The 142,898-nt window shown below is 41.6% G+C and overlaps 2 protein-coding genes across 3 annotated transcripts; both read left to right on the top strand.

The window, feature by feature from the left end:
- Positions 1-40,906: 40,906 nt before the first annotated feature.
- On the top strand, positions 40,907-50,624 carry GORAB (golgin, RAB6 interacting). The gene is made up of 5 exons (XM_075287754.1): positions 40,907-41,011; positions 42,509-42,821; positions 44,213-44,314; positions 45,945-46,085; positions 49,383-50,624. Exons 1-5 carry the CDS (start codon positions 40,936-40,938, stop codon positions 49,825-49,827), a joined length of 1,077 nt encoding a protein of 358 aa, XP_075143855.1. The 5' UTR covers positions 40,907-40,935; the 3' UTR covers positions 49,828-50,624.
- Positions 50,625-74,336: 23,712 nt separating this feature from the next.
- Positions 74,337-134,466, top strand: PRRX1 (paired related homeobox 1). Of its 2 annotated transcripts, none has more exons than XM_075287853.1 (4): positions 74,337-74,586; positions 104,830-105,005; positions 108,060-108,241; positions 134,280-134,466. In XM_075287853.1, the coding sequence occupies exons 1-4, from the start codon at positions 74,337-74,339 to the stop codon at positions 134,416-134,418; spliced, it is 747 nt and encodes a 248-aa protein (XP_075143954.1). In that variant the 3' UTR covers positions 134,419-134,466. The 2 variants fall into 2 exon arrangements, with proteins under 2 accessions (XP_075143954.1, XP_075143955.1); XM_075287854.1 differs by lacking the exon at positions 134,280-134,466 and adding an exon at positions 124,774-124,844.
- Positions 134,467-142,898: the final 8,432 nt, after the last annotated feature.

Here is a 142,898-nt window from a genome sequence, read left to right as displayed (position 1 = left end):
TTAGATCGTTTTTTTCCAAACCAAGGGTGATACCTTTCAGAAAGATCTGATGCATCCCAAAACTAAGTGGGATATACTGAAATTGTCAGCCTATATACCCTAAATATGCTTAATTCATGTTTCACCGTTGTGTACCCACCCAAAACTAACCGTGATACACATTATTTGGCAGCCTATTGGCAGGCTTAATCCAGGTTTTAATGGTGTTTTACCCACCCAAAACTAAGTGGGAGACACATTATTTGGCAGCCTATTGGCAGGCTTAATCTAGGTTTTAACAGTGTGGTTTACCCACCAAAACTAAGTGGGAGACACATTATTTGGCAGCTTATTGGCAGGCTTAATCCAGGTTTTAACAGTGTGGTTTAGAGAAGCCATGATTATTTAATTCTGGGAAGAATATGCAAATGTTTGAGGCTGGGGCTGGGTCACAAACTGGGCCGGTCTACCTCGTCTCCCCGCCTAACATTCCTGGCAGGGGCTCTGAAACTACACCATCCTCCTCCTCTGCCACCATTAAATCGACCACAACTACTAGCTGAAAACATTACAGCACTGGCGTGGGTAGATGTCAGCAGGCCGTGCTGAAGCTCAGCAGCTTGGAGGAATGACAACACACTGCCTCCGAGGTGAGGGAAGCTCACTAAGCTGGTGCAAGGTTCCACTCACAGAAAGGGCCTAATACTGTGCTGATGCAAGGCTCCACTCAAAGAAAGGGCCTAACTGTAACATCTCTGCCTGTTCGGGTCTCTGCGTCACCCTCTGCTCGCGTGTTGCGGTGCAGGAGGTGTGTGCAGTTTCATAATTTGCTTAAAGTTTTTAGTTGCACTGTGTGAACACGGCTCTAGTTCTGTGATTGTATTTGCACCACACCAGTCTTCTGCCCTTGTTGCCTCTGTCCATTAGGTGGTTAAATTTTGTCTGGCCCTGTGATTGACAGCCTGCCTTCCTGTCAGGTCCAGGGCGGGTTCTTCCTCCCCTATTTAGTCTTTGCTCGCATTCACACTGGTGCCTGTTATTGCCTCGTGCTTGCTGGCATCCCTTGCTGTTTATTTACTTGTATTCTAATCCTTGACCTCTGGCTTTCCCTACTGACTATTCTTTTGGACTCCGATTTGGCACTGCATTGCTCTACTGTTACCGAACCCTGGCTAGCTGACCTCCCTTTGTTGTTGTTCGTCTTGTCTGTGTTTTGTGTATCACTTATACAGGAAGGGATCATCTTCGTGGTTGCCACCTATTACGTAGGCTAGGGCCTGGCAATAGGAAGGGACAGTTGGGGGCTTCAGCTTAGGGCTCACTATCCCTTGTGCCCCTTCCTCCAGGGTTCACCAGCAGCTTCTGGGGAATTATTATCTGGCTATTCCCTAACACTAACACTCTGCTGCTGCAAGGCTCCACTCACAGAAAGGACCTAATACTCTGCCGATGCAAGGCTCCACTCAAAGAAAGGGCCTAATACTCTGCTGCTGCAAGTCCCAACTCACAGAAAGGGCCTAATGCTCTGCTGGTGCAAGGCTCCACTCACAAAAAGGTACAAAATTCTGCTGCTGCAAGGCTCCACTCACAGAAAGGACCTAATACTCTGCCGATGCAAGGCTCCACTCAAAGAAAGGGCCTAATACTCTGCTGCTGCAAGTCCCAACTCACAGAAAGGGCCTAATGCTCTGCTGGTGCAAGGCTCCACTCACAAAAAGGTACAAAATTCTGCTGCTGCAAGACTCCACTCACAGAAAGGGCCTAATACTCTGCCGGTGCAAGGCTCCACTCAAATAAAGGGCCTAACACTCTGCTGGTGCAAGGCTCCACTCACAAAAAGGTGCAAAACTCTGCTGCTGCAAGACTCCACTCACAGAAAGGGCCTAATACTCTGCTGGTGCAAGGCTCCACTCAAATAAAAGGCCTACCACTCTGCTGCTGCAAGGCTCCACTCACAGAAAGGGCCTAACACTCTGCCGGTGCAAGGCTCCACTCAAAGAAAGGGCCTAACACTCTGCTGCTGCAAGGCTCCACTCACAGAAAGGGCCTAATACTCTGCCGGTGCAAGGCTCCACTCAAATAAAAGGCCTACCACTCTGCTGCTGCAAGGCTCCACTCACAAAAAGGTGCAAAACTCTGCTGCTGCAAGACTCCACTCACAGAAAGGGCCTAATACTCTGCTGGTGCAAGGCTCCACTCAAAGAAAGGGCCTACCACTCTGCTGCTGCAAGGCTCCACTCACAGAAAGGGCCTAATACTCTGCCGGTGCCAGGCTCCACTCAAAGAAAAGTGCAAAACTCTGATTATCCTGGTTGAACTTGTTCAGTAATGAGGCCAGCTCAGCATGAGGATCTTCTACGTTAGGTTGTCCCCACACACACACACACACACACACACACACACACTGTGAGTAGTGTTGGATTTCCCATTGCCTATTCCATCTGTGGTTGTCATGGGCAACGTGATTTAAAGGGGTGCTTGGTAAATTTTCTTTAGCTTAAAATTTGTGTTTCTGTCCACACAATTGGTGAGGAAAGAATGATTCCAACAATTTTTCCACTGTCTCAGAGGTTGTATTGAGTGTGTAAAGTGTGTAGTTGTTAGGCTGTGATGTTGGGGTAATACAGGGACTTGGGCGTGTTAGATGCCCCCAGACATGCTTCCCGTGCTGTCCCAGTTGCATTCCAGAGGTGTTGTCATCATTTCCTGAGGTGTCATAGTGGATTTGGTGACTCTCCTGGGTCGAATATTGGTTTCCCCCTAAACGAGTATTTTTTCCCCATAGACTATAATGGGGTTCGATATTCGATCGAACAGTCGAGTATTGAGCGGCTACTCGAATTGAATTTCGAACTTCACTGTTCGCTCATCTCTACTTATAAACAAAGGCTAAGTGTCGCACAAAGGGAGTCAAATATTTGTTGACATGCGTCTGTAATATTCAATAGATTGGAAAAACCATCCTTAACCACTTCAGTACCGGGCCAATTTGTGGTCCAGGACCAGAAACATTTTAGGTTTATTTTGTATGTGCGGTTTTTAGGTCTGTAACATTTTTCCCGTATGTCTCAATCAACTAATTTTTGCGTCTTTTTTCGGGGACACATAGGGCTTTATTTTTATGTTGTTTTTATTTTCAAATGTGTTTTAATTTTTTTTATATCCGGGAAAATATAAACAAAATAGGAGTGAAATTGTGTCTGGTTTTCAATTTATTATTATTTTTTTAAATTAATAACACAAAGTGTCACTGAGAAACTTTATAAAATAGTTTTTCCTCTCCGTTACGGTAATTTTCATTTTGTATGGTGTCATCGGGGGTGGGGCTATAACCCTTAATAACAGCGTTTTATTAGCGTATTATTAATTTTTATTATTATTATTTTATTTACTTTTTTTTTTTTTCTTCAGATTGTGTCCCCATAAGGTGATAAGAGACCTTTGGGGACATCTGATCACTTTTTTTTTGTACTAGCGGCTGATTTCTCCTATAACTGGGGCTGGTACATTTAGCCTCAGTTGCAGAGGAAATCCAGCCTCCTGCACGCTGTATACACAGCTTATTGAGCCGACCTGAGTCCTGTAGGACCCAGCAGCTCTGATAAGACGCTGCTCCCGTCGGATCATGTCGGATCATTGAGCGCTGTATACACAGCGATCGAAATGGCAGGGGAGGTAATAAATCTTCCCTCTCTTCTCTCTGGGAGCTCCGGCACGTCCTGTCAGAACTAGGCAACCACTTCCCGGACGTATATAGTCTATGGGCGGTCCGGAAGTGGTTAAGTTATGAAGGTGAATTCTGGAACATGTGGCAGACATCAACCGGAGGGAGGATACCTCATGTATCCGCCTTTAAATTCCAAATTCTGGAGGTTGTGCCATTGTTGGTGAGAGGTGCAGACTTTGAGGAAAAAAAGTTCTCCAAAAAGAATCCAGATGGATTTTTTGCTCCAAACCATGACACCATTTATGAGCAATTGTCCTTCCAGGCCTTCATATAATGCCACGTATACTGTTATCCCCCCCTTTGTATGGAGAGTAATATCATACTACTTTTGCAGAGATAGCTTTGTACAGATTTGGTGTACTGATTACGTCATATAGTCACACTCTCTATCACACTAGTACACTAGTAGTTTTGGGATCTCTTACCTAATAGCCCAGATGACCTAAGTCATTACTATCGCAAGGGGTAATATGTACTTCCAGGGACATGAAGTCCTACAAAGTATTAGTCCCGATAAATACCGTATTTTTCGGACTATAAGACACACTTTTTTCCTCCCAATATGGGAGGAAAATGTGTGTGCGTCTTCTAGTCTGAATGCAGCGTGTGCAGCGTCTGTGTCCTGTCTATGAGAATCAAAAGGAGAGCAGCACGGTGCCTGCCTGCTCTGCCCCTCCTTCCCTGTCTGTGTCGCGTGTTTGCAGGAGCGAGATCTGAGAGGCAGGGAAGTAGGGGCGGGCCAGACAGGTGAAGGAAGCATGGTTTCAAGCTTGCTGAGAAAACCATGCCTCCTTCTCCCGTCTGGCCCGCCCCTCCTTCACTGCCTCTCAGATCTGGCTCCTGCAATGAAGCCACACAGACAGGGAAGGAGGGGCGGGCCAAACGGGAGGAGGAGGCGTGGTTTTCTCGGCAAGCTTGAAACCACGCCTCCTTCACCCGTCTGGCCCGCCCCTACTTCCCTGCCTGTGTGGCTTCATTGCAGGAGCAAGATCTGAGAGGCAGTGAAGGAAGGACGAGCCAGACGGGTGAAAGAGGTGTGTTTTCAAGTTTGCTTAGAAAACCACACCTCCTTCACCCGTCTGGCCCACCCCTTTTTCTCTTCTTGCATAGCTTCACTGCAGGGTGTCTCTTTCCATCCATGGATGAGATTAGATAGATAGATAGATAGATAGATTAGATAGATTAGATAGATAGATATGTTCAAATCACCCCCATATCCCTAGAATACATATAAAACAAAAACATTACTTTGAAACACATACACATTTGGTATCCCTGTGTCCGAAAGCCCCCGGTTCTATTTACATTGGTGAAATATTATATTATTAGGTTATTAAATATTTCACCAATTTTTTTTCCTTAAAATTTTTTTTTCCCCTATTTTCTTCCTCTAAAACCTTAGTGCGTCTTATGGTCCGGTGCGAAAAATACGGTACATTTTTTAAATTTCATCCTTTGTGTATGCCAATAACTTACTAGTGCCATCATAGGGATATTCTCCAAAAAAAGTGTCTAGTCTCACATTATTGCAGTCTAACCAAGGAGTGAGGAAAAATACATGCATTATATATGCCCAATTCTGTAAGGGAGAGAATTAACCTGTGTCAAAAATATGAAGACTGCTGCCAACTTTACTGCTGCATAGTGAATGTGGTGCAGGCTCATAGCCTACCAGCCTCATAACATCAGGTGTTATAAATTTTGACATGGGCAAATAGTTCAATGCCGGGTAATAGAGGACTTCTTATATTTAGCAGTAGAAACTTGAATAAAGTTCAGTGCTAAGAAGTGAACGCTCTTGCATAAGCAAATCATTTTGAAATGACAGTTAATGAACTATTAGATTTAGTGTACATTACTCATGTTACCCATGTGAGTTTTTGGAATTAGCCAACAGCCATCGTTGGAAATCGGTTAGATAATTGGAAAGCTTTGCGTCCTTATTAAAGAGAAAAGTTCTGGAACATATTTAAGCACCAATCTCAAACCAGATTGTTCTGCTAAATTGCTTACAGATGTCATTTATGATACCAAAACACAATTACCCTCAGTTAAAAATACAATGTTCCTTTTTTATCTACTCTGGCTGGGATTCAAGCTGTCAAAGATGATCTACACAAAAGCATTATGCAGTTTCCTAGCAATTCAGTTTGATTACTCTAGTGTAATGTTAAAATTCATGTAAAATGGATGTGAAGGCTGTTTTCTTTGTGCATTATAGAAACATGAAGAGTTTGAGTTTTTTGTAGTTTTGTCTATTAAGTTTGTGCATCTTTAATGTAATATGGCAAATCAAAACCAAATGTTGTATCAAAGTACACCATGCTGCTTGTAAAGCATGTAAAAATAACTTTTTTTAATCACTATAGCTGAAATTGAACAGTGAATCCTATCATACGAAAAATAAGCAGCTTTTCTAAGGCCCCATGTAGCAAGCCGCAATGAAACAGCTCTGTGGGATAAACCGTGGCAGAAACGCATTGTGGCTTTTTCCACAGCAATGTTTTTTTTAACAGAAATTCCGTAGAGTTTTCCCCTGCAGACTTTCTGCTTCAATTATACCTATAGGGAAACTGCTAACATTTCCTTAGGTATAATTGACATGCTGTGATTTCCTAAAAAGCAATGGTTTTGAAAATCGCCGCTTCCCATCCACTTTGCAGGGACTGTAAAATGCCACGATTTACGCCACGTGGGGCCCCGGCCTTAGGCTGGTTTTACATGACCTTAGTGGTTTTTGTGGTCCGCAATTTGCTGATCAGCAACTTAAATTTCATTTCAAAATGTCATTCTGCAGACGTCCGTGTCCATCGGCACGCGCCCATAGAGTTCTATGGGGCAGTCTGTGCCATACCGTGATGCCCGTGACTTTGCGGACCTGCGATATTCAGTGCGGAGCCCGGTCACGGCACGACACACCACGGATAGAATATCCGGTGGTGTAAGAGGCCGCACTGAATACAATGTGTCTGCAAATGGTCTGCAATTGAGAATCCACAATTGTGGATCATTTGCGGACTAAACTTACTGTTGTGTAAGACCAGCCTTAAAGAGGTTGTCTCAAAAAGTAGTGTTCATATGCCTGATCAGGGCTCCTCTCTATATGTGAGAGTGGAAAACTTTAATTACATTTTTTTGTATTTAATTTTAATTCCCAGCATGTGATACAACAGTTCCCTGGCTATAGTCGCTCATCATTGTAGTGGTTAGTGTAGCCAGGTCTGTGGTATCAACACATTTCCATAGTAGTTTATTATTATGATTGGATGTCTTTGTGAGATAACAATTTTATTAATAAATAGAAATATGATTTAAAAGCTGGAAACAGCCATAAACCATATCAAATGGATATTGATAGTCAAACTACTCAGCCGAGTAGTCCATTTCACTTTCTCATTAAGCAGTACAAGACTGGACCACTCCGCATGCACTCAACCTCAATGGAGGATATCTAGCCGCTATTATTTCTTTATTTCACCATGCTTTATATCAACATGTGTCGGAGAACATGGGCCTTTCCTAGGATAATTATGGACAAGGACAATACATTTCTTACATAGCCCACTGAGTCAATATTTTGAGTGGAAGTGGCCACAGTCAAGAAATGCAACAATGCCAGGTGCTAGCTCCACCTCATTTGTGTAGGCCTAGTTCCAATGCAAAGCAAGGTCCATCTACCCCTTTGGAACCTTTGGACCTTTTCCTACCCCCATCTACACCAGGGCAAGGTGTTGCTTCCACTACTCCTCCCTCATTTCATGAGTGTAAGATGAATCACTGTCATGCGGTTTTACAGTTAATGAGTCTGGATCAGAGGAGACACATAGCAGAGGAATTACTCCACTCTTACTCCACTCCTACACTAGCAGCTGGTGACCTTCTGGATGGCTCCTTGCCAAATACAACAGGGCAGTGTTGCCAGTGGCAATGGTGTCTTTACTTTTTGCTGAATTTCAGTTGAGTTGCATTGTGTATGTGCTAAATTTGGTGGTCTGCTACTTTGTTACATATATAGTCACTTCAAGGAGATACTGCTTATGGCCAGAAAAGTGTGCCTTCCAGCTGTACTTATATGGCTAAACACCCTGCTGGACTTGTAGCGACAAAATGGTGTGCCTTTGCATTTCCTCATATGCAACGTTCCAACATGGACACGCCAAGTGTCATGATGTCACAGAATAGTGCCACATGCTGACTCTGGTGCTCTTCTGTGACATCATCCACCTGGAGGAAGAAGAGATGGATTTTTTATTTTTGTCACCCCCCTTCTTCCCGCACCTCAAACTATTATACACTGGTGTCTGGAATTCCAACTTACACATGTTGGAGTGTCTGTGTGAGCAGCAGAAAGTGGTGAGTGATTACTGCATACAGCAGACCAATGTGTTATTTTGAGATCCACCATTGAAGGCTCGTGTGTCGCTTTCTAAATTCCTGTGTGGAGGCCACCAAAATAGTCAGCAGAGAAAACTGGAGTATCAGAGATGCCATCCCTTTATTATATTTCTTAGAGGAAACACTAAATCTCATGCAACGAGGGATGAAAGAGAAAGAACAGCTTCCACCTCTTAATCACCATTGTCACCCTCGGTTGATGCAAGGAGAACTGGAGGAGATTATGATCATTATGGTGGAAGATCTGAGAATGTCAGTCTTCCTACATTGGAAGAGGAAGACTGACATGGACACGGATCCTAGTACTGTGACCCCAGCAATCATACATTCATCACCTATCTTTTGGATGAATGATAAAAGTTAATTGTGGGACAATTTAAGAGCATATGATTCTTCTTCTAGGTTTCATAATGACCTAATCTTCAAAATATATTTTTTAATTCCTTAGAATGGAATAGAACTTCTTATGAAAATCATAAATTAATACTTTCCTTGCTAGAGGTAATGTTACTGCAAGACAATCAACTGAATGCAGGACATTAATCAAAAACATACTGCTGAGTATATGATAAAAAAAAATTCATTGGAAATAGTTAAGACATGTTGTCACATGATCCTGGGATTCTTAGCTGACTGTAAGCTGTGAACCAGAAGAAAACATCTTGCATGCACATGTGGCAATACCACAAACACTTCAAAGTGCTTCTTTCAGACTGACTGAACATTCTGACGCCAATTGTAAATGCCCTTGACACGCGGAGTGGAAAATATCAAATACTCCAAACAGCCAAACTGTATAAATTAATTTAAGAAGTACTAATAAGCTGTCTGTGCAGAAAATATTTATAACAAATTGTAATTCTACAATTTAGAATCTTATACCTTGCTGTACTGTCAATAATTGAAGTCCTAAAATATATTTTTGTCAAAGATCTATAATTTATTAAAATAGGTAAAGGAAATTATTTTTTTTCTCCGAGAAGAATGTATATTGACCATATAGAAAACAATTCATGCTACTACATGGAATAATGTTGCTTATGTCTGCTTCTGATTTGCACTGATGTTTATCTATCAAATAAATGTCAAATGGACAACTATAAAAATATATAATAGTTGTTCATATCCCTTTTTTTATATGAAAATATGTCCTCCTCATGTAGTCAATAATGTGATATGATACGTTTCATTATATATTTTATATTGCTATCCTTACGGACACGGAAATAGGTCATATACTAGTTGAATATGGGCAGCAACAATTAGAGGAAAACTAAATTTTCTAAACTGCAATGCAGCCTAGAGCAGAAGGTCAATACTACAGATTGTCAAATAGAGCTTAAAGCTGGAGGTCCAGGAGAGGCAACAAAAATAAAAAAAAATTATTAATACTCACCTTCCATTACCTCTTTTGGACCTCCTTGTGGTGTCCTGTGACATATCTTCTACCTCCAGGCAGATGACATAACAGAACAGCACCAGAATGCATGCGCATGTCACCGCTCAGGCCCAATCACAGGCTTCAGAAGTAACATGGGCTTGCCGAGCTTCATGACGTCACAGAAGAGTGCCACACACTGGTTCTGGCACAGTTCCGTGACGTTATCCTTCCGGAAGAGGAAGACACAGATCACTGCCAAGAAGAGGGTCAGAAGAGGTAATGAAAGGTAAGTATTAATGTTTTTAATTTTTGTCACTTTCCCTGGACCTCCAGCTATTTTATTCTGGAGTCTAATATTGTAATCACCAAACATCATTACAATTAATTACCATCTTTACTTTCACACATATAAAGTTTCAATTGATCCCGACAACTCCTTGGTGTGTTACTTTTTTTGGTAGAGTGCACATTGCAGGAAACATTTTCACTTCTGCAATAAAGATGAAAGAAGAGATTCTCTGTATTGATCAGTGTTTCCTCATTGAGGCTTTTGGGGAACTACATGAACATACTACAAGAATTGGAGGAGGATAAATAACTGAGTCTAGATTGCAGTAGTCATGGGACTCCTAGACTTGAGAAGGAGGAGCAGAAGAAAGTTGGCAAAATTGGTATATTATCAGGATAGGCTGAATAGCCAGTTTTCCTTAGCTTTTCCGGAGATGACAGCCAGTGCTAGCTGTAGGTCTGCCCAGGAGGTCCCTTCGCTCACTAAGTCATCGCTCCACCACCTCTGCCAGCACTACAGCCAGTAATGCGTCTGAAACATGATGAAGATGAAATTATTTTCTTCACACTGCCAACCGGATATACAGCAAATGACTCTCAGCAGCTGCAATGAAAGGTACATTTGTACCTACACTGTCCACTTATTCTAGCAGGTAACCTTGACCCAATGGACTATGGGCCAGTAAATTAGATCAGAGGCAGGAGCTGGCTGAGTTTGCCATGGATATTTTGTCTTGTCCAGACACAAGCATAAAGGCTGAGAGGTTGTTCAGTGCAGTTGGTGGCATCACAACATCTCGGTGGTCCACCACAACTGTGGAAAAAATTGCTGTTATAAAAAATAATAAGGCATACTTTTTTGAGGATTTTCACACACCTCTGACTGATGCCAATGAATAGATCTGCTACTGCATTTGTCTCCTTGTATTATGTTCTATTGACTGTACTGCTGAGGCTGACTGCTAGCGCAAACCTTACACAGTGACACACTAAATCTGATGGCTTGGTCCATCATGTTCTATTCCATACTGCATGGATAATGGTGTTTCCACATTTACTGGCACCACCACTACTGAGCCTGACATCTCCTGCATCCTGGTTTGTCATGTTCTATTCCATACTGTTGGTGCTACCGTATTGGTATAATACAAAAATTGTTCCGGTTCTTCTGTTTTGTTGTTGTCTTCTAGTACACTTGACCGCTGAGTCCAATCAGAGGCGTCAGTGAAGGGCAAGTGATGTGACATCTTGGGGTCTCTTCCTGGGGCTGCTGATTGGCCTCCTTGGTCACTATAAGTTGCCCTGCAAAAAAAAAGAGCCTTGACAAAGCTCCATCAAGAAAACCATAAAAAGGTTATAAATGTCAGAATATGGTGAACCCACAGTGGAGGCATGCCAGTTCATCTGGACCCCCTGGGATACATATTGCACTTTGTAAGGCTTTTGACCATGGTCTCCTGAGCCTCCACTCCTCTCCTTCTCTTACCTCTTGGTTCTTCTGCCCCTTGTCTTTTGTCTCTCCTGTTATTTGATATTTTTTGCTGATTGTGCCTTATAGCTTTCTCTGATGCTCTGGGAAATGACAATGGCCTCATTTTGCTTGGCATATTTTTTTTAATGTTTTTAATAAAAAATTACAGTTTAAAAAAAATAGAATATGGTACCCCCGGACATTTTGGTTATTTTGGCTATTTCATAAAAGAAGGTAAAACATAATAAAACCAATATAAATTTGGTATCAATGTAATCATAATGACTTGCTGGAGAAAATTGCCAGAGTGAACACTGTAAAAACTAAATTCAAAAATAAAATGATGCCAATTGAAAGTACAGCTTGATATGGCAACAAAAAAAATAAAGTTAAATTTAAAAAAGAGTGCATTTTTGAAGTTGGAAATGGAAAATCTGAATATAGTCACTAAGCACTAAGGCCATAAACTACCTTGCATTATTAAAAGGTTAAAGGGAGTCTATCCGCAGTGTGTCAGTAGTAAATTTGTTCTAAACCTAATCATAGAACCTTGTAGGGGTAATTCTAGTTTCTAAACATTTCTCTGTTACTCAGCTTTGGAGACCCATATTCATGTAAATCACTGTTTTTTTCATAAGCAAATGAGGTGAAACAGGCCTTGCTTGGGAATCTAGAAACTAAGGCCCAGACAAGCTAAGGCACACCCAAAAGCATTTTTCCTCTCATTTGCACATTAATGAGAAAATTCATGCAATACATGTGGGGACAAAATGCTTGCCACACCACTTGGTAAATTCCTTGGCATGGACTTAAAGAGGTTGTCCGGGCAAAATAAATATTTTTAAAATAGGCCAGGAAGGTGAAAAAAAATCATACCGATCATTCTGCTGAGCTGTCTTCTCAAAGAGAAACTGTTCTTTGGCTATGACATCTTGGTTCAGAAGCAGGATGACACCATTCTGAGAGACATCAAAGCACAGGGGAAAGGCGAGTATAATTTTTTGGTTTTTTCCACAATCCACAGCCTAAATTTTTGCCTGGACAATCCTTTAAACATATAACCATGGAGTCCCATACCAAACTTTTACTGGGGCCACACTTTACTAAGAGCACCTTAAGCATCAAACTTAGAACTTGGAAAGTGGATTATTATTTTTGTCTCCCTTACAAACAGGTATAATGGATTCTACAGTACAGATAATCCACATAGAAATGTCACAGCATTGGTATAATTCACACAGCAATATCACAGTATTGGTATATATAATGTACAAAGTATTATCACAGAACAGGAATAATAAAAAGTGGTCTCACAGAAGAGGAATAATACACACAGTGATGTCACAGTACAGAGATAATATGCACAATGATATCACTGATACACCTACACATTATGATGCGTCAGGAAGTATTGGAGGGGCTCTCAGTATTTCACATCACCTTCCATCAATTTCAATCTAGCAGCTGCAATGTCTGCCAGGGCGTAACTAAAGACTCATGAGCCTTTGTGCAAAATCATAGCTGGTGCCCCCTGTACAACTTATTCTCACAACTGTCCAGCACATCATTTCCATTCATTATGGCAGCATTTACATTACCTTTATTTTTTATCTAGGCCTGGTTGCCATGAAGACTTTTTCACAAGATAACTGAACTCACAAGCTTTGCATCATTCCCAAGCTTCTTTTGTGATACAGGCTTCCTTACAGAGCTGACTGTGGTTGCTGTTTTTTTCGTTTGTTTTTTTAAAATAGGACAGTACCTTGTGGAGTAATCTCAGCAGGTAACAGGCCCTTTTCAGTTACCTATCCCCGCTCCTGGTCACAGCCACCTTCGCTTCTACTTCAGCCCTCCAGGGGACCCTGGCTTTCCCATATAACGTTGATGAAATGGAAGCAAAGGCGGCCATGGCCAGGAGCTGGGATCAGTAACTAAGTGTTAGGACCCGGTCTTCACTATCTCAGCCTGTTAGGTTTAGGTGTGGAGTGTCGGAACGGCATTCTGCATGTGAACTGTCCAATGCGCAGTTGGGGAGTGTTCACACTGGGCATGCGGTAGCAGCTGTTGCACTCTGGCATCGATCGTGCTATGAGCTGCACTGCTGACCACTGCTAGTGTGCCTTGGCCTCGGAATGGGTTAAGTTTCTCTGCTGTGCTAGGACTCTATTCAGGTGGTTCTGATATCCAATTGGCCTTCTTTATACTCCTGCTTTTGGCTATTTATACTCCGCCTTGCATTCTGTCAGTTGCCGGTCTTAATCTTCAGTGCCTGTGTCCCAGACATGGTCTGTCTGTCTGTCTGTCTGTCTGTCTGTCTGTCTGTCTGTCTGTCTGTCTCTCTGACGCCTGCAATTCCATCTGCATCTGAGTCCTGGCCCATCCAGCTTCCATAGCTGCATGTTCACACTATCTGGATCTTTTGTTAAGTATTGAGCTCCCTTATCCAAACTTAGTTGTTCCGGGTGCAGCGAACCCTAGCTTAATTTTCTGTTTGGAGGTTTGGATTTTTTTGTAGGTTTTTTTGTGTGTGATAATAAGTTCCGTTTATCCTATCCCTTTGAATAGTGTCAGTTTTCTGCGTTTCACACTTATTTTCTGCACTATACTTTGTGTTCCTCATACCATGTTTCCCCGAAAGTATGACACCCCCTGAAAGTAAGGCATGCGTGGGTTTCTGTTGAATTGCCTAATATAAGGCATCTCCTGAAAAAAAGGCATGCGCGGCAGTGGTGTGCGGGGTTTCGGGGGGCGGGGCTTAGCGGAGGTTTAGGGGACGGGGCTTAGCGGAGCTTTCGTGGGCGGGGCTTAGCGAGCTCCACTTCACTGACACAGCAGCCATGCTCTGTGCTCCGTGTGCACAGCAAAGCTGGCTGCTGCCTCTGCTGTTGTAGGATGAGCTCTCCCAGCTCATCCCAGAGGCAGAGACAGCAGCTGCCATACAGAAGAGGCAGCAGCCGGCTTTCCTGTGCACACGGAGCACAGAGCACGGCTGCTGTGTCAGTGAAGTGGAGCTTGCAAAGCTCCGCTAAGCCCCGCCCCCCAAAGCCTCGCTAAGCCCCGCCCCCAAAGCCTAGCTAAGCCCCGCTCACCACTTCCAGGACGAACAGCAGCACCAGCGCTGTTAGGAAGAAGGGAAAGGTAAGTATGATAACTTCCCCCCTCCCCTACACTACAGCACCTACAACCGGCAGTCATGCTGACGCTCCACTAAGGAAGTGCCAGCATGACTGCCGGTTGTAATAAGGCACCCCCCGAAAATAAGACAGGTCCTATATTTAGAGTGACAATTTAATAAAAGACACTGTCTCATTTTCGGGGAAACACAGTATTCACCGTTTATCCAGTCGGACACCTGTGGGGGGATTTTCTGTATCTTCCCTCTCCTCATAAATGTGAAAGGTTATTCTTGCACTGGTGAGTTATTTCTCCGGCTGTCTCTGTGCCCACTCAGGCAAGTTAGTCGGGCCCACGGCTACTTCTAGTGTGCAAGGCAGGGTATAGGAGTATCACACACTAGGTAGTCCAAACTGCTCATTACTCTTGTTTTTTTTTTATGTTTTCTATTTTAATTGACTGAGAAGTTATCAGTCAGGGGCCACTCCATGGTCCAAGATCCCCAGACCATAACACTAAGGCCGCAACTCTGTTCAGACCAAATACGTCCTAACCAATAGAGATGAGCGAGTAGTATTTGATCGAGTAGGTATTCGATCGAATACTACGGTATTCGAAATACTCGTACTCGATCGAATACTACTAGCTGTTCGAAGTTAAGATTCGATGCAGAACCAGCATTGATTGGCAGAATGCTATACATTGCCAATCAACGCTGGTTCTTCTCTTACCTTTAGAAGTCTTCTCCCTGCGCAGCGTCCCCACGTCCTCTTCCGGCTCTGCATTCACTCTGCTTAGGCATCGGGCCTGGGCAGAGCCAACTGCGCATGTCCGCGCTACAAGAAAATGGCCGCTTGTAAAAGGCCATTTTCTTGTAGCGCGGACATGCGCAGTCGGCTCTGCCCAGGCCCGATGCCTAAGCAGAGTGAATGCAGAGCCGGAAGAGGACGCGGGGACGCTGCGCAGGGTGAAGAATCCAGCCCGACCCTCACTCATGGACTTGGTAAGTAGAATTTGATCGAATGTTGCATACCCCTGAAACGAGCATTTCCCCCCATAGACTATAATGGGGTTCGAAACCAGTTCGAACAGTCGAACAGTGTGCGGCTGTTCGAATCGGATTTCGAACCTCGAACATTTTAGTGTTCGCTCATCTCTACTAACCAACACTGCTATTATTATGCTCGGGGGTCTCATGATCAGAGACCCCAGGGAAGTGACTAAACATAAAAACCAGTCTTGTTTACCTATCCTGGGCTCCAGTGGAACTCCCTGCAGTCTTTGGGCCTCTTTATTGACCACACAGATGCCATTGAAGAGGGCTACAGATTGCACCTGGGTGCAGAGTCAATCCAACCAGTATCCTTCCTCCCTAGGCCTCATTTTCTTAATCTCATTGCAGGTGTTCCAATCATCTTGCGGCGTTTTTCTGCTCCCTGACACCTGCTGCTGTGTGGGTATATATCCCTGACTCAGAGCAGATAGGACAAGAAATAGACAGGACTACTGACAGGCTACTGACTGAAGAAACAATTAGACACATGGGCTACGCAGGAAACTGAAAAATACATTTATGTTGGCAACATTTTTGGAACATGGTGGGCCCAAGGTACCCCAGTCCAACACTGGTTATTTGAAAAATGGGTCAAAATCAATCAATCAATCAATCAAATTTTAGTTTTGTTTGTATTTCTTTGGAATTCATCCTCAGTTCTATAAAGCTGCAAAAAAACAAACAAACAAAAAAAAAACCCTCATGTGTTCTTTACTTGGTGTTTTCATGATATTTAGCAAGCCTAAGATTAGAATCAATTGGAGCAAATACAGCCAGGGTGGCAAGAGAGCTAAATCAGTACAGCACCAAAATAATAAATGAATGCAGTTTTGCCACAATCATGACTACAGAAAAAACAGTGATTGCAGTAACACATGGAAAAAGAGCAATCTGATTTATGAGTTCTTACAATTTGGTTGGGGATGTTTGAAAACAAATTGACAAGAACACTGTATTTACAAGTGTTACACACAGCATGACCTTCATATAAGTTAAAAAGGATAAGTTACATTATTGCGTGAGACTGGAGTATGGGACTCGCTAAAGAAAAACTGTAGTTCATATGTTCCAGTGGCTCAAGCATGAGTTTTGAGCTGCCATAGACAGACAAGCAGACCCAGATCTAGTCAAAAATGCTGATGCCATCAAAGGAATATAAACTGAAACCAGATGTGCTCTCTTTGGCTGTTTCTATGTATTTAATTAAGAAAGTTGGATGAAGAGACATTTTCTTCATTAGTTCTTTTGATACAGTTATTTCCCTTTAAGTTACTAGTCCTGGAGTTTGTATTCATACCAGTGGGACATGTGCTTGAAAAACCTTTCTTAAAAAGTTTACATCTTAGTTACAATGCATTTACACCTACGTATTATCTATATTACATATTATCTATATTAAACCTAATAAATAAGCCCCACATTTTAAAGTTAACATTCTATTTTTATTACTCATGGAAGTTATGAAGAGTTTTTAAAGCATAACTAAACAATATTCTGGCATTTTTTTCATTAACCGGTTAAGGACCAGGCCCAAAAGTATGTTAAAGACCAGGCCTCTTTTTTCAAAACTGACATGTGTCACTTTAAATGGCAATAACTTTGAGACGCTTTAACTTACACAAATGAATTTGAGATTGTTTTCTTGTAACACATTATACTTCATGTTAGTGGTAAACACTAATCAATATTTTTGCATTTATTTATAAAAAAACTAGGAAATTTGATGGAAATTTGAAAAAAATTGCAATTTTCAAAATGTGAAATTATCTGCTTTTCAGGCAGATAGTCATACCATCCAAATACATGAATAAATATTATCTCCCATATCTCTGCTTTATATTGGCATCATCTTTTGATGGTCTTTTAATTTATTTTGGACGTCACAAGGCTTACAAGTGTAACAGCAATTTTCCAGATTTACAAGAAAATTCTCCAAACCAATTTTTTAGGGACCACTTCAGTTCTGAAAGTAATTATAAAGGCCTGTATAATAGAAACCCCCATAAATTACCCCATTTTCAAAACTGCACCCCTCAAATTATTCAAAACAGCATTTGGGATGTTTGTTAACCCTTTAAGCATTTCATAAGAATAAAAATAATATGGCAGTGAAATTTAGACATTTCATTTTTTTTCACTAATACATTCATTTAGACCCAAAATTAACACATTCACAAAGGGTTGAAGGAGAAAATGCATCTGACAGTTTATTGTGCAATTTCTCCCGTGCACAGAAATACCCCACATGTGGGTGTAAACTGATTTTTGGGCACACGGCAGTGCATGGAAGGGAAGGAGCGACACTGGGTGTTTGAACAGCAGATTTTGCTGGAATAATTTTCAGCGCCATGCCTTATTTGCAGAGACCCTAGAGTACCAAAACAATGGAAACCCCCCAAAAGTGACCCCATTTTAGAATCCACACCCCTCACAGAATTCATCAAGAGGTATAGTCAGCATTTAGACCCTACAGTTGTTTCACAGATTTTACTAACATTGGGATGTGTAAATGAAAAATTACTAAAATGTCACTTTATCTCCAAAGTTTTCATTTTCACAAGGGGATAAAGGAGTAAAAGCCCCCCACAGTTTGTTAAACAATTTCTCCTGAACACGGCAATACCCCATATGTGGCTATAATCTGCTGTATGGGAACATGGCGGGGCTCAGAATGGAAGGAGCGCTATTTGGCTTTTGGATGGCAGATTTTGCTGGAATAATTTTAGGTGCCATGTCGCATTAGCAGAGCCCCTAGAGTACCAATACAGTGGAAACCCCCTAAAAATGACCCCATTTGGGAAACTATACCCCCCACAGAACATATTAAAGGGTAGAGTGAGCATTTTGACCCTACAGCTGTTTCACAGATTTTATTAACATTGGGCCATGAAAATGAAAAATTACTTTTTTTCCAACAAACTGTCAATTTAGCCCCAAATTTTTAATTTTCACAAGAGGATAAAGGAGAAAAAGCTCCCTAAAGTTCGTTACACAAATTCTGCTGAACACAGAAATGCCCCATATGTGGTCATAATCTGCTGTATGGGAACATGGCGGGGCTCAGAATGGAAAGAGGGCTATTTGGCTTTTGGAGGGCAGATTTTGCTGGAATATTTTTCAGGTCCCATGTCGCATTTGCAGAGCCCCTAAAGTACCAATACAGTGGAAACCCCCTATAAGTGACCCCATTTTGGAAACTACACCCCTCATAGAATTTGTCTAGGGGTAGAGTGAGTATTTTGGCCTCACAGGTGTTTCACAGATTTTATTAACATTGGGACGTGAAAATGAAAAATTACTTTTTTTCCCAATAAATCGTCCATTTAGCGCCATAGTTTTAATTTTGCAAATAGTTTAAGAATTAAAAGCCCCCCACAGTTTGTTACACAATTTCTTCTGAACACGGCAATACCCCATATGTGGCCAAAATCTGCTGTATGGGTACATGCTGGGGCTCAGAATGGAAAGAGCGCTATTTGGATTTTGGAGGGCATATATTGCTGGAATAGTTTTGAGGTGCCATGTCGCATTTGCAGAGCCCCTAAAGTATCAATACAATGGAAACCCCTCAAAAGTGACCCCATTTTAGAAACTACACCTGTCAAGGAATGTATCAAGGGGTATTATCATTTTGAGCCTAAAATGCTTCCCAAAAATTAATGTACAAAATGAAAATTGAAATTTTAAAAAATATGCCATTTCGGTGCCCAATACGTTGCACCCACTTTGTGTTGTCAGAGACCTGCACTCCTAAAACTATTAAGTGGGCCATCCCGGGGGTCAAAAAATTATATATGTGGGTGTAAACTGCTGCTTGGGCACACAGCAGGGCTCAGAAGGGAAGGACCACTGTGCGTTTTAGCTTTTGGGGTACAGATTTAGAGGGACCCTCTGGGCGCCATGATGTTTTTGCAGAGCCCTGGAGGTTCCAGTAAACTGGAATTCACCAAGAAGTGACCCCATTTTGTAGGGGCAATTTTAGGGTCTCTGCAAATGTGACGTGGTGTCCAAAAACGAAGAATCTAAATCTTCACTCCAAAAGCACATATTGCTCCTTCACATCTGCACCCTGCTGGGTACCCAAATAGCAGTGTATGCCCACATGTATGACACTGGTGTACCCCGGATAACGTACTTAATGCCATATGTGGGTAGAAATGGCTGTTTGGGCACAGCCGGGGACAGAAGGAAAGGAGCGCTATATTGGTTTTTGGAGCACACCATGCCACTTTTGCAAAGCCCCTGAATTGCCAATAAAGTGGAATCCGCAGACATGTCACCCTATTTTGGACACTACCCCACTGATGGGATTTATCAAGTGGTGTAGCGAGAATTTTTAACCCTTGAGTGTTGCATTTATTTAGTTTCCAGAAATGAAATCGCAACTGATAGAGAAGTTAAAAATGAAAATTTTACAGATTTGCCATTTCAGTGTGCAACATGTTGTGCCCGACTTATGTCAGCAGAGACACTCCAAAAACTGTTAAACGGGTATCCCAGGCACAACAGCTTTTAGAGCGTTCATCTCTGATACAAGGTGGGCACAACATATTACGCACTGAAAGGACGTATTCCTGGAAAAATGGTCATTTTCACCTCTCACAATCCACTACAGTTATAGTTATATATATAAAGTTATAGCAACACTTGGGGGTTAAAAATGCTGTCTGTACCCCTGGATAAATCCTTCAGGGGTGTAGTTTCCAAAATAAGGTAATTTATCAGGGGATTCCAAATTACTGGCGTTTCAGCTCTACAAAAGTGTCATGGCATCCAAAAACCAAACCGTCTGTGCTCCAAAAACCAAATGACCCTTCTTCCCTTCTGTGTCCGGCTGTGCCCTAGTATCAGTTTATACCCACATATGACATTATGTCCGTTATCCGGGGGTACACCAGTGTCATACATGTGTCATAAACTGCAGTTTGGACGTACAGCAGGGTGCAGAAGGGAAGGAGCGCTATGCGGCTTTTGGAGCACAGATTCAGATGTTTGGTATCTGGACGCCATGTCATGTTTGTAGAGCCTGTAAGGTACCAGAAAAGTGGATTCCATGGGGTACCAGGAGTGACCCCATTTTGAAAACTGCACCCCTCAAAGAATTTATCAGGGGGTGTAGTGAGTATTAATATCCCGGACGTGACTGCACAGCGGATGGCGAAGAGGGAATATATAAGCTGTGCGGAGGACATTGCAAACACCAAATTCCCTACTATGTCCCCGTAGCTCCTATGATTGGGGGAGTCACTCTGGGGGTCACTTTAGGGGTCACTTCTGGTGTCTGTTCCCTCATAAGCTGTAAATCTGGGGTGTCCCCTGATATCCGCTCACACAGCTTATATATTCCCTACATGACGCACCCAGTTGTGTTCTAATAATTTGGCGATTTTTGCGGGATGAGATGCATTTCGTAATGACACCATTTTTGGGTGTCTACATCTTATTGAATACATTTTATTAACCCTTTTTTGCTGGATTTAAAAAAAAAAAATCAATCCTGGCATTGAGTTTTACTTTTTTAATTTTGCGCCATGCAGCGTACAGTATAAGTAACATGTTCCCTTTATTCTGCGGGTCGGTACGGTTACGGCGATACCTCATTTATAGTATTTTTTTATGTGTTACTAGTTCTGCAGAGGAAAAACACATTTGGGGACATAAATCAATGTTTTTTGCATCGCATCTTCTAAGAGGCGTAACATTTTTATTTTTCGGTTGACAGAGTTGGTTGAGGGCTTATTTTTTGCGGGACAACCTGCGCTTTTTATTGGTACTGTTGTCGGATGCATATGACTTTTTGATCACTTTTTATAGCATATTTTGTATGGTGAGATGGCGAAAAATCATTACTTCCGGCGAGTTTTTTCCGTTTTTTTTTTCCGGCGTTCGCCGTGTACATTAAATATTATTTCAGTTTTATTGTACAGATTGTTACGGACGCGACAATACCAAATATGCATTGTTTTTATTACTTTTGAGTTCTTTTTTTATATAATTCATTTTCTATTGAGAAAAAGGGATTTTTGGGCTTTATAACTTTATTAATTTTTTTCATACACTTCATTTTATTTTTTTTACATTTTTTTTTACTTTTTCATGTGTCCATTTAGGACACTTCAATCAGCAATACTTTGCTGATATAGAATGCCATGTGAGACACAGCCTGCAGGTGTCCCACATGGCATTCCGTAGCAGGATGTCAGGCTGTGTAGACGCACAGCCTGACATCAGAAGGTCCTGGCAGGATCACCAGGTATGTGGGGGCTTCGGGCAGTCTGGGGTCACTGGCCAGACCCCAGACTACCTTTTACTGCTATCGGCACCCTCCGATCTCGCCGCGGGGGGTGCCGATCTGATTTAATTGTCGGCGGATGCCTTTCGATCGCGCCGTGATGTTTCACGGCGCGATCGAAAGGGTTAAAACTTCCAGTCGGACTCAGTTCCGACTGGACGTTATGGAGGAAGGGGTTAGGTGTTAGTAACACCTAACCCCTGTCCCCCCCGCACCCCTCCCCCCGCCAGAAAGGTACCTAAAGGCCGGACGTATTTCGGCAATAGTCCGGTCTTTAGGTACCAGCACATGAGGCCGTAAATTTACGTACGGCGGTCCTCATGTGGTTAAACAAAAAGTTATATATTTTAGTAACAAATTTTAGCTCCTTTTTGTGAAATCCTGCATCTCTTTATTCTTTCCCCTGCTTCTCATTGTGTAGGAAGTATGGGCTTGTGTAAAATAAACAAAAAATGAGGGTGGGGGAGGGTCACTTCAAATAATTATATCTCACTAGCCTCTGCCCGTGACTTCGACTGCGTGTTGTTGTCGTCGATCATCCGCCTATATTCAGCAAATTGCTGCCGTCGATGGTTTGCCTGCTCCGGCATTTCAGCAGCTTTTAAGCTGAGCTGCTGCTGAACTTGTTCCTCATGCCATGCCTGTGATTGTTCCAACATCTCAGCAGCTCACTGGGGTGCCATATAATGAGTGTGTTGTTGGTGTTGATGATCCACCTGCTCTGGTGTTTCGGCAGCTGTCAAGCTGGCCTGCCGCTGAACTCGTTCCTCGTGTTGTGCCCGTGATTGTTTCAGCGTCTCAGCGGCTTGCTGGGAATCCATTTAATCCAACATCTCAGCAGCTCACTGGGGTACCATATAATGAGTGTGTTATTGGCGTTGATGATCTGCATGCTCTGGTGTTTTGGCAGCTCTTAAGCTGGCCTGCCACTGAACTTGTTTCTTGCACCGTACCTGTGATTGTTCCAGCAGCTCGCTGGGACGCTATATAATGAGCGTGTTGATGGTGTTAATGATCTGCCTGCTCCGACGTTTCGGCAGCTGTCAAGCTGACCTGCCACTGAAATTGTTCTTCGTGCTGTGCCCATGATTGTTCCAGCGTCTCAGCAGCTTGCTGGGAAGCCATATAATGTGTGTTGTTGACGTTGATGTTCCCCCCCTCAGCTCCGCTTGAGGAGAACTCTGTTACTTCTGGCTACCTTCATAGCTCTTCTAGTTTTAAAATTTTGCCACAAAATAGATTTTCTTTTTCCCCAGCATATTTAAAATTGGCAAACTGCCAATTTGGATTAAAGGTATTTTCTCATCGAGTGTGTCAGCACTGCTTGGAGCATATCAGATAATATGCAAATACATGTACACAATGGAGTGAGGGTTAGCTGAGTGTTTACATAGAGAGATAACAGACCTGGCTTTATCAGAACCTGAGATAAGCTGCTGCAGGAGCAGTGTAATATAGCATGTGAACATAAATTCATAACAATTGTGAAGCCATGTCATTTACCGGGATAAAATGTAGCCTATGTGTTAATCAAGGTTACAAACTATGTGCCAAACTTCATTCAACTCCGTTCAGCCGTTTTTGCGTGATTGATTAACAAACATCCAAACTTTCACATTTATAATATTAATAGGAGGATAGGATAGGATGCATTTTAAAACGTAGAAACTTTTGGTGTCATATGAAAGAGCCTGACATAGGATTGTTTGAAGTGATCCACCCCTATCCTCATTTTCCTTTCATTTTACTCAAGCCCATGCTCCATAGACTTTGAGGGAACAGTGAACATTTCTCAATAGGGAAATAATAAAAAGATACAGGATATCAAAAAATGAGTAAAATTCTATTAATAAGGTATACTACAAAATGTAGTAAGTGATAGAAATACTGCCAGAAAATTGAAATTTTGTTACGCTTTAAGTGTAATTGAAGTGAATAAATAATACACTTTAATAATACATTTTATTTATATAGCGCCCACATATTCCACAGAACTGTATAATTTGTAGGGTTGAAGTATAGACATTACAAAGAAATAATCAATTCACACAATGGGAAGGAGGGTCCTGCTCGCAAGAGCTTACAAGCTATGTGGTAGAGGGGGTGACAAGAGTAGCAGAGGTGGCATCGGAGGTAGCATTGCTTATACAATGGTTAGACAATTTTGTAATAGAGGTTATTGCCATTACACAAACATAAAACTATGAGCCATCACCAGTCATGTCCTTTAACATGCAGATGGTGCCTGGACATATAGAGGTCCATTCACACGGAGGAAAGTGGTGAGGAATTTGATGTGGAATTTCAGCGCTGAAAAACCCCTCCCATTGACTTCAATGGGTTCCTTTTTCTGCTAGTGAGTTTGTTGCAGCGGGTGTCTCTAGTTCATCAAGAGAGGGTCCATCTGTTATTATGTTGCAACAGGCTTTCTAATACCAAAACATTGAGTTGGTTTACAGCTACAGGATAGGTAGCAGCTATGGTGTTACAGTATTTTCTGCATCAATGTAATAGGCTATAAGTCATCGCTTTGCCATTTGAGAAACAGGCAGCCGTTGGTGTAATATTAGTCATCTCTCCTAGGAAAAACTTTAGGACTTGGGAATACTAAAGATTTGGGATCCCAAACCTATGTTGGTTTTGGAGGTCTTTTTGGAATGGGAATAGTAGAATAGTATGTCATTCCGAACATCGACCGAAAAAGACACCAGTACACTATTTGGAGAAACTATTTTAATACATTTAATATTTTATACTCAGGATATACATTTTTTAACGCATATCAATAAAAATTAATTATTTTATTATTTTTGCCATTTTTTTTCACATAGAATTGGATTGTTTGTATATCATTATTTCATTGTGTTCAACACCATTCAGCCAGGGCTATTGAGTGAGAAGCTGAACCTTGGTGGAGTGGACCACCACCTGTCCAACTGGATACTAGACTACCTCACAAACCGACCTCAATATGTGAGAGCCCGGGACCGTGTGTCTGACACTGTGATCTGTAGTAAAGGTACCACAAGGTACAGTTCTTGCCCCTTTCCTCTTCACACTGTACACTGCTGACTTTAGGCACAACTCATCCAGCTGTTACTTACAGAAGTACTCCGATGACTCTGCAATAGTAGACCTCATCAGGGATATACAGACCTCATATAGGGAATACAGAGACTTAAACCGGGATTTTGTTGAATGGTGCCAGCTGAACCACCTCAGGATTAATGCTGGGAAGACCAAGGAGATGGTGGTGGACTTTAGTAAACGGAGAAGTGCTCCGATCCTGGTGGAAATCCAAGGGACATGCATTGAGATAGTCAAGATCTATAAGTACCTGAGTGTGCTCCTCAATAATAAACTGGACTGATCACTGGAGGCACTGCACAGAAAGGGTCACAGCAGACTCTACCTGCTCAGGAGGCTGAGGGCCTTTGGAGTCCAGGGGCTACTTCTTAGGGCCTTTTTCAACTCTGTGGTTGCTTCAGCCATCTTTTCGGTGTGGCCTGCTGGGGGAGCAGTATATCAACCAGGGACAGAAATAGACATGACAGGCTGATCAGAAGGGCCAGCTGTGTCCTGGGGAGCCCCCTGGACCCAGTACAGGTGGTGGGTGACAGAAGGATACTGTCCGTGGTGAGCTCCATGTGGGAGAACAAATATCACCCCATGTATGGGATCTTGATGGCACTTAGCAGTACTGTAAGTGACCGTCTGCTCCACCCAAAGTGTAAGAAGGAGCACTATCGCAAGTCCTTCTTTCCAACCGCGACCAGGCTGTATAATCTACATCAGACCAAGCGAAGATCACTCCACACAGAAAACTAAATGATTCTGAAGTCTTCCTTCTTTCTTTCTTCTCTTCCTTATCTGCTACGGACTCTTAGTATATCTCCTCAGCATATGTGTGTCTACTTCCGTAATATATTACTGTGTATTATCCTGTATCTGTGTTACTATGCTGCTGTAAAATACTGAAATTTCCCCACTGTGGGACTATTAAAGGATTATTTTATTTTATCTTAATTTGCTTTAGTTTTCAACCATAAAAATGCACCTAAAAGGGTTAATAAATGTGATGTAAAACATGTACATAATTTTTTTTGGTGCAAATGAGGCCAGAATTCTGGTACACTTTCAATAGTACTGTAAATGTGACCCACAGTGACTGTGGCTGACTTTTTTGAGCCTAAGCTAGAAGTAGATTCAAGAGTACTGGAAAATAACTTCTGCTTCTCTTTCCTGCGGGATTAACTTCTGCTTTTTGGGCAAACAAATGTAACAAAAACTGTCACAAAAAAGTCTGACAAATTCTAAAGGGTGGATTCATGCTTTTCTTTGTATGTACTTGTTGGGGTCATAATAGCCCCAGAGCTTATGTTGTTGTAGTTTCAAATTAAATAACAGGCCAAGATCAGCTACAGCCGATCTTGGACCTGGAGAATCACACAGACACATGGTGGTAGTGTATCAAAATGGATTCTGATTTATTGTTACAGCGAGGTAGTTTAAATACAATACAGACAAAAGCAGGTTGGACTTTGACGTGATTGGTTATACATAAGCTGTGGCACATGACTATTGGATAAGGTCTGCATCTCATTATTATACTCCAACCTGGGATGACCTTTCTCATGACATACAGAAGAATTTACAATATTTATGTGTAAACCAACATCTTACACTAATTCTAGATGTATATATCACAGCACGAGAGATAATGATCACATGCTATCTGTCCAGTCCGATCTGTGGCTAAGGGTCAACTGGTTATAGAACCTGTTATGAGATTCTCACCACAAACAGATAAGGAGTTAAAACCCAACCATCAACATTCCACACACCTTATCCCCTAAAGGGGTCTCTTAAACTCTAAACAGACATCCTTATGAAGCTTATATAAGAAAAAGCTTACAAAATGGCTGACAGAATACAAGATGAAGATGTGATCCTAACAATTCCCCCATTTTGAGATAATTGGATACAGGAATTCATATTTAGGTACTTCAGTGACTTAACGTCTACTGCTGGACCTTTCCAGATTCCCCTCATATGTTCCTGTATTCCAAATTAATCTCAATCATAGTTCTGGCCTGTTATTTTCAGTCTGCTTTGTATTTCTCAAACAAAATAAACATAAGCTTATTACTGCAACTTTACTGACATTCACTTGCTTATACTATGTATCACTACTTCAAACATTTCCTGTTGTGTTATGAAAACAGCTATATAACATGACTGAGGCTAATATGGGGCTATGAGTACATATCCTACAGTCTGACACATTCAAATCTTCATTCAAGATCATATGATGTTTAAAGAAAAAAAACTTATTGTCCCACTCATTGTCAAATGTTCTATGCAGGCTTATCGCCAGAATAATCTATAACAGTAACATTAGGAGAATCTTCATCGCTGTTTGTGTAGAGACTTCTTTGCAATGTGAAGCATGGATACAGTTAGGCTTTCCGTCAAGTCTCATAGAAGTATTAGTAGTTAGCAGCACTTGAAGGGAATCATCAAATCTTGGTTCAAGAGGATTTCTCATGTGTCATCAATCTCTTGGTTCAAATGAATAGGTCCCGTCCACTAACTTAAAATCTGAGAGGGAGGAGAAAACTCAAAGCCATACATTAGTCAAATGTTTTTGCCAAGACATCACATAGTCAGTCAGTACACCATAATACAACCCTAACCTAGGGGCTGACCCAAAGAAAGTTTGCTATGGGCTAAAACCAATTCTTCTGTCAGGAGGGTACCTTACAGAAAATACAAATACAAGTGACACACTACATCTTCAGTATCTGCAGCCCATTTGTGATGGCTTTCTTCACCAGATATGCCCCAGGCCATCCTGAAGAGAAATCACTATACACACAAGCACGTACTTATACCGTATCACCTTTAGTAGTTACTAAAGTTATAGTTATAGCATATAGTTATCCTGCAATCCCTGGAGCAGGTACAAGGGCTCTGGGCATGGCTCAAAGACACTTTTCATTTACAACATGCCATGCAGGCTCACATATATCTGTCATATATAAAAAACAAAAAAAAACTTTGCAAGTCTTCAGTAGGTGATACCTTTTTTAATGGCTAACTCATAATGATGACAGAATATGACGTTTCAAAGCTTCCTCTGAGCTTCTTCTTCAGATATAACTAAAAGACACTTTCTAGAGGCTGCATATTTATGTACAACAGGACACAGGGCTAGAATTACAGGAGGGAGGGGGGAAGAGGCTTATTACTATATACTTATAACAACAAACAATCAATTGCCAGATCCCTCAGTTCTTATCTTAATGGCTGTCTTAATGATGTGTATAAAAAGACATAAACCCACGTGAGATGTTCATCCCATTGTCCAACGTCTGGAATAGGGTCATGGCCTTGTACTCATAAATCAGTCGCTGTTTCCTTGATTTAAAGTTCCCTTTTAAGATCAAGATTTTCATGTCATTGGTGATATTATGATCTTCCTGGCAAAAATGACTTGGCACGGGAAGATCAGTTCTCTGTTGTTTGATTGTATGGCGATGTGAATTAATTCTCATTCTGAGTTTCTGACCAGTCTCTCCAACATACAGATTTTCAGTGGAACATTTGGTGCAAATGATCAAATACACCACATTAGGTGTGTTACAGGTGAACGTACCTGGGATTTGATATTCCCTGTTAGAGTTTGGTATCTCTATCTTGTCAGTGGTCAGTATGTGCGGGCAGGTTTTGCACCTCTTCTGTCCACATGGAAATGTTTCTTTGTTAGTTGGAGGTGACAGTGAGCTGCTAATAATCATATTCCTGAGGTTTGGTGGCTGTCTGTAGCATAGGAGAGGGGGGTCAGAAATTATGGATTTTAGACGATTGTCTTTTTGCAGTAGTGGATGTAATTTGCGTGTGATTCCTCTCAGCGTCTCCAGGTGGGGGTTGTATGTGACAACCAGGGGTACCCGAGTGTTCTCCTGTTTGGTATTGTATTTTAATAACTCCGATCTTGGTATCCTGGTGGCCCTGGTGATTTGGTTATCAACTGTTCTTGGATGGTAACCCTGCCTCAAGAATTCTTGAGGCAGGGTTACCATCCAAGAACAGTTGATAACCAAATCACCAGGGCCACCAGGATACCAAGATCGGAGTTATTAAAATACAATACCAAACAGGAGAACACTCGGGTACCCCTGGTTGTCACATACAACCCCCACCTGGAGACGCTGAGAGGAATCACACGCAAATTACATCCACTACTGCAAAAAGACAATCGTCTAAAATCCATATTTTCTGACCCCCCTCTCCTATGCTACAGACAGCCACCAAACCTCAGGAATATGATTATTAGCAGCTCACTGTCACCTCCAACTAACAAAGGAACATTTCCATGTGGACAGAAGAGGTGCAAAACCTGCCCGCACATACTGACCACTGACAAGATAGAGATACCAAACTCTAACAGGGAATATCAAATCCCAGGTACGTTCACCTGTAACACACCTAATGTGGTGTATTTGATCATTTGCACCAAATGTTCCACTGAAAATCTGTATGTTGGAGAGACTGGTCAGAAACTCAGAATGAGAATTAATTCACATCGCCATACAATCAAACAACAGAGAACTGATCTTCCCGTGCCAAGTCATTTTTGCCAGGAAGATCATAATATCACCAATGACATGAAAATCTTGATCTTAAAAGGGAACTTTAAATCAAGGAAACAGCGACTGATTTATGAGTACAAGGCCATGACCCTATTCCAGACGTTGGACAATGGGATGAACATCTCACGTGGGTTTATGTCTTTTTATACACATCATTAAGACAGCCATTAAGATAAGAACTGAGGGATCTGGCAATTGATTGTTTGTTGTTATAAGTATATAGTAATAAGCCTCTTCCCCCCTCCCTCCTGTAATTCTAGCCCTGTGTCCTGTTGTACATAAATATGCAGCCTCTAGAAAGTGTCTTTTAGTTATATCTGAAGAAGAAGCTCAGAGGAAGCTTCGAAACGTCATATTCTGTCATCATTATGAGTTAGCCATTAAAAAAGGTATCACCTACTGAAGACTTGCAAAGTTTTTTTTTTGTTTTTTATATTTTTTTATATTTTATAACCACTGGCTAACACGGTACCAAAACAAACATATATCTGTCAGTAGTGATACTAAATCCTGCAGCCGCCCATCCTCCGCTCACCAGGTCACACATGGCTACTTCTACTCAAAGAAACTTTTCACTTTGCATGAACTCTGCTCAATCCGAAATACATACATTATTTTATTCATTATTTCACCTGTGAAATGTGTCCCTCTATCAGACTCTATCATCTCAGGTATCCCCCAATCTACACACAAGCTCAGATATCAATTTCTTGGCAGTTACCTGTGTCGTTGCTCGGCTGATCCAACCTGAGAACAAAATCCACACAGACCAACACATTTGTACGTTCAGATTCAGGCAATTGTATGTAATGGATACAGGGGTTTTGGTGTGCATGCGGTGTGTCTTAACTACCTGTCCTGGATTGTGTAGTGCACCTATGTGACATGCTTTTACGTGATTCCCTGCAGCCCTTCCAAACCCTGAGGCAAACTATAGTTTACCCACTAATGACTCCATGGCATTTCAAGAGGCATGCACCTTACCGTGGGCCAAACCAGCCATTTGGGGGTATCTATCCCCCATTTTCACATTCTGTTCACATTCTCTGGCACTAGCCTTTGTCCATTTCTCAATTTCCTCCCCAGTCACCTTAGAGTACAGCCCCTTGGGGTCTGCTATTTTTCTCACCTGGTTGAGACCCTTCCATGGTAGTAGCACCGCTGCTCAATCAGCCTTCTAATTTCCAATACTCTCAGGGTCTCTTCCCTTTGTGTGAGCTCTGATTTTCACAATTGCCAACTGCTTACAGAGCAATGTGGCCTCCATCAACTGACTTACTAAGTTTCCTTTCTTAATTGGTTTGCGCTGTGCCATCAGGAAGTTCCTGGACCTCCATATTGGACCATAACCATGTGCAATGCCAAACGCATACCTGGAGTCAGTGTAAATGTTTTCTGTGCTATCAGGCTTCTATAAGGTCAGCCTCTTATACTGACATGTGTGGTGGAAGGGCTTCTTATACTATGGTGTCATGTATAATGACTACAGCATACCCTGTATTCAAATTTGCCTTTTTCTGTTAGGTACCTGGAACGTCCACAAACATCTCATAGTCAGGATTCTCCAATGGGGCATCAGTGACATGACTGAAGCCGCCTCTTCTGAGAGGGAGTTTAAAAATATCTCATCTACTAAATATCTCATTATCTACTCCCCCCTTTTGAATCATGAACTCCTACTGGTAAAAGAGTTGCAGGATTCAAAAGTCAAATAACGCTGAAATGAGATGTTTTGAGGAGGATGGTAGAGCAAATTCCATGTTGCTCTATCTTGCCAAAGAAATATGACATCTGTCTATCTGTGTGAGGATTGCATAGATGTCATGTGGTTTGTATACCACCAGGGGGTGGTCTAGGACAATGTCTGAGCTTGTCTCAAGCAGGGCCTGTACGGAGAGTACAACCCTTGCACAAGAGGGCGTTCCCCTTGCAACAGTATACAAATGTGTACTATAATATGCCTCAGGACTGCAGTAGCCCTTCCCTCCACCTCAGTAACATAGATTTGAAAAGGGTTTCTGATCTGTCAGGCAAGCCCTTGTCAAACAGGTTTTTACAAGCCCATTCACAGTTTATCTGATCCATGGCCAAAAAGGTATGTAACTGAGCATGGGGGGGGGGGGTTGGCACCTGCAGCTCTCTCACCACTATGGTCTGTTCATTTGAAAGATGTTTGGTACTTTTGCTCAGACAATGACCTAAAAAAACCCCCTCCTTTTTGCTTACAAAATTGCAGCTTGTCTTTACTGGCCTTACAACCGTTCTGGTAGAGGAAACACAGCAGGTTCATGTCTGTCTATCTGTGGCAGAAAAAATAAAAATAAAAATTATCAACATATCACAATAATATTCACTTAATCTCCCATAAAACATTTGTCTAATCTTTTTCATACACTGGTGGTTTTTGCAATCACTACCTTTGTCTAATTAGATTTCCAGTGTCTCACTTTTAAGCTATACAGGACAATACAATACTCTATTTGCCCTCAGCAGATATACAATAGAACTTTTGAGACCTAATTAAGACACTAATTAAGACACTGTAGTCTAAGGGTGAATTCACACTGAGTAAACGCTAGCTTATTCTGAACGTAAAACACGTTCAGAATAAGCGGCGTCTAAAGCAGCTCCATTCATTTCTATGGGAGCCGGCATACGAGCGCTCCCCATAGAAATGAATGGGCTGCTTCTTTCACTCCGTGCAGTCCCATTGAAGTGAATGGGGAGTGCCGGCGTGTACGCTCCGGCATGAGCAGAGCTTGCCGTATACGCCGGCACTCCCCATTCACTTCAATGGGACTGCACGGAGTGAAAGAAGCAGCCCATTCATTTCTATGGGGAGCGCTCTTATCCCCGCTCCCATAGAAATGAATGGAGCTGCTTTAGACGCCGCTTATTCTGAACGTGTTTTACGTTCAGAATAAGCTAGCGTTTACTCAGTGTGAATTCACCCTAAGGGTACAGCCATTGTAAGTCGCTGGCTGGCTAAAACTTGCCAAACCTGTATTCAGACTTATTTATAGAATCCTAAGTAAATTCAATTCTCTACAACTTCTAATTATTCCAGAATTACAACTAATTCATTAAATTCTCAAAATATATCAGCAGAGAAGGCAAAAACTTTAAGGGATCAATCTATCTCCCCCCTCCCCCGTCATAACAAGAATTTATACACAAAAACACATTACAGAGCAGATATCCGAGTGCCTTCTGATCTACTTAGTCAGATGTCTATCACCTTGTAGCAAACAATGCCGCAGAAATACCACTTTTGTTTTGCAAAACTACGATTTATCTTTACCTGCGTGTACATATTAAGATAGCTGACATGCATTGCCTACCCCTTTATGATGCCTAATCCCATATCAGAAGGATCAATCTGAATAGAAATGACCAATAACATTTTACAAGTATTAGATACAACTTTTTCACAAAATAATTCCCGATTGTTAACATTCATGGGTTTATAGTATAAATTCATAACCAATAAACACCGAGTACCTAGTACATGTACATGGTATATCAAGTACATCTCATATTCACCAGAAGACATATATACTGTACATATATATATATATTTTCAACGATGGAAAGGAACTCATATCTACTTGTCACCACCCTCTGTGGGACTATCAGCATTCAATTTCTTTATCTGCTCCCTGTGGAGACTAAAAATGTAACAATACAGACATAGGCAAACAGAGCATGTGCATATAGCAAACACATGTAACCTGTACATATAATTGACATACATATGGGCCCATTCACTTTCCATGCAAACTTCACACTGGAGCTCCAGACACACACACATCCATTGAATCATAAAGAACTTGTCAATTTTCATATATTTTGTACAGTGATATCTCACTTATTGTCTCTTTTCCTACAAATAATCACAGGGTTAGTTATAATTCCTGCACAGCTGAATATTGAAGAAAAATAAACAAAACATGTGATTTAGATGCCTTCGTCTTCTCCTCAATGTGTATATCACTGGAAAATAAACATAATGATGATTATCTAAAATTTATGACATTAATCCAATTCTAAAGACATTAAATATGATTTAAACAGCCAATACTGATACCAACATTACATATTAATATTTCTGTGCAGTCTTCGAATATTTCCATGGCAGACCCCACTCATCTAGTTGCTACAGATGCTCAGAAACTCTTACACTATATCTGAGATTTGCCTTGAGGGCTGACTGCAAGACTTTTTGACACTTTACAAGATTCCAATCAAAGTTTTTACCATTGTAACACATCACAATAATCTTACACAAAGTCAAATACTGGTTAGAAACAGCTTACACTATACAGTTCACTTATTATTAAACCATATATTCCTAATTCTCCATACATTATACCAATGATGTTACATTGTATCACTCATAGCTGAAATCTTAGCTACCTGCCGTGTCTCCCCTCCCCCCTTCTGTTGAATCCTAGCAAAACCTGTATCCTGTATACCTCTGCTGTGGATATACAGAGGACAATAGGAGGTGGTGGTGGTGGGGGGGAGGCCTGACATTCATTGTGAATTATCCTGACCTCCATTAGAGACACACAGGCAGCTTCTGATCTTTTTCTGCCATTTTTCCTTGCATAAATGCTTCAACAATCATGGTGTTTTTCAAAGCATTATAGACCTGATTTCACCCAGAATCTACTACCTTGGTGAGTAGTCTGCCATAATATACTTCAGCGGACTCTCCCTATATCTTTATCTAGTCACCACTCATATATAGTGCTAACATCACAATGCAGACCACATTTAATCCTTTAGCTGGACTGTGAGTGGGTGCTCACTATACAGTCCCTTATACTAAGGAAAATATACAAACACTGAATACCTTATTTCTGTAACCATTCCTTACTTAATGTTTATCCAACTATCCAACATCTTATCAGTAGTTTCTCACCTCCTTTTCTAACTGCTCTTTCTTTAAACTATCTCTTGGGTTGATTTCCATACCGGCTGACTCTGCACTCCTCCCATTCCATTCTTCAATTAGAGCACATATCCCTTTGTAACTTATGCTCCTGTATCTGTCCTGCATGCTCTAATCTCCATTGGTTCCCAAAATTTACTATCAAACAATCCTGTTCTTAGGAACCCCTGCTCTCTTAAGAATTTTTATTTATTCTTTTTTTTTTTTTTCTTTTTCTTGGGCGGCAACTTTTTCTCGCTCTCTCTCTCTATTAGTTCATATGGGGTGTACCCTTTCTCAGAGGGTCCCTTCCCCATACTAGCTGATGGCCAGTCAGCTGTGAGCTCCCACCCCTCTAAGGCAATTAAGACAATAGAGGGTCACTCATGACTACTCGAGGGTCATACATATTTCTCCCAGGGTCACACAGATCGCTCTGGGGGTCATGCCGACTTCTCTTAGTGGGATCTCCCAAACAGTCACTCTGTTTTCACTGAACTAATCTCTAATGTACAAGTTTCCGGTATCTGTGCTCAAGGCAAAACCTATTCCGAACACCCCTGAATCTTTGCACGTACTTGCGCGGATTCTACTCAGTCCTTAGTGCTTAAACAAGGACTTTTCAATCACTCAGTATTAAGGATGGAGACTGACTCTCCCTTCTATGCCTCCCTATACACTTTATAACAGATGTATCAATCAAATCACAGCATGGACAGTATACAAAGAATGAGGTATAACATTCCCACCCCCTTTACAGACAATATATTCTTTTCGGTTCTTTGCAAAAAGCTTGAGCTATCTATATAAGGAACATATGCGTTTACCTCACACTCGGACAAGAAAACAAAAGTCCTTAGAAACACAGATCGGATTGGTAAGAAAAAGTTCTTACCAGCAGCGCTGACTTTTGTTGGATCTGTGGTCCCAGGAACTTCTGTAATCACTGGTTGTCCGGGGGATCAGTAAACCGTCTCCTTATTTCTCAAGCCCCACGTTGGGCGCCAATTTCTGTTGGGGTCATAATAGCCCCAGAGCTTATGTTGTTGTAGTTTCAAATTAAATAACAGGCCAAGATCAGCTACAGCCGATCTTGGACCTGGAGAATCACACAGACACATGGTGGTAGTGTATCAAAATGGATTCTGATTTATTGTTACAGCGAGGTAGTTTAAATACAATACAGACAAAAGCAGGTTGGACTTTGACGTGATTGGTTATACATAAGCTGTGGCACATGACTATTGGATAAGGTCTGCATCTCATTATTATACTCCAACCTGGGATGACCTTTCTCATGACATACAGAAGAATTTACAATATTTATGTGTAAACCAACATCTTACACTAATTCTAGATGTATATATCACAGCACGAGAGATAATGATCACATGCTATCTGTCCAGTCCGGTCTGTGGCTAAGGGTCAACTGGTTATAGAACCTGTTATGAGATTCTCACCACAAACAGATAAGGAGTTAAAACCCAACCATCAACATTCCACACACCTTATCCCCTAAAGGGGTCTCTTAAACTCTAAACAGACATCCTTATGAAGCTTATATAAGAAAAAGCTTACAAAATGGCTGATAGAATACAAGATGAAGATGTGATCCTAACATACTTCTATGCTTAGATCAAAAATCCATTGCTCTGCACATAACAGACATTCACAGCACAGCCAGTACAGACATTCATCAAACTGGGAAAATGATCTCTGCCTCCAGGAGTTGGCCAACTGGGACTCTGATTGGAACATATTATCACACTTTGTGCATTTACAGTCATTTTACTACACACTGCTTAATTATAATGGGATTGGCTACAATTCTTTTTTTTTTTTTTTTCTTTTTTAAAAATGTAGATTGTGAGCCCCACATAGAGCTCACAATATCAGTATGTCTTTGGAATATGGGATGGAAATCCATGCAAACACGGGGAGAACATACAAACTCCTTGCAGATGGTTTTTTGCCCTTGGCGGGATTTGAACACCAGGACTCCAGCGCTGCAGTGCTAACCACTGAGCCACCGTGTGGCCCCAGATTGGCTACAATTCTGACACGTTATATATGTCTTTTTTTGCTGTTTTTTTTAACAAAAAAATTATATCAGGGAAAATAGCAAAGGACTAAAAGCACTAAAAAGGAGACCTGGTCAGTGAGTATTAGATTAGGACTGTGTCAGTAAGCCTGTTCTTTTTGCCATTACAACGGTGACAGTTTGTATGTATATTGGGTAACCAAACAAAACCCTTAATAAACAGATTTTTCAGATTAGTACAGGTGGAATCAGTGTTTTGCTGTTAAAATGAAACTTTGAATTAATTTAACAAAAACAAAATAAACTCTTCTGTAAAAAAAAAAAGCTTTTTCACTAACCGGACTGACTTTGTCAGTAAAAACAATGTATGACACTCTGTAGGAGAATCAAACTGCTCTATTGCAAAACAGACTTAAATGTCCAATTCTGTATTACAGTTGTAGTTAGGCTTATAGCACATTTAACCCCTTGGCACAAAACAGCGTACAGTGTTTCCCCGAAAGTAAGGCATGCGGGGGGTTTCTGTTGAATTGCCTAATATAAGGCACCCCCCCCCCCCCCCGAAAATAAGGCATGCCCAAAAATCTTTGCAGCCGACTGAACACTGTGCGATGTGCTCGGTGTGCACAGGAAATCCGGCTGCTGCCTCTGCTGTTGTGTCCACTGTCCCTGATGCTGTAGGATGAACTCTCCCAGCTCATCCCAGAGGCAGAGGCAGCATACAGAAGAGACAGCTGTGCTGTGTCAGTGAAGTAAGCCCCGCCCATGAAAGGCCCACTAAGCCCCTCCCCCAAAGGCTCGCTAAGTCCCGCCCACCACTGCCGGTCTGAACAGCAGAACCAGCGCTACTATGAAGATGGGAAAGGTAAGTATGATACCTTCCACCCTCCCCTACACTACCTAGAACCGGCAGTCATGCTGACGCTCCAATAAGGAAGTCCCGGCATAACTGCCGGTTGTCATAAGACATCCCCCGAAATTAAGACAGGTCCTATATTTAGGACGACAATCTAATATAAGACACTGTCTGATTTTCGGGGAAACACGGTAATGGTACGTCATTGGAAGGAATACCTTTGCACAAAATAACGTACCATCACGTCCTTTTAATATCAGAAGCTGAGCGGGTGACATCGTGAGCAGGTGTCAGCTGTAAGCAACAGTTGACACCCCCAAGCAACACCCACAACCAGAGCTGAGCTCCGATAGCGGGTGTTAACCCCTTGGATGCCACGATCAAACATAACTGCGGCATTCAAGGGGTTGCGCCAATACAAAGCCCACCGCCACACCCCCGCGGCGAGATCGGGCGGTGCCGATATGCATTTTCAGCAGCCCGGGGCCTGGCTAGTGATCTCAGGCTGCATGGAGCCCCCAAGTACCTGGTTGATTCTGCCAGGACTAGAAGTTAAAAAAAAAAGTGGAAAAAAAAGTGTTTGAAAAAAATTAGTAAAGTTATAAAGCCCCATAAATTCCTTTTTTTTCTATAGAAAATGAATCATATATAAAAAAAAAAAAAAAAACAAACGAAAAATCAATAAAAACAATGCATATTTGGTATCGGCGCATCTGTAGTAACCTGTACAATAAAACGGAAATATTATTTAACATATACGGTGAATGCTGGAAAAAACCCCCGAAAATGTGAATAAAAAGTGATCAAAGCAATAGACATTTCCCAAAATGTTATAACTAAAAACTACACCTGGCCCCACAAAAAAAGATGATTTATGTATCCTTGTCCTATACATGGAAATATTAAAAAGTTACAGGTGTCAGAGTATGGCAACTTTTAGAAATTTTAATCTAAATAAAACAATATGAATTTGGTATCCATGGAATTAGATATAGAATACAGGGGACATGTCACTTTGGCTGCAGGGTGAACGACATGAAAACGAAGCCTGTAAGAAAATCGCACAAATGCACTTTTTCTTTAAATCCACCTCATTCTGATTTTTTTCCAGCTTCCCAGTACATTGTACAGAATTATTAATGGTAGCATCATGAAGAAATTTTTTTCCTGCTAACATTAAGACTTCATATGGCTCTGAGAGCAGAAAAACTAAAAGTTATGGGCAGTGGTGTAACTAGGAATGGTGGGGCCCCGTGGCAAACTTTTGACATGCCCCCCCCCCCCAACAGACACCGAAGACCTCGACTGGCCCCCTCCTCCGCACTCTATTATGTCCCTTAGTGGCCCATGCACACCGTATTATGCCCCATAGTGGCCCCTGCACACAGTATAATGTCCCTTAGTGGCCCCTGCACACAGTATTATGCCCCATAGTGGCCCCTGCACACAGTATTATGCCCCATAGTGGCCCCTGCACACAGTATAATGTCCCTTAGTGACCCCTGCACACAGTATTATGTCCCATAGTGGCCCCTGCACACAGTATTATGTCCCTTAGTGGCCCCTGCACACAGTATTATCCCCCATAGTGGCCCCTGCACACAGTATTGTACCCCATAGTGGCCCCTGCAAACAGTATTATGTCCCTCAGTGGCCCCTGCACACAGTATTATGTCCCTCAGTGGCCCCTGCACACAGTATTATCCCCCATAGTGGCCCCTCCACACAGCATTATCCCCAATAATGGCCCCTGCACACAGTATTATACCCCATAGTGGCCCCTGCACACAGTATTATGTCCCTTAGTGGCCCCTGCACACAGTATTATGTCCCTCAGTGGCCCCTGCACACAGTATTATCCCCCATAGTGGCCCCTGCACACAGTATTATCCCCAATAATGGCCCCTGCACACAGTATCATACCCCATAGTGGACATTATTATACTCTGGGGTCTTTTCAGACCCCAGAGAGACCCAGGGGAATAAAAACATAAAAAACTACTGTTTCTTACCTGTCCCCCGGCTCCTACGCTGTCGGCCTCTGCTGCCGTCCTTCTTCAATGACGTCGGACGTCACATGACCCGGGACGCAGGCCAGGTTCATGTGACGTCAGAGACGTCAGAAAGGATTTCAGGACGGAGGCCTGGCAGGATTGTGGAGAAGTAATTAACAGTGTTTTTTTATGTTTATTACCTCTCCCAGTCCGCCAATCATTATACTCGGGGGTCTGCAAAGACCCCCGAGTATAATGATAGTATTTGTGGGGCCTGCGGTGTCAGTTACCGATCCCGGCCCAGGCAGGATTGGCAAGTGAATAGGGCCCGTAACGGCCTATTAAAAAAAACAAAAAACAAAACCCTGCAGCGGTAGCGGCTGTCACCGGGCCCCTAATGGCCTGGGCCCTGTGGCAGCCGCCTCTATGGTAGTTACGCCCCTGGTTATGGGGTTTGGAAAGATGAAAGTCAAAAATGAAAATTGATAATCAAAACATGTCACTGGCGTAGTGCCAGGGCCCCATGATTTTCCTGACGCGGTTTTGGAAATCGCAAAATGTCAATTATGCCTACAGAAATGTCGGTGGTTTCCTCATAGGTATACTTGAAACACAAAGTTAGCAGAGCAAAGCTCTGCCATACCTCCCAGCCGTCCCGGATTCTGTGGGACATTCGGTGTCCTGTCCCGCAGTCTCGGTCGGGAGGCAGAGATGGAGGGGCATCAAACTGTGGGCAGAGATGGGGGACATAAAACTGGGTGCAGATGAAGGAGGTATATGAAACTGGGGGCAGAAATGGGGGGACATGAAACTGTGGACAGAGATGGGAGACATGAATCTGGGGGCAGAGATGGGGTGAGATAAAACTGTGGGCAGAGATGGGGGGACATGAAACTGCGGGCAGATGAAGGGAGTATATGAAACTGGGGAGAGATGGAGGGGCGGCATATAATTTACAGGTGACTGTAGGAGGATTATACTGTGGGGGGGCACATGGAAAATGAATGAGTGAGCGGAGTCAACAGAAAAGTAGGCGGAGCTAAATTTGCCACGGCACGCTGTGCGCACTGCACATTTTGTCCCTCTTTCTGTTCTTCGAAAGTTGGGAGGTCTGAGGTATGCTCTGTGAACTTTCTCTCTAAGGCGCTTGGGGAGAACCACGATGCGTTGCCAGTGCAGTTTTCCCAGCAGCGCTGTTTTGCTGCAGGACACCACATAGAGACTTAGACTAAGGGGGGAAATAGTCACAAATCACGAATCTGCAGCTATTTTACTCCACTTTTGTGGTGTAGGGTATTTAATGATCCCCCTCTCCCCCTCCATATTTAAATGCACTTTTGGGTCTAGTAAGGTGTTCATTGATGTATCCCAGAGGTAAGGTTGTATGTACAATGTAATTCCACAATGACGAGTCAGAGACGGGGTTCCCTCCACTACTAGGCTCTCCCTCCTCCTCACAAGAAGTAAACTATCGTTACTATAGCAACAAAGGAGCCCGCACTCTGCCCGCCTGCCTTGCAGGATTAGATTATTCTCATTTTGAGCGAGATTTTCCCTCCCTTCTCTTCCTGTACTGTACAGTGTGCACAGTGACGAGCGCTGCCGGTGCTGAGGTTACAGTCGCCTCCTCGTCCGGTTTTCCGCCAGGCAGCTTGGGGCAGCCGTATCAGGTCCTGAGCTGGCGCCGTGACGTGGCGGGCTGCCTGTGAAGCGGAAGCGGCGCTGTATACTGTACGGGCCGGGAGACCCTGTATGTCTGCTGGGGCACCGATGGCTGGCTGGGCTGGCTTCTCCGAGGACGAGCTCCGGAAGATGAGGTCTCGGCGAGGTACAGTCTCTGGGGTGTGGTGTCACAGGCAGTGCTGTGGTCTATACATGATACAATATACTGTACACTATTCAGTAGGTCCATAGACTCATTGGCCACCATGTATGGTTAGAGGAATATAGTTATATGACAGGGGTTCCAGAGGAGAGTATAAGCCTGTATATTACATGTACTGTCTGTATACCTGATGGCACTCACAGGTGAGGCCTCCACTATAACTGCAGTATATTCTTCCTGCACTATATGATGTTCATTTGGTAATTTGATGCTGTGGGTTCTTTTGCAGCCATGTTAAAGGGATTCTACCATTAAAACATGTTTTTTTCTAATGATCATGTCGGAATAGCCTTAAGAAAGGATATTCGTCTCCTGCCTTTTGATGTGGTCTCCGCCGTGCCGGTCATCCGAAATACTGGTTTTTCCCAGTATGTTAATTAGTCTCCGGATGGACGCGCTTCGGAGGGCTGTACGGACCTTACTGAGCATGCGCAGTACACTCTGTTCGGTAAATACTTCGCGGAGCGTACTGCGCATGCGCGCAATTGCGGCCTCGCAAATATGGCCGCCGGCCAGCATGCACAGTCGGCTCTAACAGGGTCTCACTGCCAGAGCCAACTGCGCGTGCCTTACCCATGACGACGAAAGAAGAGGACACAGAAGGGGAGGAGGCAGATCAGGAAGAAGGCGTGGCTGGATTGCCCAGTTCTGGCAGCAGTGGGGACGCCTCCATCGGTGTATGAGCGCTGGGGCCCGCCCTCATTGCTGCCGGACACTCATTAGCATACCGGAAAAAACGGTATTTCGGATGACCGGTGCGGCGGAGACCACATCAAAAGGTAGGAGACGAATAGCCTTTCTTAAGGCTATTCCAAAGTGGTCATTAGATAAAACTTGTTTTAATGGTAGAATCCCTTTAATGTGTGAGCCGGTATTTGAGTTTCCTTGTGTGTGCACTTTGGCCCCCATCTTGGAGCAATTACGTTTCTTTTTTTTTTTTTATTGCCTCCATATTGTGTGTATTCTGTACTTAGAATGTCAGATGAAGGTGGTTTTCCTACTCACAACACTTATTTCCTCTCCTGTTGACATGTCTAATTGTTGGGTCCCACCTCTGGGGATACCAGAGATTACGAAAATGGATGCAGTGGGGCAGATTTATTAAACTCTTCAAAGAAAAACCACCTTAGTTGCCCATAGCAAGAGATCCTTCAGTGTGAATGGAGCAGAAGTACACAGACGACCATGGCTTCAGTCCCTTCTTTAGGACTGATGGAGCAATGTACTAAGCAAGTTCTGTCAGTCTCATACAAGTGAATGGAAAGGTGGTCATAATTGCACAGTAGCACTTTATTCACACATGAAACATGTTGAACATTCAAAGCAGTCAAAAAGCTTCCAGTTCATCTAGGTATCTTCTATTTACTGAGTAAAGGAGAGCTAATAATAATCACTTACAAATTTTAAAGTCTACCTTTCTTTATTTCTACATTTTAACAGAATTGCCAGACCCTAAGGTTACTGGGGCTTGTCCACCCGAACCATTTTTAAGTCGACAACAGCCTCAAGTCAAAAAGGTTCCAGCTCAGAAGATGGCCAAGCAAGATAAAGTTGCTCCTGCTAAACAAGATCATTCCCTGAGCATTCAAAAGAATACAACATCTCAAGTTATCTCGCCTTGTTCAGCCCAAGTGCATAAACCAAGTGAAGAAAAACCTAAACAACTAGTAGCAGAGAGCAAAGAAGTCAAATCCCAAACACCTACTGTGAAGGCAAAAGAGGATGAAGAGCTTTCAAAAAAAGAGGTGGAACTGTTAGTAAGTCTTTTCCCCCCTTTTTTTGTAAGCTACCCATTTACGAGTGTAAGGGTACATGCACATGGGACGTAATTTGCCATGGCGTAGACGCGCTATGGAATTCACAGCTAAACTTGTCACAAACCTGTTTGTTTTATATTCAGGTTTTGTTGCAGATTTGAAATCGATTTCACCCTAAAAATTACAAAGAGGGGCAGAAATTGGCACACCCATGACTAATGGTCACGCAATATTTCTCAACGAGTGCTGATTGGCTACAAAACGCGCCGATCAGTGCTCGTTCTCAGCTTCATTACAGAGGCCAATACAGGGGGAACGGTCGTCGCTAAATAATTTTGTTACAACTTGTGAGTGATATATGTTGTCCACATTTCTCAGTTTGAAAATCCTTTTAACACAGCAATTTATATTGTACACATCATCAATATACAGGGTGACAACGTATGGTACGCCATTAATTGTTCTATCGCTGTTTCTGATGGCATTTTACTGCATGCTATCTTGTGCTTCATAATTAAAGGCTATATCAACTGATGACCTATCCTTAGGCTAGGTCATCAAATGAACATAAGCTGGGGCCTAACACCCTAGACCCCTGTAGATCAGCTGTTTGAAGCAGTAGCTGTGCTCTTTGCTACTGCACAGACTATGTGGTGTCATGTTCATCAGTTACATAGTTATTTGCATGGTTGCAAACAGGCTAAGTGGCTCTGGGAAGAATACATTGATATTTTAAGTTTATAGTGTCACATACAGACTCCTAGCATTTAATGTGGGTGCAACTGTCAGGGGTTAGTTCACTCCACTTACTCAATCTTGCACTCATCCTTCACCCTTTAAATTGAGCATCAATCACACCCCAACACACTTCATGCACCCCAGATACAAATTACCAACACCTACTTAATTTTGTTTTAATACCAAAGGGTTTTTCTTTTAACAAAGTCCATAGAAAAGGTTGGGGGAGGGCGCTCTGTCCAAATTTTGCTAAAATCTGGGATCAATGGAAGGACACTTCTGCGCTTCGATCTAGGGCGATCTATGGGATACAGTCTTTGACTAGTTGTGTTGATGGGTATGAATGTGAAAAGAGGAACTAGAGGAAATCTACACTACCTATCACAGCTATCATTGACCATGACTCTACAATACAAGGTGCTTTGTTTGTTTGTTTTTGTGAGAAGACTTGCAGTGCTCACCTGAATGCTATTGTCTCTTCAAACAGCTGATCGGTGGGGATGCTTCTGCTGATCTTAAATTGAGGACGTGTCCTCAGAATAGTAGTCAATTGATAAGGCCCGAAACTTGTAATGTTCTGTGTAACTTGTTTTATGTTGATAGTATATAGTGATACATTGGAAATTAACATTGTCTTTTCATACAACAGGAGAGAGAAATCTCGTTTGGAACAACTTCAACTAGAACAGCGTTTAATGGAAGAAAAAAATAAACGCAAAAAGGCTCTACTTGCAAAAGCAATTGCTGAAAGGTGACATAAATCACGTTTGTTTCATATAAAATCTCACATGTGAAGTGTTTTAGAATTTACTCATTTTTTAAACGTTGTTGGAGAGAATACTGCTAAAAGCTCATGAAACCTGTTTACAAGTCCACCCCTTTTTAGTTTCTATGGAAACTGTAATAGGACCTGATATCTACTCGGTTGATTGTGATTTTGGAGTAATGGACAGTTATAGAAAATGATCCGTTTTGTTCCAGGCATAATATTCTGCGATACAGATGTATTGCACTGTATCATATGAGTGATTGAGCCTGTTGAAGGGGCTTTTTTTGTACCTACCGCACCGTGAGTGTGCGTTCATAGATTAGTACATGGAAAGGATGTCCTATTGTTGGGAAAGGTGCAACAGAAAGCCACAAAACTAATAAGGGTGCATGGAGGACCTCAATTATGCGAGGAATTCGATTTTTTTAGTCTTGAAAAGTTGTATTTAAGTGGAGATATGATAAATCTCTATAAATATGCAAGTGATCCATCTAAGGTAGGGTTCACACTATCGTGGTGTCCACTCAGATGGTGTCCGTTTTATTAAAAAAAAATAAAAAAAAATGGAGGGCATCTATCATAACGGACAGTAACTGATGGATATCAGTTACTGTCTGTTATATGTCCGTCGCCCATAGACCTCAATGTTAAAAAAATTAAAATCGGACACTTACTGTCCGTTTTTTCAATTGGACAGAAAAAGTCCTGCATGTAGGATTTTTTTGTCCACTTGAAAAAATGGACATGGTTGTAAACAGACACTAAAGGACACAAGATAAAATCCCATTCAAATGAATGGAAATTCCAAACGGACCAGCTAGTGTCCGTTGATAAAATCTTGTACAGACAATAGCCACGGACACTGCTGAGCGGAGACCAACGGTAGTGTGAACGCCCCCTAAAAAATATGGGAAAAAGCTTTCCTCCGCGGACATTCTGTTACAATTATATCTATGTGGAAGCCGCCGGTGTTTACTTAGATATAATAGACATGATGCAACACCCTAGATCAGTTATTGTCTGTTATATGTCCGTTGCCCATAGACCTCAATGTTAAAAAAAAATAAAAATCGGACACTTACTGTCCGTTTTTTCAATTGGACAGAAAAGTCCTGCATGTAGGATTTTTTTGTCCGCTTGAAAAAATGGACATGGTTGTAAACAGACACTAAAGGACATAAAACCGTGCCGGTTTTGGAAATCGCAGGGTGTCCGCACTGCAGTTTTTACTGCAGAGTGGGCATGGGCTCTGCAAGAATCTCATCCACTTTGCAGTCACTGTAAAGTGCTGCAGAAAAATCGTGACGTTTCCGGCCTTATATGGCTTTTTACAGCAAAATAATGTTGTTGCTTAGGTCTCTGTGTAAAATTGTTGTTTTCATTACCTTTTCCTTTAAATTATATCCTTTTCCCATCCCTTGGTTGTACTTTTTGGACTTGTGTGTTTGTTTTTTCTCTTTTTTTATTTATTTATTTTCTATTGTGCTACTTATGTAAAGTAAAATTTGCACATCTTTTCTGGTTCATTCACATTTAGGACTCCTAAATTTCTGCTTGCTTTGTGATATTGTATGAAAAATTCTTTAACATTATCTTGTTTTTTTCTGTGAAGATCGAAAAAAACCCAAGCAGAAGCTGTGAAGCTGAATAGAATCCAGAAGCAGCTTCAAGCCTTGGATGACATGGTATCCACAGATATTGGTATTTTGCGGAACCGAATTGAACAGGCATGCCTGGAGTTTTCCCAAGCCAAGTAAGTAATGTTGAAGTGCACTTCCAATAACAAAGCATTTAATAAATAATAGCACAGCCGAATAAAAGAAACTTTGTAATCTTGTTAAAGAAATCTGTTTCCTTCTCCTTATATTCATTTAGACTGTTAATTTTCATAGAATTCGTCTCTGTATACACCTCATATGCCCAAGTCTAAGATGAGGGAGGGAGGAGCAATAGGGTAGGACGGTGGCTCAGAAGTTAGCTCAGTTTCCTTGCAGGGCAGGAGACTCTAATCTAGCCAAGGACAACATCTGCCTGGTATTTATATCTTCTCCTGTGTTTGCATGGGTTACTACTTGGTACTTCGCTTTCCTCCCACATTCTAAAGACAAGATAGAAAATTTAGATTGTGAGTCCCTACCTGGGACAGTGAGTAATCACAGTAATCAAAGTGCTGCGGAAAATAAATAAATAATTGGAAGCTTAGTAATTGATGTAGTGTCTCATTTTGTGGAGTGTTAGGGAGCCTTCACACGGAGTATACGCTCCTCTCATTCTGAGCGTAAAAACACGTTCAGAATGAGCGCGTAAAAACCAGCTCCCATTGACTTGTATGGGTTCCGGCATACGAGCGTTCCCCATTGAAATCAATGGGAGGCTTTTTCTCTATTGCTTTCAGTGTGATACGCACTTATCAGTGCATAAGAGATGAAAAGCTGCACCTATTTGCATATCTTTTCCATCCACTTTCCCCTTCCCCTTCCTTACATTCATATGTAAAAAGTGACTGTCTGATAATGTACAAGGAAATATTTAATTAATAAGATATATTACAGAGTTTCTTATATTCACCTGTTCTCTTCATTTATAAAAAGTTGTCTTGTAACTGGTGGTACGCTTTAAATTACATTATTTAGTTGTATCACAAGGTGAACATTTTTTGTTTTTATAGTATAAGAATACGTATCTTAAGATCTTAAGTCCGGTTCACTTCTGCGTTGAAGGGGGAAGAAATAAACCGATTTGGTCAAAATACAGACACAAACTGATTACAAACTAACACATACGGTCAGTTTTTTTGAACTGACACCCATTGACTAAAAAAAAATTCTGGTATCAGCTGTGTAACTGTTGGAATTCTTTTTGTACCAAATCATTTTTCTCTGAAAACAGTTTGCAAGTGGATACCAGATGCAAATGTGAACCCAGCCTAAGTAATACTAATTAGTAATTAAATAGTAAACAGTAATTAGTCTTGTAACAAATTTAATCCAATAACGGCTACCAGTATTCCCTTTTACAGCAGTGAATAGGTCACTGGGAGCCCCTAGACTACTGAGTCTTGGGACCCCCAATAATCAGAAACATATGCTCCCAGGGCCTGGGAAGTTCTTTAGTGAAGCCCGGGATGTACACGCTAGCTTCACTGTATATACGCTTGAGGACAGGCATATGTACACTGAAACCGAGGTCCACTCTTGTGGCTTCACTGAAGAACTGCGCTGGTACTGAGAGTACAGAATCCAGGTATGTATAAATGTTTCTGTTTTGTTTTACCTTGTCATGAATGACATTTAAAAAAGGGTATTTGGGACCCAAAATCCTCGGTCAATAAGGACTTGAATTTGGTTTAGTATTTAGTGCCCTGACTGATTTCCTTTAAAAAACTATGATCTGCTACATAAAACAAGATCTTAAACAGTTACATGAGTGAAAAAGTGAGTCATATAACGTTACATTTGTAAACATTATTGATGATAGAATTATTTTACTGTGATGTATGATATTTTACAAACTGTTGAAAAGTTTATGGTTGTGAACAAGAAGAGCTTGGAAGAAATAATGTATATATTGTTAAGTATCGTATTTTTCGGACCATAAGACGCACTAAGGTTTTAGAGGAGGAAAATAGGGAAAAAAAAAATTTTAAGGAAAAAAAATTGGTGAAATATTTAATAACCTAATAATATAATATTTCACCAATGTAAATAGAACCGGGGGCTTTCGGACACAGGGATACCAAATGTGTATGTGTTTCACAGTAATGTTTTTGTTTTATATGTATTGTAGGGCTATGGGGGTGATTTGAACATATCTATCTATCTAATCTATCCTATCTATCTATCTCCTATCTATCTGTCTGTCTGTCTGTCTGTCTGTCTGTCTATCTGTCTGTCTATCTATCTATTCTATCTAATCTCATCCATGGATGGAAAGAGACACCCTGCAGTGAAGCTATGTAAGAAGAGAAAAAGGGGCGGGCCAGACGGGTGAAGGAGGTGTGGTTTTCTAAGCAAACTTGAAAACACACCTCTTTCACCTGTCTGGCTCGTCCCTCCTTCACTGCCTCTCAGATGTCGCTTCTGCAATGATGCCACACAGGCAGGGAAATAGGGGCGGGCCAGACGGGTGAAGGAGGCGTGGTTTCAAGCTTGCCGAGAAAACCACGCCTCCTCCTCCCGTTTGGCCCGCCCCTCCTTCCCTGTCTGTGTGGTTTCATTGCCGGAGCCAGATCTGAGAGGCAGTGAAGGAGGGACGAGCCAGACGGGTGAAAGTGGCGTGGTTTTCTCGGCAAGCTTGAAACCACGCTTCCTTCACCTGTCTGGCCCGCCCCTACTTCCCTGCCTCTCAGATCTCGCTCCTGCAAACATGCGACACAGACAGGGAAGGAGGGGCAGAGCAGGCAGGCACCGTGCTGCTCTTCTTTTCATTCGCACAGACGGGACACAGACGCTGCGCACGCTGCATTCGGACTATAAGACGCACACACATTTTCCTCCCATATTGGGAGGAAAAAAAGTGCGTCTTATAGTCCGAAAAATACGGTATTCTAATTGGAGCAGATAAACAGCCAATCTGGCACCGATCATGGCATTCTAAATATGAAAACATTGACAGACAAAAGTCGGACTTTCAGCACTTTTGCTCTGTCCAAAAAAATAAGGATACATAACGGACTGCAGTAAAAAAAAATTTTTTATTTTTTAAGTGATCAGTTTATGTCCATTTTGCAATCTAATTTTTCCTCTTCATTCTTTTCTGCACATGCTCAGAATTAAGAAGGTGGGAAAAAAAACAGATCTGTCAAAAAGAAGGACAGTTTTTTTGATGGAAAGAAAAGACAGACTTTTGTATGCGGTTTGTCACTGTAACTGATTTTATGACAAATACGTTGTCTTTTTCTATACGGATTTGCAATGGATGTATACCAGGTGAAGATATGAACATAACAGTAATGTGCATACAATTGTGTCCAGTCATGTCTAATGAGAGGATTGTGTAAGAATATAATAAATATTACATTGTAAGTTTACAAATTTTTTTTATCCTGTAGGAAACGTTATGACAGAGCAGAATCTGAATATGTTGTAGCAAAATTGGACTTGTACAAGAAAACCCAGATCAAGGAGCAACTTACTGAACACCTATGTACCATAATACAGCAGAATGAACTTCGGAAAGCTAAGAAACTTGAGGAGCTTATGCAGCAGTTGGAAGTAGAAGCTGATGATGAGAGACTGGACTTAGAAATAGAAGTAGAACAAATGTTACAACAACAAGAAGCAGAAGCAACGAAGCAGCTGGAAAAGTCTGATGTAGAAAAGAGCCAACAGGTTTCAAAATCCGATTTTAATGAGCCATCTTCAGGAAAAGAGGCCACAGCAGAAAGAGATCCAGGACCATCTCAGACTAACACTACAAGTGATAAAGGTGACCCCAACATAACTAATCAGACAGATGTTCTTCCTAGTTTACAAGAAGAAAAGCTTCATTCTTGATATACTGTTTCAGAATGTTCAGAGCATTAATATTATACTGATTGATTTTATGGGGAGGTATTGGGAGTCTCAACTTAAAAGAAAACTGTCCTTTATCTTAAAATGTATCCCGTTGTTCTAGTTTTGTTGGTGCACTTACCTGTAAATCTTTTAAATTACAATGATTATTTTGAATAGCAAGGTAATATTAATCTTGAACGTTACCTTGGGACTAAGGCTAGGTTCACACAATGGATTTTGTAGTGAGAATCCACTAGGCAAATCTGTCTCGGAAACCTTCCTGCCATTGGCTTCCATTCAATTCAATGAGAGGTTCGGGTGGAACCCGCCAAAGATTGAGCAGGATGCTTCTTTTTTCCACTAACTGAGTTTTTAGCTAGCAGAAAGTGAAGCTTTCTATCAAAATGAATGGGAAGTGGAGTTTTTGAGGCAGGTTCCAACACAAAATTTCCGCCATGTGAACCTGCTCTTAAGATGTTAAGATCACATCTTTTACTATCTCCTGGCCAACAGCTATTTCTCCCGTTTCCAACATAAACATGCACATTCCTTTTTGCCGAGTGTGATTGTGTTTTCAGTGGGAGGAGTGTTTCCAAACGTATATCCTAGAGAACAGAGGATTGGGTAGGATAAAACATAGCACGCCCACTTCTTCCTTCCACTGGCATTATCCGAGAGTCAGGACAACCCCCCCCATACATGTAATATAATTGATTTGGACTATTTGTATGTGTATGGGGAACTATATATCCTGATCACTGTTTGCTGAACGTGCATTGTAAGTTCTTGAATGTGTAAAAACACTCCTATATTATACACTACAATTTTGTATGGAGCTATTGTTTTCTGTATAAAATATATAATAAAATCTCTTTTATATTTCTAAGCATCTCTTGTTTTCTGTTATTATAAGATAAGATAATCCTTTAATAGTCCTACCATGGGGAAATTTTGGGGTGTTTCAACAGAATGATAGTATGGATACAGGATAATAACAGTATTCTATTACAGAAGGAAACACACATAAGCTCAGAATAGCAGATAGGAGAAAAATACTAGGAATTATAACCACTAAAGAAAAGAAAACTTCAGGATCATTTAGTTTTCTGTGCGGACTGCCCTTCGCTTGGTCTGATGTAGACAATGTAGCCTGACAACGGTTGGGAGGAAGGACCTCCAATAGCGCTCCTTCTCACACTTGGGGTGAAGGAGTCGGTCATTGACAGTGGTGCCAAGTGCCGTCAAGGTCTCATGCATGGGGTGGGATTTATTCTCCCGCATGGAGGTCACCACAGACAGTATCCTTCTGTCACCCAACACCTGCACTGGGTCCAGGGGCTCCCCAGGACAGAGCTGGCCCTTCTGATCAGCCTGTCAAGTCTGTTTCTGTCCCTGATGGTATACTACTCCCTCAGCAGGCCACATTGAAGAAGATGTCTGAAGCAACCACTGAGTTGAAAACGGCCCTAAGAAGTGGCCCCTGGACTCCAAAGGCCCTCAGCCACCTGATGATGGCATCATCCACCCAATGCCCGGCCGATAGGCAAGCTGGAGTGGGTCTATAGCAGAATTCACTGGAGGGCATAGATGTGTCAGGACCAGTCTCTCTAGGACCTTCATCAGGTTGGATGCCAATGCTACAGGTCTGTAGCCGTTGTAATCTGTCGGATTAGGTTTCTTTGGAACTGGTACCACACAAGATGTTTTCCACAGTTGTGGTACCACACCCAGTTTCAGGCTCATATTGTATTATCATTATGATTATTACTGTTTAACATACATTCAAGCAGCAGTTTTTTGGAAATTTGCACTAGAATTCATTTCACACTGCATTACTAGATATTCTTTACTGTCCTGCTGGGCAAATAACCCAACCACTCACACCTGGACTAGCTAAAGGCGATATATTTCATTATCTGGAAGACCTACATATGGAGCGTTACAGTAGTCCAGACTCAAGGTTATGAATGCATGGACCATCGTGTAAAGTTTGTCTGTTGGAATAAGGCGTTTGATATTTACGTTTTTTCCTCAGGTGGAAGTATGAAGATTTGATAATTGAGGATTCCTGGCTTCTGAGAGACAGTTACCAATCAATAACTTCTCCAAAGTTGCACACATATTTTGGATAGAGGTGGTGGATGTTGTTGCCATTAAATGCTGACATCCAAGCATGAGAACTTCTTGTCTGTCAGCCAGGAAGGAACTAAAGAACTGTCCCATCGATTCCATAAAAGTCTTTGAGTCTACATATGAGAGGTCTAAGGAAATTAGGATTGTGCATTTGCCTCTGTCTCTAGCTATGAGTAGGTATTTAGTACTGGAGAGAGTGCTGATTCAATGTAATGTTTTTCCGCAGAGTCTGACAGGAGTCATAGATGCCATTGCCAGATAATGTAACATGTAGTTGGATAGCAAAAGACGTTTCTATAAATTTTTGTACTCGGGTTAGAAGGCATCTCGGCCCACAGAGGGATTCTTTAGAAGGGGTTTGATGGCTGCCTTCAGTAGATCAGCAGATCCTACACTGCATAGAACACTGCAGATGAGTCAGCATCAATAGCAACAGCCTTCCCTGCTCTCACCTCCCCTGTTTACACATCTCACCCAGTGCTCAGTGAACATCCCGTGCTCCGTGGGTGGCTAATTAGCATATCAATAAAAGCCGGCTAATTCAAAAACTGCTGGGAGGATTAATGAATAAAAGTTATGACTTTCTAAAGGCTATGCAAATATATGCTTAGTTAAAAATCACTAGAGCCAATGATAGCCAATGATAGACTCCCTTTAAGTATTCCAGGATGAGTGAGGTATGGGCCTGGGTCTAGTTCATGTGTTTTATGTAGGCTTTGCTTGGTCAAATTATAGCCATCGACTAAAGTTTTTATTAGTGCTGGCATTTGGACTGTTATGGTCAATTGTTTGTTTTTTTTTAGAACAGGTAAATTTTCCACTTGTTGTTTTGATGATGCGACAGTAAGTCTTAAAGGGGCTCTATCACCAAAATTATGCTGATAAAGCCCCACGTATGCGTGAATAGCTTTTAAAAAGGCTATTCAGGCACCGGTAACCTAATTTTAAACCCCCTGCCCGTTTTAAAATAAAACTATAAAAACATATATGTAAATGATACCTTAACGTGCATGCTAGGCGGTCGTGCACGATCCGACGTCATCTTTGGTCACTCCTTCCTCCTCTTTCTTCTTCCAGCGACGTCCTCCTGTCCTGGCTCTTCTCCGCCTTCATCTTTTTTTTCTTCCGGATATGAAGACGTTCGCGAGCGTTCTGCGCATGCTCGCGTAGTTTTAAGGATACTTAGAACTACGATACAACCCGCCGGAAAAACAGAAGATGAAAGCGGAGAAGATCCAGAAGAGGAGGACGTCACTGGAAGAAGAAAGAAGAGGAAAGAGGGACCGAAGATGACGTCAGCTCGTGCACGATCGCACAGCGTGCACGTTCAGGTATCATTTACATATATGTTTTTATAGTTTTATTTTAAAACGGGCAGGGAGTTTAAAATTAGATTTCTAGTGCCTGAATAGCCTTTTTAAAGGCTATTCATGCATACGTGGGGCTCTATCAGCATAATTTTGCTGATAGAGCCCCTTTAAGCACTGTGGAATTATCTACTGCATGAAACAGCAGTGCCGGCTTGTTTCCTCTATTTTCTATTTCTTGTCACAGAAAAGTGGACTTTTTCTTATTAGTGGTTGACTGTTAGTTCCTGAGGTGTAAGATCAGTGAGAGTTTGTCCTTTGCAGATTGTTTCTGGCCCCTTTACGTTCTTCAATGGATCGGTCAAACCAGGGTGTGTGAGGGGAAAATTTTGGTGGACTAGGTAGCAAAAGCAGAAGACACGGATTTGCAATACTCGGTGGTTGGGGTCTGAAGAAGTTTCAGCATTCCAGTGGAGGCTGAGCTTATTCCAAATTTATCACTTTAAGGATTCTATATTTTCTTGGTTCTTTGTTTTGGTGTTTGGCACCTGGAGAATTGAGTGAGAAGTCAATAGTTTGATGATATGAACAAATGACTGGATTTACTGTTCCTTTCAAGATATCCAGTCCTTTTTGGAATATCAAGTCAAGAGTGGTAGTCCTCTATCAAGATCTGTATGTGTGATCCTCCTTTGGTGGTCTAGGGTTAAGATGGACAACAACTCAGTCAATACTTTGAGAAATACTGCTCTTTCACCTGAGGGTCACTTGATGTTTTGGTCTGCTAAAATAGGAGCACTAATGCATTCAAAGGAGATTGTTGCATCAATGGGAACATTTTTATCTGTAAGGCAGATTTGAAGCAGATAGCTACCCCTACCTCCCTTACAGTGTTGGCCAAAAGTATTAGCACCCCTGCAATTCTGTCAGATAATACTCAGTTTCTTCCAGACAATGATTGCAAGCACAATCTCTTTGGTATTAATATCTTCATTTATTTTTCTTGCAATGAAAAAACACAAAAGAGAATGAAAAAAAAGTCAAATCATTGATCATTTTACACAAAACTCCAAAAATGGGCCGGACAAAAGTATTAGCACCCTCAGCCTAATACTTGGTAGCAAAACCTTTAGACAAAATAACTGCGACCAACTGCTTCCGGTAACCATCAATGAGTTTCTTACAATGCTCTGCTGGAATTTTAGACCATTCTTCTTTGGCAAACTGCTCCAGGTCCCTGAGATGTGAAGGGGGCCTTCTCCAAACTGCCATTTTAGATCTCTCCACAGGTGTTCTATGGGATTCAGGTCTGGACTCATTGCTGGCCACTTTAGAAGTCTCCAGTGCTTTCTCTCAAACCATTTTCTAGTGATTTTTGAAGTGTGTTTTGGGTCATTGTCCTGCTGGAAGACCCATGACCTCTGAGGGAGACCCAGCTTTCTCACACTGGGCCCTACATTATGCTGCAAAATTTGTTGGTAGTCTTCAGACTTCATAATGTCATGCACACGGTCAAGCAGTCCAGTGCCAGAGGCAGCAAAGCAACCCCAAAACATCAGGGAACCTCCGCCATGTTTGACTGTAGGGACTGTGTTCTTTTCTTTGAAGGCCTCTTTTTTTTTCCTGTAAACTCTATGTTGATGCCTTTTCCCAAAAAGCTCTACTTTTGTCTCATCTGACCAGAGAACATTCTTCCAAAACTTTTTTTGGCTTTCTCAGGTAAGTTTTGGCAAACTCCAGCCTGGCTTTTTTATGTCTCTGGGTAAGAAGTGGGGTCTTCCTGGGTATCCTACCATACAGTCCCTTTTCATTCAGACGCTGACGGATAGTACGGGTTGACACTGTTGTACCCTTGGACTGCAGGGCAGCATGAACTTGTTTGGATGTTAGTCGAGGTTCTTTATTCACCATCCTCACAATCTTGCATTGAAATCTCTCATCAATTTTTTTTCCGGCCATATCTAGGGAGGTTAGCCACAGTGCCATGGGCTTTAAACTTCTTGATGACACTGCGCACGGTAGACACAGGAACATTCAGGTCTTTGGAGATGGACTTGTAGCCTTGAGATTGCTCATGCTTCCTCACAATTTTGCTTCTCAAGTCCTCAGACAGTTCTTTGGTCTTCTTTCTTTTCTCCATGCTCAATGTGATACACACAAGGACACAGGACAGAGGTTGAGTCAACTTTAATCCATTTCAACTGGCTGCAAGTGTGATTTAGTTATTGCCACCACCTGTTAGGTGCCTCAGGTAAGTAACAGGTGCTGTTAATTACACAAATTAGAGAAGCATCACATGATTTTTCAAACAGTACCAATACTTTTGTCCACCCCATTTTTTATGTTTGCTGTGGAATTATATCCAATTTGGATTTTTGACAATTATTTTTGTGGTTTTCCATTGAAGACAAGTTAAATGAAGATAATAATACCAAAGAATTTGTGATTGTAATCATTTTCTGGAAGAAAATGAGTATTATCTGACAGAATTGCAGGGGTGCCAATACTTTTGGCCAACACTGTAACTTTCCTATCTCTCACTGTGCAGCACCAGGTAGTTACTTGGTATTGCAGCTTCCAGTACGTGGTCTCAATTTCCATCTTTTTCAGTGATCAACGTTAGGTCATAGATCTCAACAAGGTCATGTATGATCACTATTTTGTTGTTTATAGATTATCAATCCAGCTATGTTGTAGTTTTCTGGAGTTGGAAATGTGTTTTTAGTCTGAGCTCTTTACTGCTGGAATTTTGTATTTCTTAGATATTTATTTTCTTTGCATGGCTGGCTGACTGGTTTGAGAGTGAACAAAAATGCTTTCCTTTCAATAACCCATCTGCAGCCTCTTATAGTCTTTTTAAGAATCCCCAAAGATTTTTTTTTTAATTATTTTATCTTGAATATGCTATTAATGTCTCTTGTGGGACAGTCCTTAACCCTTTCACTGCTTGGGTGTTTTGGACATTTTGCACCACTGCTAGCCAGGGCAATTTTCACATTTAGAGATGTGCAAATAAAACCTAAACTACAACATTAAAAAATCATAGCAGTCCCCCCCCATACATACTGTATATATTTTCTGACAGTACATGTGTATATCTTCACATGTTCGCCTGAAATCCCGTTATTTGTTGGTATGCAAATGAGTTCTCTCGCAGCACTGGGGGCGGGCCCCAGTGTTCAAACAGCATTGGGGGCGTCCCCAATGCTGCGAGAGAACTCTCTCCAGCGCTGCCTCCATCTTCATCAGCAAAGTCCTCTTCATCCTCTTTTTCCGGAATGAAAAGGACGTTGCTGACAAAGATGGAGGAGGCGCTAGAGAGAGTTCTCTCGCAGCATTGGGGATGCCCCCAGTGCTGTTTGAGAGCTGGGGCCCGCCCCCAGTGCTGTGAGATAACTCATTTGCATACTGACAAAAAACGGGATTTCAGGCGAACAGCAGCACGGAGAAGACAATGAAAGGTAGGAGAAGAATAGCCTTTCTTAAGGCTATTCCGACATGTTACTCAGAAAAAAAAGCGTTTGTATGATAGGATCCCTTTAAGCTGGAAATGTTAAAAAAAAAAAAAAAGCAAGTGCACCCTTAAACCATATATATTTCTGGAAAGAAGACACCCTGAGAATTACGTTTGTCTCAATGGGTTAATGATAATAAAAAAAAGTAAGCGGGCTATTAATATCACTTCTGCTTTGTCCCCCCTCCTTTAATAACCCAAGGAGTTAGGCAAATTGGTAGTAATAAATAATCTCTATCTCAGTCCAACACTAGGTCAGGACATCCAGTCCATTAGATTGACAGAAAAGAACTGTTTACTTTCCAATTCCCATCTGTTGACTATTTGTAAAAAAAAAAAAAAAAAAATCTCTTTTGTCACTATTTTGATTGTCTTTGAGAGTCTCTACTTGGAAAATATGGCACCTGCCCTTCCTTTTGAGCTGTGTTAAGAATAAAAAAAAACCTCTGCTCTGTCAGTAGAAATTACAAATTAGGTGATCACCCTTGGATAATAAATTTTCTTTAGGCAATAGACTGAGATCTCTTCCTTGGTGTACGGTTATAAAAGTTGCTAGTCTTCAGTAGCTGATACCTTTCAATGGCAAATAGCAAGCTTTTGAGACTACTTGGGTCTCTACATACCTGAAAGTTATGGGTTCAGAATATGGCGACACTAAGAAAAATACATTTTTTGCAAAGTTTTGAATTTTTAAAAAAATATAAATAAAACTTTATATCTTTGGTATTCCCTGAATCGTACCGAATATAGAATACAGATGACATGTCACTTTGGCTGCACAGTGAATCCCGCCAAAACGAAGTTCGTAAGAAAGTCTCACATATGCACTTTTTCTTCAATCCCCCCCCATTCTGAATTTTATTCCAGCTTCCCAGTACATTGCACAGATAGTAAATGGCACCATTGTGAAGAACAATTTGTCCCGCAAACATTAAGCCTTCATATTGCTCTGGGAACGGAAAAATAAAAAAAGTTATGACATTTGAAAGACTGGTAGTCAAAAATTAAAATCGAATAATACCTGAGACGGGGCTGGGGTAAAGCTTGACCATTTATTATCCAAAATCAGCCATTGCATTAGAATTTTGCAATGTTTCAATTTTAGGATTAGTTGATCTACACAATATTTCTTTGTAAAGAGGGACCCTTTAACAGAAAAAAATAAGTTTCCCTCTAAGTTACATTCTCACATATACTGTGTTGTATACAGATAGTTTTTTTTGCAGAACAATATTCTATTTGTCCTAATAATACAGCGAAGACGTTCACTTCAACCCACAATGGAAAATTCCTTAACCTCAATTTAAGCAAGTAAAAAATGTCAATTATATTCCCATGATGCCCTAGTTTCTTCATTTTCACAGCCTCTTAGTTCTGAATGGAGGATGCTTAGACATCTGGCCCACCCACTGATTCATAATGGATTCATAACTTTTTATGGTTCTGTTTTTGCAATTTATAATTTATAGCCTTAAGCCTCGGTTAATTCAATCAAAAATATATTTCAGTTTGCCAAATTTCCAGCAAAGTAGAGAAAGGTGATTGGCTGCTTAATGAACATTTTCCTAGCCAATGTGTGTTAATAAACCTCTGGATGTTTTTTTATTTCGTTTTTTTTTTAGAGGCGCTTTGTGTTCATACAATCTAGAAGCTCATGCTGCCAGACGTCTCTTGTTTTCTGTATATAGATATTTATATGGTCTCTTTATATTTACATTCCTTATTTGATTAAAGAACTTTGGCTTTAGAAAAAAAGAATAATTGAGCATAGCAAAACTGCATTCAGTAAATGTTGTAATCTGCAAGTTGTGTACTGTAAAAACACATGATTCTGATTTAAAGTGGAATAACATTTAACAAAAATATTTTGTAATTTTATAGATGAAGGTAAATGTTAAAAGACTTAGACAGGTTGTCCCATAATGTGAAGTCTGCAGGACCTTTCTCCCACTCCACATTCAACCCTATTGCATGTTGCCGGAACTGGAGGTGGTCGGAGCTTCCATTCACTTTAATGGGAGTGCCGTAGATAGCAGAATAGCAGAACTTCAGCTATCTCCAGTGCACCCATTGAAGTGAATGGGAGTGCCAACCACCACCTGTCTTGTCTACATTCAGGTAGTCAAGACAGGTAATACAACCCCTCTAAGTTGTATTTGTAGCCTATATTTCTGGTCTATGTTACACATTGGTGCAGTTTTTGATACAACTGTTTGGATATGAAAGAAGTGTAATTTTTTTTCCTTTAGACACAATTATAAGTGACTGTCATAGGTGAAAAGGGTTGATTTGTATTGTGATATTTATGTAGGCACAAAAAGAATAGAGATGAGCAAAGTGTTTCAGTACAAATAATTTTGTTCTGAATTCAATGTGCTACAATTGCCCAGAAAAGACATGTGTGGCACATTGAGGTCTTCTAGGACTAGATGCAACGTTTATGTTCAATAGTTCAATACATTTTATTAATGAAGCACAAAAACAATACACTTTGTCAGAACAAATTATGCAGGTGTCAAGCACAAGAATATGTGCTAAATTGTTGGACTTTAGACAAATAAAACCAAAAAGAAAAAAAAAAGGTTCCAATAAAAGCAGTGCATTAAGATAAGATAAGATAATGCTTTAAAAGTCCCACCGTGGGGAAATTTCAGTGTGTTACAGCAGCATGGTAATGCAGATAATAACCAGTAACATATTACATAAGGAGACACATAAGCTGAGAAAAATACTAGAAATCAATAGCAGCTAAGGGAAAAAAAGAAAGAAAGAAGACTTCAGGATCATTTAGCTCTCTCTCTTCGCTTGGTCAGATCTAGATTATGTAGCCTGACTGCGGTTGGGAGGAAGGACTTCCGATAGCGCTCCTTGTCACACTTCTCAGCCTCCTGAGCAGGTAGATCCAGCTTTGACCCTTTCTGTGTAGCGCATCCAGGTGATCAGCCCAGTGCAGTTTATTATTGAGGAGTACACCCAGGTACTTATAGGTCTTGACTATCTCAATGCATGACCCTTGGCTCTCCACCGGGATCTGAGCACTTCTCCGCTAACTAAAGTCCACTTTTCTTGTAGTCCACAATTCTACAAAATTCCGGTTTAAAGGGGCTCTATCACTGGGAAAAGTCATGTTTAACTAATCACATGCTTGCATAGGCTTTAGAAATGCTACTTCACACCTACCTTTAGTATGTAGATTGCCTCAGTGGTCTCTGAATAAGTCCGTTTTTATTCATATGCTAATGAGCCTCCAGCCAGTACAGGAAGTTCCCAGCAGCCTGCTCTCTCCTATTATCTCCTATGTGTGTGAGGCAAACAGGAAGCAGAGTTATCATCATCATCAGTCTCCCATAGAAAACAACAGGGAGAGGTGTGCACGATGTATCATGCACCAGTCTAATTAGCATATGAATAAAAACGGACTTATTCAGAAACCACTGAGGCAATTTACATACTAAAGGTAGGTGTGAAGTAGCATTTCTAAAGCCTATGCAAAGATGTGATTAGTTAAAAATGACTTTTCCCAGTGATAGAGCCCCTTTAAGACTGTGTACTCCCTGTCGTCACTGTCAGTGATGAGGCCTATTATTGCAGTCATCAGAGTACTTTGGTAAGTAACAGCTAGATGAGTTGTGCCTAAAGTCAGCAGTGTACAGTGTGAACAGGAAAGGGGCAAGAACTGTATCTTCTGGTGCCCCCGTACTACAGATCACAATGTCCAACACACGGTCCCTGACTCACATACTGTGGTCAGTTTGTGAGTTAGTCGAGTACTCCAACAAGGTACAGCTTGTCTCTCAGTAGCCCTGGCTGAATGGTGTTAAAAGCACTGGAGAAATCAGAGAACATTATTATCACAGTGTTCCCTGGTTTCTCCAAGTGAGAGAGGGCTCTGTGAAGAAGGTGGGTGATGGCATCATCTACCTCAATGCCTGGCCGATAGGAAAACTGGAGGGGGTCCATAACAGAACATACTAGAGGGCGTAGATGTGTCAGGACCAGTCTCTCTAGGACCTTCATCAGGAGGGATATCAGTGGTACAGGTCTGTAGCCGTTCAAGTCCATCTGGTTGGGTTTCTTTGGGACTGGTATCACACAAGATTATGGTGCATGATGACCCAGGTTGGAGCACCGGCCGCAGTACAGTATGGACTATAATGGACAAGGAAGGAGATGCTGCCGTAATAGCAGGGGAAACACTGGACACAGTACAGTATGGAATATGATGAACGATGCCAGAGATATCTAAGTCTATTGGCAATCCCAGACATTTTAGTAATTATATCCTTCTTTGGTGGGAAGTGGTAGACCAGGTATGTGTAGAAACAGACTAGAAACAAACAAGTGTAACAAACAGGCAAACAATAAATCTCCCATCATCTATATAATGCCTAGTATAGTAAGTAAAATAACCATACTGATATGTTGATATTCAACTAGAGTAAATAGCACATGCATGGAATGGCAAAAAGGATAGCAGAATAAGCAAAGGGAGGCATAGGTAGGTTGTGGAACTAGAGAGGGGGAGGAAGGGGAGATTAATCACTAATATAATGTAAGAAGGTGACAGGCAGAGTGCTGGAGTCTTGCTATATCAGCTCCAGGTTTCTGAACAATGTGTGGTCCAGGACAGGTCTGGAGTAGGCTTCAGCCCATGTGTGCGTCATATGATCATTACTGGCCCATAAAAGGCTGAGTTTGGCAAGACTGTGCTTATTTGTTTGTGCGGCTGTTAGTAAGCCACAGGTATATTTAGCTTATTATTACTGCTTAGTTAGAAGCTCAGACGAGCAGGATTCTACTTCATATTGTTTTGCTGAAGTTAGGGCTGTATTTTATTATGTGGTTTTTGAAGTGTTTTTTGACAATTCTGCGTCAAAATCCGCGTCCAAAAAATGCGATGCGGAATTTCTGCCTCCCATTGACTCCCGTTGTTTTTTTCAGGTGAAATCCGCCTGAAGAAAAGTCATGTCGCATCTTTTTTCTGCTAGTGGAAAATACCACTAGTGGAAAAAAATTAGAGGCGGATTACATAGGACTGCATTGTGATGCAGATTTTTTGAGGCGGAATCCGCGTCAAAATCCTGACCAAACAACTTTGTGTAAACTTAGCCTAATACATAGGTGATCTCACCAGTAGTGATATGGCCAATGCAACCTGAAAAGTAACAAAAACATGTGAATAATTAGGTACTAATTAAGAAATCACAGTCTTTGTTAAGTCCCCTGGGGTTCAAACTGTGCAGCTGGTATATCCAATATGACTTGCTTATTTTCAGATTTTTAATCCAGTCACCTACAAGGTAAGTGTCAGGATACGGAGTCGCCGCGGTCCCCTTGCTGCGCGGCGTCTCCCTGGGAGACGTGTTAGGAGTTCTATTGGGTGTGCTTAGGTCATTAAGGGTTAATCTTTTCCTTGCTCTCAGTCTCCATGTCATTAGCCATCAGGTGTGTTCTCTGCTGCTATTTAAACCCCACCCAGGCATGGATCCTTGCCAGCCATTCACTTTGGGTTTCCTGGTCCCCCTGCTCAGTCTGTTTCCCTGTGTGTTTGTATTCGGTCTGTTCCTTGGTTATATACCCGGCTTGTATTTTTGACTATCCCTTGTCTTTTGATTCGGTACCTTTATTATATCTCCTGGCTTGACCTCTTGCTCGTCTGACCTCGCCTTCTCTTCTGTGTCTTGCTGGGACTTGTGGTCCTCCCTGGTTCCATGCTGTTTAGTCTTTTGTTTTGCATTGCAGTTACACTGTGCTTTCTGTTTAGGTGTGACCCCGTGACTCCAGTCCCTAGGACTTTCAGGGCCTCCTCTTCCCTTATCCTAGCCGCCGGGATAGAAGCGTAAGGAGTCGTGGTAGGCGCACTTCAATTAGGAAGTGCATTGGTCTGCCTCATCTCAGATATTACAGCATAGTTATAGCTGCAGGGCCTACGACCCCTTTTGTCATTAGTTGCACAGTGTTGCTTTCCCAGCTGTGTCACTTTGCACTGCCTGACCCTGACTCCAATCCTTACAGTAAGAGTACATGTTTCAGAAATTGGATGTGCAGTTGTGATACTCTATGTCTTGATGAGTGGAAGTGGGCAGGTACTGGAAGTAATACATTTTTATTTCTAATGGTGGACTTAGGCTGCTTTCACACGGAGTAACGCTCCTCTCATTCTGACACGTAAAAATGTGTCAGAGTGAGCATAGTAAAACAGAATCCCATTGAGTTCAATGGGTTTGGTCTTACAGGTGCTACTCATTGAACTCAATGGGAGGCTTTTTTACCTATTGCTTTCAATGTGATACACGCGTATCGTATCGTAGCGTTTACGTGTCAGAATGAGCCGAGCATTACTCCGTGTGAAAGCAGCCTCAGAGATCTGGTCTCCATATGTTGGGTGAAGACATGAGAAATGTGAATGATTACAGTCAGTGACGTTACCTGCAAGACACAAAATGTTCCTGTGCTGCGTTCTCCTAAATTGTCTTCACTTACCACTATAGTAAGTATATATATTGAAACAATTTTTGGACTACATGCTGTGTAGTGAATAGGATCGTCTTTAAAATCCCAGCTCTGCTTCATCTCCCACGTAATAATGTCTGATACTGCACACTCAGCTCAACTACTCTGGAGTATTTGAGCTGAGCGCATGACCCGATGTAGCAGAGCTGGCAGATGTAGCTCTGCTATATCAGGCACTGCACACTCAGCTCAACTACACTCTGTAGACGATACTGCACACTTTCCGATACTGCACACTCAGCTCAACTACACTCTGCAGACGATACTGCACACTCAGCTCAACTACTCCGGATTAGTTGAGCTGAGCGCACCGCCCGATGTAGCAGAGCTGGCAGATGCAGCCAAGCAGAGTGCATGCCCAGCTCTGCTTCATCTCCAATGTACAGTACTGTGTCATCACTGCTACATCTGAGATCAGACCACAATGCAAACTGCTGTGGACGGATCTTAGACTCCGCCTCCTCCAGCAGAACCAGCGTTGATTGGCCGAATGCTGTACACTGGCCAATCAATGCTGGTCAATGCATTCCTATGGGAAAAAGTCAGCTCGCACATATTGCAAGCTGACAGGGATCCTGACCAGATAGAGCCCCAAAGAGCTAGGTGAGTGACATTCCCCTCTAAATAAAGGTAATCCCTAGCTAACCCTGCCTGTAGATCTGTCCCTGTCTCACAGTCACATAGTTCACAGTCCCAAATTAAAGGGGCTCTATCACTGGGAAAAGTCATTTTTAACTAATCACATGCTTGCATAGGCTTTAGAAAAGCTACTTCACACCTACCTTTAGTATGTAGATTGCCTCAGTGGTTTCTGAATAAATCCGTTTTTATTCATATGCTAATGAGCTTTCAGCCAGCTCAGGAAGTCCCCAGCAGCCTCCTCTCTCCTATTATCTCCTATGTGTGTGAAGCAAACAGGAAGCTGAGTCATCATCATCATCAGTCTCCCATAGAAAACAGCAGGGAGAGGTGTGCACTATGTATCATGCACCAGACTAATTAGCATATGAATAAAAACGGACTTATTCAGAAACCACTGAGGCAATTTACATACTAAAGGTAGGTGTGGAATAGTCTTTCTAAAGGCTATGCAAGTATGTGATTATTTAAAAATGACTTTTCCTAGTGATAGAGCCCCTTTAATCAAATGTTAAATTCACCATTCGTCTAAATTGGAGGTCACCTGATTTCGGCAGCCAATGGGTTTTTCAATTTTTTTTAACTGCCTCCGTTGTCGTAGTTCCTGTTCCACCTCCCCTGCGAAGTTATTGGTGCAAAAAATGTGCCAGGGAAGGTGGGAGGGGATACAAATTTTTACTGCGTTTGCCTCGTGGTGTTCGATTGGAATCGAACACCTCGAACGGCCTGATATTCGATCGAATATGTATTCGATCGAACGGTGTTCGCTCATCTCTAGTGTTTAGGCAATGCAATGTACCAGTTTAAAATTATATAACGGCAAGACAATTGTCCGACTGGGTATAGGGCAACACAATTTATGAATCTATGGCTGTGAAAATTGAAACTATAAAAACATTCCTGTGTATTGTGAGCTTTAACAATGTACCAGACATCATTACAAGTTTTGCTGTGCTGTATGCTATAACAAGATGGCGCCTACACCTGGCTACCATGCTCGGATGTAAACATGACCACGTGGAATAAGAGACTCCACAGGTTTTCCCATAAGAATGCAAGAGTACCTGTTGAATGAGAGCGGACACTTATGCATTGCTCAGTGTGCTTTCCTGGAAGTAACACCCTAGTGCTAACGTAGCACAGAAGACACTGCGCAGAAGTGGATACCCAACTGACCAATCAGAAGCCCATGATAGTGTATGCTGTTTCCTTCCAGAGAACGGATATAAAATCCCGCGCCTGCGCAATGATAGCTCTCTATGTACACTGCTATGACTAAGAGAAGTGCTTGAACCAACTCTCATTATATGGTGTTAGTTCTTCAGCGCTAGCACTTAGTCTCTGAATTTGACCAACTATAGTCACTCACAGTTACTTGACTAGTGACCACCAAGGACCAGTCCCTGGCATGGCGACACATAAACCTACTATGAGCTTAGATTTGAAAATAAATTTAAATAAATGTTGCTGACATGTAACTCTGGTGCCTTATGTGTATTTTAAGCCTTTCATGATCTAACACATTTAGCCTTAAACCTGTAAAATTTTATCTCTCTCTGTATTCCAATTTTTTTTTAACTTTTTACATTGTATTATAATGTAGCTTTATGAGACCTTTTATTTTATGTGTATTTTTTGATCAGTTTTTATTACTTTTTCATTTTCAAAGGTAAGATCAACAGAAAACATCAATTTTAGTGTCTGAATTTTAATATTTCTGGCATTTATCATGTAGAATAAATAACATACCATATATACTCGAGTATAAGCTGACCCGAATATAAGCCGAGGCCCATGATTTTACCACAAAAAATGTGAAAACTTATTGACGAGTATACATGAGTCCCCCTTTGACAACAATAACAAAGGATTAAGTCCCGCCCTTCCTATTTCCGATCGAAGATCTCTTTCCGGTTTTGAGAGTTTGCCATGTCTAGCAGGGGTATAGGCATACTGTTTCGTGGTTACGACGAGCCTGCTGCAGAACCTCATTTGCTAAATGCTATACAGTATATATATTCATTTGCCGAATGCTATATATATGTATAGCATTCGGCAAATGAACACTGATTCTGCAGCAGGCACGTCCTTGCTACGGGCAGGCAAGAGTTTTTCTCATTGGAATGAATAGTCCGATGTTAGACTCCGCCTCCTCAGACGAGCCTCTGGCAGAACCAGCGTTGATTGGCCAAATCACTGGCAACTGGCCAATCAACGCTGGTCTATTCATTTCAATGAGAAAAAGTCAACTGGTAACAGCATACTTACCTGCTCGTAGCAAGGACGAGCCTGCTACACAATCAGCCTTCATTTGCCGAATGCTATACACTGTATAGCATTCAGAAAATGAGGTTCTGCAGCAGGCTCGTCGTAACCCGAGGACCATACCCTGAAGTACATACCCAGCCCTGGTTAATTCACTAAGGAACAGGAAGTCTTCTTGCCGCCCTTCCATTGCGCATGTGCCAACCGGAAGTTCGCAGGGGGACTCATGTATAAGCCTAGTCTTCAATTTGGCCCAGACACACAGCCACAAAAGAGATGGCATCTGTGTACGGGCCCATTGAAATATAATAGTCCATAATTTTATCCACCATTGCAGACAAAAAGTCTGGTCATGTGCATTACAGCTTAGTAACTCCATGTGCTTCATAGTAATAGCAGTTAACCCCATCATGTCCCTCATAGTAACCCCCTGTGTGCCTCACATAAGTTATTGATATGTGGGACATATGGAGGTAATAATTTCCTATCTTCATAATTAAGGTCCTTTATTAGTACCCCCATGTGTCTCACATATTAGTAACCCTTATATGGAGCACACAGGGGTTAATATGAGGGACATGATGGGGTTAACTGCTATTAATATGAGGCACATGGAGTTACTGAAACTAACTTAATAACCCCAGATGCCTGACATTACTAGGAATAGTAACCCCAGGAGGTACCTGTGTGTTTTACTTTCACTTTGCTGTAGCTTCCTCATCTTGATGCAAGGCAGCAGCAAGAGCCTCCTTCCTCCCGGGCTTTCATCTCTCTTGCTAGAGAAGGGGGGGTGTCCTATAGCATTACTATAGCACTAAAGGACCTCCCCATTTGTTTAATTTATGCAGGTCCTTGAAGGTCCTGTGCTCCGTGCCTCATTTTGCCAATGCAAATGCATTGGTTAAGGAACCGATTCGGCCCCTGACCAATGCATTTGTATTAACAAAATAACCCTGAGTTGGACCCTGACTCGAGTATAAGCCGAGGGGGGCTTTTTCAGCATAAAAACTGTGCTGAAAAAGTCGGCTTATACACGAGTATATACGGTACTAATTTTATTGTAGGGGTTTTTACGGATGTCTTGATACCAATTGTGTGTGTTTTTAAAATTTTTCTCATTAGCAAGGGGGGAGTTTGTTTATTTTCTGAAAACAACATATGTGCTGTGTCAAAATTACAATATAATGTCTCATAGCGGCCCCTCTACAAAGTGTAATGTCTCATAGTGGCCCCTCTACACAGTATAATTTCTCACAGTAGCTCCTCCATACAGTATAATGTCTCATAGCGGCCCCTTTACAAAGTGTAATGTCTCATAGTGGCCCCTCCACACAGTATAATTTCTCACAGTAGCTCCTCCATACAGTACAATGTCCCATAGCGGCCCATACAATATAATGTCCCACAGTGGCACCTAAGGTGTTTGTTGCAGATATTGAAAAAATGTTGGGGTCAGCAGAACCAGACATTTTTGGGGTTCTCCACCCATAAACTATTCAGAGTATAATGATTGGAGGCCCAGATATGGTGACAAACGTTAAATACAGTGTAACTTACGTCTCCTGTGCTGTAGTACAACTCCTCTTGCTGTCTTTATCCCTCTTTAATAACGTCACAGACATGGGTGACGTCGGCATCATTATGTGATGTGATCCACGTGACATCTTTAACATCATTAAAGCTATGAGTAAGAGACTGATTATGGTTTCCCGAAATGCGTAAGCTAAGTTCTGGTTTCTATCCTGTTTCTTGATCCTTTCTTGATCCTTGTCACTGTGGGCCCCTGAAGCAGCTGGTAGTGCGAGTTACTCCAGTGAAAAAGGAGATATTGTGAAAAAGGAGGAGCCAAGGTACAACAGGGTCTCTCTGCTGACATATTAGCGTCAATCTAGAATTCATTAAATAAAGGAGTAGATGTAAGTATAAGCCTTTTCTTAATAAAGATATTTCAAATCAATTGATGAGAAGTTAAAAACTTGTAATGTATCCTCCTTCCTTGATTAACAACCGCCAACTATAGTATTCATTTGCTATGTTTGCACAGTGTAACCTATCCCAGAGCTGGACACTCTGCATGGCTAAAAAAGGAGATAGAGAAATGCCTGGTAAAGGAGTAAATGAACTGTACATCAGCATGGTACACTGAGTATTGTTTGTTACAGTGACTGGTGGTGTAGGATGAACTGGTGCATCCAATACAGAACTATTACCATCAGATGTGGAACCCTTGCTGACTGCTAACCATTGCTCACACATTGAGACTTTTCCAATAAAAATATTTTAACATTACTTTTGGAATTGATGTTCATAAGTGCCACTGTGAGCTACAGTATGTGGGCGGATCACCATGTGCCTAATGGCAACTAGAATTGCTTAAAACATATTGTAGATCACGGTCTATTCAATTTCTAGCTCACTAATGTAAATACAACCAAAGTTATGTCAAAGTGAAAGTGACATGTATGTGTTTGGAAAAACGGATGGTAAGTAGTGGATGCAAACTCTGAATTTAAAGGGATTCTACCACTAAACCCACATTTTTTCTAATTACCATGTCGGAATAGCCTTAAGAAAGGCTATTCGTCTCTTACCTTTAGATGTGTTCTCCGCTGCGGCGTTCCTTAGAAATACCGTTTTTTTACCTGTATGCTAATGAGCTCTCCGCAGCAATGAGGGTGGTCCCTAGCACTCAAACGGCGATGAGGACGTCCCCACTGCTGCCCGAGAGCTCTGCTCCAGCGACGCTTCCATCTTCAGCAGCAACCCCGCCTCTTCTGTCTTCCGAAGCGGTCCAACTTCCGACGCCTGTGCAGTAGGCTCCTATATTGAACTACAAGAGTAAGAGAGGCCTCCCAAAAATGGCCGGCGGCCAGCGGCCATTTTTGGGTGGCTGCTCTTGCTCTTGTAGTTCAATACAGGAGCGTACTGTGGCTGGCCGCCGGCCATTTTTGGGTGGCTGCTGTACGCTCCTGTATTGAACTGCGCAGGCGTCAGAAGTTAAACCGCGTCAGAAGACAGAAGAGGCGAGGTTGCAGCTGAAGATGGAGGCGGCACTGGAACAGAGCTCTCAGGCAGCAGTGGGGATGTCCTCATCGCCGTTTGAGTGCTAGGGACCACCCTCATTGCTGCGGAGAGCTCATTAGCATACAGGTAAAAAAACTGTATTTCTAAGGAACGCCGCGGTGGAGACCACGTCTAAAGATAAGAGACGAATAGCCTTTCTTAAGGCTATTCCGACGTGGTAATTAGAAAAAATGTGGGTTTAGTGGTAGAATCCCTTTAACCATACACTGTGCTTTTATGCATTTTACTATTTAAAACAATTCTACAGGACTTCATGCTTCCCTCTGCCGACAAGCTTTTTGGAAATGGAATTTTTATTTTCCAACAGGACTTGGCACCTGTCCACACTGCCAAATGTACCTAGTTTAATAACCACGGTATCACTGTGCTTGACTGGCCAGCAAACTTGCTTGACCTTAACTCCATAGAGAGTCTATGGGGGTATTTTCAAGAGGAAGATGAGAGACACCAGACCCACCAATGCAGACGAGCTGAAGGCTGCTATCAAAGCAATCTGGGCTTCCATAACAGCTCTGTAGTGCCACAGGCTGATCCCTCCATATCACATTACCGCATTGATGCCGTCATTCATGCAAAAGGAGCGCCCACCAAGAATTGAGTGTATTTACTGGATATGCTTTTCATTTGGTCAACATTTCTATGTTAAATAATTGTTTTTACAGTTGGTCTTATATAATATTCTAATTTTCTAAGATAATGACTTTTGGGTTTTCCTTGGCTGTAAGTCATCATCATTAACATTAACAGAAATACTTGAAAAACTTCCCTCTGTTTGCCATGACTCAATATTATGTCTTTCACTTTTTCAACTGAATTACTAAAAACAATAAAATACATTTTTGATGCTATTCTAATTTATTGAGATGCTCTAGTACAGGGGTGCTCAATACGTCGATCGCGATCTACTGGTAGATCGCAAAGGACGTATGGGTCGATCGCGGGATGCAGGGATCCCCGGTGTCTGTCTGTTCACAGTGCAGGCTGAGAATCATCTCCGGACACTGGCAGGCGGGACACTGGCATACGTCCAGCCCCGCACACAAACATGCTCGCCCCGCCCACAAGCCCGCCCCCTAGGCCCGCCCCAGCTAAAAAGTAGCTCACACACTGAAAAAGTGTGAGCACTCCTGCTCTAGTATATTGTGTGTGTGTAAAATCTACTGAGTAGTTACATATAAAACAACTAGCTTGTTAAATATATATATATAGTACAATATATATCCCATGAATATTTATTATTTTAAAACCACTAACAGGAAAAATAAATAACATGTATTATTTCATCACAACATCTATCATTGGACTAGGGACTCTCAAAGCTCAGTGATTTTTGTTCAGTTTGTGGCGGCCCCATCTCACAGCTCACAGGATTTCAAAGGCCAAAAGCTAATGCCTTGCTTGCCCAATACCACAGGACACCTTCACAGGTATTTGTATGGTGTATTTATGATCAAATTAAAGCTGAGAAGTCAAGTTTCTATTTTTTACTTCCTATTTAAGTTCCTATTGTTATATTTATAGTTGCAGTTTACAGTTTTCCCATATAAACGAAAGACCCAGATTAATTTAAAGATCAAAGGCAAACTTAGGACAGTTTTAAGCCAGGGCCCCAAGAGGCAGAAACGGCGCAGAAAAAAATGCGTTGTTTCACAGTCACAGCAAAGTGGATGGGATTCTAGCAGATCCTATCTGCACTTTACGTAAAAATACAAGTATTTTGCGGTTTTGGAAATTGCAGCACGTCACTTACACTTACAGAAATAGCAGCATTTTCCCTATAAGTATAATTGACGCAGAAAATCAGCAGAGGTCACTTTCTGTTAAAAGAGCTGTAGGAAAAACAGTGATGCGTTGCAGCTGCGTTTTTTCCCATAGGGCTTTTTTTTTGCTGCAGGATCCTACGTGTGGCCCTAGCCCCTAGCCTAGAATCGGGTACTGGTGCTATTACACCAGTCGTTTTGTATAATTACATTGAAACAACATGGTATGAATGCCACTTGTTTGACGGTCACTTTTCCTTGCACAATGTTTAACATTTGTACAATGTGTAACAGATGTAATAAACATTCACTGGCACTTTTCATCCTAGAATAGTGGCAGTGAACAGCAATATGAGCCCAGAAGTTTATCAAGTACTGAGAGTTGTATCATCAATAAATGGGGAATACATTGGGGAATACAGTGCTTGTTATTCTGCCTGGCACAGCACTCATCTGGCATTTTAGTCTACAAGGAAGTGCCCATATACTAAAATGTAAAAATCTATATTCAGATTGCTCCCCCTAGTGGAAAAATGATTCTGCAGCTTCTGTAGGAATACAGCCAACAATTAATTCATATAGAAAATAATATTTGTATCAAAGTTCGGGCACATATTACAATGCAGCACTAAAGGAATCAGTATCTCATAAAATGTTAAAACATAGTCTGCCGTAAATTAGAAAATTAGAAATGTAATTGTCCAGTCTGTTGGGATAGTTCCTGAAAAAAATGTATGCTGAGCTTCAGTTCACTTAAAAAACTGGGAAATACACAATTATGTGAATTTTTTCCACCATCAGAAGGAACACTGAAATAATAGAGGAGTGGGATGGGGATTCCTGATCAGTATATTAGCATTTATTTTTCTAGCTAACTGTATTTCCTGCAAAGGTTTCTGTAAATTGCTCCAATATTATTGTTATTTATATAATTTTGAGACAATATAACATAAGTAAGGCTAGATAGGAGGCTCCGCTGCAGATTCCGCTGAAAATTGCAAAAAATCCTCCATGCATGGTTTTAGTATAAAAATGGTGAGTAACTGCTGTTTTAGAGGACAAGCTCTCCATCAAGTGGATCCCGTGGTGCAAGTGTGAACTGGCCTAAACCCCAATCATCCTAAATAACCAAGCAACTGACAGCATAGTGTAGATTACCTACCGCTGATGAGTGAGCTATGCCTGGGTGAATGACATACCTACAAGCTACAGGTATGACTACAGTGAAGTGTCATCAATGGAGGATTATTACATACTATTACAACAACTCTACACTAGAGATGAGCGAGTATATTCGATCGTATACCTCCCCTGCATACTTATTGTTGTAAAAAAAAAAGCGCTAGGGAAGGTGGGAGCGGAATCGAATATTTCCCGCGTGGTATTCGACTGAGCTGAGTACACCAATAACTACGGTATGCAGGCGAGGTATTCGATCGAATACTACTATTCGATCGAATACTATTCACTCATCTCTACTCTACACTAATACAGTAAAACACTTTTGAGATGACCACCCAAAAGTGGTCTTGTAAAATGCACATTATACACTGGAACTTTTTTAAAAAAAGAGGTTTTTTTTCCCACAGAGTTTTTCATTACAATTTTGTTGCATTTTTCTCTGCAGTTTTTCTTCCCTTATTACATCTATAGAAAAACACTCATGTTTCTGCTACTAAGATTGCCAAGCTGTGTTTTTTCAAACATGCGTTTAAAAAAAAAAAAATGCTGCCTTTGTGCTGCTCCTTTTTTCTGCAATGCGTGGATGAAATGAACCAGTATCTCATTCACTTTGCTGATGCTGTAAAAAATAATGTTCTTTTTGCAGTGTTTCTGAAGCAGGCAAAAACGCTGTTTTCATAGCCTAAGGCTAAAGCCCCATGTAATGATACACAGCTAAAAATGCTGCAGAAAAAAAAATATAAAAAAATCAATGTTTTTTTCTGCAGCGTTTTTCATTGAGTTTTTCCTGCATTCTTCTCTACTTTTTTCCTTCCGCTATTAAATCAATTGGGAAAACATTGATTCTCAGCTACAAATAAAATACATTTTTCAAAAACACATGCGTTTTCAAAAACATATTTTTATGCAGCTGTTATTTCCTGCAAAGTGTGGATGAGATTAACCGAAATCTCATTCTGTAAAAAGCAGTATTTTTCACCACTGTATTTCTATGGCTGAAACCACGGTGGAAAAGCTGCTATTTTTGTTGCAAATTTGGTTGATGTTTTTTGAGTTATAGTCAAGATTGGTTTGAAAAGGAATGAGAAGGATAAAACAAACCCTTATACTTTCCCCTTATGGTAAATCCACTCCTAGTTTTTGGCTCAACAAAATGCAACAAAACAAGATGCTTTGTTCTACATGTATCAAGTGTTTTAGCCACTTTTTAGACATTTTTACAGGTTGTATAAAAATAGTTTGGCATTGCTGAAAAGCGGTGTGGATTATTGGAAGGGTACAGCCTAAATGGGACCAACATGTTAGTAAATAAACCTTTACACTGTCAGATTTTACCTCTATTGTTCAAACTGTATAGAAACAAACATGACTTGTGAAACCTGAATTATTAAAACTATTCTGTTTCCAAGGAATTGGAGAAATGGGAAGGTTGTGCCTGTTGATAACTGTAATTGTACATCACTGAATGAAGAATTGTTTCAGGATTCACTGTAAAGCATTTGTATTCAGAATAAAACATGGGCATTAATCCCAATGAATTGAAGGACATTCCAAATAATCGGCTTGCTAGAACTGGCAGACAGCTGTTGTAGAAGTTCTGGAATATAGAGCCTGGTTGGTGGAGGCATTACTAGGAGGACAAGTAGGGGGAGAGAAGTTGTGATGCAGGAGAGCAGGGGGATCTGTAGAACGTCAGGAGCAGCACAAAGACATTGCCACGTAATTACAGGCTCTTATTAAGGGAATGGTCCTCCCTGGGGTCTCCAGTCTTCAGCTCTCCTCTCACAAGTCTCCACCTACATGCCAGGCTGTGGCGTTTGATGTGCCAAACAGTTCTGGATCCAAGACACAGAAACAATAGTTCTGCAGGGGGAAAAAAAAGCCAGGAATTAAAGTCTTCCCAGCACAAGAGGAATACACAGAGTAGACTTGTACATCTGCAAGACTTCAGATCTTCTACTGCTCTGGAGGGTTGAAGAGCCCAGGATGCTTCTCCGTGTGTTAGGAGAACACTAACAGGACATTGACTTAGCTGAAGAGCCTGGGACACGAGGATCACTACACAGGCTGAACTTCCATTCCCCATCATCTCTATCATCAGTGATTGTCACTATGACTTCTAACTATAACCTCCAACTCCTGGACCGGCAGGCGATTATCGGGGGGCGACTGGAGACCCCAATAACAGCCGGGCTAGAGAACCTGCAGCACAAGAAGAACTTCTCAGTCAGTCACCTGTTGGATCTGGAGGAATCGTCTGAGATAGTTGGAGTTCAGGCCGATGAGGATACAGGGGAAAGCAGAAGGAGTTTACTGGAGTCTCCGGGACTGACTAGTGGAAGTGACACCCCACAACAAGAAAGTAAGTCCCAAAGATATTCCAAGGGCCTGATAGTTTACAGTTATTATTGTAATGATAAACATATATAACATAGTCTTACTATATAGATCATCCATATATAATACAGTATAATTATATAAATAGATCATACATATCTAATACAGCCTAATACTATATATAGATCACCCATATCTAATACAGTCTAATATACAGAGATCACCCATATCTAATACAACCTGATAATATATACATAGATCACCCATATCCAATACAGCCTAATACAATATATAGATCACCCATAACTAATACAGTCTAATATTCATAGATCACCCATATCTAATACAGCCTAATACTATATATAGATCACTCATATCTAATACAACCTTATAATATATACATAGATCACCCATATCTAATACAGCCTAATACTATATATAGATCACCCATATCTAATACAACCTGATAATATATACATAGATCACCCATATCTAATACTATATATAGATCACTCATATCTAATACAACCTGATAATATATACATAGATCACCCATATCTAATACAGCCTAATACTATATATAGATCACTCATATCTAATACAACCTGATAATATATTTGTGTAGATCATCCATATCTAATATAATAAAATTATTTAAATATATCATAGATATCTAATACTGTCTAATAATATACATAGATCATCCATATTTAATACAGCCTAATAATATACCATATATAGATCACCAATATATAATATTCTAATTATATTAATAGATCATACACATCTAATACTGTTTAGTAATATACATAGATCATCCATATCTAATACAACCTGATATTATATATAAATCACTCATATCTAAGTCTAATTATTTTAATAGATCATACACATCTAATATAGTCTAATAATATACACAGATCATCCATATCTAATACAGTCTAGTAATGATGCAGTCTAATAATATGTAGAGACTATTCCATTATGTAATACAGGTTAACAACATAGATATTCCACACGTAGTCTAATAATGTAAACATATCATCTATATCTAATACAGTCTAATAACACATTTATATAGATCCTACAAATCTCATACAGTTTAATAAAATGGCTAATCCACATCTGATGTAATTAATAATGGAAAGACATCACCTATAATCAATATCTAAAAATAAATAATTCACCTGTGATAGTCTAACAATGTATACATCATCCATTTCTAATACCAGCTTATATCAGTTCAGTCATATAAATATGTCATTCATATCTAGTGTATTCTCCTAATGTAACAGGTCATCCTTATTTAATAATTCTTCAAACATATACATATTCATATTTAATAATATCCAATCATATAAACAGATCATTTCTAATAGAGTCTATGAATATACACAGACTATCTGGGCAATGTAACACCATGTACATAACGATCTAATCACCTCTATTACTCCTCCTGCCACCAATGTACCAACAATTATTACACATCACTGGCGCTTTATATTGTATATACTCTGGTCACCTGGATGTGTAGCAATGAACTATGTTGTAACACACACTAGTGTACTTTATAGTGTTATAATGTCACTTGATGATTTATAGTAAGTATTTTTCATACATTAACATACTGTCAGTACCTTTATCACAATGTATAGATTAGATTTTATGAAATGGGGTTATCATTTCCCAGATGAGGGACATTATGGGTAAATAACTGGCTTATATGTGGTGCAGTACATGTGGGTGCAATGAAAATACAAGAAGTTTATGAACTGTCAGAGATCAGCAGGTCAGTAGAAGTCATTCCCAGCAATAAAATAACAAATGTCGCTCCTGTACCGGTTGGTGAGCGCATGGACCAAAACATGCCTACAGTCATGAAACAACCTTGTGCTAGTCCTCCATATATGTCAGTCAAGCTGATAGAGGCAATGTGTAACTGACACATAGGAAATATCATATGGCTGATGCATGAATATTATTATATGCATTATTATAGTCAGAGAGGTAGTTTACAACCATATCATAAACAGTGACTACAATGCAGACTAGTTAGGATCAGGATTTCATTCACCAGATGTTATCAGCAATTGTTAGCCATTGAATGTAGATGTAGGGTCCTCCAGGGGATACCCCTAGCTGTGATTTTAGGACTTCTAATGCTGTGCGTTACGTTGCTCCAAGTTCTCTGCGGCTTTATGAAAGTGTTGTGCTGCTTATTACTAAAAATCAGAGAGCAATAAATCCACGCTAATAGACACTGTCAATGGGGAATAGCGGTTAGGAGCCAATATAGATCATATCAATTCCAAAGAAGTGAGATTTTAACAAATTGGACTTTCCCTTTAAAAAAAAAATGAGGAGCTTAAAATGGGGCAGTTATATTGTCAGTGTGGTAAGCATCACTAGAATGGAAATACATCAGTTTTGTGTGTCTAGGTGAGTATACGCTTGTATCCTTGCATTAAAAAAAAAGAGAATTAACTTAAACTACAATGACTGCAATGAGGAATCATAAATTGATAATTCATGTTAAAGTATCAAGAAATCTATTCAGCCACCACCCAAAAACGGATCAAACATCCATTCTTTTGCAATTAGTGCGTGTCCAGACCTCGATCCACAACTTATATTTTACACAACATTATAATCACGTTCCTTACAAGTCAGAGTAAAGCCTTGTTGAATGGCTTGAGCCCAGGGCTGTAGCTGGAGACTAGATTTTGTCTTATCAGTTGTCATCTGTTCTTGGGATCTGGCTGTATAACTCCAAATTCACACTGGCATCTTTTGTTTGCATATTTGGACATGTATTTTTCTTCAGTCTATATTCCAAAGACCACCATGCTACAAACACAAATTTCCTTTATTACCGGATAATAACACTAATAAAACATACATCATGGTTTATAGGTTATGGCTATGCAGTGTTTTTGTAAAGTAAGCCGTCATTCACACAACTGTGGTGCAAAACAGCCATGAAGAACTTTTGTCACAGTTGTGTAGCACACAAGGGGAGGCCGTCTTTACAGATCCGTCATACATTACATGAATGGAGGGATCAGTGAAAATTGACAAAAATAGAGCATGACCTATATCTTGATGTTCATGTGATTAGTCCCCATTCACAAACATTGAAATAAAGTTATTATTATTGAAATTAATGCAGCCATATGCAACCATATTTTTTAACAGCTGTCACACAGTCATGTTTCGCCGGTCAGGCTACTAGTTGGTCAGAAAATAATGGAGTTTTTTTATAGTTATTATATTTTAACTGAGTGCTCTTCCATATGTTTTCTGTTTTTCATTTTATGGCCATTGATGTCAATGAGGAAATGTCATACATGTTGTGAATTTAAAGAAAATGTAACAAGCTCTTTATATGGATACATCTTGTTAAAAAAATGACTCATTATGACATTTGCATGCTGTATGGCGTGTTTGAAATTATTTTCCATAAAAGTAAAATGCCCAACAAAGTATGAAAACTTCCTATGCTTAAGCAATCTTATATTCCGCTTCTCAATTGACTTAAAATGCTCTGAAAACCATTTGTGTGAAACATTTTGTTAACTCTGTCACACAAAAGCACACTAGAAAAAAAAAAACATACCAGAAAAGTGACTTCAAAATATATCAATATAGTGGCCCCCTTGTGTTCTATTGGTAATACTTGCATGGTTCTAGTTACACGTTTACAATATTTTGGCCTATTTTTCTCCTTTTTAATACACAATAGATGTGAACGGGTGACAAAATTATGTTATAGATTTATGGAATTAATCCATGAATCCAATGACTGATACATAGATAAAACTGAATGGAATGGAACATGTAGGTAATTCAGGATTGCAGTTTGATATAGCAGTTTCCTTTAAAAAAAAAAAAAAAAAAAAAAAAAAAAAAGGGGAAGAAAAAGGTAAAAAAAATTACTAGCTGGACCTGTCATATGACAACATCAGTGATGGACTCTATTGACTTTTAGGACTATTGGGTTTCTGTACTGTTGTCTATTGTCTTGATGGGAAGAGTAGTGCTCTATTCTACACTGTTTCCCACCAAACTTGACAGAACGTCCAATAGGAGCCTCAACATAAATGTGAACAGAGTCTTAAGCCTGGTTCACATCTGCATTCAGTATTCCGTTCAAGATGTCCAATTGGGGACCCTCCCGAACGGAATACTGAATGCATTAAAAAGCGGTTAGCTAAGAAAGCACGTGGACACGGTAGACTATAATGGGGTCTGTGTGTTTTGGGTGCGGTGTCCGCACGAATCATATGAAGAGAAAAGCGCTGCTTGATTTGTGCAGACCGCGCGGAAAACACGCAGACCCCATTATAATATATGAGTTCCATGTGGTTTCTTAGCTAATTGCTTTTTAATATGTTCGGTATTCCGTTCGGGGGGTCCCCAAGTGGTCTCCCCAAATGAAATACCGACCACAGATGTGAACCAGGCCTTAAACTTACAGAGCATTGGTACAATTGTATCTACTTCTCAGCTGAGTCACCAACTAGTTATAACATGTACAGTTTGTACAGTTCGGCAGTCCCAGTCATTGATGCAGCCCCATCTGGATTATGCAGTTCAGTTCCGGGCACCAGTACATAGAAAGGATGTCCTAGCTTTGGAAGAGATACAACGGAGGGCCACAAAACTGCTAAGGGGCATGGTGGACCTCACTTATAAGGAGCTATTAAAGGAGTTGTTAAAATTTGTTTAGTTTTGAGAAGAGGCGTTTAAGATTAGATAATATAAACCTTTATGTGTGTGCGTGTGTGTGTATATATATATACAGTCCTATGAAAAAGTTTGGGCACCGCTATTAATCTTAATCATTTTTAGTTCTAAATATTTTGGTATTTGCAACAGCCATTTCAGTTTGATATATCTAATAACTGATGGACACAGTAATATTTCAGGATTGAAATGAGGTTTATTGTACTAACAGAAAATGTGCAATATGCATTAAACCAAAATTTGACCGGTGCAAAAGTATGGGCACCTCAACAGAAAAGTGACATTAATATTTAGTACATCCTCCTTTTGCAAAGATAACAGCCTCTAGTCGCTTCCTGTAGCTTTTAATCAGTTCCTGGATCCTGGATAAAGGTATTTTGGACAAACAATTCAAGTTCAGTTAAGTTAGATGGTCGCCGAGCATGGACAGCCCGCTTCAAATCATCCCACAGATGTTCAATGATATTCAGGTCTGGGGACTGGGATGGCCATTCCAGAACATTGTAATTGTTCCTCTGCATGAATGCCTGAGGATTTGGAGCGGTGTTTTGGATCATTGTCTTGCTGAAATATCCATCCCCGGCGTAACTTCAACTTCGTCACTGATTCTTGAACATTATTCTCAAGAATCTGCTGATACTGAGTGGAATCCATGCGACCCTCAACTTTAACAAGATTCCCGATGCCGGCATTGGCCACACAGCCCCAAAGCATGATGGAACCTCCACCAAATTTTACAGTGGGTAGCATGTGTTTTTCTTGGAATGCTGTTTCTTTTTGGACGCCATGCATAACGCCTTTTTTTTATAACCAAACAACTCAATTTTTGTTTCCAAAATGAAGCTGCCTTGTCCAAATGTGCTTTTTCATACCTCAGGCAACTCTATTTGTGGCGTACGTGCAGAAACGGCTTCTTTCTCATCACTCTCCCATACAGCTTCTATTTGTGCAAAGTGCGCTGTATAGTTGACCGATGCACAGTGACACCATCTGCAGCAAGATGATGCTGCAGCTCTTTGGAGGTGGTCTGTGGATTGTCCTTGACTGTTCTCACCATTCTTCTTCTCTGCCTTTCTGATATTTTTCTTGGCCTGCCACTTCTGGGCTTAACAAGAACTGTCCCTGTGGTCTTCCATTTCCTTACTATGTTCCTCACAGTGGAAACTGACAGGTTAAATCTCTGAGACAACGTTTTGTATCCTTCCCCTGAACAACTATGTTGAACAATCTTTGTTTTCAGATCATTTGAGAGCGGGCTGTCCATGTTCGGCGACCATCAAACTTAACTGAACTTGAATTGTTTTGTAGAAAGAAATGGTCCAAAATACCTTCATCCAGGATCCAGGAACTGATTAAAAGCTACAGGAAGCGACTAGAGGCTGTTATCTTTGCAAAAGGAGGATGTACTAAATATTAATGTCACTTTTCTGTTGAGGTGCCCATATTTTTGCACCGGTCAAATTTTGGTTTAATGCATATTGCGCATTTTCTGTTAGTACAATAAACCTCATTTCAATCCTGAAATATTACTGTGTCCATCAGTTATTAGATATATCACACTGAAATGGCTGTTGCAAACACCAAAATATTTAGAACTAAAAATGATTAAGATTAATAGGGGTGCCCAAACTTTTTCATAGGACTGTGTATATATATATATATATATATATATATATATATATAGAGCTCATAAAAGAAATGTGGGATTGTTGCATCTAAAATCCACTCAAAGACTCGGTCTGGAAAAAAAATCGCTTAATCTCCAGAGGCAGCAAGGCTTCTTCCTTCCGTCGTGTTCTTTCTCATCCCTTGGCTGGACTTGATGGACATATGTATTTTTTCTACTGTACTATGTAACTATAACACGTATTAGTTAGCACACACCTCTTAATATAATTGGCTCATCTTTGGCTATACTCAAACCAGAAAATGACTTTTCCTCCTGTCATGAGCAGCCATAGATTTGTGTCAGTTATTGAGCCATTTTCTGGCCTGCCAAATTGCCCCCATTAGGGTAGCACTAGTAAATATATACAGATATTCCTTTTTACTCTTTCCTAGACTCTTGATTGCAAATGAAAAACAGGCTTTTAATACTGTACAAATTAGGGTCAAGTGCCACTGGAGACCAACAAGTGCCTCAATACTCACCTGTTAACCCAACTCAACTCTGTTTTTGCTTTGATTGACGTCTTCTTTTCATTTCCACATGTATACTATTGATATTGTGAAAAGCTGTCAGATCAATGGGGTGATGAAGGGTAGGGTTTAGAGATGAGCGAACACTAAAATGTTCGAGGTTCGAAATTCGATTCGAACAGCCGCTCACTGTTCGAGTGTTCGAATGGGTTTCGAACCCCATTATAGTCTATGGGGAACATAAACTCGTTAAGGGGGAAACCCAAATTCGTGTCTGGAGGGTCACCAAGTCCACTATGACACCCCAGGAAATGATACCAACACCCTGGAATGACACTGGGACAGCAGGGGAAGCATGTCTGGGGGCATAAAAGTCACTTTATTTCATGGAAATCCCTGTCAGTTTGCGATTTTCGCAAGCTAACTTTTCCCCATAGAAATGCATTGGCCAGTGCTGATTGGCCAGAGTACGGAACTCGACCAATCAGCGCTGGCTCTGCTGGAGGAGGCGGAGTCTAAGATCGCTCCACACCAGTCTCCATTCAGGTCCGACCTTAGACTCTGCCTCCTCCGGCAGAGCCAGCGCTGATTGGCCGAAGGCTGGCCAATGCATTCCTATGTGAATGCAGAGACTTAGCAGTGCTGAGTCAGTTTTGCTCAACTACACATCTGATGCACACTCGGCACTGCTACATCAGATGTAGCAATCTGATGTAGCAGAGCCGAGGGTGCACTAGAACCCCTGTGCAAACTCAGTTCACGCTAATAGAATGCATTGGCCAGCGCTGATTGGCCAATGCATTCTATTAGCCCGATGAAGTAGAGCTGAATGTGTGTGCTAAGCACACACATTCAGCTCTACTTCATCGGGCTAATAGAATGCATTGGCCAGCGCTGATTGGCCAGAGTACGGAACTCGACCAATCAGCGCTGGCTCTGCTGGAGGAGGCGGAGTCTAAGGTCGGACCTGAATGGAGACTGGTGTGGAGCGATCTTAGACTCCGCCTCCTCCAGCAGAGCCAGCGCTGATTGGCCGAATTCCGTACTCTGGCCAATCAGCACTGGCTAATGCATTGTATTGGCGTGATGAAGCAGTGCTGAATGTGTGTGCTTAGCACACACATTCAGCTCTACTTCATCGGGCTAATAGAATGCATTGGCCAATCAGCGCTGGCCAATGCATTCTATTAGCTTGATGAAGCAGAGTGTGCACAAGGGTTCAAGCGCACCCTCGGCTCTGATGTAGCAGAGCCGAGGCTGCACAAGGGTTCAAGCGCACCCTCGGCTCTGATGTAGCAGAGCCGAGGGTGCACTTGAACCCTTGTGCACCCTCGGCTCTGCTACATCAGAGCCGAGGGTGCGCTTGAACCCTTGTGCAGCCTCGGCTCTGCTACATCAGAGCCGAGGGTGCGCTTGAACCCTTGTGCACACTCTGCTTCATCCAGCTAATAGAATGCATTGGCCAGCGCTGATTGGCCAATGCATTCTATTAGCCCGATGAAGTAGAGCTGAATGTGTGTGCTAAGCACACACATTCAGCACTGCTTCATCACGCCAATACAATGCATTAGCCAGTGCTGATTGGCCAGAGTACGGAATTCGGCCAATCAGCGCTGGCTCTGCTGGAGGAGGCGGAGTCTAAGATCGCTCCACACCAGTCTCCATTCAGGTCCGACCTTAGACTCCGCCTCCTCCGGCAGAGCTAGCGCTGATTGGCCGAAGGCTGGCCAATGCATTCCTATGTGAATGCAGAGACTTAGCAGTGCTGAGTCAGTTTTGCTCAACTACACATCTGATGCACACTCGGCACTGCTACATCAGATGTAGCAATCTGATGTAGCAGAGCCGAGGGTGCACTAGAACCCCTGTACAAACTCAGTTCACGCTAATAGAATGCATTGGCCAGCGCTGATTGGCCAATGCATTCTATTAGCCCGATGAAGTACAGCTGAATGTGTGTGCTAAGCACACACATTCAGCACTGCTTCATCACGCCAATACAATGCATTAGCCAGTGCTGATTGGCCAGAGTACGGAATTCGGCCAATCAGCGCTGGCTCTGCTGGAGGAGGCGGAGTCTAAGGTCGGACCTGAATGGAGACTGGTGTGGAGCGATCTTAGACTCCGCCTCCTCCAGAAGAGCCAGCGCTGATTGGCCGAATTCCGTACTCTGGCCAATCAGCACTGGCTAATGCATTGTATTGGCGTGATGAAGCAGTGCTGAATGTGTGTGCTTAGCACACACATTCAGCTCTACTTCATCGGGCTAATAGAATGCATTGGCCAATCAGCGCTGGCCAATGCATTCTATTAGCTTGATGAAGCAGAGTGTGCACAAGGGTTCAAGCGCACCCTCGGCTCTGATGTAGCAGAGCCGAGGGTGCACAAGGGTTCAAGTGCACCCTCGGCTCTGCTACATCAGAGCCGAGGGTGCGCTTGAACCCTTGTGCACCCTCGGCTCTGCTACATCAGAGCCGAGGGTGCGCTTGAACCCTTGTGCACACTCTGCTTCATCAAGCTAATAGAATGCATTGGCCAGCACTGATTGGCCAGAGTACGGAATTCGGCCAATCAGCGCTGGCCAATGCATCCCTATGGGAAAAAGTTTATCTCACAAAAATCACAATTACACACCCGATAGAGCCCCAAAAAGTTATTTTTAATAACATTCCCCCCTAAATAAAGGTTATCCCTAGCTATCCCTGCCTGTACAGCTATCCCTGTCTCATAGTCACAAAGTTCACATTCTCATATGACCCAGATTTGAAATCCACTATTCGTCTAAAATGGAGGTCACCTGATTTCGGCAGCCAATGACTTTTTCCAATTTTTTTCAATGCCCCCGGTGTCGTAGTTCCTGTCCCACCTCCCCTGCGCTGTTATTGGTGCAAAAAAGGCGCCAGGGAAGGTGGGAGGGGAATCGAATTTTGGCGCACTTTACCACCTGGTGTTCGATTCGATTCGAACATGGCGAACACCCTGATATCCGATCGAACATGTGTTCGATAGAACACTGTTCGCTCATCTCTAGTAGGGTTGTTTGAACAAAAGCGTAGAATGGAAAAAAAAAAAAAGGTTACTAGGGCCCTACCAAATACAGGGGGCAAAACATACTGATAGAAATTTTTAAATTTTTTTTTTAAAAAATAATCACTTCTTTTTGAAAGCTAACATACATTATATAAATTCCAGAACGGTTTCAGAGGGTAACATTGATCATTACACAGACCATTTTATATTTTGGCCTCAATATAATGTATGCAAGCAGAGGTGCTGACATGGCACACATATCTACTCTAGAAGAAGTACCAAGAAGTACAAGAGGCTTTTTTATTGACTAATAGGACTTTGGACATAGGGAAGTTATATATTAGTGTCACCCAGTTTTCCAGCTAGGGAATTAATCCGTCAGTCTCTATTTTGTGATGTTATTTGATGTTAAAACAGTGCATTGCCCTCTAGGCCTCTAGAATAACCATACTATAGTACCAATGAATTTTTATTGTTCTTGTGTTTCTCTTGGAATCATGTACGGTATTTACAGTAGCTATGTGTTTATTTTGTGTAATATTAACTAGTTCTGGACCACTTGTTGACTTTATATGCCCAGGTGTCCATGTTTAACGTTGCATGGACATATATATATACTTCCATGCGTGGTTAAGCAGATGCATAAAATCGTGCAACTGTAGGATGGGGTTACTGACTGTTACTACAGCCAGACATCCCCTAGGGAGGTTTATTACCATCTTTGCCTTTTTTTTGTTTTGTGCTATTCTAGACATTTTTAAATTTTGAATTTTATTTTTGACTCTTTGCCTTTCAAACGTCATAACTTGTTTATTTTATGTTCACAGAGTCATAGGAGGGCTTAATTTTTGTGGGACAAATTGTACTTCATAATAGTACCATTTAATATTTTGTGCAGTGTACCCTGAAGCTTGAAAAAATTCAGAATGGGGTGGAATTGGAGAAAAACTGTTTGTGCAGCTTTCTTATGGGCTTTGTTTTTATGGCGTTCAATGTGCAGCCAAAATTACATGCATCATGTATTCTATGGGTCAGTATAATTCCAGGGATACCAAACATAGGTAGTTTGATTACATTTTAACCACTTCTAAAATCCAAAACTTTGCAAAAAAAACCCAACATTTTCTAGAGTCGCTATATTCTAACACACGTAACTTTTTTATATTTGCATGTACAGGGTGTCTTTGTTGGTAGGGTCAGATATACTTTTTAGTTATACCACTTTGGGGAATGTATATTGCTTTGATCACTTTTTATAAAAAATTTTATGAGAATCAAAACATGAAAACAATAGTGATTCAGCTCTTTTCATTTTTTTTTTCCAGCTACAGCATTTACTGTATGGGAGAAATAGTTTAATATTTTTAGAAGTTTGGCATTTTTGGACACAGGGATACTTATTGTGTTTTACTTTATTTAAATATGTGTTTTAGGGAAAGGGGGATGATTTGAATTGATTTATTTTTTAACTTAGGAGGTCTTGCAATCAGTATAATAATACTTTAGAGAACTGGCAGTTTTGGAGGCCACTCTGCTCCTGAGCGGCCACTATATTTAAATATCCGACATCCATACTATGATGGCAGATTCGGGAAAGGGTTAAAATAAACGAAAAACATGCAAAACCCTATATGCGACTGAAAAAAAGGGAAAAAATTATTTGAATAACTCAAAATAAAAAAATGTTATAGCCCTCAAACCCACATGTATAAAAAAAACAAAAATGTGTCTGGTCCTGAACCAGGGACCAATGGTTAAAAGACATGACCTCAAACCACGAGATTTACACCCCTGAAAAAAAATATTACTAAATGAGATCATCTTACCTACAGCTGTCTATCTAGCAAAAGTTGATTCACTTCAATCCGCCTCAAAATCAGCCTCCACAAAAAGCCTCCCAATAGCTTTTTTTTTTTCCGCTAGTGGAAAAAAAGCGACATGATTTTTCTTCAGGCAGAGTCCGCCTGAAAAAAACAATGGAAGTCAATGGGAAGTGGAAAAACCGCTAGCGGTTTTTGATGCAGTTTTTGACGCTGTTTTTGCAAAAACTGGTTCAAACACCGCTAGCTTTTTTTTCAAGGTCCATACACTGTGCTGTAAGAAAAAAACATTTTCTAATTCCTGAAGTGGATTTTGGTAAGTTCATATGGGTAGTTGCGACTGGATGCCGGTGCAGTGCCCTGGCATCCAGTCGCGCACTCCGCTCCGGATTAGTTCCAAATGAATGGGCCTAGTTGGGAGGGAGCGTCTTCAGGCGGATGTTGCGAGGCGAATCCGCCTGAAAGAAAGAGAATCTTGCTTCTTTTTTCCAGGAGCCGGAACAAACGGCTCCCGGAAAAAAGAACTGACTGGCTCCCATTGATTTCAATGGGAGCCGTCTTTTTGGTCAGGATTTTGAGGCAGATACGGCCTCAAAATCCTGACCAAAAAACCTGTGTGAACTTACCCCAAAATTCTCGCCAAAAACAACTTCCATAGACCCTATCCAAGGTATGCACAGCTATAAGCTAAATGTCTATTGTAAGGCTGAGGTGTTCCACAATGTATGGATGGGATTCGCTATGTAGTGACTGTAAAACGCTGCGTGGGACCACAGCCTTAAAAACACCTGATGTAATAGTCACAGCTGCATATTGTCTTAAGGCAAACTGAAGTACTATTATGTCAGATGCCTTATGTCAGTGAGTGGCATATGGAGCAGGTGTTAGGGGTTGTTCACACAGCCACTTGTGACCGTCAGTAGTGTCCGTTGCTGACAAGATTTTAGCAATGGACACTAGCAGAACTGTCACAAATCCGTTAAAATTTCCACCCATTAGTGACCATTAGTGTCCATTTTACACCAAATCCATCACATGTTCATTGTTTTTCACGGACAAAAAATCCGAGTTGCAGGACTTTTGTGTCAGTGAAAAAAAACGATTGCATGACAGACTTCAATTATCCGTTATTTTTTAACATTAAAGTTTATAGGTAACAAACAGTAATGGACTGATACTGATGTTAAATGTGACAGTTTTTTTTAACTGATCCATTTATATATATTTTTTATCATACCGTATATCCAATGGTAATGTGAACTCATCCTTAGTTAACATGCTGCTCCAACACCTTCAGTTTGTTTATACTTCCCCCATCAGCTCCACCCCCGGCCCCGTGGCATGTTCAAAGGCATGTTTTTGGCAGCCCAGAGTCTGAGCAGTGGCCCGTGGGTCTGCCAGAATCACATACCAGGTTGAACCTGCTGATATTAGTATAGGCTGACTTACTATTTCTACTGCAATACACAGTTATTGCAGTGTGTCCTGTGGGACATTCAAAATATGTAAAAAAAAAAAAAAAAAATCAAAAGTGTTAAACATTATTTAAGATGTGCTGTGAAATTGATGGAAAAAAATTGACAAAAAAAGCCAGAAGTGATTATTTTCTGCAAAATATGGTAAAAAAAAGTGAACATATGTACTATAAAACAATACCAATAAAAAGCACAGCTCCTCCTGCAACAAATAAGCTCCCAACCAAATTTGTCAAAGGAAAAATAAAAATGCAACACCTCTCAGAAGATGGCGATGCAAAAAAAAAAAGTATTTCTTTTTCCAAATGGGTAATGTACTGCGAAATTAGGATTGCATAAAAATATATATATAAGGCTAAGGCGAAGCGCATTTTTTTGTGCAGTGTTTTTCATTGTGTTTTCGCAGAGTTTTCATCTGTGGACTTTCTGCCCCTATTATACCTATTTGGAAAATGCCAGCATTTCTGCAGGTATAATTGACATGCTATGATCTTCAAAACTTGAGTGTTTTTTTCCCATATTACAAAGCAGGCAGAATAAATGACAGAATTCAGAGATCTTGAAAACCATTAAGGAATTGATATAGAAATATATTGGAAAATGTTAAACAATAATATTTGCTCTTCCACATTTACATGAAACTGGACAACCCTTTTAATATAATGACAAATTTGTATGATTTCATGATTTCTGCCATTACTATCTCTTGCAATAAAACTGGCCATAATTATAAGACGTCTATATGCCAAAATCACTGATGATAGTTATGACCAACCATCCAATGTGTATAGGTCTTTCCAGACTCACCACAAATATTTGGATTTTGAGTGCCTGTTCCAGTGGCTTCCCCCTCTCTCCCTATTTAATAAATGTTCACTGCTCAGCCAAGTCAAGTGTGCATGTGAATGGGGAGATAGGTGAGAGGAAGACAAACTACTAAAGATGTACTAAAAAGGATAAGTGGATGGTGACTCTAGCAAAATCTGCATGTTTCTTTTTAGCTGAGGGCGGGTTTACACCAGGGCCCGATCTCCGTTTTGCAGGATTCCGTTTCCTGCCCAAGAAACTGGACAGGAGACAGAAACCTGCAGTCAGTTTTCAAACTCATTCATTTGAAAGGGTTTGGAAAGTGTCCGGCCGTGAGCGCCTGTGAGCATTTTGTGGTCTCCGCGGCAAAACCGTTTTTTTTAACCGGACACAAAGTTGGACATGCAGGATACAGTACCCAAATGAATGGCCCAACAGAAGTGTGTCTCAAGCCACGGATGTTGAAAAAAAATCGCTAGCGGAAAAAAACTGCAAGTGCCTCCCATTGAAATGAATGGAAGGCATTTTTGCATGTGTATTTTGAGGCGGAATCCGCCTTCAAAAAACTCTGTGTGGACATACCCTAAGGCCATTGGAGGCTTCATTACAATGTACACCCGTTGAGGTCTACCAGGCTACATGTGTAACCACTGTTTTAGTGGTCTGCCCCTAGTTGTTTGGGTTCCTTGATGGACCTGAACAATGGTGAGACAGCACTAGTGTGATCCTAGTCTTAATTGAGATCTGTTGGAAAATGTGGCGAAGAAACAAAATACCCAAGATTCAGCTTTTTCTTCCAAAACATCATTTTTATTTACTTCGTGTTATCACGTGTTTCCCCTGAAAGTAAGTCATCCCCTGAAAGTAAGACATAGCAGAGGTTTTGTTGAATTGCCCAAAAGTAAGACATCCCCCAATAATAATCTTTCTGCGCAAAGATTGTATGAAGAAAAACATTGCAGCCAGCTGAACACTGTGTGCGATGTTCTGTGTGCACAGGTATTCCGGCTGCTGACACTGCTGTGATACGTTGTATCCACTGTTCCTGCTGCTGTGGGATGAGCTGGGAGATGCCCGCTGTGCACATACGACGCTTAGTGTATACTAAGCGTCGTATGTGGCGGGGGTTCCATTCTCCCAGCTCATCCCACAGCAGCAGGAGCAGTGGATGCAACGTACGGTATCTCAGCAGAGGCAGCAGCCAGTTTTCTTGTGCACACGGAACATCGCACACAGCGTTCAACCAGCTGCAATGTTTTTCTTCATACAGTCTATGCGCAGTAAGCACATCTCAGTGTAGTACAGTGATGGCAGCAGCACAAGAAAATAAAATAAGACATCTCCTGAAAATAAGACATTGCATATCCTTAGGACCAAAATTTAATATGACACTGACGTATTTTCGGGGAAACATGGGTAGATGTCAGAGACTTTGAGACTGGTCCCAAGTACCATAGATCATATTTGTACTAACTGAGGTTGTTTACCCTGTATAGCCATTAATCTGTAATGTTTCTTCTTTATTGATTAACTAGCTTTTACCCGCGACTTCGTCTGTGGTGTTTGGAGAATTGGGTGGAGACAGACGTGTGAAACTGTGAGATTATTTGAGAAAAATGTGGTATTTTATATTGCATATGTAGTCATATACACAATTTGTTTTTATTTTTGGATCAAGTTTTTTTTTTTTAGGTCAGGTGGTATATGGTAAAGTTGAAATGTACATACTATACTATATACCACATTGTAGGATTTGTTATTTTCTGCCAAGACATGTGGAGTTAAAAGAATCAGCTCACAAAACAGGGCTACGTGTTTCGGGAACATGTCCGTTGGTGATGTCATGAGGAAGGGACATGTCGCGGAAAGGTGTAGGCCTGTTTTTTGAGTTGATTCTTACAAGTGGATATGTGACTTTTTTTTTTATAGAGGAATGTAATAAAAGGTATATATTAATGTATCTGAAATGTCTGCACATATTGGGATGAATGATTGAATGGATGACTGAATGGATGTGTGGGTGGGGGGTCTTACTTGTTAATGGCTGCCATGAGCATCGGGCCTCCGCGTGTGGAGACCCAGTTGCTATGGTGACCAGACGGCAGGAAAGTGTCCGCCGTGAGTTTGAGAGTGGTGGTGGATGTGGCGGAGGGCCGTGCCGCCGCAAGAAGGTTGCGATGGTGGTCCTGTACGCCTTGGGCCACCGTATACCCGGCGTAGAAGAGGTTTTGACGATTTCTTAAAATTTTCTAGGGGGGGAAGTGGTGTTATAGGCCGGAGGTAATGTCATGTGTCAGCTGGCCGGGCGGCTGTGTTGAAAGGCTGGGGCGGAAGACAGAGGAGAAAGAGCAGGGCCGCTTATCTGTATGCTGTGAACTTACCGCTGAGTGTGCAAGCAGTGAAGGTAAGTTGCAGGGTCGGGGATGACTGTGGAATTGCGGCGCCAAGTTGTGGCGGTGCAGGCCAGGCTGTGTGTGCGCTGTGCGGTCTGACGTGTACGTGGGAACTGTGCGTGTGGCGTCATCAGTGGAGTGCAGTTAGTGTGAGTGGCCAAGCGGTGGCGCGCAGCTGTTGAGAAAAGATGGTGGTGCCAGAGCGCCACCTTTGTTATTCTGCTTAACGTGACTGTGTAAGGTCAGGAAATACATGTAAATGTGACGTAGTGGGGTTACGGCTACCGTTTGGGGCTGGAAATGCAAGGAAGTGTGTGTGATTGTACAGCTGGGGCTAGGAGTCCTACATTTGAGACCGTCCTGCTAAGCAGCCATGTTGTTTAGCGGCACGAAAAGTAGCATAGGTTTCAATCCCAAGGAAAAACTATGATTGTGGAAAATTTGAGGGAAATCCGTCCAGCCGTTTCAGCGTGATTGAGGAACAAACATCCAAACATCTAAACATCCAAACACACAAACTTTAGTAGGATACAGTTTATTAGAGCATTTTTGCCCTACTCTGTATGTAGTAAGACTGTTTTGATCCTGCACAGTTATACTTATGCTAACCAGGGCCAGTTTTAGATAAAGTGGGGCCCTGGGCAAGTTTACAGGTGGGGCCCTAAATTTCAAGGAGTGGAATACTATACATACTATACTATACTAATACTATACTATACTATACTATACTATACTATACTATACTATACTAATACTATACTATACTATACTTTTTTTCTCCACATGATTTGTGAGCACACTACACAGAAAATGCACGGATCCCTTTATAGTCTATGGGCTTCGTATAGTTTCCTTAGTTAAGCACTGTTTAATGCGTAAAGGTTTCCATTCGGGGGGGGGGGGGCGTGTCCCCAAGTGGACTCCCGGAACGGAATACCGAACGCAGATTTGAACCGGGAACCTTAGGAATCAAAGATTGAAGATGCTCGGTTTCTGCTAAAATGAGTCCACTGAAGGACTATGGAACCTGCAGATTTTATGCAGTAAAGCCAAGGTCAGTCCATCCCACATCGCTGCACGTGCTTACACTTTGGGCACATGTGATGTGGACCTGAGCTTCACTGCACACACAGATCGTGTGCCAGAGTCCATCAAAGGACTCATCTCAGAGGACACTGGGCATTTTTAAGTTTTGTTACCCTTTACAACTAAACTGTCAGATAATGATAAAAGCGCAGTGTCATAATGAAAAATAGTCTTAGTTGCCCATAACAACCAATCCCAGCACAGCTTCCATTTTTCAAAGGCACTATAAAATGGAAGCTGTGCTGTAATTGGTTTCTATGGGCAACTAAAACCATTTTTCTTTATGACCGTTTTCATAAATGAGTCCTAGTGAGTCTGTGCAGACTGGCTTATGACCGGCCAAAAGCAAATGATCATGCCAAGTACTGATATTTTTGGTCAATTGCTGGCCAAAAATTCCCAATTGTTTTTTAGGCAAAATCTGCCGTTGCTCATTATGACTCATGAATGAACATTAATAATATTTTAATGATTGATTGACTGCTGAAATTAGCCATTTTATCTGATCATCATCTAATGTGAATAGCCAGCTTTAGGCTGAGGCCCCATGCTGCAAAAATGCAGCGTTTTTTTGTTACAGATTTTGCTGCAGGTTTTTTTTTTTTAACCAAATTTAGGAGTGGCTTGAAAAGGATTGGAAAATATAAAGGAAGTTCTTAAGACGTTTTCCTTCTGTTTAATGCACTCCTGAATTTGGCTCATAAAATTGCAGCAAAATCTGCAACAAAACACACTGTGTTTCTGCACTGTGGCGTTTTAGGAACATGATAAAGTGGTTCTCCGGGACCTGAAGATAATGCTTACTAATGTCTCACTCAGATCAACTGTTTCAGCTGCTTAAAGCTGTATATGGAGGTATATGGTTGGAGGCAGCTCGGCTCTCATTCAAGTGAACGGGAGCTGCAGTTCTCCAGTGCCACCATTACAATGTACAGAGTCGTAAGATGTATACAGGTTACGGGTCCATACATTGTATTGATGGCTACTTGCAACTGCAGCTTTGCTCCCATTCACTTGACTCGGATCCTAGTTGCTACTAGATGTATACCTTGTATCCAGCTTCAGGTAGCTGAAACAGCCGATCGGTGTGGGGTCCCGATGTCAGACACCCACTGATATGTGTGGGGTCCCGATGTCAGACACCCACTGATATGGTATCCATTACCCTTAGGTACCCTTTAAGATGTTTTAAGTGCAGGGGACATCACATTGCAATTATTATTTAAAGAGGACCTTTCACCATTTGGAGCACATGCGGTTTAATACACCGCTGGAAAGCCGACAGTGTGCTGAATTCAGCTTTCCCTTTCTGTGCCCACGGTGAAGAGCTATCGGTGCCGGTACCGTAGTTCCTCAATGTCAGAAAGGCGTTTCTGACAGTCAGTCAGGAACGCCCTTCCTCACAGCAGTGCCTATAGCGCTGTACTGTGAGAGGGTGCGTTGCTTACCGCCCTGCTCTCACAGTACAGCACTATAGACACTGCTGTGAGGAAGGGCGTTCTTGACTGACTGACTGTCAGAAACGCCTTTCTGACAGTGAAGAGCTACGGTATCAGCACCGATAGCTCTTCACCTGGGGCACAGATCATGAAAGCCGATTCAGTGCACTGAATTAAGTGTACTGTCGGCTTTCTAGCGGTGTATTAAACCGCATGTGCCCCAGGAGGTGAAAGGTCCTTTTTAAAGGGGTTTTTGTCATCTCCTACACATAGAATAGGGAATAACTTGCAGGTCGGTAGGGATCTGACTCCCACTGATCAGGAGATCAGGTTGGCAGTATGTTCACCGCTTCATTCATTTCAATGAGAGTGCTGGCAATAGCTGAAGTACAGTGCCATCTTTGGCACTTCCACTGAAGTGAATGAAGCTGAATGTGCTGCCCAGAATCATTGCTCCATTCAGTGATCCCCACTAACCTGCAAGTTATCCCCTATTCCATGTATAAGGGATAACTTGCTTTAGGGAGAAAACCCCTTTATCTGTTACTGAATGCACCAGACTGCAGCAGACTGACCTGTATTCACTCGCTGTACACCTTATAGCTGCCATTTTAAGTTGTTCACTTGTTACACTGTACAAGAAGAGAGCACACAGCCAGTGTCTCCTGCCCCAGCCTAAGTACATAATCTGCAGGTCAGGACAGCTCCTGTGCCCCCTGCTGGGCTGGAGGCGGAGCTACCAATAACACAGCCAGGAAGCCCCTCCCCCGAATCTCTGCCCGGCGCTGCGCTGCTAAAAAACTGAAAGTAAATAAAGGTTTATCACCCATAGCTGCCGCCTTGTCTCTGTCACCGTCCGTTGTGATTGTCAATCTGACAGTCCAGACTATCGTTCATAGCCTGGCTCAGCTAATGGTGATGAAGTGCTGAACACGGGGGGGGGGGGGCTTAAGCTGTCGGGGCCCTGGGCAATTGCCCAGTTTGCCCCCCCCTAACGCTGGCCCTGATGCTAACCAAATACTAATTACATTTTATACTAAAATACGCTATCAGATAGTATAAACCCATATATGCATGAGCCAAATGTCTAATTCTCTGTAACATAGGGTAGCATAGTGGAGCTTTAGGGTGCATTCACAAGTAGGAAAATGATGAGGAATTTGGTGTGGAATTTCAGCGCTGAAAAAAAAGCCTCCCATTAACTTCAATGGATTCCTTCTTCTGCAAGCAGAAATTCCTCACCAAATATCTCACCATTTTCCTCAGTGTGAATGGACCCTATTACATTATAAAAGACAAGTCACTTTTGCAGTCAGCAAGGAATCAGTTGCAGTAAATTAAGTAAAAAAAAATTTGAAATGGAAGAATGTCTCCTTTGTGTGAAATACTCTTGATGTGTCTATTTTTTCCTGTGTATTGATAGCTGACCTTATGCCTACTGTTTTAGTACATACTACCAGGCCTAATAAACATTGACAGAAACAGACCTTGTAGTATTACTGACAGTACAATGACAATACATGCAATATTGTCATGATGAGATGTGCATTACAGTCAGTCAACAGAAAGCTACCTATGACATATATTTTCATAAAACAAAAACAAAATAAGAAAAAAGTTGTTGGCACTATCCTCCTCTGGGATTCAATCACTCGCTTTCAAAGAAACAGTCGGATCTCACTGCACATGTGTAGTGGTGCTCAGCCAAGTCAACAGTCCATAAATATTCTACAGACACCAAGTCCATAAATATTGTAATAAAAAGAATAAAAGGCGGCACTATCCATAAAAAAAGCTTCTTTATGCTTCTTTATGCTTCTTTACAGCACAATCACATAGTAGGTAGTTGGGAAAAATAATATATAGGCGACAGCCTTTTTGTGTGCAGTCATACTTCCTCAAGGCCTCCCTATATATTTTCATTGTTGGCAGAAAGGGGTTAAATTCTTTGGTGCTATTATGGCAGCCATTGTGCTCTACTCTTCATTTCTTGTGACTGGTTCGTTACCTCTTCCTTTCATTACTGTTAATGGTGATTAATGGGCCAGATAATAAATATTTCTGGTAATCTAACAATAGTTTTAATGGCCACTATTTCTACAAGCCAAAACGCCTTTCCTGCTAAAGCTGTAATGACTGGAGCTATTGCAAAGTAGAAGCATGTAGCATTGCCAACTATACAGTCTAGTGGGGAAGGAAGTGAAATTGGGGGCACTTTTTGATGAAGGGCACGTTTTGTTTGCGTACAGGGAAATCTTATTGCTACAATGATATTTTAAAGTATAAAGTTGGAGGAAAGTCTTTTCCAGTGTCATGACAATATTGTTTATGCACAAAACAAAAAAAATTGTCATGGAGGAACTTGATTGTATTTACAAATCTCTGACCTTAGAGACATGGTCATACATCACTTATCCTGATACATGTCTGATCACTGATAACAACTACTGGGACTCAATTAGAGTGGTGGTCTGATGTGAGATGAAATACTTCACAGGTCACATGCACCCTGTCACTATACTTGACTGTTTTCTTCAGCCCCTTAAACATGAAATGAAGTCATAGTGAACAAGTGAACAAGCTTTACACTCCTCCTCACTACAGTTGTGCAGTGGGTAGTAATGGGGGGCTCAGTTGCCACAATTTAGTGATTGCTGAGGTCCCAATGATAACACATTTATGTTTATAATCTTGCATGTGGCTAAGTGATAAATGTCCATATTGGAACAACTCCAACAGTTCATCTGAACATCTTTGATTTAAAGGGGTTTTCCAGGCAGAGTTTTTTTTTATTTTTTTATAAAGGTCTGTTAGTGCTGGTAATTGGTTAATAAGTACACCCATGTACCTGTAGTAGTTTTTGAAGTGATTTCTGGGTGTCTCTGGTTGCTGCTGCATCCTCTGTATTTGTTTACATGCTATTACCTTCCTGCTATGCTGATTCCTGTGTAGCTGCTGCACTGACTCCCTCTCACTCAGCCCCCTCCTCCTCTCACTCCATTACAAAACCCTGCGTCTCACTAAGCCTAGCCCCTCCCACTCTCACTGATTAGTGATCCTGCCCATTACTAGCCCCTTCCACTCTCCCCCATCTCCCTGTCTAAGCTATTCCACACACTACTAGAAGATAGGAAGACAGCAAGGAGCCATCCCCGGACACTGAAAGGCTTGGTAAGTATTGATGGGGATAGGGGAGGCGGAAGAGTCATGGTGACGTTCCGTTTCGGAATCGGTGAAACAGAACATCACCGGATTATCAGAAAGTGTCTCTGGAGTGGTCACATGACCGCTCCAGGGATATGAGTAATTATAGAATTTTTTTAAGTGAATTAAACTAGAAGTTAAATTTAGTTTAGGGGTTAATTATCAGTTTATCTTGGACCCTAGGAATGCCACACAGGCTGAAACTATAAGTAAATAAAAGTGACAGATCTCAGAACTGAATTGGAATTTACTTAAGCATTTTCATTGTTTCTCACTTTGTTAGAAATTAAAAAAGACATTGAGCTACATCTCATCTACATGGGTATCTGGTGGGAATATTTAAGTCTATTACAACCAATTAGACACCACAGATGTAATGTCTAGTATTAAAAGGTAATACAAGTAAGTGTATACTGACACAACAATTGCTATATATCTCAGACCTAAACATTAGCCTTCTGTATCAAACACTCCAATAGAGTGTTCTCTTTCAATGTTTTTCTAGAAAATGAATGCATATGGAACATGTAATACCCTCTTTATCTAGTCCATCATTACTGTGAAACCGCATGTCATTGTGTTGCTGCCGCCTTTATCTAAACTTAATCTAGTATTTTATAAAACGTGGTCTCCTCCTTTCTGTTAAAAATAAACATTCATAACTATATTTCATTATAACAATGAATGTTGCTGCACCTACTATATCGTGAAGAATCAGCACGTTAGCATAGTCCATCACTATAATTGTCTATATGACCTTTCTGTATGTGGTAAAACTGTTGTAGAGGCCCCATACTTGTTTAGAGCCAAATGAGGATATGTAAGAATTTAGAGGAATGGGAGTTTTTGTTCACTTTTTTAATAAATATGCTTCATTTGGTTAAACCAGTGTGTGACGTCCAATTCATTTTTCAGACTTTGCATGTGGTCTTCCCAAAATCATATGTGTTTAGAGATACATTTTTTAGAGAAATCTCATTGTCAGACATTTGGTTATTTATTGGTGGTGTTGCTGTAAATAACCATGACACATTTATTTTTGGTTTAGGGATAATTTATATGCTTTTCTGATTTCACAACTCACATTCTCCTCATGGTTGTTTCCAGTGCTATTTTTGTAGACATTACATTGCTATCCCCTTTAGTAACATGTTACTGCTGGCCATATGCATTATTTGTTACATGGTTTGGCTTCTTGAATTTTTGTTTCTATGTTTCCTTGAATTGGATTGGCTAATTTACAATTACATTAAGTACTTGGTCATTTTTCTGTTTCAAAATTTTTATTTTATGAATACCAATTTTGTTTGAAAGTTTTATTATTTCATTAATACTACCACTACTGTAAAATAGAGAATCATAATAAATCACATTAAGTCATGTTTAGGCAAATACAATAGAGATGGACTATGCTAAACACAGGAATTGAGATTTTAACCCAATTTTCTGATTCTTCCTGTTATAGGAGGATGCAGTTTGACCCACAGCCTTTTTTCAGAAAGAACTTAATTATTTGACCTGTGTTGTGCAAATGGCTGGAATGTCGAGGAGGAACAAGATTTCCTATGGATAGAATATATGGTAAGGCCAGAATATTTTATTAAGTTTAAAAAAAGCCACTCCAACCTTATACACTCATCACAAGGGCAATTCATAACCACATAGTAAATCAGTGATCAATCCATTAAAGGGGTTTCCCCATCTCCCTCTCTCACCAGTTTTGTTCTTCTGTCTCTTCTTTTCACTTCCTGTTTTCTTCAACAAACTGATTGGTGGGATTTGACTGTTTGATGAACAGAACCCTATGAAGTATCTCAGTAGATATAGACATTGCCTCAGGGTCAAGGACATTAGGGGGCCCAATGGGCCCCTGTTTTTTTTTTTTCTTTTTAATAGGCTATCTGCTGGAATAACCTTAGCAGGTAAGGGGCCCTATTTAGTTACTGATCCCCGCTCTTCTGCAGAAGCAGGGGCAGCTGTGAGCAGGAGTGGGATTGGTAAGTAAGGCCGCGGGCCCGCAAACCCCACAAACACTGCTACCATAACACTCTGGGGTCTTTTCAGATTCCAGAGTATAATGATCAGAGGGCCAGGGGAGATGAGGGAACATAAAAAACACTTTTACTTATCTCTCCTTCACTGCGGTAGTCTTCGGGCCTGTTTGGTGATGTCCCAGAAGTCACGTGGGCCAGGCCGGCATCATTGTGCGTCATGATGCTGGCCTGGCTCATGTGACGTCTGGTCCAACATTGAATATGGGCAAAAGTAAAAAACAGTGCGCTGGAGCCAGGGAGAGGTAAGTAACATTGTTTTTTTATGTTTGTATCCTCCCCTTGGTCTCCGATCATTATACTCTGGGGTCTGAAAAGACCCCAGAGTATAATAATTGTTCATGGATGATCCATAATGGGGCATAATAGGTAAGTTCCAAATTTTTTTTACCAATCACCGCCTCCCAGGCCAGCCATTGCTATGGTTCTATTACTATTCTATTAGTAATATAATTGAATGTATTTCACAATACACTGCAATACATTGTATAGTATATAACAATAAATTGTATATACATAAAAAATGTAATAAAAAGTGATCAAAACATCAGACCTTCCCCAAAATGGTATCAATAAAAACTACATATTGTCCCACATGAATAGACATAATACCCAACTCCGTACATGTAACTATGAAAAAGTTACAGGTGTCAGAAAATAGCAACACAAAGAAATTTTCTGTTTTTCATTTTTTAAAAGGTATCAAAAGATTAATACTACTATATCATTTAGTACTGTCGCGATTGTACTGACTCACAGAATACAGGTAACGTGTATTTTTTTACCACTAAGTGAATGCCATAAAAAGTGAACCCATAACAAATTGGAACAAATGCATTTGTATCCAATTCCACCTCAGTCTGAATTTTTTCCAGCTTCCCATTACATTGTAAAATATGTGGAATGGTGCCATTACAAAGTACAATTTGTCCCGCATACAATAAGCCATCATGTAAACTGAAAAATAAAAAACATGCACTTGGTGGTTAGGAGGAAGAAACGCATAAGCCAAAACAAAACTTGGCTTGGTCTTTAATGGGTTAAAATTGACATTTAAGTGCTTGTTTTTTATGCAGCAGGTTGTACTTTTCTATGGCGCCATTCTGGGAAAACCTTTAACTTATTGATCAAATTTTCTTAACCTGGTCTATGCAGCCTGCAAAAGTAGGGATGATTTTTTGCAATTCATTAGCATTGTAATCCATTGCATTAGTGATCAGACCCCCTGGGGTTCAAGACCCCTAGGGGGTCTAATAAATGCAAGACAAATAAATAAAAAAAAAGTAAAAAAAAGTATTAACAATTCAAATCACCCCCCTTTCCCTAGAACACATATAAAAATAGTTAATTTCTGTGAAACACATACATGTCAGGTATCCCTGTGTCCGAAATCACCCGCTCTACAAATCTATTAAAATATTTTTCCTGTACGGTAAACGCTGTAGCGGGAAAATTAGTCAAAAGTGCCAAACCGCCGTTTTTTCACTGTTTTGATTCTGATAAAAATTTCAATAAAAAGTTATCAAAGCAATAGCATTTCCTGAAAATGGTAGAACTAAAAAGTACACCCAGTCCTGCAAAAAAAGACGCCCTATGCATCCTTGTACATGGATGTATAAAAAAAAGTTACGGCTGTCAGAATATGGCGACTTTTAGAAAAAAAAATTTTTTGTTTTGGATTTTTTTAAGGGGTTAAAATTTATATAAAACCATATAAATTTGGTGTCCCCAGAATCATAACGAAACACAGAATACAGGGGACATGTCATTTTGGCTGTACAGTGAATGCTGTAAAACCAAAGCCCATAAGAAAGTCGCAGAAATGGACTTTTTCTTCAAATTCACCCCATTCTGAATTTTTTTTCCAGCTTCCCAGTACATTATAGAGAATAATTAATGGCGGCATCATGAAGAAAAATTTGTCCCGCAAAGATTAAGACCTCATATGGCTCTGGGAGCGGAGAAATAAAAAAGTTATGGGGTTTAAAAGGAGGGGAGTCAAAAACGAAAAACAAAAATCAAAAAATGCCATCGGCGGGAAGGGGTTAAGGACCTTTTTAAACGCTTAGGAAGCCTTTGCAGCTGTTTTGGGTTAATTATTCAAATTTTCTGAGATAATGACTTTTCCTTGGCTGTAAGCCATCGTTAACATAAATAAACACTTGAAAAAGTTCACTCTGTTTGTAATGACTTAATATAATATATGTGTTTTTCAAATGAATTACTAAAAAAAAAAATAACTTTTTGATGATATTCTAATTTATTGAGATGCACTTGTGGTAATTTAGTTTTTGTGGTAACGTCTTATTGTTTCCATTTGTACCATTTTGGGTTGTAAATTATTTTTGGATAATTTTTTAGAAATTTTTTTTTGGAGGCAATGTGACTAAAAAAAAAACAACTTTGTTGTTTTTTGTTTGGAATTTTTTGAGATTCATGTTTTATTTGTATCCTATGGGCTGTTATGGAAACATCAATACTACATATGGCTATTTATTTTTAGTATTTTTCAGGAAAAAAATGTATTCCAAAAATGGCTTTTTATTTATTTATTTATTTAGTTTTATTTCATGCTTTAAATCTTCATTTACACTTAGTCACATACTGGGACTTGTACCCTAGATGGCACAATTGTTATTATTATAGATAGAAATGCTTCTCCTGCTGGCAAAGTATTATAGAGGGGCTTGTGAAGAACTATTGTCCTGAGAAATGTAGACCCCTTAACTTCTGAGTAGATTAGGAAAAAAGTCAAACCTCATTTTATATGACTATTATTTACTCCAATGAGAGCTTTAAATGGGTTGTGTATGACCCAAATATATCATGTCTGTTGGTTACACGTCCATCCCATTAAAATGAGTGGGACTGAGCTGCAGCATGGCCATGTGAATAATGGACATAGTGAAATTTCATGAGAACAGGAAAGTAGCCATGTTTTCAAAGTCCTGCACAACTCCTTCAAAATCCTTATTCAATCAGTTCCCGAGCAGCTACAGGAAGACAGTATGTGTTTTGTAATTTATGTAATTAACCTATCAGGAGTTTGAGCTTTATATGCAGCAGTTCATGCTAAAAATCACATTCCTAACTGACTGTATATTTTAACTATTTAAGCTTGTACTGCGAACAATAATTTGAATTGACCATCCCCCTTTACAACTGTACATACTACATTGAGAACAGTTTTTAATTTAAAACATTTAAAACAATAAAAACAACATAAAAATAAAGCCCTATGTGTCAGCGGGAAAAGACGCAAAAATTTGTTGAATAATCCAAATGATAAAATTGTTACAGCCCTAACCGCACATACAAAAAAATCCTAAAATGTGTCTGGTCCTGGACCACAAATTGGCCCGGTACTGAAGTGGTTAATCAAAGTTTGTTGAAATAGTACTATATATTAAAGGCCTAAAGCAGGCTGCATCATTAAAGAATTAAGTAATAGCCACTAAAGCAAAGGTAGGGGCATTAATAGAGATGATGTAACCATATAGCTAGGTTTTAACTTGGGACACCTCTACCCTCAGCCCCATTTGGTGTAATGCCCCCTTTACTGGCCCCCACACAGGATATACTGCCCCTTTATACTGTCACCTTTATTGGCCCGCATGCAGCATTCCGTTCTCATTACAGCCCCCTATAATCTTCCCGTTCTTCCCTTCATCAAAACATCAAAAAGATGCCATGTGAGAAGATAAGCAAATTTATGTGAAACATTTACTAAGATCAGGCCATTTTGTATTCACCAGAACACTTTGAAAGCCTTATTAAAAATTATTGTTTACAGCTGCTAATATTATAATATACAACAAAGTTTAGAATGATTCAAAGTGCCATTCATAGTGTTTTATAGGAGCTAGCCCCTTCATTGGTTTGTGTGTGCATCTTTGTATGACCATAACACAAGAATCTATAATATGGCACACTCCTCTATCAATTTTACTGTTCTTCTTTGGTGTTACTTTCCTGGTGTTGATCTCTTTCAGTGCAAGACCCACAACATTTTTTTTTTTTGGTGGCGGTGGGGGGGGATGGAAGAGCAAAACATATTTGGACAGCATATCAATAAGACAACTTTCCTAACATGGCAAACTTTGATAACACTGCTCAGCTCTATAGTGTTTCTACAGAGTAAATTAAAATTCACCTTTGCTAGTTTGCCCTAATAACTAGAGCAGAGTTCTTATCAGTGGAGTGGATTGCTCAGCAGTACTGGGGAGAAGAAGCTGGCTTATTGTCCTATGTTATTCCTATTATTCCTAATAGCCAGTTCCTATTATCTTCCATGCTCCTTTATGCTCATACTCCTTATTTACCTATTACTTATCTAACTTAGCAGGTAGTGTACAGGACAGATTAGCACATGTTGGGACACTGACTACTGTAGTCACATCTAGGGATCCCCTTTCTGATTACAATATGCCTTCCTTTTCCCTATCTCAGCGACAAGATACTTCACAGTTTTTTGGTGTTTAAAGCACTATTATATACTATCAGTGGCGTAACTACCGCCGTAGCGGCAGAGGCCACAGGGCCCGGGACATTAGGGGCCCGGTGACAGCCGCTACCGCTGCTATCATTATACTCGGGGGTCTTTTCGGACCCCGAGTATAATGATCGGCGGCCCGGGAGAGGTAAGAAACATAAAAAACACTGTTACTTACCTCTCCACGATTCGGGTAGGCTTCGACCTAGTCGTCTGACGTCTCATGACCCCGGCCTGCGTCCCGGGTCATGTGACGTCTGACGTCATTGAAGATGGACTACTTCGGAGGCCGACATCATAGGAGCCGGGTGATAGGTGAGTAACAGAGTTTTTTAAAATGTTTTTCTTCCCCTGGGTCTCCGATTATTATACTCTGGGGTCTGAAAAGACCCCAGAGTATAATAATTGTTTATGGGTGTCCACAGTCGGACATAATACTCTGTGCAGGGGCCACTATGGGGGATAATACTGTGTGGAGGGGCTACTATGGGGCATAATACTGTGTTCAGGGGCCACTATGGGGGATAATACTGTGTGCAGGGGCCACTATGGGGTACAATACTGTGTGCAGGGACCACTATGGGGCATAATAGAGCGCGCAGGAATGCGTAGGAGGTAGAGATGAGCGAACAGTAAAATGTTCGAGGTTCGATATTCATTTCGAGCAGCCCCTCAATATTTGACTACTCGTATCGAATATCGAACCCTATTATAGTCTATGGGGGTAAAATGCTCGTTTCAGGGGTAGGCAACATTCAATCAAAATATACTTACCAAGTCCACGAGTGAGGGTCGGGCTGGATCCTCCGAGAAGTCTTCTCCTTGCAGTGTCCCCGCAGCATCTTCCGGCTGTGAATTCACTCTGCCAGGCATCGGGCCTGGGCAGAGCCGACTGCGCATGCCCGCACTACAAGCAGACATGCGCAGTCGGCTCTGCCCAGGCCCGATGCCTGGCAAAGTGAATGAAGATCCGGAAGACGCCGCGGGGAAGCTGCACGGAGAAGACTTCTAAAGGTAGGAGAAGAACCAGCGTTGATTGGCCGACTGTATAGCATTCGGCCAATCAATGCTGGTTCTGCATCGAACTTTTACATTCGAATAGCGAGTGGTACTCGATCGAGTACGAGTATTTCGAATACCGTAGTATTCGATCGAATACCTACTCGATCGAGTACTACTCGCTCATTTTTAGTAGGAGGGGGTCGGTCGAGGTCTTCGGCGTTGGTGTCGGTTGGGGGGGGCATGTCAAAAGTACGCCACGGGGCCCTGCCATTCCTAGTTATGCCACTGTATACTATATATATTACATACTAGTCTATACTTTAACAAGGTCCTAATAGAAATACTGAGGGGTACAATTAGCCCAATCCTTATTGGTGATCACAGCCAAGCAAAGAACATGTCTGTCCTCTCTGACAAGAGCCAGGGAGCTGTAGCTGTATACATGTTCACAAAGCATTTGGCTTAATAACAGAAGGTAAATCAATAAACTATATTGTCTTTTCCAATAACATGAGATCTTTGAACGTGCACACTGTACTGCATGTTTGCATCTTCTTATTGCTTGCATTGTCTATTCTGCATAGATGAACAGTTAAATGCAGAACAGAAGAAAAAGAGGAAACAAAGGAGAAACAGGACTACATTTAACAGCAGTCAACTGCAAGCTCTTGAGAGGGTGTTTGAGAGAACACATTATCCAGATGCATTTGTAAGAGAAGATCTTGCACGGAGAGTTAATCTCACTGAGGCCCGAGTTCAGGTAAGCCCAATCATATGTACTGTGATCTCAAACATTATTAAGACAATAGATAGAATGAAAGTCATTCAGAACTGATTTACTCTAGATTGGATAGGCTGTGATCCCTGGATTCTTCTGTCTTAGGTCCCAAGCACATGACTGTAGATTTTATCTGCAATTGCAGATAAAAGTACAGACCCATTCATTTCTACGGGCCTATATGCAATATAGCAAATCACCATTTGTTCAGTTTACTTATAAACCAAACAATTTGGAACATTCAGGACTAATCCGTCTAATTACGAGCGGATTCACGCATCTCTATTCTTTTGTAAACCATGGTGGCATTTTTTTGTCTTTTACTTTTACTAGTCTACCTGACAAACTGTTTGATTAAGATGTCCACTTGCAGCATCCTGGAGTAACTGCTGTTTCTGTGTTTGTCTATTGTGCCTCCACGTTTTGTTGGTTTGTCCCGTTTTATATGTTGTATGTTAAATGTCAATGCTATTGCATCTTTTCTTGTTATTTTCCCCCCTCTTCAGTTCAAACTATGCCTTGGTTCAGCCCTGGCCAATCACAGGACACTGGGCAGGGTTGTAAAGGGACTCTAGTCCCTGGTGGCAGATGGGATGCTCAGTCTAGTGTTAGCAGCCATCCTGCACAGTTATGAAGCAGAGCTGTGCAGAGGCAGGACAGGATTGAACCCTAATGGCCGTCAATTACAGCCCCTAGGAAAACTACTTATTGCCCCAGGCTCAACCAGAGACAGCCCTGAGACACGGAATGAATTTCTGCATGATTGAGAGAACATTTGCCAGGAGGAGCAATGGAGGAACTGACAGGAGAAACTCATTCGGGCCTAGTCTCCAGGTAACCAGATTCCTATCAGGACTCCTTGTCCTACTATAACCCCCATCATCCTAAATTGGGAGTGGCATGAGAGGAGGAGTAGTTGGGGACTTTGCATCCTAGAGCTTGTTGCATCTCTGGGCAGCCTCCCTGGGCATCTCTGGGCAGTACCCCCATCTCCAAGCTGCTGGATTATGCTGTTGAAGTTAATAAATCGTTACCTGGTTTTCACTGTATACCTGGATTCCTGAGTCGTGCCTGCATAACATCAGAGCCCTTCTGAACTCCACCACACTGGCTCGGAGTAGAGAGTTCTCTTCTCCAACAAAAAGTGCCCTGGGAGAAATTCTACTACTACCATACCTCCCAACTTTTAAAGGACAGGAAGAGGGACAAAATGTGGGCGGGTCAGGGGCCACATATTGCAGCGCTGGAGTCCTGGTGTTCAAATCCCGCCAAGAGAAGAAAACCATCTGCAAGGAGTTTATATGTTCTCCCTGTGTTTGCATGGATTTCCATCCCATATTCCAAAGACATACTGATAGGGAGAAAAAAAAGTACATTGTGAGCTCTATGTGGGGCTCACAATCTACATAAAAAATAAATAAATCTGCCCATTCCCATACATTTCTCGTTGGGTACACCCTGTGGTCCAGATCTCCCCCCACAGTACACCCATGCGCCCCACATCTTCCCCCACACTGTAAACCCTGCACCCCACATCTCTCCCCCCACAGTACACCCATGCACCCCATATCTCTTCCCCCACAGTACACTCTGCACCCCACATCTCTCCCACACACAGTCCACCCATGCACCCCATATCTCCCATATCCCTCCCACAGTCCACCCATGCACCCCATATCTCCCATATCCCTCCCACAGTCAGCCCTGCACCCCATATCTCTCCCCCCACACACAGTACACCCTTCACCCCACATCTCCCTCATACAGTCCACCTTGCACCCCACATCTCTCCCACACACAGTCCACCCTGCACCCCACATCTCTCCCCACACAGTTCACTCTGCACCCCACATCTCCCCCTCACACAGTCCACCTTGCACCTCCCATCTCTTCCACACACACAGTTCTCCCTGAACCCCATATCTCTCCACTACACAGTACACCCTGCACCCCACATCTCTCCCCCCATAGTACACCCATGCACCCCATATCTCTTCCCCCACAGTACACCCTGCACCTCACATCTCTCTCGCACAGTCCACACATGCACACCACATCTCCCTCCCACAGTCCACCCTGCACCCAATATCTCTCCCCCCTACACACAGTACACCCTGCACCCCACATCTCCCCCATACAGTCCACCCTGCACCCCACATATCTTCAATATAGTATCTTATACCCCGCATCTTTCCATCTTCCTCCATTGCACGGGATACAACTTTTCTTCTTGCGAGCACAGACATACCTACCCAGTCACGTGACCGTTTGATGCCAGACAGGTTCTTCTGAGTACAGTATTTAGTCTTTTAGCAGGTGGTGATCGGGGAAAAATTTGTTAATATGCAAAACACTTCAACGGCATAGCGGGACATGCAGTAAACCATCCGGACAGTCCCGATTTTAAACTGCTGTCCTGCCGTCCCGGACGGTTTACTGCATGTCCCGTGGAATCCGGGACGGTTGGGAGCTATGCTACCACCACCAGCAGCCAGTATTGCTGCAGGACCCCCTTGACTGTGTTTGGCCCTGGAGTGGTATTGGAGTGTATGAGGAGTGTCTGTGGCCTAGCAGGTGGCACAGCCAGCACCATTACTACTCCCATCCTCCGGTCTCCTCCACTGGGTTGCAGCACTCTGAGCATACACGCTTAAATAGCTGTTTCAAATATACTTCAGCAGCAGCTCAGCTGCAGTGGTGGCGCTCGTACGCTGTACAGAGGACTGAGTTTTCTATTTCCAGCCCTTTTCAGTGCATAGAATGGGCACTGGAAGCAACTCCATACAGCTCATTGGTCTGGGGCCCATCTGTTGACCCTCTACTGATCAGGTATTTATAGCCTAAATTTATAGTCAGAGGTGTCTTGTTCGAAAAATACTGTAAGTACTGTATATGTTCAGCTATCGTTGAGCTTGGATTGTGGAACCTAGTCGATGGACCTTTACTAATTTGAGCACCGCTGTTCTTTACTGTTTGTCAGGTAGTGTTGAGTGCTGAATATTTACATTTTATAATATATATACATCTATATTTAAGGTTTGGTTCCAGAATAGAAGAGCCAAGTTTCGAAGAAATGAAAGAGCAATGCTTGCAAATAAGAACGCATCTCTTCTCAAATCATATTCAGGAGAAGTGACTGCAGTTGAACAACCTATAGTACCAAGACCAGCTCCACGACCAACTGAATATCTATCCTGGGGTCCAACACCCCCTTATAGGTAAATGTTTCTAATTTTTATAATGTTAAATATTGCTGCAAGTATACTGAGAAACATCCTAACAAAATTAAAAGGGATGGCTCATTATGTACAATTATTCCCTATCCACAGAATAGGGAATAGGTATCAAAATGTTGGGAACCTGACTACAGAGTACCCTAGTGATCAGGAGAATGGGGTACTGAATTCCCCCCATGCCTCCTCTGTGTGCATAAAGTGCCAGTGCGCTTGTATGATCTGTGCTTCATTCACTTGTATGCCAGAGATTGCCAGGTCATGTAAAAGCACTGGAGATTTATTCACATGGAGGAGGCATGATGGAATTTCAGTTCCCCATTCTTTAGATTGCTATGGAACTCAGTGGTTGGACCCTAACAATGTAACACTTATGTGTCTAGGGGAGAAGTGTCTTTAAAGAGACCATCTCTTAAAAGGGAGTCTGTCAGCAGGAAAATCAATATCAAACTAATGACAGTGTCTTGTAGGGCTGCATCTACTCTTTCCAAAGATACCTTTCTTATGCTGCACTGCAGCTCCATTTTCATATTCTTATGTAAATTAACTGAAAAGGGGTGTGTCTTCTTTTGCCAGAAATTTTCTCTGCCACTAATTACAGACAAAGTATTACAAATTGAGATATGTCACTCAAGCAATGGGGGGAGGAGCTAGGCGGCAGCTAGTGGGGATTATCTAGAGCAGAGAGTGAAGCCTCAGCAGGAGAAGAGACACCCCTAAAACACTTTTCAGCCAATTTGTATTAGAATAAAACAGTGATTTTTATGACTATGGACAGTGGCATAACTAGGAATGATGGGGCCCCATGATGAACTTTTGACATGGACCTCCCCTTCTTGACCAACACCAAACACCTCGAACGACCGACCCCCCCCCCCACATTCCTGTGCGCTCTATTATGCCCCATAGTGGCCCCTGCATACTATTATGCCCCATTGTGGCCCCTACACACAGTATTATTATTTTTATTATTGTTTATTTATATAGCACCATTAATTCCATGGTGCTTCACATTTGGGGGTTACATACAATACACAGAATATACAGCTAGATATAATACTAACAGTGATCGACTGGCACAGTGGGGTAGAGGGCCCTGCCCGCGAGGGCTTACAATCTATGGGGGAAGGGGGAGAGACAGAAGGAGAGGGGGAGACTGTACAGATGGCAGTGCGGTGATAGTGTTATTGGGGGTTGTAGGCCTTCCTGAATAGATGAGTCTTCAGGGCCTTCTTGAAGCCTGTGATTGTGGGGATCAGTCTTATGTGTCTTGGTAGGGAGTTCCAGAGTATGGGAGATGCACGGGAGAAATCTTGGAGGTGGTTGTGTGAGGAGCGGATGAGAGAAGAGCGGAGTAGGAGGTCATTGGAGGATCTGAGGTTACGTGTGGGCAGGTAGCGGGAGATTAGGTCAGAGATACATGGAGGGGACAGGTTGTGGATGGCTTTGTAATTATGCCCAAGGCCTTCTTGTATTATGCCCCATAATGAACACCCATGAACAATTATTATACTCGGGGGTCTTTTCAGACCCCAGAGTATAATAATCAGAGCCCGAGGGGGAAAACAGTCATAAAAACCACTGTCACTTACCTATCCCCAGCTCTGCTGCAGTCCTCGGTGGTGTCAGCCATCTTCAATGACGTCAGGAACATCACATGACCCCGGATGTCACATGATCCGGGATGCAGGTCCCGATCAAGTGACGTCAGGGACATCAGACAACTAGGACTGATGCCTGTATGGAGCGCAGAGAGGTAAGTAACACAGTTTTTTATGTTCTCTTACCTCTCCCGGGTTTCTGATCATTATACTCGGGGGTCTGAAAAGTAAATAGGGCCCGTTACCCGCTGGAATAACTCCAGCCACTAACGGCCTATTAAGAAAAAAAAACAAAAAAACGCAGCGGTAGTTGCTGTCCCCGGGCCCCTAATGTCCCGGGCCCTGTGGCAGCTGCTACCCTCTCTACCCCGGTAGTTACGCCACTAAGCTGCAAAATAGAATAAGAAAAAGATCTTTGGACTGTGTAGTGGCATCCCTACGAGAAACTATTATTAGTTTAATACAGATTTTTCTGCTGACAGGCTCCCATTAAACATAAGTTTTCATTATTATAATAATTATTAGTCTACAGCCGGAATGTACTGTAAAAATGTGTTTGGTATTAAAAAAGCATGTTGTTTTTAAGATCCTTTGTTTTCAAAATGTAACAAAGATGTGGGGGGAAAAAAGCACTGTGTGGATCCAGCTTATAAGGTTTAGGATTGTGTTGCGTAGTTTAGTATGTAGTGTAGTTAGTATGTGTAGTTAGGATTGTGATGTCTAGTTCATCAACATTCTCCAACAAAATTTGACTTAAAAGGCAAAGCACAGTTAAAAGGGTTGTCTGGGAGTCTAAGGTTAGAGCCACATGATGACTTTAGCAGTTACTCCCATTGTGCGACCAAAGATCAGCGCATTGCCCTGCAACTCCTTCAATTGTATTCCTTAATTAGAGTCGCCTTGTAACCCTGAGGGTGCCACAACAGTAAAGCAATATTCATAATGCAACTCCTTTTCTTAACATTAATGAAGGTGTCAGAGGGCAACATGGCAATCTTTGGTTGTGTGATGGTAGTTGCAGACAAAGTTTCTGTGTAGCCCTAGCCTAATACTCACAACTTATCCTTAGCATCAGTATCAGGTTGGTGGGGGTTTGCTACCAGACGCCACCAATCAGCTATATGAAGAGGTAGCGGGACAAGCTTCGCAGTCCCACTACATATTATAGTGGCTGTGCTTGGCATTGCAGTTCAATCCTTTTGATACTGAGCAACAGGCCATGTGAATGATGAAGTGATGTCACAGCCTGTGACGCTACGCTCACTTGAGTGATGCAGCCTCTTCAAACAGCTTATTTGTGGGCATGTCGGGTGTCAGACTCCCACTGATCTAATATTAATAGATTATCCTGATGATCGTTCATCAGTATCCTAGAAAACCTCAATAGCTCCTTAGTACCAACCCGATTTAAACCTTAAATGGCTGAGCAATTTTTTTAATGTTTTTTCAATGTTATGACATTTTAATTTTTCAATATAATTTTATCAATATAGGTGTTTATATCTGCCATAGCTTTTTATGTTGCTATTTATAGTGCTGAAATAAGAACACGTGAAATGTATTTTGTCGGTGATTAAAATTCTGCTGGTATTAAATATGGATTTTTTTTTCAAGGTTTACTATTTTAAAAAAATTATTTATTTTTGGGAGTGTTTTTTTATTGTTTATTAAACTTTATAGTACTTAATATTTTTATACTAAAGGGAAACTAGAAAGCCACCTCTCCAACAGGCAGATACTTGTGGCCACCCATAAGTCCTTTGTCTGGATTCCCATGGCTGCTATAATAAACCAACGGATCACCTAAAAAATGTTGCAGCTGGCCGCTGTCAATCAGTCTTTCTGCTGCAGTCACATGATTGGAGACCATCTATGTTGGTTTCTGATCAGTTCCCCGATGTTTTACGCTAGCTTCACACCTGTGTTCAGCTTTCCATTCCTTGAGTCTGCTTGGGGATCTGAGATATGGAAACCTAATCGCTTATAAAGGAGTTACCTGTGGAAGCCTTTGAACCCCATAGACTATAATGGGGTCTGGCGGGTTTCTGCATGATTTCCACTTGAAAAATGCAGAAATTTTTTTAAAGTGGAATGAGGAACGGAATCCCCAAGCGCTCATTGAGCACAGAACATACCTTTAAGCTGTTAGTAACAGTTTAAGCATGAGATGACAGCATACACAGTGCTGTGAGCTTCGTAAGTGCTGGTGTAGAAAAACAGCGCATCATAATCAGTACCCCCAACAACAGCTGTAGAAACACAAGGAGGTTTTTAAGGGGTTAAGACCTTTCAGACCTGACATTGAACCTGTTTCTGTGTTGTAGTTTAAGGCTAAGGCCCCACGATGTGGAAACGCAGCTTTTTTTTTTTGCAGATTTTGTTGCGTTTTTTGAGCCAAAGCCAAGTATGGATACAAAAGGAATGGGAAATGTATAGGAAACTCTTATACTTCTCCTTTCTGCTCAATATACTCCTGGTTTTGGCTCAAAAAACCGCAGCAAAATCTACAACAAAAAGGCTGCGTTTCTGCAATGTTTCCTGCATTTCCTAAGGCTGGGGCCCCACAGGCCGGAAATGCTGCGATTTGGCCTAAGCGGAAACACCACAAGAAAAATTGTGGCGTTTTACAGTACTTGCAAAGTGGCTGGGATTCATGAGAATCCCATGCCCACTTTGCGGAAAAAAATCGCAGGGCGGACCCGCTACGATTTCCAAAACCATCGCGGTCAATTATAGCTACGGAAATGCCGGTGGCTTTCCTATAGATATAATTGTAACAGAAAGTCTGCGGAGGAAAACTCTGCGAACTTTCTGTTCAAAGCGCTGCAGGAAGAACCGCAATACGTTCATGCCACGGTCAGTGGTGTAACTACCCGGGTAGCAGTAGCTGTTTCCTGGGGCCACTATGGGGCATAATACTGTGTGCAGGGGCCACTATGGGGCATAATACTATAATAGAGCGCACAGGAATGCGGTGGGGGTTCGGTCAGTCGAGGTCTTTGGTGTCAGTCAGGAAGGGGGTGGGGGCCCATGTCAAAAGTTCGCCCTGCCATTCCTAGTTATGCCACTGGCCACGGTTGTTCCCACAGCGCTTTAGTGCGGTGGTTCCAGCCCGTGGGGCCTTAGCCTCACGGTTTGCAATGAAAGATATGTTTACCATGAATATTTGAATGAACATGTCAAAGACTTAGGTCAAATACAAAAATAGTCTGTCTGCATAAATATCTAATTAACTCCTTCCTGTCACAGCTATTTTTCTTTCTATTTTTTTTTTTTTTTTTGTTCTTATTGCCTTCCAAAACGTAGCCATATTTTTTTTATTATTTTCCTGTTCAAGTTGTACGAGGGTTTGTTTTTTGAGGGACATATTTATAATGGTACCATTTTATATTTCATACGTTATGCTGAGAAGTTTTGAAAAATTCAGAATGGAGTTGATTTAGAAAAAATTGTAACTTGCAACTTTTTTATGGGTATTGTTTTCACAATATTCAGTGACAAAGAAATGACAAAGTATGGTACCTGTAAATACAATGTCAACAATTAGAAGTGAATGATATAAGACTGTAAATTCATTACAGTTTCCATGAAACAAATGGCGTACAAGGTAAACAGTGAAAGGGTCATGCTTCTCGCAAGAGTCCATTACTAGGGTTGAGCGATCGGGATCGGATTCCGATCGGCGATCGAGAAAATTTCACGATTGCGATCGGAATTCCGATCCCGATCTTTTCGGGCGAGATCGAGATCGGGGCTTATTTCCCACAATGCTTGGCTACTGGTCAATCATTGTGGGAAAAGCTTAGCACCCATAGGAATGAATGGAAGCGGCCGGCCGCTTAAATCCCTGCGTGCCAGCTGCGTCCATTCATTCCTATGGATTTACCGCAGCATGCCACTCTTCTGCTTTGTCCCTGTTTTACTGGGACTGTTTATACTCAGCTGAATATACGGTAAAATAAGGACGAAGCAGAAGAGTGGCGGGCTGCGGTAAATCACTGTGTGCTGCGCTGCTGTGAGGACGATGAGGCAAGTTCACGAGTAGATAGATACTACTGTACATTGACTTTTCTATCTACTAGACAAGTCAATGTACAGTAATATCTATCTACTCGTAAACTTCACTCAACTTACTTGCTCAGAAGTGCTGCGGCTGCCCTCTGCTGGTCCGGTCCTCTCTCCTTCATGTGGCTTCAGAGCACCCTGCGCCCATCCCCCGCCTCCCTAGACTAGTATTATGGAGAAGTCTAGGGAGGCGGGGTGGGGCAGGGTGCTCTGAAGATGTGAAGGATAGAGGATCGGACTGGACAAAGAAGAACTGGGAGCTGCAGGTCAGCGAACACGGGTGTGTGTGTGTGTTAATCACTACACAGTCTGGGGTCCAAAAATTGAACCGTTTAGGATCGTTTTTTAAATGCGATCTCTGATTATTTAAAAAATCCCATTGACTTGCATTGGGGTCGGAATTGGGATTGGGATTGGGATTGGGTTCGAATAGAAAATGATCGGAAATCAGATTTTAAAAACGATCCTGAAATTTCAAGATCGGCTCAACCCTATCCATTACCCATCAAACAGCTGCTCGGTGGGGTCCTGTTTATTGGACCCCAACTAATCTATATGAATGAAGTGAATCATTTTGCACAAACTGTATTTCATTTTTATCAAGTCTGCTACTTGCAGATTCTTCAGTGTGGCAGATTCCTTATAACCCCTTCTCGACAGAAGAATTTTTCTATTTTTGTTTTTGACAACCCCCGCCTTTCCAAACCCCACAACTTTACTATTTTTGCAAGAAAAAAGAAAAATAGTGGGTGCACTCACCAGTCAAGGATAGATGAATAAAACAGTCCTTTATTACATAAGAAGTAAAATCACATCGGGAGAGCCAGTAACACAAAGCATCAAAGGGCAACAGCCGTTTTGCGCTCTATCTAAGTGCTTTCTCAAGCCATGTCAGTGAGAAAGCCATGTCAAAAGGCTGCTGGCTGTCATAGTAATTGGACGCTAGCCCTAGTTCCCCAGTAAAAATGCGACGCCCGCGTGCCGCCAGTAAAGTGGCGCGTCAGCCAGCTTTGACTGAGGTGTCAGTGTGGGCACTGATCATGGGCATTAGCGCTGGGTCTCTGCTGTATAATACAGTGGCTATGGTGGCCGCCCGACTCCTGAGTGGCCACAATATTTAAACACCTGACATCTGCTGTAGTATTACAGCAGATGTCAGGAAGGGGTTAAACAACTCAAATCTGAAAAAAAATTGAGATTTTGTGAAAATTCACACATGTACAATGGTTTGTAAAAGTATTCATACCCCTTGAATTTTTTTCACATTTTGTCACCTTACAAGCACAAACTTAATGTATTTTATTGAGATTTTAAGTGATAGACCAATAAAAAAGTGAAAGAAATTTTCTGAGAGAAGTCCTCAGTAGTTGATACCTTTTTTAATGGCTAACGCAAAAAGTTTTTTGATGACATATCGAGCTTTCGGGACTACTATAAAGGTCCCTTCATCAGGATGGTACCATCCTGATGAAGGGACCTTTATAGTAGTCCCGAAAGCTCGATATGTCATCAAAAAACTTTTTGAGTTAGCCATTAAAAAAGGTATCAACTACTGAGGACTTCTCTCAGAAAATTTCTTTCATTTCATATCCACTGGCTAACACGGTACAAGGATATATATTTTTTCTTTTTCAATAAAAAAGTATCAGATAATTGTGAAGAGGAAGGAAAATGATAAATGGTTTTCAAAATTGTAATCAAATAAAATTCTGAAAAGTGTGATGTGCATATGTATTCAGCACCCTATATCAATACTTTGTAGAGCCACATTTCATTGTAATTACAGCTGCAAGTCTTTTGGGGTATGTCTCTACCAGCTTTGCTCATCTAGAGGCTGAGATTTTTGCCCATTCTTCTGCGCAAAATAGCTCAAGCTCAGCCAGATTGGATGGAGAGTGTCTGTGAGCAGCAATTTTCATGTCTTGCCACAAATGTTCAATGGGGTTTAGGTCTGGACTTTGACTGGTCCATTCATAAAATATATGATATAACAGATCCATAATGAATATACCCGAGTGCATCTTTAAATGAGTAATGTCTCTGCGTGCCCCCTTAAATAGTGCCCCTGATTTAAAATTCCCTGTGATCCCTAATTAAGGCTGGGGCCCCATGGGGCAAAAACGCCACAGGAAAAACGGTGGTAAATATTCTTTCATCTAAATCATTCCACTGTAGCTCTGACTGTATGTTTGGGGACATTGTCTTTTTGGAAGGTGAATCTCCTTCCCAGTCTCAAGTCTTCTGCAGCCACCAACAGGTTTTCTTCCAGGATTGCCCTGTATTTAGCTCCATCCATTTTCTCATCAACTCTGATCAGCTTCCCTGTCCCTGATGAACATATGAACACATAATAATTTGCATACTGGTCCATTGGACCAGAGCACCTTCTTCTGCATGTTTGCTGTGTGGCAAACTGCAAAAGGCACTTCTTCTATAAAGGTCAGATTTGTGAAGTACACGACTTCTAGTTGTCCTGTGAACAGATTCTCCCACCTGAGCTGTGAATTTCTGCAACTCCTCCAGGGTGACCATGAGCCTCTTGTAGATTGTTTTTTTCCATTTTTGGATGATGGATTGAACATTGTTCTTTGGAATGTTCAAAGCTTGGGATATGTTTTTATAACCTGAGGCTGAGGCCCCACAGGAAAACCGCAGAGGGAACACATCGCGGTTCTTCTCGTAGCACTGTAAAACAGAAAGTTTGCTGAGTTTTCCTCTGTGGACTTTCTGTTACAATTACATCTATGGGAAAATCTCCAGCGTTACTTGGAGATATAATTGAGATGCTGTGATTTCCAAAACCACGCTGTTTTTGGAAATCACAGCGTGACCGTCCTATGGTTTTTACTGCAAAGTAGGCATCAGATTCACTAGAATCCCATCCACTTTGCACTTACTGTAAAACGCCACGATTTTTCCTACGGCGTTTCCGCCGCGGGCAAATCACGTTTTTTCTGGTCCTTGGAGCTCCAGCCTAAGCCTGCTTTAACCTATCCCACAACTTTATCTCTGATCTGTTTGTTGAGTTCCTTAGTCTTCATGATGCAGTTTGTTCACTAGTATTCTTTAACAAACCACTGAGGCCTTCACAGAACAGGTGTATTTATACTAAATTACACACAGCTGGACTCTATTAAGTAATTAAGTGACTTCTGAAGACAATTATGCGCACTGGATTTTATTTACGAGTATCAGAGTACAGGGAGGCTGAATACTTTTGCACGTCACACTTGATTACAATTTGATTACAATTTTGTAAAACCATGTATCATTTTAGTTCCACTTCACAATTATCTGCTACTTTGTGTTGGTCTATCATGAAGAGACCTAGTAGTCTCGAAAGCTTGCAATCTGTCATCATTTTTTGTTAGCCATTAAAAAAGGTATCAACTACTGAGGACTCTCAATCTTTACATTTAAAATCTCAACACATTTAAAGGGGTTGTCCCATCACAAGGATCCTATCTATACTGCTTGTTAATGTGGATGTAAGACTTTTCCTAAATACACTGCTTCAGCAAAACTGCTTTGTTTGTCCACTATCTTACTTTATTCAATTCATTGTGGCCACAGCCCTGACTTAGCTGCTCATGAGTCAAGTGATGTATCTGCTGCTCTCAGGGGGGAGGGAGGAGGGGCTAAGTGCATGGGAGCGAGCCTGTGTTTCTAGCTATTTCTGTGTCTACACCACATGTGACCTAGCTTCCTGCACTCAAATAGGGGAGAGGAGCTGCTTTCATTTCTTCTGTTCTCCCAGTTATCAGGCTAGCTAATTCAATTGTGTTCATTATGGCAGAGACAGGCAGTATCTGTATGTAACACATAATGGAGTTGCTGCTGCCTGTACTTCATAGTCCAATATGGGTGGGCGGAGCTACACGTGACTTTAGGGGCGGAGCTAAACGGCAGGTTGCATGTGAAACCCCGCCCACCAAATGGTGCAAGAAACCAGGAAGAAAGAAGATTTTACAGCAGTAAAGACTGATGAGTATGTGAGGTGGGAATACCCCTTTAAGTTTGTGGTTGTAAGGTAATAAAATGTGAAGAAGTTCAAGGGGTATGAATACTTTTGTAATCCAAAGGTACAAGACTTGCTCCCTATTTTGCAGTTCTTCACTGTTGCTGTGTATACAAGCCCATAGAAATTCATGTGTTCATACTTTGTTATGCAAAGTACATTTGTGTGAAGGAAGCCTTAGGCATTTTTTGCGGCCGTGTGTCTGTGTCATATCCAAGGACCACAAATTATGAAGCGTATCATATTTTTGTCCACATTTCGGCACAGGCAAATGTAGGGCATCATACAAGTCTTTTTGCAGATTCATGTGTGCGGCTGACCTACTGACATTTTTGTGTACCAGTATTTGCGGACAGTAAGAACGCCTAAGGTTATGTGCAGGAGGCCCTAGAGTGGGCAAGCTTGTTTTCAGAGAAAGCCTTTTTTAGTTTTAAAATTGAATGAATGTCCTTTCGTGTGATCTTGAAAATAAACCTATAGTTACAAAGAATACTTTGTTATGGGGATATTGTCACTCCGTGCCGTCCGTAGCTGAGAAATTGATTTGGTTATAACCCCGCATTATGCAGTAAAGACTTCTGGGAGAGTCGGGCATGTTGTTCAGGGTGCTTGCCAATAGAGGGCAGCATAACAGAGGCACTGTCTCCCTGTTTACATCTTAGGAGACAGATTTGCATATTCTTCCAAAGAATACTTGGGCAGAATGGTGTGTTCTTAGGACTATAGCATTCTTCTTACTGTAGGATAAAGGTTTAGACAGCAGAAAACAAAAACTCACATTTTTTAAATAACTGAAAATTCCCTGATGGTCCTTCCCTGAGGTTAAGGAGTCCTTGTCATTAACTTTGATGGTGTAGGGTAGCACTGGTGCTTGGTGATGGAGTGAATGTGTGAATGAATAAATGAATGAATGAATGAATGAATGAATGAATGAATGAATTCTAGGACACCACTGATTTTAGCTTGTTGTACACATTGATAGGTTACCATTAGTTTATAGCTTGTCAGCCTAGAATTGTTCATAGTTGCTATTATGAAAGCACTGTGAGGGTGAGTGTCATTGTGTACGCGAGCACTGTAGTTGCACACAGGGCCGCCGATAGGCCGGTACTACTGCTACTGGCGTCAGGGGCCCGGCCAAATTTAAAAATGGGGGGGGCCCGGGCCCCCTGGCGCCGGCAGCAGTCATTGTATGTCCTGCTTGTTTCAACTCAGATCTGCATCCAGAGGACGCAGATCTGAGTTGAACACATTCGCGGCTGAAGCGAGGAGCTAACCTGTGTCAGCTCCTCGCTTCGCCGCTGCCGCCTCTCTCGCTGACACATACAGTCCTATGAAAAAGTTTGGGCACCCCTATTAATCTTAATCATTTTTAGTTCTAAATATTTTGGTATTTGCAACAGCCATTTCAGTTTGATATATCTAATAACTGATGGACACAGTAATATTTCAGGATTGAAATGAGGTTTATTGTACTAACAGAAAATGCGCAATATGCATTAAACCAAAATTTGACCGGTGCAAAAGTATGGGCACCTCAACAGAAAAGTGACATTAATATTTAGTACATCCTCCTTTTGCAAAGATAACAGCCTCTAGTCGCTTCCTGTAGCTTTTAATCAGTTCCTGGATCCTGGATAAAGGTATTTTGGACAAACAATTCAAGTTCAGTTAAGTTAGATGGTCGCCGAGCATGGACAGCCCGCTTCAAATCATCCCACAGATGTTCAATGATATTCAGGTCTGGGGACTGGGATGGCCATTCCAGAACATTGTAATTGTTCCTCTGCATGAATGCCTGAGGATTTGGAGCGGTGTTTTGGATCATTGTCTTGCTGAAATATCCATCCCCGGCGTAACTTCAACTTCGTCACTGATTCTTGAACATTATTCTCAAGAATCTGCTGATACTGAGTGGAATCCATGCGACCCTCAACTTTAACAAGATTCCCGATGCCGGCATTGGCCACACAGCCCCAAAGCATGATGGAACCTCCACCAAATTTTACAGTGGGTAGCATGTGTTTTTCTTGGAATGCTGTTTCTTTTTGGACGCCATGCATAACGCCTTTTTTTATAACCAAACAACTCAATTTTTGTTTCCAAAATGAAGCTGCCTTGTCCAAATGTGCTTTTTCATACCTCAGGCAACTCTATTTGTGGTGTACGTGCAGAAACGGCTTCTTTCTCATCACTCTCCCATACAGCTTCTATTTGTGCAAAGTGCGCTGTATAGTTGACCGATGCACAGTGACACCATCTGCAGCAAGATGATGCTGCAGCTCTTTGGAGGTGGTCTGTGGATTGTCCTTGACTGTTCTCACCATTCTTCTTCTCTGCCTTTCTGATATTTTTCTTGGCCTGCCACTTCTGGGCTTAACAAGAACTGTCCCTGTGGTCTTCCATTTCCTTACTATGTTCCTCACAGTGGAAACTGACAGGTTAAATCTCTGAGACAACTTTTTGTATCCTTCCCCTGAACAACTATGTTGAACAATCTTTGTTTTCAGATCATTTGAGAGTTGTTTTGAGTAGCCCATGATGCCACTCTTCAGAGGAGATTCAAATAGGAGATCAACTTGCAATTGGCCACCTTAAATACCTTTTCTTATGATTGGATACATCTGGCTATGAAGTTCAAAGCTCACTGAGGTTACAAAACCAATTTTGTGCTTCAGTAAGTCAGTAAAAAGTAGTTAGGGGAATTCAAATCAATAAAATGATAAGGGTGCCCATACTTTTGCACTGGTCAAATTTTGGTTTAATGCATATTGCACATTTTCTGTTAGTACAATAAACCTCATTTCAATCCTGAAATATTACTGTGTCCATCAGTTATTAGATATATCAAACTGAAATGGCTGTTGCAAACACCAAAATATTTAGAACAAAAAATGATTAAGATTAATAGGGGTGCCCAAACTTTTTCATAGGACTGTATACGGCTGAGCCAGCCGCATATGTGTCAGCGAGAGAGGCGGCAGCGGCGAAGCGAGGAGCTGACACAGGTCTGCTCCTCGCTTCAGCCGCATATGTGTCAGCGTCAGCGAGAGAGGCGGCAGCGGCGAAGCGAGGAGCTGACATAGGTCAGCTCGCTTCAGCCGCTAAAGCGAGGAGCTGACCTGTGTCAGCTCCTCACTTCGCCACTGCCGCCGGCTACCCGGCAGTGTAGACGCGATGTGATGACGTCACATCGCATCTACAACTGTGCGCCAGTAAGAGAGAGAGGCGCGCAGAGAGCAGCGGGGGAACGAGGAAAAGGTAAGTGTATTGTGGAATGTGAAACTGGGGGTAGATGAAGGAGAGGACGGCATGACACTGGGGGCAGAGATGGAGGGACATGAATCTGAGGGCAGAGATGGAGGGGACATGAATCTGGGGGCAGAGATGGAGGGGACATGGATCTGGGGGCAGAAATTGAGGGGACATGAATCTGGGGGCAGAGATGGAGGGACATGAATCTGGGGGCAGAGATGGAGAGGACATGAATCTGGGGGCAGAGATGGAGGGACATGAATCTGGGGGCAGAGATGGAGGGGACATGGATCTGGGGGCAGAGATGGAGGGGACATGAATCTGGGGGCAGAGATGGAGGGACATGAATCTGAGGGCAGAGATGGAGGGGACATGAATCTGGGGGCAGAGATGGAGGGGACATGAATCTGGGGGCAGAGATGGAGGGGACATGGATCTGGGGGCAGAAATGGAGGGGACATGAATCTGGGGGCAGAGATGGAGGGACATGAATCTGGGGGCAGAGATGGAGAGGACATGAATCTGGGGGCAGAGATGGAGGGACATGAATCTGGGGGCAGAGATGGAGGGGACATGGATCTGGGGGCAGAGATGGAGGGGACATGGATCTGGGGGAAGAGATGGAGGGACATGAATCTGGGGGCAGAGATGGAGGGGACATGAATCTGGGGGCAGAGATGGAGGGGACATGGATCTGGGGGCAGAGATGGAGGGGACATGAATCTGGGGGCAGAGATGTGGGGACATGAACCTGTGGGCAGAAATGGAGGGGACATGAATCTGGGGGCAGAGATGGAGGGGACATGAATCTGGGGGCAGAGATGGAGGGGACATGAATCTGGGGGCAGAGATGGGGGACATGAATCTGGGGGCAGAGATGTGGGGACATGAATCGGGGCAGAGATGTGGGGACATGAATCTGTGGGCAGAGATGGAGGGGACATGGATCTGGGGGAAGAGATGGGGGACATGAATCTGGGGGCAGAGATGGAGGGGACATGAATCTGGGGGCAGAGATGGGGGGACATGAATCTGGGGGCAGAGATGTGGGGACATGAATCTGTGGTCAGAAATGGAGGGGACATGGATCTGGGGGCAGAGATGGAGGGGACATGAATCTGGCAGCAGAAATGGAGGGGACATGAATCTGGGGGCAGAGATGGGGGGACATGAATCTGGGGGCAGAGATGGAGGTGACATGAATCTGGGGGCAGATGAAGGGTGTATATGAAGCTGGGGGAGAGACGGAGGGGGGACATATAATTTACGGGTGACTGTAGGAGGATTATACAGTGTGCGGGCACATGAAAAATTAATGAGTGGGCGGAGTCAACATAACAGTGGGTGGGGCTAAATTTCCATTTACATTTTATCCCTCTCTTGGTTCTTCAATAGTTGGGAGGTATGGGTACAGGGGGCAATGGAAAGATGTTAGAGGGTGGATGGGGGGGATTGTTGGGACATCGGGTGTGTGGCACTGCGGAGAGGGAACTGGGGTAATAATATATAATATATAAGTTTTTAGCTGGAGAATAATAATGATGTAGGCTGCTATGTTACTAGCATAGCAGCCTGTTTGGGGGTGGGACTTTCACTGTAAAGGAGTATTCACGTTGCGTTTTTGGCCTCCCTTGCTGGGATACGTTGGTAACCAGTCACAATCAGCTCCCCACTTATCCCTGCACGGAGAACTGCAGGCCCCCCTTTTTTTTTTTTAATGGCCAGTTCTTCGTGCAGGGATAAGTTGACAGCTGATTTTGACTGGTTACCAACGTATCCCGGCAAGGGAGGCCAAAAACGCAATGTGAATAAGCCCTGAGGATTTATTAGGAGGGCTCTTATAGATGGCGTTGGCTCTCTATAGGTGCTGTCACACGTAGCAGATTGTACCTGCAAATAGAATCTGATTAAGCCTTGTAATGCTGCTAAATAAAGGGAAATGTAATACAGAATTGGTGTGTCGCAAATTAAGGTCGTTTTAAAATGGGGGGGGGGGGGGGCAGACACTTAGGCTGTATGGGGCCCCAAAATTCCTGATGGCAGCCCTGGTTGCACAATAGTGAGGGCACTGTGTTTGTCACTGGTGTGTTATACAGTACATATGCACTATAATGTCAATATAGCTATGGCTACATTACTAGGGGGCGCTATGACTATAAATGTTATGAGGATAGAGTGCCTGACCCTTATATTAAGGACTGTGGGCGTTGTGTTTGCTACAGTTATGAGGGGCTACAGGCTGCTACGGTTATGGGGGTACTGTGAATGGCTAACAATATGTCATCATTTTTTGTTAGCCATGAAAAAGGTATCAACTTCTAAGGACTCTCAATCTTTACATTTCAACAATACAGAACTTTTGAAAACACAACTTTTCCGCTGTTGATTTTTTTTCTGCAATGTGTGGATGGGATTTGCCAGAATCTCATTAGTTTGCAAGCACTGTAAAATGCTGCATTTTTGCAACATGGGGCGGAAGCGAATCTTTTTTGCTGCAAATTTTGCTGCGATTTTGAGCCAAAGTCAGGAACTGATTGTGCAGAAGGTAGAAATATAAGTACTTCCTATATATTTCTATATTCCTATATATAGTTCTTGGCTAGAATCAGTGGAGCGGCAACCATTATATGATGTGAGGAGCCGGACTTGTTGGAGATGGTGAAAGGTCCTTTTTAAAGAGGACCTTTCACCTCCTGGGGCACACGTGGTGTAACACACTGCTAGAAAGCCGACAGTGCACTGAATTCAGCGCACTATCGGCTTTCCCATTCTGTGCTCCGGGCGAAGAGCTAGTGACGGGTAGGGAATTCTCACACAGAAAAAAGGCACAAACACTTCATAAATCCAAAATCAGACGCAAGCACGTTGATAAATATGCCCCAAAAAATGGTAAATAACTGTGGTACCCGAGCATCATTCTTTTTATCCTTGTTTTTTCCTTATTGATTCTAAACAGGGGAATTGGTAGTTTTCATGTAGCCTAGGAAAAGAGAATGAGGTTTTAGAAATGGGCTTCTGCCTTTAAGTTCTCAGATAGGAATAGGCAAAGAAAAAAATTAAATATGGAATGCAATACAAGTTTTCTGTATAAATCTTTGATGAAAAACGCAGTTTTCCTACATATATTATATGTGTCTTTTGCAGATCCATACATCAAAAATTCATTATAGGACTATGCATATGTGCTCACACTCTGATCAGTTCAGTGAATTATGTGTTTGACACATTTTACCAACCTATATACTTGTATGGTTCTAATTCAATAGCAACATGCTCAGTGAGTATGCATTAGTAGCACCATGGAGACCATAGCATTACTAGAACATACTACCAATGTCAAAACTATATCACTAGCAGTTATTTCTAGATTAATAAACATATTACTTGATTATATCTTAAACACAGTTTCCCCTTTTAATAGTCAGTGTGGCTCAACAACCATACGAAAAATTAGAGCTAGATCTCTACAATATATTCAGTTTTCAACTCAACATGCCCATCAGTTACTTAGTATTTTAGTATATTTGTATAGAAATTTAAGACTGACAGTGGATTTTGTTTTGCCTCCTACGTTTTAGTGGGTGGTCCCAAACTCCGAAAGTGCGAACTTACCTTTTCCAAGATTGGTGAGAAAATTGAATACCAAATATTACCCATGGTGAGTATATGAGTAATGAGATGCTGACATTTTACAAAATGTTAAGGGGATACTAAAGAGGACCTCTCAGCTTTATATGTGCATTCCCTACATTATAACAGTTCTGGAACACTCAGTTGCATTGAGTAGATGCATGCCTGCCTATTTTCAGTGTGCAGAATTTTGGGAATGATTCTCCAGAACTTTGGATATGCAAGTACATACAAAAACAGCCATGGCAGTAGAACTGAGAGATTCTCTTTTTTAAGTGAACTTTTCACCATAAAATGCAGTTAATTTTGCAGGTAGCATGTTATAAAGCAAGAGGAGCTAAGTAGATTAGTTTTAAAGGGGTTATCCAGCTTCCAAAAATCAACTACAAATACATCCACAGCAGTGTAAAATACTCACTGTTCCATTGTGCACGCTTTGCTTGGCTTTATTTTACTTGCTGCTCCTTGTATCACTGTTATTTACATGCAGTTAATCTGTAGAAAAACTACATTTCCCATGATTCATCTGCCTGCTCTCACTCTCTGTGTATCCCTCCTTTGTCCACTCTCCCCTGCAATGAAATCACAGGTAATAAATCACCCTCACATCTGATGTCATGGGCAGCTGTGAGCTGTGATGTTTTATTTGCAAGCTCACATCCCTCTTCCCCTGTGAGCAGCAAACATAATAGAGTCATAATAGACCTTTGGAGACATATGATCACTTTTTTTTGTGGGGGAGGCTGATTTCCCCTGTAACTGGGGCTGGTACAGGTAGCTCCAATTGCAGGAGGAATACATCCTCCTGCACATTACTATAGAGCTGATCTGGGTCCCAGCAGCTCTAACAGAATCTGAAGCCAGCAGATCACGTGACCGCTGGGTCAGATGGGAGCTGCATCATGACGGCACCAATAGCTGTGTATACAGCGATCAGGAAAGCAAGGACGGTGATAAACTGTCCCTGCCTTCTCTATGACAGCTCGATTTCGTGCAGCTGCTGAAAACTGCTTGGACGAACCAGTACGTCCTTGCAGAACAAGAAAGCCACTCTCCAAATATATATACCCAATGGGTGGTCGAGAAGTGGTTAATATGTCATGGATTCACTTCCAAGAGGATTATTCCTAGTATTTGGAAACATCTATGTGAACCATTCATGAGAACCGTAGTTAAATGATATTCTCTCTGCTGCCACTAAGGGGAGCTTACTGATTATGGATATTAGTAATATACAGTTTAATAGTTTCTGTGTGTGTGTATATATATATATATATATATATATATATATATATATATATATATATATATATATATATATATATCTATTGCTATGGAGTGATTTTAAAGGGAATCTGTGAAGGTGATTTGGGACACTAAGCCACCCATGTGCCCTTATGGACCGGGGATTTAGTGTCCCAAATGGCCTTGTTATAAAGCCATCTGTGCCAAAAATTAAAAAAAAAGAAGCTTTTTACTCACCCTGCTGCTGTACTCCTCACGCTGGCACAGTTTTTCACTTTGAGAGAATTACACCTGGGTTTCAGTGTGCATGCCCCATACCTCTGGCAATTGTGCAGTGAGGTTGGGGTGTACATCCTCGGGTTCACTGAAGAACTGCACGGGCACCAGAAGTAGCAGAGAGAAATATAGAGGTCTACTTTCTTTAGCTGCATGCATAAATGAATGTAAAACAGGGCGATTTGGTATAATGATATAATCTGACCCTTTAGATTCATTTTGCTCACCATAATACGAGACCTGGTACAGGTCTGGTGTATTTTAGTCACAGGATCCACAACAGGTTGGTTTACAGTCCTAAATGATACAGATCACCACCTATACATTGATAGACCACAACTTAATATCTTCTAGTTTACTCCCAATGTTCAGATTGGTGAAAATTACCTCTTGCTTGTGGTCGCATCATGATGTTGTATTGGTGGACTTCCATCATTTATGGCTTAGACCAGATAGAGTCCATTAGCAGATTAATGATTCCACTGGCTGCAAACCTGCGGTAGAAAAAAGTAAGACCCGGCTCCTCTCCTGTGAGAGCATAAAACCCACCTGGTGATAGACTTGTGATGTAAGATTGAGGAAGTACAAAAGGAATTGAATTTTAACCACTATTGCTGAGACAAAGCTTTAGGGAGCCTTCACATGGAGTTACGCTCTGCTCATTCTGAACGTAAAACTCGTTCAGAATAAGTGCGTAAAAACCAGCTCCCATTGACTTGAATGGGTGCCGGCATACGTGCGCTACCCATTGAAATCAATGGGAGGCTTTTTTCCCTATTGCTTTCAATGTGATATGCGTGTATCACATTGAAAGCAATAGGGAAAAAGCCTCCCATCGATTTCAATGGGTAGCGCATGTACGCCGGCACCCATAGAAATCAATGGGATCTGGTTTTTACGCGCTCATTCTGAACGAGTTTTACATTCAGAATGAGCGGAGCGTAACTCCGTGTGCAGGCTCCCTAAGATGGTTTTTCTTGCAAGAAAAAAAAGCAGGAATCCAATTGGCGCTTACCGTAGTTTTTCTCCTAAGCAGTAACTGTGTACAATCCCTAAACTACCACTTGGTAATGGTTGCATGTCTAAAAATCCTAAAGAGGAGTTTACATGTTTCTGTAGAGAAATGTATGCAGTGCGATGGCAACCAGAAATGGCCAAAACATGGTCCATCCTGGGTGAGATAGATTTGGCAACCTTGGCAATTAAAGACGTTAATTCCACAATTCGTTCTGGAGCAGATGGCTTTAGTGCTGCATATTATAAAAAGTTGGCTTTGTAATATAATGTAATCAGGTCAGGTGATCTACTAGGTCCTGAGTAGTATATGGCGACCATGAAAGTTCTTCCCAGGCCAAACAAAGACCTGCCTACTACAGATAGCTATAGGCAGATATCGCTAATAAATAATGACATGTAACTCCTAACGATAATTCTAGCCAATAGAATAAACTCATTGCTCTCAGCATATACCCACCTGGAACAGATCGGTTTTGTCTCAGGAGACAAGCCTCTGACCAGACTTGTAGGGTCATTGATATCGTTTCTGTAGACTAGACTGGATGGGCTCACCCAATATTTTCTTTTGCTTTTGAATACTTTATACAGAATCTCAATAGCCAGGGTAAACAGTAGAGGATATGTATTAGACATTATTCATATTATTCATATTGCCAGGGGGGACTAGACCTAGTCCTTTCCCCAGCCTTATTTGTGTTGGCAATGTCATTAGCGGTTGATATACGACCATAAAGGCTTATGGTAGGAGGGAGGGAGCATAAGTGCACTTTATTTGCTGACAAAGCTGAAAACCTATTGTTAATGCTGACATAGCCACTAACCTTATGTAGTAAGATAAATTTTAAACAACTTGACTAGAACATGAGGGAAAATGACCCACAGTGGGTGGCCATTGAGGATTCAGTGGTTACCTCATGGTTGTTGACTAGCTTCCTCTCCTCTAGGAAATGGCCACCTAACCCATGCCCAACCTTATCCAACACCTTGGCCCTCTGGGCTAGGCTGAAGACTTTCTTGGAATTATGTTGCATGTGGACATCTCTGATCCTGAGAACTCCAAGTACCATATATACTCGAGTATAAGCCGAGTTTTTCAGCACAGTTTTTGTGCTGAAAAAGGCCCCCCAGCTTAAACTTGAGTCAAGCAAACAAAAAAAACAAAAATTGAGGGGGGGGGGGGGTATGTCTATGACCAGCCGCAATAGTAAGGTATAGAATCTCCCATAAAATAGTGAAGATAAAAAAGGAGCCTTAAAAAAATATAATACAAAAATAAAATAAATAAAAGTTCTAAATCGCTCCTTTCCCTAGAATACATATAAAAGTGGAAATTGACTGTGAAACACATACACATTAGGTATCACTGTGTCTGAAAGTGCCCAGTCTACTGAATATAGGGTATCTGCAGGGGTTAATAGGAGCACTGCAGATACCCTATATTCGGCCAGGCTGAATTCCAAGTGGGAGGAAAAAAACAGTCCTCAAGCTCAGAGAAGGGGCAGACAGACAACCAAAACACCCCCTCCCCTTTCCCAGCACCCAGCAACTACTGCACCCAAAAACTCCAACCATTTAAATTTTCCAGTAGCTGCTGCATTTTCCCCCCTCGGCTTATACTCGAGTCAATAAGTTTTTCCAGTTTTATGTGGTAAAATTAGGGGCCTCGGCTTATATTTGGTTCGGCTTATACTCGACTACTTTAGAGCACACTCTCTTCCATTTTCAACAGATAACTTATTCTATATGGAGTCTTAGGACAGAAGGGGCTGATCTCATTATTCATTTATTTAGCAGCGCACTGATGCATAAAACTTAACATTTATTCATTATTATTATAAAAAGTGCTCACAAACAATGGCTTTAAAAAAAATTCCCCTATTGGAGACAATACATAGAACAAATACTCATGTGCTAATGAGTCCACAAAAATAGAGATTTTTTTGGCAATGTCACTTTAAGTGATAACCATAAAGCATACTGACCACCAACTGTTCGTTATAGTCTGCCAATTAAGATGACAAAAATGAACGGTCTTACCAGATGTCAGGAGTGGGAGTCTCATTCAGGACCAGACCCATCACAGGAGGACGTTCAATCCCTGTTGTTTACCTGCCGATGCGTGCTAGCCCCCATTGACTCCCGCCCTGACAAGGGCAGTCCCAAACTAGCCCTCAAGCAAGACCCTAGTTGTCCCTACGCGTTTCACAGTGCAGTAACGCACCGCTCATCAGGGGACCTTACTTTAAGCTGCTAACCGCAGACTCCTCTCATCTCAAACTTATGCCCACAGTGGTAGGACATCTAGATAATTCAATCTCCTAGCGCTCGCTAAGTGTAGTGACACTGGCAGCACCCCTTACTCCAATCAAGAACTTTAAATACCTTTGTGGCGCTCCTCCCCTTACCCGTATTTCCAGGGGGCAAACGGATACCATTCCGATTTTGGCGCCATCTCGCGCATATTCATGACGTCACTCGTATCGACGTACTCCCAGTATTCATGTCCCGCGGGATCGCACTCCCGATCCCGCGCATGCGCAGTAGTTTGCTGCACGGAGCTTGACAACATACTCCGTGCATGCGCAGTAGCGCTTCTCCGTCCATATAGACGTCTGAATGAGGAGAAAAGGGTTTGCACGAATCCAATCAGTGCACTCCAGCAATTCTAAACAAACATATAACCCCTAGTTTCAACAATTTTTTAAATATCCCCATCCCCCATACTTTCCTAGGAACGGTGAGTATATTGTGAAACCAACCTCATCCACCTCATTGCTCATTGAGCATTTACTAAACCAAGTACTGTCCCTCTTAATTGGTTGATAGGCATACCCTAAGAATTATACTTTAAGTATTTTACATAGAAACTAGAACTCAGATGTCAAAAGTTTTTGGCTAGAGAAATTACCCAATAATTTCCTAAATGAAACAACAATAATTTAGTTGTTCATTCAAGCCTCGTGGAGACTCCGTTTTTAATCTAAATATCCATTTGGCTTCTCGCTGCAACGTCATTTTTGACCAGTCTCATTATTCCCTATAATCAAATCCCTTTGCATTAGGGTGTCCATGGATAGGGGTCTCATCTTCACCATTTATGGTACTCTTTTTGCCCCTGTGGGAAAATTCCCGTACATGGTAAAGTAGGAAGAGGGCAAGGGTGAAATGTTGGTTCAGAATGGTTGAATGGTTGAAACTACAATCAAAATATCTATTAGCATGGCTTTACCTGAGCCGGGATGGTAGTTTCTGGTGCCCTCCCCTCTGGACTGGCTCCAATGTATCTAGATAGCTCACTGTGGTGCATCAGAAAATGTAGGGGTAGAGGGACCTTATATCTCATCTGATAGGAATATCGACTTATACAGCATTTTTGGATCAGAGTTTATCAATTGGTATTATGTCACATTTGTTAATCTGACAAAACGATTCAAGAAAGCCGTATTAAACATGCTGATTCTAATGTCCAAAAGAACATTGATCAGTTCTTTTTATTATTATTATTATTATTATTATTATTATTATACAGCAGGCTCTACCTGCTCAGGAGGCTGAGGGCCTTCGGAGTCCAGGGGCCACTTCTTAGGGCCTTTTTCCACTCTGTGGTTGCATCAGCCATCTTTTTCGGTGTGGCCTGCTGGAGGAGCAGTATATCAACCAGGGACAGAAATAGACTTGACAGGCTGATCAGAAGGGCCAGCTCTGTCCTGGGGAGCCCCCTGGACCCAGTACAGGTGGTGGGTGACAGAAGGATACTGTCCGTGGTGAGCTCCATGTGGGAGAACAAATACCACCCCATGTATGGGACCTTGATGGCACTTAGCAGCACTGTAAGTGACCGTCTGCTTCACCCCAAGTGTGAGAAGGAGCTATCGCAAGTTCTTCCTTCCAACCGCGATCAGGCTGTATAATCTACATCAGACCAAGCGAAGACGCTCCGCACAGTAAACTGAATGATTATGAAGTCTTCCTTCTTTCTTCTTCTGTTCCTTAGCTGCTATGGACTCCTAGTATATCTTCTCTTCTCAGCTTATGTGTGTCCTGTAATATACTACTGTGTATTATCCTGTATCTGTATTACTGTGCTGCTGTAACATGCTGAAATTTCTCTACTGTTGGATTATTAAAAGATTATCTTATATTATTATTATTATTATTATTATTATTATTTATTTATTTATTTATTTATTTATTTATATAGCACCATTAATTCCATGGCGCTTTACATTTGGGGGTTTACATACAATACACAACTATACAGGTAGATACAGTATAATACTAACAATGACCGACTGGCACAGTGGGGTAGAGGGCCCTGCCCGCGAGGGCTTACAATCTATGAGGGAAAGGGGATAGAGACAGAAGGATAGGGGGAGACTGTACAGATGGCAGTGTGGTGATAGTGTTATTGGGGGTTGTAGGCCTTCCTGAATAGGTGAGTCTTCAGGGCCTTCTTGAAGCCTGTGATTGTGGGAATCAGTCTTATGTGTCTTGGTAAGGAGTTCCAGAGTATGGGGGATGCACGGGACAAATCTTGGAGACGGTTGTGTGAGGAGCGGATGGGAGCAGAGCGGAGTAGGAGGTCAAAGTTCTATTTCTTTAGCAGCTAAATGTGCAATAATGAGTAGCTGGAAAGCAATAGATTTCAGTTAAATGACAGTAGATTGCGGTCAATGATCAGTTGATAAGCTTAGTAACTGACTGCAAAAATAAATTTGAGGCAATTTGGTCCCAATGGATCACTTACCTCGCAGGCATGACATGAAGTGGTCAACTCACAATTAGCAGTTTGGCTATGGAACCACACAGAACAAAACATTGCCCCTCCCCCAACCCTTCTCCCTGACACCTCTCTTTTTCCCTCTGTCTAGGTCTGATCCCAGTGGTCTCATCTGTTGCCCTCATGTGTAACTACTTAAAGGATGCCTCTAGTTATAAACTTTTCAGAAATGAATTGTACAGGTTAAAATATGAAACTGCAATAAATCTTATAAAAGGAATATGTTTTCTTCTCAACTTTTCAGGCAGCATTACTTTCTATATAGTAGTCTATGAAGAGGGAAGGGGCAATAGAAAAGACACCCTATATAATAGCTGTTCCTACGCTCTGCTACACTGTACACTCGTTACGCTGCTTTGTTTGTAGATACGTGGCTGCACTTAGTACACAGTATAAGGCAATAAATCAATTAACCACCCTGCTTCATATTGAGGATTAATAAGGAGATGAATATAATGTGAACAAGCTGTCAGATTGAAGATAAGAAGCAGGAGAACAGTCTAAAATGTGAAGGAAACAGATCTTCTTAGTAAGATATTGTCTGTGAACCTCAAGCAATAATATTGTAATATTTGTGGTGATGTTTATCTGGATGCATCTATATTGTATACTCTCTTTTCTACACCACATAAACTAAGCAAAAAAAATCTGTTATAATTTCCAGGACAATAAAAATAATCCCACTGCAGCCAATCTTGTGCAGAAGAGAAAAAAATTAAACAGAAAAAGGGGATTTATATATGTACAATGGTCAACATAGTATGACGAGATGGTTGGGAACTGTTTACGTGAGTGAAAAGTGAATAAATGAATTAAAAAATAAAACAAAAGTGGAAAAGAAAGAAAGGTAGAAACAAAGGGATAGAGTTGTGGGGGGAGGGGAGGCAGGTATAGACATGTATATCAACACACAACAACTTTTAGGTGAGATTGGTTTTGAAGAAGATCCAATATCCAATATGGTAATTAGACTGAGGATTCAGTTCGGTCATAGGCAGCATGACCAATTTTTAAATCCTAAAGGCTTCTTGGTGAAGACTCTTGCAATGGTTTAGAACTGAAAATGGCACCTCTTCAATTGGCATAAAGTTGATGCAGTTGAAATTGCAATCACGCCTGGGAGCAATTGTATTCAGAAAGCTTTTGTTCACATTGGAGCGGTAATTATTCATGTGTTTGTGACAAGGGTGGGTGTGTGAATTACATATTGTAATTTACTTGGAAACTGTAATGGACATATTCAGAGTTGCAATTATTAAAAGAGGAAATGTCAAAATGAGTAGAAGCTACTAGCTAGAAACTTATTTGAAGACTCCTTTGGGGTAAGGATGTGCTTGCCTAAAGAGCTTTTGGTTTGAAGCCTACTGGTTGCTAGGATATTGCAAAGTTGATTATCTAAAGGTGATTTGGGAGGATTTTTCTTAGTTGGGGATCATTGAGGAGTATATCCTAATACTTGGAGACAATTGTCTCGATCAGTTTATGACCAGAGTTCAAGGTGGTGATAACATTGTTTATTTTGTGTTGGTTGTTTCTCTTCCTGCTTTGGGGATTTGGGTAATATTTCTTTATGAATTTTTGTGCAAAGATCTTCGACTGCTGTTGGAAAGTCATCTGAGCGGTTCTTTGGGTATGAATCAGCCAGAAGGGGATATTATGAAACCAGGTTGTGTTCTGGACACTTTTATAATCCAGGTAGCTGCTGACATCTACTGTATTGAAGAAGATAGAAGTGGTGAAGGATTCTTAGAGATAATTAATGTATATATTTCTTATTAGTCTTTTGGCCTGTGGAACACACTAGCATGGTGTGGAAATGCATTTGTCCTATATTTCACTAAAATCTGCTTCACCTCCCAGGTCTGAGATTGTGTTTAGCAGCACCCTCGAAACAACCGCTGTTTCTAGTACTTGATTTGACTTTGCCAACTACCATTTCTGGTCCTGGGAGCAGCATCTAAAGTTGTAATATATACATGTTATAGCCACCTGTCTCAGGTGAATCCACTATTGGGGTCTCCTATCGTCTCAGCATTTCCAGGTCATACTACACCTTAAGGTGTCAACTCAACAATAGTTTTGCCTAGATTGTATTCAAGTATTGCTAATTCATTCTTTCCATTTTTGTTTCCATAGTGCCATGGCAACTTATTCCTCCACTTGTGTCAGTGCAAATCCTGACCAGGAAATGAACATGGCCAACAGTATTGCCAATCTCAGACTCAAGGCAAAGGAATACGGTTTACAAAGATACCAAGTGCCAAAACTCAACTGACAAAGATGAACTTATCATGCCTCTAACATTACATTTGAATCACCAATGTTTGCCTTATAACTTAATACCTAAAGGCCTTATAATAGGAAGAAGTTGTAAAATAATGTTTGTCTTTCTTTTGATTTTATTATATGTTTTCCTTTGGAAAGATCTACCACTTTGGTAGTGTTATCTTGTTGCTTTGCTTAAAAATAGTAAAATGGCTACTTTTCTAGTATACTTAAAGGAGTTGCCCATAATCTAAACCTATTTGATTCTTTTGACCTATCAACAGGATATGTCATCAGTATCAGATCAGTTGGGGTCCAACACCCAAACCCTGAACCAATTAACTGATTCCACCACCAGTATACAGCCGGAAGCAGCATTTATGCGAATGGGAGTAGCACTGCAATTCCAGGTGCCACTGCCACACTGTGAAGAGCTTAAGGTGCATACAGTGTAGAGGTGGTACTTGTCACTTGAATAGGAGCAGGGTTGCTTCCAGCCATACAATTAGTATATGGCTTTTGGCTGCTGCATCAGCTAATCAGTTCAGGGTTTTGGGTTTTGGATCCCAACCGATCAGATACTGATGACCTGTCCTGTAGGTTTTCCGGGTTTTTGAATAGGTCATCAAATGAAGATCAGTTGTGGCTTGAAACCCAGGTGTTGAAAAGAACTGCAGCACTCCGTGAGTGTTGCTTCTACTTCACCTATCTTCCAAAGGATAGGTCAACAATTATATATTTTATAGTGCCAGAAAACCCTTTAAGGATAGATCATTGTCTTTATTGTCTTGGATATCAATGTTTCATTTAGGAGGCCACATTTCAAATGTTTGACCCTTGATTGTGAATTACAATGTAAATTAATTTCAAAAAGAGAATAAAATGACACTTTTCTGTATAAGGTATGAGTCTTGGATTGGATTCTGTAAATACAGTTTTTGTCAGTGCAACTTTTTGTGTAATTTCAAAATGATTTACTGAAGGAAGGTGATCTTTATGTGATGACTTTGCAAGAATAATAATGCATTGAATTAAACTGCAATGAAACAAAGAGTGACTGTATTTTCAAGGTTTGTATAACAATGGTTTGCGCAGATGTATCTGAAAGACAATCGGCATAATAAGCCCTACCCCTTGTTCAAAAAGCTCTGCCCCCTTAATGACTATGGCTAAGAAAGTGTCAAAAGCACATTAAACACTTGTTGCACAGCTTTAATTGAGCTTCCCCATCAACATAACTATGTGTAAGTTTGTATACAATTAAACATTTACTGTATTTTTCAGAGTATAAGATGTCTCGGATTATAAGACGCACTTAGGTTTTGGAGGAGGAAAATAGGGAAAAAAAATTTTGAAGCAAAAAATGTGGTAACATTTTTACTATTTTATTAGCCCTCCCTATGGGGCTTAAACCTGCAATCATTTGATTGCAAGTATCACTTCTCAGGGGACTTAGAACATTAGCTAAATGGTACAAATATATACCGCACACTGCTCAGTTTATAACTGTACTACTTTTGTGGTTTGGACCCACTGTAGTGGATCATACTCAGAGAGGACTCACAGTGGTGAAAACTATCCTCTCAAGAGCAAAATGATGGACACCAAGACTTACACCCATCTAACTTTTAAACCCCCAAGATTGGGCAACCCCCACCTTAATTAGCTCCTCCATTTTCAACAGATCCACAGCCATGGCAACACCATTCAGAGCCAAGGAGGGGCAGGGTCAAGCATATCACATGATTCATGTAAAGAAATCTCATCAGGTTCCCACATCTCTACCTTTAACAATGCTGACTTACAAAAGTAGCCAGCCCTATGCAGATGAACCAATCACAAAAGAACCACTGCTGCTTTAGCGCTAGGTTCAAATAGACAAATCACAGGACAGCCGCTGCCACCTGTAATAGTGGTGGTGGTCCCACTATGATATCTCCCTGTGTTGTGACACTACGATGCCATAGCAGAGCCACTGTTGCTATTACCAGCGGTAGCCCCACTGTAATAGGTGCTTTGATTTTTTTCAATTTATCACCAAAACAGAAGCTTTGGTGCTAAATTGAAATGAACCAATCACAGAGCTGTTGCCACTGGTATAGTTAATAGTGGCAGCAGCTCTTCTGTGATAGTGAGAACGCAACTGGTAATAGCAACAGATGTCCTGATATGATCTATCCCTGTGCTGTGACACTATGATGTATGATAGGACACTATGAACTTGGATGGCAAGCTAAAGTGTACATTAACAAATGCCAGAAGCATAGTAGGCAGACTGAGGCCATGGTCCAGGGACTTGAGGTCATGGTCCTGGAGAAGTCACACACACCCAGCTGATGGTGTATCAAGTGAGTTCTAATTTAATGGTGGCAGAAAGGTAGTTTAAATACAGTACAGACAAAGAACAGGTTGGACTAGTATGATTAGCATAACATGATTGGTTGTACAGTTCTAAGATAAGTCTGGTACATAGCTATTGGATGAGGCATAACCTACATCTCATTCTAGCTTCCAGGAGGGGATGAACTCTCTCAAAAGTCAAAGAAAGATACATAAAATACGAACTGACACCCTCCACACTACATACATATATATATATATATATATATATATATATATATATATATATATATATATATACACTCACCGGCCACTTTATTAGGTACACCATGCTAGTAACGGGTTGGACCCCCTTTTGCCTTCAGAACTGCCTCAATTCTTCGTGGCATAGATTCAACAAGGTGCTGGAAGCATTCCTCAGAGATTTTGGTCCATATTGACATGATGGCATCACACAGTTGCCGCAGATTTGTCGGCTGCACATCCATGATGCGAATCTCCCGTTCCACCACATCCCAAAGATGCTCTATTGGATTGAGAGCTGGTGACTGTGGAGGCCATTGGAGTACAGTGAACTCATTGTCATGTTCAAGAAACCAGTCTGAGATGATTCCAGCTTTATGACATGGCGCATTATCCTGCTGAAAGTAGCCATCAGATGTTGGGTACATTGTGGTCATAAAGGGATGGACATGGTCAGCAACAATACTCAGGTAGGCTTTGGCGTTGCAACGATGCTCAATTGGTACCAAGGGGCCCAAAGAGTGCCAAGAAAATATTCCCCACACCATGACACCACCACCACCAGCCTGAACCGTTGATACAAGGCAGGATGGATCCATGCTTTCATGTTGTTGACGCCAAATTCTGACCCTACCATCCGAATGTCGCAGCAGAAATCGAGACTCATCAGACCAGGCAACGTTTTTCCAATCTTCAATTGTCCAATTTCGATGAGCTTGTGCAAATTGTAGCCTCAGTTTCCTGTTCTTAGCTGAAAGGAGTGGCACCCGGTGTGGTCTTCTGCTGCTGTAGCCCATCTGCCTCAAAGTTCGACGTACTGTGCGTTCAGAGATGCTCTTCTGGCTACCTTGGTTGTAACGGTTGGCTATTTGAGTCACTGTTGCCTTTCTATCAGCTCGAACCAGTCTGGCCATTCTCCTCTGACCTCTGGCATCAACAACGCATTTCCGCCCACAGAACTGCCGCTCACTGGATGTTTTTTCTTTTTCGGACCATTCTCTGTAAACCCTAGAGATGGTTGTGCGTGAAAATCCCAGTAGATCAGCAGTTTCTGAAATACTCAGACCAGCCCTTCTGGCACCAACAACCATGCCACATTCAAAGGCACTCAAATCACCTTTCTTCCCCATACTGATGCTCGGTTTGAACTGCAGGAGATTGTCTTGACCATGTCTACATGCCTAAATGCACTGAGTTGCCGCCATGTGATTGGCTGATCAGAAATTAAGTGTTAACGAGCAGTTGGACAGGTGTACCTAATAAAGTGGCCAGTGAGTATATATATATATATATATATATATATATATATATATATATATATAGTAAGCCGATGGCCGGCCAGGTAATGGAGGGGGTATACTTCTCACCCAGACTACTAAGGTGGATGAGGTGAGAAAACTCCAGATAGACTGGTTCACAGCAGATAATTCTGTCTGCTGAGTGTTATTTGAAAGTTCCGGTTACTGGGCTGGATTTTTAGGAGTGGCAGGTAGGTTGGTAGTGTGACCTGTCATTCCACCCCCCCTTCAGTCTACACTTTGGGGATGTTTCGGCAGCGAGTCAGCTGTTGAGAGTCTCCTCGTCAAGGAGGCTTAAGAAGTCAGCTCCAGCAGCAGACTTTGGCAGAGCTTGGCTGGAGTGCCAAACAGAGAGGTCGTTTTTTGGAGCTATGTTCTGAATTATTCAACTGGCTTTTGATTTCTGCTATTATAGGTGAGGTAACCTTTTCTATGTTCAGATAGAGCCTAGTCGAGTAAGTATTTAGTTTTGTATTGTTTCCTTTTGTTGCTGCACCATTTTGTTTTGAGTGAAAATAAACCTCTACCTTTGTTTGGACTAAAGAAACTGGTGTCTATGCCACCCCACCTAGCAACCCCAGACCCTGACAATATACATATTTATATAATAGAAAGAGAGATAAGGAGACATGCTAGATGCCAGACAACTCCTGGAATGCAGTCTTCCCGATAAGAAACAATAACTTACAGACATGTCTATGTGTACATCAGGAGTGTAACTAGGAATGGCGGAGCCCTGTGGCGAACTTTTGACATGCCCCCCCCCATGATCGACACCAAAGACCCCAACTGACCCCCCCCCCCCGCATTCCTGCATGCTCTACCATTACCATACCATTACGCTCATTGTGGCCCCTAAACACAGTATTATGTCCCATAGTGGCCACTACACACACTATTATTATACTCTGGGAATCCCCCAGTGGAGAGCAGGCACAGCTGTGGACCTTGCCTTAGCGAATCAGTTGTGTAAACAAACTGTGTGGGCATCACAGGTGGGTACAGTGGCATTGGTAGGTGATTTGAACTACTTGGACATTCACTGGGGTTATGGTTCTCCATTATCTGCAAAGGGGAGGAAATCCTTAATTTTAAAAATTAGCTGGCGTAAACGCCATAGTTTTCCCACGGCAGAAATGCCATGGAAAATAATGCAACATTTTACAGTCACAGTAAATCCCATCCCCACTTTGCGGGAAAATACATGCAGTGGATATGCTGCGATTTCTAAAACCGTTGAGGATTTGGAAATCGCAGCATGTCAATTATACCTACAGAAACGGTGGCAGTTTCCCTGTAGTTATAATTGAAGCAGAAAGTCCGCAGAGGAAACCTCTACGAGCTTTCTGTGTACAGAAGGACGATGATGCATTGTCGTTGCAGGTTTTTCTCGCAGCGCTTTTTTGCTGCAGGACGCTACATGGGGCCTTAGTCTCCAGGGCTGCACTTCAGGATATATATTGAGAGCAGCTATTGTCAGAAGGTGACACAGAGGTTAAGTGGGACACATTTAAATCTACAGTACATTGAACAAGTATATACCAAAATGTATAACCATAGGGAACATGGTTTACAGCTTTGGTTAGAAGGATGAAAAACAATAACAATAGCCTTTAAGAATTACAAAGCACATAATTAAATTTGTAAAAGAGAAATTAAATTGGCTAAAATATATAATGAATATCCGGTGGCTAAGGGAAGCATACTAACACCAAAAATTTATTTCTGCAAAAAAAGAGAACAGGTAGGTCCCCTAAATAATGGAATAATGGTAATAGTTGGTTACCTGGGACCAAGAAAAAGCAGAGCTACTAAATGGGTTGTTTAGCTCTGTATATACAGAAGAACAGAGAGTAGTTGATGTAGGTGTAACCAATGCTGGTAATGCATCAACTGTATAGACACAGTAAAGATCAAAGTCAAGCTAAACAAATTAAATGTAAGTAAAGCTCTAGGTCCTGATGGAATATACAGTCCTATGAAAAAGTTTGGGCACCCCTATTAATCTTAATCATTTTTAGTTCTAAATATTTTGGTATTTGCAACAGCCATTTCAGTTTGATATATCTAATAACTGATGGACACAGTAATATTTCAGGATTGAAATGAGGTTTATTGTACTAACAGAAAATGTGCAATATGCATTAAACCAAAATTTGACCGGTGCAAAAGTATGGGCACCTCAACAGAAAAGTGACATTAATATTTAGTAGATCCTCCTTTTGCAAAGATAACAGCCTCTAGTCGCTTCCTGTAGCTTTTAATCAGTTCCTGGATCCTGGATGAAGGGATTTTGGACAAACAATTCAAGTTCAGTTAAGTTTGATAGTCGCCGAGCATGGACAGCCCGCTTCAAATCATCCCACAGATGTTCAATGATATTCAGGTCTGGGGACTGGGATGGCCATTCCAGAACATTGTAATTGTTCCTCTGCATGAATGCCTGAGGATTTGGAGCGGTGTTTTGGATCATTGTCTTGCTGAAATATCCATCCCCGGCGTAACTTCAACTTCGTCACTGATTCTTGAACATTATTCTCAAGAATCTGCTGATACTGAGTGGAATCCATGCGACTCTCAACTTTAACAAGATTCCCGATGCCGGCATTGGCCACACAGCCCCAAAGCATGATGGAACCTCCACCAAATTTTACAGTGGGTAGCATGTGTTTTTCTTGGAATGCTGTTTCTTTTTGGACGCCATGCATAACACCTTTTTTTATAACCAAACAACTCAATTTTTGTTTCCAAAATGAAGCTGCCTTGTCCAAATGTGCTTTTTCATACCTCAGGCAACTCTATTTGTGGCGTACGTGCAGAAACGGCTTCTTTCTCATCACTCTCCCATACAGCTTCTATTTGTGCAAAGTGCGCTGTATAGTTGACCGATGCACAGTGACACCATCTGCAGCAAGATGATGCTGCAGCTCTTTGGAGGTGGTCTGTGGATTGTCCTTGACTGTTCTCACCATTCTTCTTCTCTGCCTTTCTGATATTTTTCTTGGCCTGCCACTTCTGGGCTTAACAAGAACTGTCCCTGTGGTCTTCCATTTCCTTACTATGTTCCTCACAGTGGAAACTGACAGGTTAAATCTCTGAGACAACGTTTTGTATCCTTCCCCTGAACAACTATGTTGAACAATCTTTGTTTTCAGATCATTTGAGAGCGGGCTGTCCATGTTCGGCGACCATCAAACTTAACTGAACTTGAATTGTTTTGTAGAAAGAAATGGTCCAAAATACCTTCATCCAGGATCCAGGAACTGATTAAAAGCTACAGGAAGCGACTAGAGGCTGTTATCTTTGCAAAAGGAGGATGTACTAAATATTAATGTCACTTTTCTGTTGAGGTGCCCATATTTTTGCACCGGTCAAATTTTGGTTTAATGCATATTGCGCATTTTCTGTTAGTACAATAAACCTCACTTCAATCCTGAAATATTACTGTGTCCATCAGTTATTAGATATATCAAACTGAAATGGCTGTTGCAAACACCAAAATATTTAGAACTAAAAATGATTAAGATTAATAGGGGTGCCCAAACTTTTTCATAGGACTGTATATATATATATATATATATATATATATATATATATATATATATATATATATCCTACTAATCCTATCCTACTAATATTATAAATGTGAAAGTTTGGATGTTTGGATGATGTGTGTTTGTTCCTCAATCACACAAAAACAGCTAAACGGATTTGAATGAAATTTGGCAAATAGATAGATTATAACCTCGATTAACACATAGGCTACTTTTTATCCCGGTAAATGACATGTATTCATAACTGTTATGAATTTATGTTCATATACTATATTACACTGCTCTTATCTCAGTTTCTGAGAAAGCCAGGGCTGTTATCTCTCTGTGTAAACACACACTAACCCTCAGTGTTCATGCATTAGCATATTATCTGATCTGGTTCAGGCACTGCAGACAAACTGACATGGGCGAACATCTTTAATCCAAATTGGCAGTTTCGCAATTTTAAACATGCCGGGAAAAAGAATATCTAATTTGTCACAAACAACAAGAGCTATGAAGGTAGCCAGAAGTCACAGAGTTTTCCTCAAGCGCAGCTGAGGAGGATCATCGATGCCAACAACACATTCATTATATGGCATTGCACCGAGCTGCTGAGATGCCGCAACAATTACAGGCATGGTGCAAAGGACAACTTCAGTGCCAGGGCAACTTGAGAAATGCTGAAACGCCGGAGCAGGCAGGTCATCAATGCCCACAACACACTGATTATATGGTGTCCTAGCAAGTTGTTGAGATGCCGCAACAATTACGGGCACAGCTCAAGGAACGAGTTCAGCGGCAGGCCAGCTTGACAGCTATTGAAACACCGGAGCTGGTAGATCATCAACACCAACAACACACTCATTATATGCTGTCCCAGCGAGTTGCTGAGATACCGGAACAATCAAAGGCACGGTGTGAAGAACAAGTTCTGCAGCAGGACAGCTTCAGTGCTGCCAAAACACCGTAACAGGCAAACCATCAATGGCAGCAATTTGCTGAATACGCTCATTATATGGCATCCCAGCCAGCTACTCAGATGCCGGAACAATCACAGGCACGGTGCAAGGAAC

Source organism: Leptodactylus fuscus, chromosome 9, assembly GCF_031893055.1.
Source record: "Leptodactylus fuscus isolate aLepFus1 chromosome 9, aLepFus1.hap2, whole genome shotgun sequence".
NCBI classification, from domain to species: Eukaryota; Metazoa; Chordata; class Amphibia; order Anura; family Leptodactylidae; genus Leptodactylus; species Leptodactylus fuscus.
This window is presented reverse-complemented; position numbering and strand designations above follow the sequence as displayed.

Bases quoted from the DNA above. Each gene is read 5' to 3' on its own strand.
- GORAB (XM_075287754.1), top strand. From the start codon at position 40,936: ATGTCTGCTGGGGCACCGATGGCTGGCTGGGCTGGCTTCTCCGAGGAC. The intron at 42,822-44,212 runs GTTAGTAAGTCT...TTCATACAACAG, and splicing joins TCAAAAAAAGAGGTGGAACT to GAGAGAGAAATCTCGTTTGG. The intron at 44,315-45,944 runs GTGACATAAATC...TTTTCTGTGAAG, and splicing joins GCAAAAGCAATTGCTGAAAG to ATCGAAAAAAACCCAAGCAG.
- PRRX1 (XM_075287853.1), top strand. From the start codon at position 74,337: ATGACTTCTAACTATAACCTCCAACTCCTGGACCGGCAGGCGATTATC. The intron at 74,587-104,829 runs GTAAGTCCCAAA...TATTCTGCATAG, and splicing joins TGACACCCCACAACAAGAAA to ATGAACAGTTAAATGCAGAA. The intron at 108,242-134,279 runs GTAAATGTTTCT...TTGTTTCCATAG, and splicing joins GGTCCAACACCCCCTTATAG to TGCCATGGCAACTTATTCCT.